The 144,179-nt window shown below is 41.2% G+C and overlaps 1 long non-coding RNA gene across 1 annotated transcript; it reads left to right on the forward strand.

Annotated features, from left to right (window-relative positions):
- Positions 1-24,711: 24,711 nt before the first annotated feature.
- LOC137854576 (uncharacterized) lies at positions 24,712-118,457 on the forward strand. Its single transcript, XR_011095256.1, has 2 exons — positions 24,712-24,874; positions 118,110-118,457. It is a non-coding gene; the product is annotated as an uncharacterized lncRNA (long non-coding RNA).
- Positions 118,458-144,179: the final 25,722 nt, after the last annotated feature.

Consider the following 144,179-nt stretch of genomic DNA (forward strand, 5'->3'; position numbering starts at 1 on the left):
TATCCTTTATTGCTTTTTCAAGTTGGCAGTGATGACGTGTCAAAGAGATCAGTGTAACCCCATGAGTAAAAAGGTAAACAAAGGGGGAAGGAGACCTGCATGCATGATCAGGGAGCTCCTGGCAAAGCTCAGACAAAAGAAGGAAGTCTATAGCATGTCAAAAAAGGGACAGACCACTTGGGAAGAATATAGGGACATTGACAGACTATGCAGGGATGCAACAGGGAAAGACAAGGCCCACTTGGAATTAGATCTGTAAAAGAATGTCAAGGACAACAAGAAAGGCTTCTTCAAATACATAAGTAGAAAAAGAAAGACTGAGGAAAATGTCAACTCATTGCTGAATGGGACAACTGCCTTGCTGACAAAGGATACAGAGAAGGCAGAGTTGCTAAATATTTTTTTTGCTTCTGTCTTTACTGCTAAAATCAGCCCTTGGGAATCTCAGACTCTCGAGGTGCAAGAGAGGAAGTCTGCAGAAAGGGGGACTTTCCCTTGAAGAGGTTTGGGTCAGAGATCATCTAAGCAAACTTGACACACACAAATTCATGGGTCCCAATGGAATGCATCAGGATGTCATTTCTAGGCCACTCTCCATCATCTTGAAAGGTTATGAAGAAAAAGAGAGATGTCAGAGTGTGGGGGTGTGGCCACAGGGGTCGACAAGCCCCGTAGTTGGTGATAAGATTGGACTCAACGATGAGGCCATGAGGAATGTAAAGAGTTTAGAAGGAAAAAAGAAGGGAGATTTAGGAGATACCTTGCTGTCTCGGACTGCTTGTTCTCCAGCCGTTAAGACGTGGAAGTTGTGTGTTTGCTGTTACTGGGTAAAGGTGTTAACTAATGAATAGTTAGTAGAAAAGTGTTGCTGTAGAGCTAATGGTATAAGAAGGGAGCCTGTCCTCAGTAAAGTTAGTTGAAGTTATGTCCTCAATAGAAAGAGTTGAAATTATTGTCATCAATAAAGAAGTTGAAGTTATGATCTTTAAAGAACCCTGGCCTCCATGTGGTCTTTACGCCACACTGGAGGGCTGGAAGAAAGTCAATGTCATGCCAGCCTTCAAAAAGGGCAAGAAGGACCCAGTCAACCACAGGTCAATCAGCCTCACTGGCATCCCTGGAAAGGTGATGGAACAGATCATCCTGGACGTCATCTCCAAGCACATGGAGGATAAGAAGCTGATCGGAAATAATCAGCATAGATTCACCAAGGGGAAATAATGTTTGATCAATACAATGCTCTTCTATGATGAGATGACTAGTTGGGTAGATGAGGGGAGAACAGCGGATGTCATCTACCTTGACTTCAGCAAGGCTCTTGACACTATCTCCCATAATATCCTCATAAACAAGCTCAGGAAGTGCAGCCTAGATGTGTGGACGGTGAGGTGGACTGGTAATTGGCTGGATGGCAGTGCTCAGAAGGTTGTATTTAGTGGTGCGGAGTCTAGTTGGAAGCCTGTAGCTAGCGGTGTCCCCCAGGGGTCAGTACTGGGTCCTGTGTTATTCAACTTATTCATCGATGATTTGAACGATAGAATGCAGTGCACTCTCAGCATGTTTGCTGATGTCACAAGTCAGAAGAGTGGTTGATTCTGTGGGAACAAAAAAGTTGTTTTTGCACAGAGTTACATTGTTTAAAGGGAAGGAATGTGGTATTGAATTATGCTTGCAGTGATAACAGAGCTTAACAGGCAAATTTGTAAAATGCAGACAACCAGAATACTTAGAGCAATTAGGGGGAAATCACAGTGTAAGAAACATTACAACCTCCAAGAGTAAAAAAGTCAAAAGAAATTTGATTTATAACAGGCTGGCAACTGAAAGCCATGTATTGTCTTTGAAACACTGGATAGATTGTGAACCTGGATTACCCAGTCAATGGGGAAACAGGGGAGGGTTGTGGTCATCTAGAAAAAAAAAAAAAAAAAAGTATATAAACTATGTTATGGAACTAGTAGCCTCTCCTGCTTGTGGGATGCCCGCCTTTACAATTGCGAATAAAATTGCTACTTCACTGAGTTCCTTGCCTGAGCTTATGTAAAACAGGCTGGAGAGTTGGCCCAAGAGGAACCTCGTGAAGTTCAACAAGGGCTAGTTCAGGGTCCTGCACATGGGGAGGAATAACCCCAAACACCACCTAAGGCTGGGGCTGATCTGATGGAGTACAGCTCTGCAGAGAAGGACCTGGGAGTCCTGGTGGATACCAAGCTAACCATGAGTCACTAATGTGTCCTTTGTTGCCAAGAAGGCCAACGGTATCCTGGGGAGCATTAGGAAGAGTGTTGCCAGGGAGGTGATCCTCCCCCTCTACTCAGCCCTGGTAAGGCCACACGTGGAGTACTGTGTCTAGTTCTGGGCACAAGAGGGATATAGAACTACGAGTCCAGAGGAGGGCTATGGAGATGATTAGAAGACTGGAGTACCTGACATATGAGGACAGGCTGAGAGAACTGGGCCTTTTTAGCCTGGAGCAGAGAAGATTGAAAGAAAAGAAAAGACAGAAGACAAGACAAGACAAAAAAAGAGAGAAGAGAAGAGAAGAGAAGAGAAGAGAAGAGAAGAGAAGAGAAGAGAAGAGAAGAGAAGAGAAGAGAAGAGAAGAGAAGAGAAGAGAAGAGAAGAGAAGAGAAGAGAAGAGAAGAGAAGAGAGAGAAGAGAAGAGAAGAGAAGAGAAGAGAAGAGAAGAGAAGAGAAGAGAAGAGAAGAGAAGAGAAGAGAAGAGAAGAGAAGAGAAGAGAAGAGAAGAGAAGAGAAGAGAAAAATCACATTAATGTATATAAATATCTGAGGGGAGTGTGTCAAGTGGATGGAGCCAGTCTCTTTTCAGTTGTGCCCAGTGACAGGATGAGAGGCAATGAACACAAACCAAAACAAAGGAAGATCCAGCTGAATATGAAGGGGCATTTCTTTACTGTGAGGGTGACAGAGCACTGGAACAGGTTTCCCAGATAAGTTGTGGAGTCTCCTTCTCTGGAGATATTCAAGACCTGCCTGCATGTCATCCTTTGCAACATGCTCTATGTGATCCTTTTTGGAAAGGGAGTTGGACTAGATGATCTTCAGAGGTCCCTTCCAGCTTGACCATTCTGTGATTCTGTGATTCAACAGCTGAAGTGACTTAGATTGTTCCTCCTAGAGAAGAGAAGACTCAAGACAGGTCTTATGACAGCTTACAGCTTACTCATGAGGGGGAGGAGACTATCAAGAACTAATTTATTCTTTCTGGTGACCAGTGATAAGAACCAAGAGAGAGCTGCACCAGGGGATGTTCAAGACGATGTTAGGAAAAGTCTCCTCAATGAAAGGGTGGCTGGACATTGGAACAAGCTCCCCAGGGAAGTGGTCACACATTTAAGGAATCACCATGCATTGCAAATTAACAAGAAAATTTACCTTACTTACAGAGGAACAAGTAACTACCAAACGTAAGGCTTTGGCTTCCCACTGATACAGGTAGCACAGATATAGAAACACAAAATAAGATTTTTTGAGAGTAAAGCTTCCAGATAATCCTAGGAGTAATTCTGTTATTTGTTTAATTTGTGGTATTTCAGAATTGCTAATTAAACAATTTCATCACAAAGTCATGGCCACTTCAGATACTTGAAAGACTTATAAGAGATTACTTTTTTTTTTTTCTTTTTTCTTTTTTTTCATTGAACCAAACAACATAATCAAAGCTAACACACAAAATCACTCCATCTTAATTTCAAACATTTAATCAGAATAATATGTGTCTTGGGGAAAACAGATGCATTCTTATCTGTAGAATATATCTCCAAATCCATGAAAAAACAATTAAACTGAATGGAACAGAAAAAAAAAAAATCTGCAAGTCACATTATTGTAACAATTAACAAATTTAGTATACTTTCTTCCAGGCTCAATTTCTGAATCTATGCATATATTATATAGTAGCAATATCCATTATTAGACATTTGATACACTCATAGCAAAATTCCATTTCTCCATATTTCTGCCATTGTATTAATCCTCCTTCTAAAGCACATACTTATTCTTCCTATATAAAAATGGTTATTGTTCCTATATCTAAGTAATATCACTAGTCTTGTCTCCCAAGTAAGATTAATTGCTTTACTGTGATTCCACAGGAATGGAGCTACAACTAAATTACCTTGGTGGCATATTAACATCTTCTTTTTTTTATGTCATGATGTATCACTCTTTGAGAGGGGAAACAAAGTGCCAATGTTCCTGTAAGTTGCCATGCTCACATGTTGGGAGTAGTATCAGTAACCTAATCACTAGAAGATTATTAACTTGCAACAAATGTTTTCTGTCAACACCACAATTCATTTTTTATGCCTTCTTCATTTTGGTGCTCATTAATTTTATTCAGGTCAGCTGTCAAAAAGCTTGTCTTATAAACTGTTTTGTAATCACAGCAAAATTATCATCCATTTTTATGTCAGAAAAGCTGCACTCCAGTTTAATTTTTCCTATAGTCACATTTCCCTTACAGTCATTTCTGTTCTTCTCATTACGTCTCTAACATTCAAAGTTATTCTTAACTTGCAAAACAGTAACACAGCCTTCTGCATACAGTGCTCCACTACAGTTGATTTTTGTTGTTGTTTTGTTTATTTGTATAGTTTAATTATTAGAAGGGAGACACTGTAAGGTAAATGGGTTTGGTTTAAATCTTGGATTTTGGTTAAATATTGGATTTATTTTTATTTTTAATGGGCTCTCATAAGAGCCATAAACAGTAGATGCATTTCTCTTTTTAAATATATATATATATATTATTGCATGTTGTTTAAACTTAACCTCATAAACACAGGCCACAAAAAATAAAAGTTGTTATAATATCCTATCATGCCCCCAACTCTCCTCAGCGTGCTTATCCACCCCTTTTTTCACCTTGTATTTGATAGAAACAAATCAGTATCTCTGAAGCACCTGAATTAGTAAAACATAATAGACACCACATGTCAGAAGAAATTAAATATAAAGAAATAAAAGAAATCTTTTAAAAATAGTTCAAATGTTGGAAAGTGGAAAAATAAAGGAAAGGTGGAATATCGGGATACATAGTGAAGTATTTTTTTTTTTTTTTTTTTTTTTTTTTTTTAAATTATTATCCAAATAAAGGTCAAGGACGTAAAAGTATAATATTGATAGATAGGCCTGGATTTCCCTCAGTTTACTTCAGTAAGCTATCTTCACCTACTACCCAATTAATGGTTAATGGAGAGGAAAAGATGTTAATTTTAGGTCATATATAATCTCCCAGTTTTAGGCCTCTGTGTTAAAATAAGTGAGAAAAACAATTATGTACACGCATTTATGTCTTCCCACTGACTAGACAGGAAGTGTAAATAACCACATATGAACACTCAATACCCTGAAACCTACATGTTCTTGTCGTACTCTCATATTTGTAACAAAAAAAAATAAATAAATAAATTCAAAACAGAAAAAGATACTGAGCAAAACATAACCTCATGCATTTTTATACCTTTCTGAAAGAAAGGGATAGAGTCCACAAAAACTCCTCCTATGGGCTTTATTGCTTCATCTCATGTTAGCATGTTAGCATGTTAGCATGTTAGCATGGCGTATATATATATATATATATATTAATGTAGTAATAAGATAGTATAGCTAGATTCCAAATAGAAGGCCAATGGAAAATACAAAAGATATATTTTTAAAACTGTTTATTTCTGAAAGTGGAAAAATATATATCATCAGATCTTGACTTCAAGGATACATCCTTATTAACTTTGACATGTTCAAGGGAAATTCTGCAATCTGCCTCCATCCGGAAAGACAACTTAAGCGCTGACAACAAGAAATTGTGATGCTCTAGACATCCCAGACACTTCATTACCTGCTTAACCTTAAAGAGATAAGGAATCTCTTTGACTTTAAAGTGTCAGTTTAATACTTCTTGGGTATGTACTTGTCTAGACGAAGTCATAACAACTTTCAAGAAGTACCTAATATCCCTATTCTTTGGAGAAATCATAGTCAGGTTCAAGCATTCCTGGCACCATCATTCATAATGTGTGAGCTACAATCACAGTAGTTTCTGAATAAGTATGTGGAAACTGATTCACTAGGAGCAAGAGAGTAGGTCACAGGTAGTTTCATATAACTACTTCTTTCATTTCCTCCCTGTGCTACAGACAGATCTGGTAACTGTACTACGTTGCTCTTGGAATAGCATTTCAGTCATGCAATAAGCATTTTATGTGACTTTCTGTTCAAAAAGGTGACATAAAGACATAACTGTAACAAGGTAAAAGGAAAACTTCAAAGACACTGGATTTGTGCTGTCCTCTCAATGAGTGGTTCTCATTCATACTGGGTGTTTGAATCGTATAATCATATAATCATATAATCGCAGAAACATTAAGGTTGGAAAAGGTCTTTAAGAGCATCTGATCCAACCATCACCTACTACCAATATCACCCACTAAACCATGTCCCTAAGCACCACATCCAACCTTTCCTTGAACACCCCCAGGGACAGTGGACTCCACCACTTCCCTGGGCAACCCATTCCAAAGCCTGACTACTCTTTCTGAGGAGAAATGTCTCCTAATTTCTAAACTATATCTCCCCTGGCACAACTTGAGGCCATTCCCTCAAAAAATGATCCTTCCACAGGTTCACCTACGGAAACCTTGTTACAACTTTTACTTTCTCTAGATAGTCAAGTTTGACTGTCTTCTTGATGCTCTAGAAAGGACGTGGCTGACCTGGCTTGGGCTGATTTGAGGACCTCACTAAACCATCCAATTGACAGTAGTGATGGAGGTGTGTACAAAGGACAGGGACTTAATCAACATGAGTTTATGACCTGCACTTACTGGGAATTCCTTTTGTGGGGAATAATTGCAATCCCTATTCCCATCATGAATGGGGCTCAATGGGTTACCCACACCTACCAGTGTAGGATAGACACAACCTCATCTTGTGGAAAGTGCTTCTTCCATTATCACCACTAGTCACTCACTGAGGGCAATAGGTTCTAAAGCAAGCACGTTCTGCAGCATATCAGGGGATCATGGTATGTAAGTGGGTTCCTGCATGGAGACAACCTCAAAGAGTGAAGGGAGATTCCAACAACCAGCAACCTTCACAACAGTGGCTGATGAGGCTTGGGAGGGGACAGGAGTACGTGCCATCCCCACACATACAAAAGGTGCCTGTAGGGATTGTAGTGATCAGGAGTGTGGGACCAGAGCAGGCAAACAAGGTATGGCATGACAGCCAGGGAATGGCCTGTCAGTTTGCATTGTCAGTTCACTCAGGGAGGGTGGAAGGTGGATTGCTTTCTTCTATTCTAGGAGCAGCAAGAAGGAACCTTCTACTGAAACAAAAATGATGTCCACCTATTTTAAAGACCTAATAGACAAGATCATGAGAGAACTGTCCCTTAGGGACAAAGAAGCTGAAAAGAGCTGGGAACACTTTAAGAATCTTAGAACACAAGAAGTATCTCTCCCATATTTATATTTAGGAAATCAAGCAAGGAAGGCAGGAGAGTCGGATGGCTGAACAAGAATCTGAGGTGTAATAAGAAATGCAAGTGTAATCTGAGGTGTAATAAAGAAATAAGAAAATGCAGGTGTAATAAGGCAGTGGAAACAGGGGAATATGACCTGGAATAGTACAGGGATGTAGTCCAGATGTGAAGGGATGGGATCAGGAAAGCCAAGGTACGGATAGAACTGAGCTTGGCAAGAGATGCAAAGAATAACAAGAAGGATTCTATAGGTACATTGGACAGAAGACAAAGGCCAAGGAGATTGTCCCATCTCTGATGGATGAGAAGGGTGAACTGGTAATGACAGACACAGAGAAAGCTGAGGTACTCAACAACTTCTTTGCCTCAGTCTACACTGCCAATCAGGCAACCCATGTCTCATTTTCCTAAACCTATAGATGAGGGCCGGGGGAAGCAAAGTCCATCCCACTGTAAGTGAAGAGCAGTTTAGAGACCACCTGATGAAACTAAATAGTAGAAGTCTATAGGACCTGATGACATGCACCCCAGGGTCCTGAGGAAATTTTCTGACGTAGTATTGTGGTTTAACCCAGCTGGCAGATAAACACCACACAGCTGTTCATTCACCCTCCCCCCTCTCTGGGATGGGGGAGAGAAACGAGAAAAGTGAAGCCTGTGGGTTGAGACAGAGACAGTTATTAGGAGAGAAAATAAAATAATAATAATAAATAATAATATGTACAAAACAAGTGATGCACAATGCAATTGCTCATCACCCGATGACCAATGCCCAGCCTATCCCCGAGCAGCTACCCTCCTCCCTCCCCCCCCGGATAGCCACCCCTATATATTGTTTAGCATGACATCATATGGTATGGAATATCTCTTTGGCCACTTTGGTCAGCTGTCCTGGGTCTGTCCCCTCCCAGCTCCTGCTGCACCCCCAGCCTGCCCGCTAGCAGGACGAAGTGAGAAGCTGAAAAGTGCTTGGCTTGGTGTAAGCACTGCTCTGCAACAATTAAAACATCAGTGTATTATCAACATTCTTCTCATCCTAAATCCAATACATAGCACCCTACCAGCTACTAGGAGGAAAATTAACTCTATCCTAGATAAAACCAGGGCATGTAGTCACCAATACTCTCTCCATCATATTGAAAAGTCACTACGGTCAGCAAAGTCCCTGGTGACTGGAAAAAGAATGGACTCCCATTTTTAGAAAGGATGGAAGGAAGGACCTGGGGAATTACAGACTAGTGAGCCTCACCTGGGAAGATCATGGAACGATCCTCCTGGAAACAATGTTAAGACACATGCAGGACAAGGAGGTGAGCTGAGACAGCCAGCATGGATTCACCAAGGACAAATCATGCCCTAACAAAACTGCAAGCCTTCTCTTATGGAGTGACTGCATCAGTTGATAAAGGAAGACTCTCCCCCCCCCCCCCCCCCCCCCCCCCCCCCACACACACACACACACACCAGTGTCATCTACCTGGGCTTCTGCAAGAAGTGAAACATGATCCCACATGACATCCTGATATCCACATTGGAGAGATATGGATTTGAAGGGTGGACCATTCAGTGGATAAGGAATTGGCTTGAGGGTCACACCTTCAAGTGGTGGTTAATGGCTTTATGTCCAGATGGAAGCTGGTTGTAAGGGGCCCTCAGGGGTCTTGGGGTGCTTGGAACTAGTACTGTTTAATACCTTTATCAATAACATAGGCATTGAGATCAAGTGCACCCTCAACAAGTTTGCAGATGACACCAAGCTGAGTGATACAGTTGATACAACAGAAGGAAGGAATGTCATCCAAAGGAACCAGGACAATCTAAAGCAGTGGGCCTATGTGAACCTATGAAGTTCAACAAGTCCAAGTGCAAGGTGCTGTACCCAGGCTGGGGCAATTCCAGCATGAGTACAGAACTCATTGAGAGCAGCACTGTGGATAAAGACTTGAGGGTACTGATGAACAAAAAGATTGACAGATTGACATGATCTGACAGTGTGTGCTTTCAGCCAGAAGGCCAGCTGCATCCTGACTGTATCAAAAGAGGAGTGGTGTGCAGGTGGAGGGAGGCAATTGTCTCCCTCTACTCTGCCCTTGTGTGGCCCCACTTGGAATACTGCATCCAGGTCTGGAGCCCCCAGCAAAAGGAGGATGTGGACCTGCTCTAAAAGAGGAGTGTCATGAAGATGAGGAGGCTGGAGCACCTCTCCTGCAAAGATTTAGATTGGATGTTAAGAGGAAGTTCTTCACTCAGAGGGTGGTGAGGCACTGGAATAGGTTGCTCAGAGAGGTTGTATATGCTCCATCCCTGAAAGTGTTCAAGGCCAGGCTGGATGGAACTCTAGGTAACCTGATCTAGTGGGGTGGCATCCCTGCCCATGGCAAGGGGACTGGAACTAAATGATTGTTATTGTTCTTTCAAACCAAAAGATTTTATGATTCTATGATTCTATGACAAGAGGGTGGAATATACCAAGCACCCTGAAAAACAGGCACTACTCTCAGTTGGTAGAATTTCAGGAATTATAAAAAAAAAAAAAAAAAAAAGTTTAAAAGGTGTGATTTTGTCAGTACTGTTGTTAAATGCGTGATCTACCAGATCTCTATTATTTTACTTCTTCACTCAAAATCACTAATTATAGTCTTGTCATCTTTGCCATCTATGATATTAATGCAGAATTGGTATTCCAAATTAGCTAGGATTATTAGTATTAGTATTAATATTAGTATTATTATTAGTATTAATCAGGATATTTTCAGAGAGTGAAATAGTAATTCCAGGGAGACAAACCCACAAACCAGTAATTTCTTAGAGAACATCTGTTGATGATTTCAGGAGTTATGCCTTCAGACAGCTCAACAATAAAGACTGCAGCAGGTATACAACAGCTAATTGTCCAGCTAAATGCTGGACCATTAGCCATTCAGCTAATGGTCCAGCATTAGGTAACCCACATGTCTTGATAATCTCAGTTAAATTAGTTGCAAAGGTGTTCAGATATGTGGCTTCACAGTCTGGTGGTGTGATCAACCACTGACCACAGCTGGTTCCAACTGAGCATCCTGGTGGACTACAGTCAGCTGGTGATGGAAGGTCTGGCCCGCAGACAGATTTATCAAAGGGAAATATCAAGGAACCACAATTGTTAAGTGTTAAACGGAAGATCAAGGAACAACAAATTTGAGGTTTCCACTATATTTTAACAGATATTTGGGGGAACAATCCTGAGCTTCTGATTCAACACTTTTGCCTCAATGATATTACTTCCATTTTACTTTCTGGAATAAGTTTGCTTCTTTGTTTGTTTCTTTCTCTTGATTTAGTTTTTTTATCAGGATAAAGTAGGATGGGATCAATTATTTGTAGTAACTGACATTAGTTGAACGTGGACTTAAGTGACATATTTCATTAATGTGATTTTCGTTTATAGTTTACAGAACAATTTATACAAAAGGAAAATTAATCTACACTGGAATTTTCTTTCCCCCTTTCATATCATTTCATCACTCCCTAAGAATAAAAAAAAAAATAAAAAAAAGGAACTGAAACCCCAGATTTATGCAAATGACAAAGAATGGAGGTCATAGTAGTTTAGTGTAAATATTTAAATTATGTTTTTGCACTTTCCTGTTCATAGCTATCCCACTGGAACATATGGAGGTCAATTCTAATTTATGTCAAGCTGCTGTGGTGTGGTCATAGACCATTGCAAATAAAACCCAGCACTATTGTTAACAATAAAGAAAGAGAGAAAGAGAGGAAGAGAAAGAGAAAGAGAGAGAGAGAGAGAGAGAGAGAGAGAGAGAGAGAAAGAGAAAGAGAAAAGAGAAAGAGAAGAGAAAGAGAAAGAGAAAGAGAAAGAGAAAGAGAAAGAGAAAGAGAAAGAGAAAGAGAAAGAGAAAGAGAAAGAGAAAGAAAGAGAGAGAGAAAGAGAGAGAGAAAGAGAAAGATAGAGAAAGAGAGAGAGAGAGAGAGAGAGAAAGAAAGGAAGAAAGAAAGGAGAAAGGAAGGAAGGAAGGAAGGAAGGAAGGAAGGAAGGAAGGAAGGAAGGAAGGAAGAAGGAAGGAAGGAAGGAAGGAAGGAAGAAAGAAAGAAAGAAAGAAAGAAAGAAAGAAAGAAAGAAAGAAAGAAAAGGAAAAGACCTCCTCTTTTTGAGAGGTCTGTGCACCAGATATTTATCCTTGATTTAGGATGATCTTCCTTAGCTGGACACTCTAAGCATAAAACATATTTGAAGCTCTTCAAAATGCATTTATACCCAAACTTATTAGTGAAGCCCTTTCTTGAACTCAAGAGATAATATAATTCTCTGAAAATTCCCTTCTGTAACAGTAGTCACATAAGACATAATATTCTGTTCCTTCCCCCCCCCCCCCCCCCCCCCCTTAAATTGTACTCTTAATTGCATTGGGAAGTCACAGAGGAAACATACTATAACAATAAGTCACAAAGAGATCAGACGATATAAAACTAATTGTAAGATAGGGGAAATTAATTACTATATATATGTATATGTAAGATGAAATCTACTTTGACATACTTTGATAGTAGTTCAAATTACTTGACCAACAATTGACAAATAACTGTACTATTCATGTAGAAGGAATAATGCATCAAGCACGGCATCGCTAGTAGGTCGAGGGAGGTGATTGTCCCACTCTACTCTGCGCTGGTGCGGCCTCACCTCGAGTACTGTGTGCAGTTCTGGGCACCACAGTATAAAAAGGACATGAAACTGTTGGAGAGTGTCCAGAGGAGGGCTACGAAGATGGTGAAAGGCCTGGAGGGGAAGACGTATGAGGAACGGCTGAGGGCACTGGGCCTGTTCAGCCTGGAGAAGAGGAGGCTGAGGGGAGACCTCATCGCAGTCTACAACTTCCTCGTAAGGGGGTGTCGAGAGGCAGGAGACCTTTTCTCCATTAACACCAGCGACAGGACCCGCGGGAACGGAGTTAAGCTGAGGCAGGGGAAGTTTAGGCTGGACATCAGGAAGGGGTTCTTCACAGAGAGGGTGGTTGCACACTGGAACAGGCTCCCCAGGGAAGTGGTCACTGCACCGAGCCTGACTGAATTTAAGAAGAGATTGGACTGTGCACTTAGTCACATGGTCTGAACTTGGGTAGACCTGTGCGGTGTCAAGAGTTGGACTTGATGATCCTTAAGGGTCCCTTCCAACTCAGGATATTCTATGATTCTATGTCTACCTTGGCTTTATTGTCTGTAGTTCTTATTAGCATTAAAATTTGAACTACCTTATTCTAGCTTCTGTTATCAGTCTATGAACAGTTGCTGCACAATTATTTGTCATTGTTCAATGTAATTCTTCATTGAATAAATTCATATGGGAAAATTCAAAACCTTTTCTCAACCCTAGACAAAAGTATTTTCACTTTCTCAGAAGTTTATTTACTATTTTAGGAGATTAAAAACAAGTAAACAAAAATAATATTTATGTTCTTTTCAGACAAAAAAATCGTGAAAACTTACATGTACTGTTATGGAACTGAAAACTTTAAATTCCTGTCAGAGCTGATGTTGTAAACAGAAGTTGAACAAGATAGTAGCATACCTCTTGCAAAGGTGTAAAGTGAAACAGCACACAGGAAAAGAAAGATAAAATAAGCGTTCAATCTCATATAATTTTGGAACAAGTAATGATGTGCTAGCCAGTCTTAGCTGACTAACATGATGAGTGCCAAGTTTGTGAATATTGGATATGTAGGTAAAGTTAAGGAAGTTGGAACTGAAACATGGAAAATTTCCCCAAAGATGTTAAAGCTATGCCACTTTGGTAATAAAAGAAGTATTTTCTTTTTAAGGAGGGTACTTATTACTATTATTAAAATATGTTATCCATTGGATATACTTGAAAATAATTAAAAAAATAATAAATTGTTTTTTGTTTTTGTTTTTGTTTTTAGTAAAAAATAAATAAAAATCATTAAGTACATTGGGGAAAGATTAAAAAATATCTTAATATAATTAAAACTCTCACTATAGGTATAATGAATGTATGCATTTGGCAGTAAAAGTTTGTCTTGGAAAGCTAATATGTAAGTTTCATAAGCTTTCTGAATAAGCAGAACAGTTATTTCCTTACTTTTTCCTAACTATTGTAGATAAAATGCTGGAACATTTCTATGGCCAAAGTAGAAAATTATAGGAAAATGGATGATTTTGCTGCTGACTTTACTGAGAATTTTCTTAAGCAAGAATATACTTGTTAATTTTCTCCAATGTCCTCATTACTGAAAGCTGTGAGTAGGTTAGTCTCTGAGAATTTACTCTAGAAGTCTAGGGCTGATCTTTAATTTCTTTTTACTCTCTGATAAAAATTTTAGTTTCTCCACTAAACACAATTTTCTTCAGAAACCGGGGATCTACTTCAGATAAACCCTTGAACATATTCTCTAGAATATTCAGAACTACACCTTCAAATTTTTAATCATTCAAGGGTATCTCAGCCCCATATAATATTATATAACATATTATAAACATATAGACATATATATAACCAAAAAAACCATTGTATTTCAGTCAGTGAGACAGGGTTACCTTTGGGAAAACTAAATAAACAGTGCAAGATGTCCATAAAATGCATTTGTTTTGGTTTAAACAAAAAATGTTTTAAAGGCATTTATACATAACAAGTTCAACACATAGTGCCATAATGAATTCCTTCTTCTATTTTTTTCACCATCAACTTTTCTTTCATGTTCAAGACTTAAAAATCTTCTGTTGCCTTTTCTGGATTACTAGACAGCTCTCATCTTTAAATAGGCTCACCTGAAAATATGAAATTCTAGAGATACTTTATGAAAGTCTACTGTGGCGTAGCTGCCAGCTCTTTCTTCCAGACCTGGATAATTTGTATTAGTATCTGAACTTCTAAGTATTTAGAAGGTAAATCAGACTCCTTTTTCTGTGTTTCATAATCAGTTTGTAATAGAGTTTACTCTGCAGTTCAGAATAAGTTATCCAAAATATCTGAGCTTTGGTCATGAATTAATTCTTAATTGGAGGATACCAAGAATACTATGGCTTCCTGCTGAGACTTGGAAAGGTAAAAAGTGATCATTTTATTTCTTAAGAAAACCTGAATTTTGTTGTGATTCAAGTACTGAGAAAATATGAGGCTGAAGTTAATGAGTAAAGAAGCATGTATTTCACCAGAGATGTTCCAGCAAACTTCAGTGTTCAGAAGACTTAGCAAGATGTGAAAGTCACAGACTTTCTTGGTATACCTAAAGCTGAGGAGAAGCTTGAACTTCTCTTTGCTACCTCAGCTGAGGACCCTATCCACAGAGGAAATTAAAGCTATTGCAGGGGCAGGCTTTTGCTGTCTCAGTTAGCAGAGATTAGATATGATGGGGAAAAAATGGTGTCAGCAATCTGGCATTTATAAAAAATGGACTGCTCAAAGCTCGTGAGAACTCTGGTTTCTAACCCAGCACTTTGTTTTTATTTTATTTTATTTTATTTTATTTTATTTTATTTTATTTTATTTTATTTTATTTTATTTTATTTTATTTTATTTTATTTTATTTTATTTTATTTTATTTTACTATTTAAGAGGCTGTAGTAGCATAAAGAACATATTTAGTAATGGTAATTATACAAGTCAATATTTTCATTAGAAATAAATGTCTATTTCAATATTACTGTTCTTTTTCCAGGTTTTTATTTCCTCCATCATTGGAGGACATGGATGGTCATTCAGATGATACATCTTTCAGCCACTGTTGGTTCAGTGACTTAAGCATAGGAGTTCATTTTAAAGAGGGCTCACAGGTTTGCTACTGCCAACAACAAAATGACCTGGCAATAATCAGAGTTCAAAGCTTACTTGCAATAGATCAATCATTGAAAAGTTCAAAGAGCAAGCTGTAGTCTTGCAAGCTGGGTCTTGAGGCAATATAGTATTAATTGTCAGGAGAACATAGGAAACAAAAACACTTTAATCTTCTTGTCCCCAGTGTGACATATGTCAAGTTTCCAAATATGCAACATCATAGCTGCAGGAAGAGAATACAATTTAGCAAAGAAGAAGATACAAGGTGATCTTGTGGAGTTTTTTATTTACTCATTATTTTATATATATATGTATATTTGTTTTGAACTTAGTAAAATCGGTAATATTTAAAGGTGCAACATCCAAATTGTCTTCCAAATTTTGACCTCAAATTCTGAAGATATTTACCGATTCTGATTCTTTTTTTTTTTTTTCTCAAGATCATATAGTTGATTCTGAGAATCAGAATATTATTTATCTTTGAAGGTTCATAATAATAGATGATGAATAGATAATTAATTAGAGTTTAATTGCTTCCAGCATTAGAAAAGAAGCTCCTGTATTTCTTACAATGAAACACATCTCCTACATTCATGATCTCCTTTTTAACTGAGTTTTCTCTAGTCTTTTTCTACATAAAAGTTAGCCTCAATAAAACAAATGTAAGATTATAAAACCTTGACTTTGGACTGTACTGACTGTGGAATCACGGTAGGGAAAAAATCTACAAAAGTAATGTGAAAATATTTTAATGAATTTTTACTTTTTCTACTTTTTATTTATATATTTATTTATTTATTTATTTTACATCTGAGATTATCCATTGTACACTTAACTAACTTTGCAGTTTGCTAATGTAAAATACTGTTAATGACTTCCCCCTAAAATGAAAATGAGTTGGAAATGTCAGATACTTGAGAAGAAAAGCTCAAGGAGGAGGTGGAGAGGCTGAGGGCCATCAGGGAGTGTGAGCGGGAGATAGACTTCTGGAGCAACTCCCTGCAGGGCCTCAAGGAGAGGTACCAGGGTGAGACACCCCAAACGGGGGTGGACCCCCTGCCCTGTCGCCGTCGGACAGAGGGAGGGGATCTGGGAGTTGAGGAGGAATGGAGACAGGTCCCTGCGCGACATGGCAGGCGATGCCCTCCCCTTCCGGCCCCACCTTCCCAGGTGCCCTTATGAAACAGATTTGAGGCCCTGGAGATTGAGAGACCAGCAACTGAGGAAGAGACAGAAAGTGTTCCCAGGAGGATGCCTAGGGCGAGGAGGTCGACTCCACGCATCAGGACTGCCTCCACCAAGAAAGAAAGAAGGGTGATTGTCGTGGGAGACTCTATCCTTAGGGGGACAGAGGGCCCTATTTGTCGGCCTGACCCTACCCGTAGGGAAGTCTGCTGCCTCCCTGGGGCCAGGCTCAGGGATGTTGCCAGGAAGCTCCCCAACCTGGTACGCCCCTCTGGTTATTATCCTCTCCTGATAGTCCAGGCGGGCAGTGACGACATTGATGACAGAAGCCTGAAGGCTATCAAAAGAGACTTTAGGGGGCTGGGACGGTTAGTGGACGGAGCGGGAGTGCAGGTAGTATTTTCGTCCATCCCTACGGTGACAGGGAGGGGTACGGAGAGGACAAGGAAAGCCCACCTGTTAAACACGTGGCTCCGGGGCTGGTGCCTATGCAGAAATCTTGGGTTTTTCGATCATAGGGCAGTTTACTCAGCACCTGGTCTGATGGCCGTAGACGGGTCCCTATCCTTTAGGGGAAAAAGGATCCTTGGCCAGGAGCTGGCGGGGCTCATTGATAGGGCTTTTAACTAGGTAAGAAGGGGGATGGGGCTGAAGCAAGGACTGTTGGGGCTGTGCCAGGGGGAGCAATGGCAAGGCCGGAGGATAAGGTAAAGGCCCAGCTGAAGTGCATCTACACCAATGCACGCAGCATGGGTAACAAACAGGAGGACCTGGAAGCCATCGTGCAGTGGGCAGGTTACGACTTGGTTGCCATCACGGAAACGTGGTGGGACCAGTCTCATGACTGGAGTGCTGCGATGCCAGGCTATAGGCTCTTCAGAAGGGACAGGCAGCACAGAAGGGGTGGCGGTGTGGCTCTCTATATTAGAGAGTCTTTCGATGTTGTAGAACTCGAGGCTAGGAATGACAAGATCAAGTCCCTTTGGGTTAGGATCGGCAGGGACAACAAGGCTAGTGTCCTGGTCGGGGTCTGCTATAGACCGCCGAACCAGGATGAGGAGACGGATGAGGAGTTCTACAGGCAGCTGACAGAAGTTGCGAAATCGTCAGCGCTTGTACTCGTGGGGGACTTCAACTTCCCAGACATTTCCTGGAAGCACAACACAGCCCAGAGAAAGCAGTCTAGGAGGTTTCTGGAGAAAGTGGAAGATAGCTTCCTGACGCAGCTGATTAGTGAACCTACCAGGGGTGGTGCCCTGCTAGACCTTCTCTTCACAAACAGAGAAGGACCGGTGGAGGATGTGATTGTCGGGAACAGTGTTGGGCAGAGTGACCACAAAATGGTGGAGTTCACTATTCTTGGCGGGGCCAGGAAGGGAACCAGTAAAACCACTGTATTGGACTTTCGGAGGGCTGACTTTGGGCTGCTCAGGACACTAGTTGGTGGAGTCCCTTGGGAGGCGGTTCTGAAGGGCAGAGGGGTCCAGGAAGGCTGGGCGCTCTTCAGGAGGCAAATCTTAATGGTGCAGGAGCGGTCTGTCCCCATGTGCCCAAAGATGAGCCAGTGGGGAAGAAGACCAGCCTGGCTCAACAGAGAATTGTGGCTTGAGCTTAGGAGGAAAAAGAGGGTTTATAATCTTTGGAAAAGTGGGCAGGCCACTAGGGAGGACTATAAGGATGTAGCGAGGCTGTGCAGGGACAAGATTAGGAAGGCCAAAGCTCATCTGGAGCTCAATCTGCCTACTGCTGTTAAAGATAACAAAAAACGCTTCTATAAATACATCAACACAAAAAGGAGGACTAGGGAGAATCTCCATCCTTTACTGGATGCGGGGGGAAACTTAGTTACAAGAGATGAGGAAAAGGCGGAGGTGCTTAATGCCTTCTTTGCCTCAGTCTTTAGCAGCAAAACCGGTTGCTCTCTGGATACCCAGTACCCAGAACTGGTGGAAGGGGATGGGGAGCAGGATGTGGTCCTCACCATCCATGAAGAACTGGTTGGTGACCTGCTACGGCACTTGGATGTGCACAAATCGATGGGGCCGGATGGGATCCACCCAAGGGTACTGAGAGAACTGGCAGAGGAGCTGGCCAAGCCCCTATCCATCATTTATCAGCAGTCCTGGCTATCGGGGGAGGTCCCAGCTGACTGGCGGCTAGCAAACGTGACGCCCATCTACAAGAAGGGCCGGAGGGCAGACCTGGGGAACTACAGGCCGGTCAGTTTGACCTCAGTACCAGGGAAGCTCATGGAGCAGATCCTCTTGGGAGTCATCATGCGGCACTTGAAGGGCAAGCAGGCGATCAGGCCCAGTCAGCATGGGTTTATGGAAGGCAGGTCCTGCTTGACGAACCTGATCTCCTTCTACGACAAAGTGACGCGCTTGGTGGATGAGGGAAAGGCTGTGGATGTGGTCTACCTTGACTTCAGCAAGGCTTTTGACACCGTCTCCCACAGCATTCTCCTCAAGAAACTGGCTGCTCTTGGCATGGACTGGCGCACACTTCGTTGGGTTAGAAACTGGCTGGATAGCCGGGCCCAAAGAGTTGTGGTGAATGGAGCCAAGTCCAGTTGGAGGCCAGTCACTAGTGGCGTCCCCCAGGGCTCGGTGCTGGGGCCGGTCCTCTTTAACATCTTCATCAATGATCTGGACGAGGGCATTGAGTGCACCCTCAGTAAGTTTGCAGATGACACCAAGCTAGGTGCGTGTGTCGATCTGCTCGAGGGTAGGAAGGCTCTGCAGGAGGATGTGGATAGGCTGCACCGATGGGCTGAGGTCAACTGTATGAAGTTCAACAAGGCCAAGTGCCGGGTCCTGCACCTGGGGCGCAATAACCCCAAGCAGAACTACAGTCTGGGAGAGGAATGGTTGGAGAGCTGCCAGGCAGAGAAGGACCTGGGAGTGATGGTGGACAGTCGGCTGAATATGAGCCAGCAGTGTGCTCAGGTGGCCAAGAAGGCCAACGGCATCCTGGCTTGTATCAGAAACACTGTGACCAGCAGGGCTAGGGAGGTGATCATCCCCCTGTACTCGGCTCTGGTGAGGCCGCACCTCGAGTACTGTGTTCAGTTTTGGGCTCCTCGCTACAAGAAGGACATCGAGGTGCTTGAGCGGGTCCAAAGAAGGGCGATGAAGCTGGTGAGGGGCCTGGAGAGCAAGTCCTATGAGGAGCGGCTGAAGGAGCTGGGCTTGTTCAGCCTAGAGAAGAGGAGGCTCAGGGGTGACCTTATTGCTCTGTATAAGTACATTAAAGGAGGCTGTAGCGAGGTGGGGGTTGGCCTGTTCTCCCATGTGCCTGGTGACAGGACGAGGGGGAATGGGCTAAAGTTACGCCAGGGGAGTTTTAGGTTAGATGTTAGGAAGAATTTCTTTACTGAAAGGGTTGTTAGGCACTGGAACGGGCTGCCCAGGGAGGTGGTGGAGTCACCATCCCTGGAAGTCTTCAAAAGACGTTTAGATGTAGAGCTTAGGGATATGGTTTAGTGGGTACTGTTAGTGTTAGGTTAGAGGTTGGACTCGATGATCTTGAGGTCTCTTCCAACCTAGAGATTCTGTGATTCTGTGAAAAAAAAAAAATATATATATACATATATATACACGGTCGTTCATATGCATAATCACACGAAGAATTTTTAATAACTTTCCAGTCTATTAATAAATTTTTAGATGCTCTAATATGTTGTTAAGTCAATATGACTTTTTAGTATCACTTTTAAAGAATAAAAATCCGGAATAAAGTAATGTGAATTATCAGTGACATGGAAAAAAAAGAAGTTATCTAAGGAATAAAAGCTTTTATTATTTTAAAGTAAACATAAGTAAAGCTATGACTAAATCATCATTTTAATTTAGTTGAGAGTCTGCATTAATATTCAAACATATGTTGCATAAAAATATTGGTCACTCTAGCATGTACTAAAGCCAAAACACTGCATGAGGAAGCTGGGTCTGGCAACATACAAAACAAAACCCAGCTCTTGACGTTGAAGATGCTACATGTCTGTGGGTTTTAAAATCAGTGGTTTGGTTTCTTTCCTGAGATCCTATGTAATCACTTTATGAACACTTTCAGTGTTCTCACAACAAATTCAGACCAAAGTGGTGTATAACATCTGTAGATTTGGTTTAATATAGTTTGTCTTCACACCAAAATGGATTATGGTTATTTACACCAACAGTTACTTCTGAGAAACAGTTTAGGAAATATGTCTCAAGTTGTTGATGTCTACCTCTCAGATTAATTGGCTTCTAACTTCATATGCATTTTCAGTACCTTGAGAAATGTTTAAACTAATTTGTTTGACTTTAAGGATAACTAGGATACCTCAGAAGAATACTCTTCCTCAGCTTCTCAGAAGTTTATAACAACAACAACAAAAGATAACAAGTATTAACTTATTAAAGTATTCTTTTATGTGGATTCATATAAACAGTAGTGGAAAACAGAAGAAATGTTCCTAAGTAGTACAGGAAGAATTAATAAACCTGGGTGGGAATGACAATGGTGTTTTAATTACAATGCTTGAGTTCAGGATCAAGAGTATACCATGGTATACTCTTGTGAGGAACATATTTTGCGAGGAAATGCAGTAACATCCTCTAAGTATTCATAAGTTTTCAGCAATAAATAGATAATTTTTTCATTTTTTTTTTCCTCTATATATGAGCAGGTTCCTCAGAGCAGGCTGCCCAGGTAGGCGTCCAGACAGGCCTTGAATATCTCCAGAGAAGGAGACTCCACAACCTCCCTAGGCAGCCTGTTCCAGTGCTCTGTCACCCTCACTGTGAAGAAGTTCTTTCGCATGTAAGTGAAGAATTTCCTGTGCTCTATCTTGTGATCATTACTCCTTGTCCTATCCCCACCAACCACTGAGAAGAGGTTGGCTACATCCTTCTGTCCCCCACACCTCAGATATTTATATACACTCAGGAAATCCCCTCTCAGTCTTCTTTTCTCCAGGCTGAACAGACCCAGGTCTCTCAGCCTTTCTTCATGTAGAAGATGCTTCAGGCTCTGTATCATCTTTGTGGCCCTCCGCTGGACTCTTTCCAGGAGATCCCTGTCTTTCTTGTACCGGGGAGGCCAGAACTGGACACAGTACTCCAGGTGAGGCCTGACCAGGGCAGAGTAGAGGGGGAGGATCACCTCCCTTGACCTGCTGGCCATGCTCCTTTTAATGCACACCAGGATCCCATTGGCCCTCTTGGCCATGAGAGCACAGTGCTGGCTTGTGGTCAACCTGTCATCCACCAGGATCCCCAGGTTCTTCTCCTCAGAGCTCCTCTCCAGCAGGTCATCCCCCAGCCTGTACTGATACTTCGGGTTGTTCCTTCCCAGGTACAGGACTCTACACTTGCTCTTATTAAACCTCATTTGGTTTCTTCCTACCCATCTCTCCAGCTGGTCCAGGTCTCCCTGAATGGCAGCACAGCCTTCTGGCTTGTCAGCCACTCCTCCCAGCTTTGTGTCATCGGCGTACTTGCTGAGGGCAGACACTATTCCCTCATCAAGGTCATTGATGAAGATGTTGAACAAGACCGGACCCAGAACCGACCCCTGGGGAACACTGCTAGTCACAGGCCTCCAGCCAGACTCTGCTCTGCCGATCACCACCCTCTGAGCTCGGCCAGTCAGCCAGTTCTCAACCCACCTTGCCATCCACTCCTCTATCCCACACTTTCTCAGCTTTGCTATCAGGATGTCATGGGAGACAGTATTGAAAGCCTTGCTAAAGTCAAGGTAGATGACATCCACCGCTCTCCCCCCATCTACCCAGCTGGTGATGCCATCATAGAAGGCAATGAGATTGGACTTCCCCTTGGTGAATCCATGCTGACTACTCCTCATAACCTTCTTCTCTTCCAATTGCTTGGAGATGGCATCTAGAACAAGCTGCTCCAATACCTTTCCAGGGACAGAGGTGAGACTAACTGGCCTGTAATATCCCGTATCCTCCTTCCTGCCCTTCCTGAAGTCCGGAGTGACATTGGCTATCCTCCAGTCTTCAGGCACCTCACCCATTCTCCAGGACCTTTCAAAGATGATAGAGAGCGGTTCGGCGATCACATCTGCCTGCTCCCTTAGCACACATGGATGCATCCCACCGGTCCCATGGATTTGTGTGCATTGAGCTCACTCAGATGCTCCTGAACCACTCCCTCATCAACCAGGGGGGAGCCCTCCATTTCCCAGACCCTTTGTCCTATTGCCAGAGGCGAGGAGTCCTGGGGGAGTGTCCTTGAAGCAAAGACTGAAGCAAAGAAAGCATTCAGTATCTCTGCCTTCTCAGCCTCTCCTCAGGACACCCCCTTCATTCAGCAAGGGACCCACATTATCCAGGGACCTACATTATCCCTAGTCTTCCTCTTGCTGCTTACATACTTGAAAAAACAGTTCTTGTTATCCTCTATCTCTTTTGCCAGCCTCATCTCTAAGTGGGCTTTAGCCTTCCTCATCGCATCCCTGCAGGCCCTGACAACACATCTATACTCCTCCCAAGAGGACAGGCCCTTTTACCACATTTCATAGACCATCCTCTTCTTTTTGATCTTATTGATGAGCTCTTTGCTCATCCATGCAGGTTTCCTTCCCCCCTTCCCTGATTTCCTATTCCTCGGGATGCACCGATCCTGAGCATGGAAGAAGTGTTGCTTAAATGTAGTCCAGCTCTCACAAGCACCCTTGCCTTCTAGCAACCTATCCCACGAGATACTCCCAAGCAGGTCCTGGAAGAGGTTGAAGTTGGCTCTTCGGAAGTCCAGGGTAGCAATCCTGCTTTTAGCCTTACTTCATTTGCCTAGTTCCATCTAGAACTCCACCATCTCATGGTCACTGCATCCCAAGCTGGCCCCAATCTTCACATCCCTAACAAGGCCATCCCTGTTGGTAAGAACGAGGTCCAGGAGCACCCCATGCCTCGTTGGCTCCTCCACCACCTGCATCAGAAAATTGTCCTCAACGCATTGTAGGCACCGTTTGGATCGCTCATGCCTGGACGAGTTGCTTACCCAGCAGATGTATGGGTAATTGAAGTCCCCCATGAGGACCAGCGCTCGTGGGGCTACTAGCAGTTGCTTGTAGAAGGCCTCGTCGACTTCCTCCTTCTGATCTGGAGACCTGTAGCAGAGCCTCACCACTGTGTCTCCCATACCAGTCCACCCCTTAATTCTTATCCACAAGCTCTCCACTTGTCCTTCACTCTCCCCCAGCTGGAGCTGGGTACACTCTAATTGCTTCCTCACATAAATGGCAACCCCACCCCATCGCTTCTAATCTGGAGACCTGTAGCAGACCTGTAGCAGAGTCTCACACCATCGCTTCCCCAGCCTGTCTTTCCTAAAGCGGACATAGCCCTCCATGACTGTGTTCCAGTCATGCAAGCTGTCCCACCATGTCTCAGTGATTGCAATGAGATCGTGGCCCCATGACCGAACCCAGATCTCGAGCTCATCCTGTTTATTTCCCATGCTCCTTGCATTGATGTACCGGCACTTTAGGGAAGTAGCAGGTGCAGTTACCCCTGGGGGGATGCAAGAAGAAGATACTGGCCAGGGGACCAAGAAGGCTACCTTCTCTGAGGAGCCCTCAGACAATCCTATGGGAGAGCTCAGAAATTTTTCCCTGTCTTCAACAGTGACAGCAGTGACAACTTCCCCCAGCCCTTCTCTGTCACCATTAGCTCCCCTCCCTTCCCCCATCAAACCTAGTTTAAAGCCCTGGTAATCAGCCCAGAGAGATTGCTCCCCAACACACTTGTGCCTCACTTGCTCAGTTGGTATCTGTCCGTAGCCCATATACCCGGCCTCTCAAAGGACGGCCCAAGATCAAAATACCCAAATCCCTGGTCCAGACACCACCCCCTCAGCCAGTCATTTACCTGTCCTGTTCTGCTCCTTCTATCTGCATCCCAGTCACCCAGTGGGAGGACAGAGGAGAACACTACCTGAACCCCTGATCCCCTCAACAACCTCCCCAGGGATGCAAATTCCTTTTGTGTATTCTTCATTTTTCTAATAGCAGCTTCCCAGGATCCAACCTGAATGACTACGAGAGGATAGTAGTCCTCCAGTTTAACGAGTCATGGCAGAGCCTTCCTAACATCTCTGACATGTGCCCCAGGAAGACAGCACACTTCTCTGGCTAGGTTATTTGAGCAGCAGATAGGAGCCTCAGTGCCCCTCAGCAAGGAGTCCCCAATCACCAGGACTCTCTGCTCTTTTGTTGTGGTTACAATGTGGTGCTCCATCCAGCCCTGATCCTTATGTTTTGCACTTCCCCCAACCTTGACTCTCTTCTCGGGGTTGCTTCCCTGGTTCGGACTACTGTCCAGACCCTCAGCCTCTTCTGCCACCTCCCTGAGAGCCTCAAATCTATTTCCCAGAGACACTGTGGGGGTAGGTGGCACCATGGGTGTCAGGGGCAGACGTCTCTTTCTGCTCCGAGCCAAGACAAGGGTCCAGCCCCTTGTCTCTTGCAGACAGTCTAGCCCTGTGTTCTGCATGTGTTCAATGGGGGCAGCCTCTACCCCTTGTTGGGACATAGGAGAGGTCTGCTGAGCAACAGCAGAAGCAGGGAGACCCCTCCTATCTTTCGCCCTCAGAGACTCCCTCCGGCTGCTGATTTCTTGCTGCAGCCCAGCCACCTGCTCGAGGAGTCCCTGAAGCAGGGCACACCTCCACCCGTGACAGCGCTCTCTTCCCTCACGGCCCAGATGGGCCTCCAGATTCTGGAGTTTCCACAGTCACATGTCTGGACTGCCACCTCCCCCCTCAGGGGATCCACCTGGGTGCCCATGTGAGCCCAGAGAGGCAGCATCTCCTCCATTTGGGTTGCTGCCTCGGACTGACCGCTGCGACGGGTGCCCACCATGGCGAGGTCTAGGTTCTCCTCCCTGCCCTGCTTGAACTGCCCCATGCAAACCGCCAAGCCGGTCCTGTTAGTGTGTCCTGTTTGCAGCGCTCCTGGGTTGTGGTGCTCCCTAGGGACTACTTTTATAGCGCCAGGGGTGGGTGGGCTGTTGTCACTCCCTGGCTCCGCCCTCAGCACATCAGCGCCTGTGGCGGCACAAGCACAGTTCCTGCCTGCTCAGGGGGCGGGGGTGGGCTCTGGGGCTCCGGCGCTGTTCCGCGTTATTGGGGGGTTTAGGGTTGGCTTCGTTCATCTCCCTGCCAGGAGCCCTCGCTGCAGCTGATCCCTGCATGGTTCCCAATCGAATATAGTGCATTTCATTTATATGGTGTAAACTTTAGTTTGAATTGACTTTTAAAAACAAGCAAGCAAATAAACAAACAAAACCTTCAAGGGAGACAAATACACTTTTGTTACTCAGAGTATTAACTTCATATATCCAAATGGAATTTAATCTAAAATAATTTTAATCAGCTTTCACTATCGTTTTAAAAGCCCAAACATTAGTTGGGAAAATATGTTTTTGACAGTATTTTTTTTAAGCTTATGTATTAATTTCTGAGAGTAAATGTACTTAAGTAAGAAATATATTCAATCTGAGTACTCTTTTTAAGCTTGTTCAGGCAGAACATGTTTGCAATAAGGTTAGAACCCTTCTCCTCAACAGTTAGATTTGCTGTGGTCAAGTTAACATAAACCGAACTTTAAACTAATGATGTGTCTGTATAAAGTAATTTAAATGGCATTATACACTGAGTCTGTTTTTTGAAATTGTTTGTTTGAATTATAACTAATTTCTGTAGCATAGAAACTTGTAAAAACAAATAAACAAATTAAAAAAAATACACATAGAAGAAACAAATTTAAACCTTTTTTTTTCTTTCTTTTTTTTTTTTTGACTCTGATCTAATCACATAGTAGAACAGGTTGAAGTTTCAATAGGGCACACAGAGACCATTTTAGAGGGTGTTTTAAATGCTGTAATTAAATTGTAGGAGAAATATTCTTAAAAAATTAAAATTTTAATGGAAAACAAATCTTGCCATACCTATTTGGCCAACTGCCTTCTTGTTTTACCTCCCATTTTCACAGCTCTGACATGTAGCAGTGCATATTTTAACATAAAATAGCAAGTCTGAAAATCTGACATGCTGTATATTTATTCTTGTGTGAAGTAAAACTTTTTAAAATAGTACAGATGATTATATCTTTTTTTTTCTTTTTTTCCTTCTTTTTTTTTTTTTTCAAAGCAAATTTTTCTTTTAAAGTGTAAGGTTTATTTTCACACTTCTGATTGCCAGAGAATCAGGAAACAGAGAGCTGTACATCAAACATTTAAATCCAGACATTATGCAATCATGGTAACAAGGATTAATAAAGATTAATTTAGCTCCCACTTAAAAGCTTTGGTGTTTCAGAAATACAACTGTCTAGCTTGTAAAAGGAAGACAATAATTTCTTTTCAAAAAGAAATTATCATTTCTTTTTGAAATGAGTCTCTTTGTTGAATAGTAGAGTTGTCCATGTTTTTTTTTTTTTTTTTTTTTTTTTTTTTTTTTTTTGTGCCAAGTTATTCTCTAGATTGATCAAATAAAATCTAGCTGATTAAATAAGACAAAAAATATATATATACTGCAGTAGTTTATTGCTGTTTCTTAGGTGCATGGAACAGATCTTATTAACTGTGGAAATAAATAAATACACTTTTCTTTACTGTTCAAAACTGCAAATGATATTTATTTGTAAGGATTTAATTTTAACATTTCATTCATTTTGAAGAGACAGCTAGTGATGAATATAATGATTGTGTTGTACTAAAACTTATTAAAACAATTCTGGAAAGTGGGATTTCTGTGTAATTCAGTACCTTATTATCTATGACAATGTAACACACATTCAAGGAAAAAAGATATGTTGAAACCTAATCTTGCTCGCAAGTAGATGTACGAACTGCTATCTTTCAGCATCACTACTTTGGATTAAATGCTATTACATAAAAAAGTGAGAAAGAGAAAACCAATGTATAAACAAACAAATGACTACTCCACAAAATAAATGTATAACAATTATAGCAAGAAATTACACCCAGTAGAAGCAAGCCTGAAATACAAAAGAGCTGAAGACAGAACAATCTTGTAAAAGATCAGAAGAAAAAAGATAAGAAAGTCATATTATCCACATCAGGAAGAATCAAATTTACATTACTTAAGTCTACATGTTATGAAAAATTAACAGTCTGACACTACAGCTACTTCAGGAAATTGAACTTTCTGCTGTCTTCCAAGAGCAAGGTGATGCATCTTTCTAAGGTACACTTAAGGCTGAAATGTTTATAACGGTGTGGAAAATTGCATTGAACTGCTTTGTCAGAGGATAACTAGCAAGAAAAACGTTAGTATACCCAGATGTAGAAATGAAACTCCGGAGACTTTCTAGTAGCACAGGAATAGAGAGATTCTGAAGATAAAAAGCCAGACCATACATTAGAGCTATGAGAGAACAAGTTAGGGATGTTTGAATATTGGGATGCAAGAATAAAAATTTGATTTTTTTCTTTTTCAGACAGGGCTCCACCTGCATTCCTGGGAAACAACTATTTGGAACGAAGGTTGACATGAAGAGCCTGACACTAAGGCATAGTGTTTCCTCATAGGAAACTTTGATGAAAGTTTTTGAGGATTCTGAGCTATCCATAAACACCTGATTGTGCTAATGCTCTAAATTATACTAGCTGATGAAATGTTGAAATATACATGTAACTGTCCAAAAAACAAGGACTACTAATAAGATTTTTTGCTACAAGTAAAAGAAGAAGAAGTATATTCCAGGTATCATAGGATGAATATAATTTGTAGCTGAAAAATGTGTGATTCCAAAATAACAGATATATCAGGTATATCTGGCACCAGTTAAAATTATTAGTGACATTAAGACCCTGAGTGCCTAAGACCCAGAGTCCTTAGGAAGTATTACACTTATCCTTTTTTCCTGAAATGAGCAATCTAAACCTAATTCCTATTTTTGAATTTAACTTTTATGATATAATCTAAGATCTAAAATGCAGTATAATCTAAGATTATGTGGGCCCTTTGTGGGTCCTTTCTTGTAGAACAAATGCCAGTGATTTCCTGGATTAGATTCCAGATGACACCTATGAAAGTTTCCTGTTTTTCTCCCACGTATCTCACCCTCACCTTCAATATCCTCACAGCAGAGGTGAAGTAGCAGTTAAAAAGTCTGAATTCATTATAATACAGAGGAAATATAATTATGAAATAAACTATATAACATAGCATCTATGATGGTAAAGTTTTGCACTCGATGCATTAAGATACTCCCAACATAAATGTCAGGTAAAATCTAATGTTAAATGGATTACACAGCAAAACAGTTTAGTCTCCTTCCTTTCTTAAAACACAGTAAATTCATAGGATGACGTTCAGATGACACTCTAGCTACAAACACTTAAGCTAGGCTAGTTGCAAGATGTGAGACAGGCTCTGAATTTCCATTGATATTCAGAATACTGTTATATGCCTTAATCAAGTTTACCCTCAACAGATAAGTTGTGTTTATGTATGCACAAGAGCCAGACATAGCCAAGACAAGGTTCTCAGCTTGCTTTTACAATGTGAGCTAAATATATATATATATATATATATATATTTTTTTTTTTTTTTTTTTGGGGGGGGGGGGATATTAATTTTAGGGAAATAGATTTACAGTCTGAGATTTGGCTAGATTCTTGTGAGGAACAGAGATCTGAAACTTCATTTTGCATATAGGTAATGTAATTGCTAATATTAGTGAGTACAGATTTGATGAAGTCAATCAGTAACAACAGGAGGCTTGCATAACTGTGACATCCTAGAGGATATCACATGTTACTTGTGCATTATAATTTTATTCTGTTTCATAGTTTGTCTGCAGTTTTGACTAAGTACCTGAATTTTTGCTAGTTAGGCATTAGATAATCCTATTCCGACTCTAGAGATTTTTTATTTTATTTTTTTCTTTTGCAGTAAATGACAATGTGTGAAGTACAAGACAGAAATATAAAGAAAAAAAAATCTGAATCTGGTATAGTAAATATACTTCAGGATACTGTTTTTTTTCTGTAAACAGACGTATTTCTACCCATGTAATCTGACAACCTCTTTTGTTTAACTAAGTTCAAAGAGTTTGAATATTTAATTTTGTTTTTAATTTATACATTATTATGAAATTATATAAAGTTATAAGTATATATTTATGCATAAATACATATGTATTACAATTACATTCTGCATATTAGAACTACCTGTAGAATCAGAATTATCGAAAAAATATATAGAGAGAGAGAGACGTGTGTACATACATGTAAGTACAGATACATGTAAGTAAATTACTAGGACTGCCTCCATCAAGAAAGACAGGAGGGTGATTGTTGTGGGAGACTCTGTCCTTAGGGGAACAGAGGGCCCTATTTGTCGGCCTGACCCTACCCATAGGGAAGTCTGCTGCCTCCCTGGGGACAGGGTCAGGGATGTTGCCAAGAAAGTCAAGTGCCTGGTACAGCCCACTGACTACTACCCGCTACTGGTCTTTCAGGCTGGTAGCGATGAAGTAGCAAAAAAAAGTCCGGAGGCGATCAAAAGAGACTTTAGGGATTTGGGGCGACAACTTAGAGGTTCAGGCGCGCAGGTTGTGTTTGCCTCTGTCCTTCCGATAGGGGGGATCGAAGCTGAAAGGCGTGCTGTTCGCATAAACTCGTGGCTTCGAGACTGGTGTGACCGGCAGAACTTTGGGTTCTTTGACCACGGGAAGGTCTATGCTACGCCAGGCCTGATGGCACCGAATGGGATGGGCCTCTCTCGGAGAGGGGTAAGGATCTTTGGTCAGGAGTTGGCAGGGCTGATAGATAGGGCTTTAAACTAGAGTCGAAGGGGGAAGGGGCTAAAACCAGGCACGCCGGTGAAGACCTAAGTACGCTAGAATCAGAGGGGCTTTGTGCCAGTGGGGTCCTTCGGTTAGATCCACAAGGTGCTGAGTGTAAGGAGACGCACCTGAAATGCTTCTACACGAACGCACGCAGTATGAGGAATAAAATGGATGAGCTAGAAGTCCTGGCCCAGTCCCGCAACTACGACATCATCGGCATAAGCGAAACCTGGTGGGATGAGTCCTGTGACTGGGGTGTTGCGATAGATGGTTACAGGCTCTTCAGGAGGGACAGGCAGGGTAGGCGAGGTGGTGGGGTGGCGATGTATGTGAAGCAGGGGCTGGACTGTGTGGAACTTCAGGTCGGCGATGGCAAAGTTGAGAGCCTCTGGGTAAGGATCAAAGGACGAACGAATAAAGGGGATCTCGTTGTGGGAGTCTATTACAGACCGCCTGGCCAGGACGATAGCGCCGATAAATTATTCTTTACAGAACTAAGAGAGGCCTCGAGATTAACTCCCCTTGTCCTTATGGGGGACTTCAACTTGCCAGACGTTAACTGGGAGTGCCACACGGCTGACACGAGCAAGTCCAGGAGGTTCATGAAGCACCTAGATGATAACTTCTTGGTGCAGGTGCTAACGGAGCCAACTAGGAAAGGCGCCCTCCTTGACCTGTTGCTGGAAAACAGAGAGGGTCTGGTGGGAGATGTGGTGATTGGTGGCCGCCTCGGTCATAGAGACCATGAAGTGGTTGAGTTCAAAATTTACGGTGACAGAAGGAAAAGTGCCACCAAAACCTCATCCCTAGATATGGGGAAGGCGGACTTCAGGCTGCTCGGGGAACTAGTCAGCAAGGTCCCCTGGGAAGCTGCTCTTGAAGGCCTTGATGTCCACCAGTGCTGGTCACTCTTTAAGCGATGCCTCCTAGAAGCACAAGACCAGGCAATTCCTAAATACCGCAAGTCAGGCAGGCGCGGCAGGAGGCCGGCGTGGCTGACCAGGAACATTCTTATGGAGATTAGGCGGAAACAGAGAGTGTTTCGCTACTGGAAGGAGGGCCAGGTGACATGGAAAGAATACAGGGATGCTGTTCGTGTTTGTAGGAAGAAAATTCGTGTGGCTAAAGCACACCTAGAGTTGAAGCTGGCTGTGTCTGTGAGAGAAAATAAAAAGGGTTTTTTTAGATATGGGAATGGAAAAAGGAGAACTAAAGAATACATAAGGCCGCTCCTTGATAGGGAAGGTCTTCTCACAGACGATGACATAGGCAAAGCAGAGACGCTTAACGCCTTCTTTGTCTCTGTCTTCAATGCCGATGATGGGCTTCGGGACCCAGCGTGCCCTGAGCTGGAGGACCGGGACGGTGGGGATGACAAACTCCCAACCGACCCTGAACGTGTGTGGGATTTGCTACTCCACCTGGATCCCTACAAGTCCATGGGTCCGGATGGGATTCATCCCCGGGTGCTGAAAGAGCTGGCGGACGTCATCGCGGAACCTCTCTCAATTATTTTTCAACGATCCTGGGAGTCTGGAGAGGTCCCGGTAGACTGGAAGCTGGCAAATGTTGTGCCGATTTTCAAGAAGGGTCAGAAAGAAGACCCTAGCAATTACAGGCCTGTCAGTCTCACGTCAGTGCCTGGTAAAATCATGGAGAAGATGGTTCTTGAACGTATTGAGGCGCACCTGGGGGACAAAGCAGTCATTGGTCCCAGCCAGCATGGGTTTGTGAAGGGCAGGTCCTGCCTAACTAACCTGATTTCCTTTTATGATAAGATCACCCGTATGGTGGACCAAGGGAAACCAGCTGATGTGATTTTTTTGGACTTCAGCAAGGCTTTTGACACGGTTTCCCATAGGATCCTACTGGACAAAATGTCCACCATAAAGCTAAATAAAAACATCATACGATGGGTGAGCAATTGGCTAACAGGCAGGGCCCAAAGGGTTATGGTGAATGGCGCTGCGTCAGGCTGGCGGGCGGTCACTAGTGGGGTCCCTCAAGGCTCCATTTTAGGGCCGGTACTTTTCAATATTTTTATAAACGATCTGGATGTAGGAATAGAAGGTATTTTGAGCAAGTTTGCCGATGACACCAAACTTGGAGGAGTTGTGGACTCGAATGAGGGTGGAAAGGCCTTGCAGAGGGATCTGGATAGGTTGGAGAGCTGGGTGATCGCCAACCGCATGAAGTTCAATAAGAGCAAGTGCTGGGTCCTGCACCTGGGATGGGGAAACCCTGGCTGCGCGTACAGACTGGGCGATGAGACGCTGGAGAGCAGCCTAGAAGAGAGGGATCTGGGGGTCGTGGTAGACAGCAAGTTGAATATGAGCCAGCAGTGTGCCCTGGCAGCCAGGAAGGCCAACCGTGTCCTGGGGTGCATCAAGCACGGCATCGCTAGTAGGTCGAGGGAGGTGATTGTCCCACTCTACTCTGCGCTGGTGCGGCCTCACCTCGAGTACTGTGTGCAGTTCTGGGCACCACAGTATAAAAAGGACATGAAACTGTTGGAGAGTGTCCAGAGGAGGGCTACGAAGATGGTGAAAGGCCTGGAGGGGAAGACGTACGAGGAACGGCTGAGGGCACTGGGCCTGTTCAGCCTGGAGAAGAGGAGGCTGAGGGGAGACCTCATCGCAGTCTACAACTTCCTCGTAAGGGGGTGTCGAGAGGCAGGAGACCTTTTCTCCCTTAACATCAGCGACAGGACCCACGGGAACGGGGTTAAGCTGAGGCAGGGGAAGTTTAGGCTTGACATCAGGAGGAAGTTCTTCACAGAGAGAGTGGTTACACACTGGAACAGGCTCCCCAGGGAAGTGGTCACTGCACCGAGCCTGACTGAATTTAAGAAGAGATTGGACTGTGCGCTTAGTCACATGGTCTGAACTTTTGGGTAGACCTGTGCGGTGTCAAGAGTTGGACTTGATGATCCTTAAGGGTCCCTTCCAACTCAGGATATTCTATGATTCTATGATTCTATGAAATAAAGTATTAAATAAGTAAATAATTGAAATATTAAATTATTTATTTAACTGAAGCTTGTTCTCTTCTCTAGTTGTTAACCTGCTTGGCTGCCATAAATTGGTCTCAAGTAGCACAAGTCTACTATAGTTCCATTGTCCTGTCTGACAGATCATATGAATGCTCTAGAAGGACATGTTAAATGTCACTATATGCATATGGCTAGTCAGATTAAGTGCATTATATCAATGTATTTAGCTAAGACTTTTTTTTTTTTTTTTTTGGTGTCACTTCTGGTCTCATTTTTATTTACTAGAAATCAGCTTTTCAAAACTGGGTGGACTTCTTCATATTTTGTATTTTATTTTCGATGGATAATCTTGTGTTTAACTCCTGAGTCGTAACTGATGTATTTTAGTTCTATCTTAGAGTTTCTGTACAATTTAATTTCTGTGGACTAATGACAGTTCATGCCAGAGTGAATTTTAATTCCTTTCTTCATGTTTTTGATAGTCAGATAGCTGAATTCCTGGCTTATATCTTATATTACTTGTCATTGTCTGTGTCATAAACAATTAAAAACAGTATACACAAAGTTTTGTCTCTTAATAAATGAGTAGCAGATGGCTACTCTGAAGACAGATGCAGATGGCTACTCATTTATTATACTCATACACAGAGTTCTAGAGCCAATGTTTTATCTATCAATACTTGTTTCCCTACTTTTTCACTTTAATGTGATGTTATAAATAGACTATCTTTTTAAAGTCCTTGCCACAATGGAGGATGAACATTTAAATGTTCTTGCTTTCTTTTAAAATTGCAAGCATCTTTTGCAAACATCACCAGGAATCTGGATATTATGACTACATAATTCTAACATTTACTGTACTTCATAGAAAAATGTCTACAAAATTTCCGTGGAGAAAGATTTGAACAAAAAAGCCCCTTTTGTCGCCATTTACATTGTATGACCAAAGGAGAGAACAGATAGGCATTTTCTCTCTCATGAGTTCAAATACATCTTTCTATGATAGAATAGAATTAGAGAACAGAACAGAACAGAATAGAATAGAATTAAATAGAATAGAATAGTTCAGTTGGAAGGGACCTACAACTGAACTTTAGGGTTCAATGGAAGCCCCTAGGGAGCATGAGCAACTAGGAGCATGGTGTACTGAGTGGGCAAATGGGGCATGAAGCATCAGCCAGGGAGTGGCAGGGCAGGTTTTAAGGCAGTTTTCATGGTAGAGCACAAAGGAAGGATACTGAAGCTTTGCCAGCTTGACTAGGGAGCAAAGCTATCTACCTGGCAGAAGGCCACAGCCTCTCTGAGCTCTGAAGACAAACGCAGCTTCCCAGACAGAGATCTAGTAGGAACGTGTCACTACCTAAGTGTCAGCTGCAGGGTGTATCCTACTCTTACGCCAGCACAGTATGGCAGTAGTGACCACACCTGTGGGATGTGTACTCAGGTGGAGGCCTTCCTCCACCTAGTGACAGAGCTCCAGGAAGAAGTGAGTAGGTTGAGGAGAATCAAGGAGATCTCCAGAAATGGAGAAAGACTAATGGAGTTGCTCCTTACCTTCCTTAGGACAGGCCCAGTAGGCAAAAAGGAGACATGATATGGAGGATTCCCTATCCTTTCTCCACCTGCATGAACACAGTGACCTAAATGATAAGCGGCAACAATGACAAGTTCCTGCCTGGCACAGCAGGTTTCTCTCATGACTACTCCAGGTGCCCTTGAATAAAAGTTATGAGGCTTTGCAAGTGGAACTGAACAGAGACAGTGGGACTTGTCGAGAGAGTTTTAAACTAGCTATGACAGAGGAAGGAGATAAAACAGGGCTCACCAGAGTAGTGCCTAGGGGAACAATGCTGAAACTGGGGGGTGAGGCAGATATCTCTTCTGAAGTGCAGCATAGGTAACAAACAGGAGGAGGTGAAAGTGATTGTGTGACAGGCTAACTATGTCCTCGTTGCTATAACTGAAAGATGGGGGGATCGCTCCCATGACTGGAGTACTGTGATGGATGGCTACAAGCTCTTCAGAAGGGATAGACAAGGAAGGAAGGGTGGTGGTGTGGCTCTTTATATTAAAAAACTTTTTTGATGTTGAAGAGCTTACAGTTGGGAATGATAAAATTGAGTGTCTATGGATAAGGGTCAGGGGAAGGCCTGTACGGGTGGCATCTTGGTGGCCTATAATATCTATTATAGACTGCCTAATTGGGATGAAGAAATGGATGAAGCATTCTAAGTTACATGATTGCCAGCACTTGTTCTCATGGGAGACTTTAAATTCCCTAATATGCTCTGGAAGTATAATATTACTCCGAGGAATCAGTTCAGGAGGTTTCTAGAGTGCGTAAAAGATAGCTTCCTTGCACAGCTGGTTCAAGAGCCTACCAGGGCTAGACCTACTCTTCACTAACAGAAAAAGTCTGGTGGGAGATGTGAAAGTTGGGGACTATCTTGGGCAGAGTGACCATGAAATTTTAGAGTTTTCTAGTCTTGGTGATGTCAGAAAGGTAACTAGTAAAATTGCTATCTTGAACTTCTGGAGGGTGGACTTTGACCTATTCAGGCCATTTGTTGCAGGAGTCCTTTGGGAGTCAGTACTGAGGGGCAAATGGGTCCAGGAAGCCTGGACACTCCTCAAGATGGAAATCTTAAAGGCACAGGAGCAAGCTGTTCCTGAGTCCCATAAGGTAAGCGGGAGGGGAAGAAGACTGGTACGGATGAACTGGGAACTTTTGTTGAGACTCCAGGAGAAAAAGAGAGCCTGTTTCCACTGGAAGAAGGGACAGGCTACTTGGGGCAGCTACAAGAAAGTTGCTAAGATATGCAGAGAGGAAGTTAGAAAGGCAAAAGCCCAGCTTTAACTCAGATTGGTCACTGCAGTAGCAGAGAACAAGAAATCCTTTGACAAATATATAAAGAGCAAGAGAGGAACCAAGGAAAATTTCCATCATTTACTTGATGCAGCAGGAAATGAGGATAAGGATAAGGCTGAGGTTCTCAATGTCTTCTTTATATCTGTCTTTAATAGTTGGATCAGTTATCCTCAGGGTACGTTATGCCCTGACCTGGATGTCCCCTGTGATTCAGTTAGAAAATCACTCCCTGCAATCCAGGAAGAGACAGTTAGAGACCTTCTCCTCCATTTGGAATGTCACAAGTCTATAGGACCAGACGAGCTCCACCTTAGGGTGCTGAGGGAGCTGGAGGAGGTGATTTCCAAGACACTTTCCACCATCTATCAACGTTTCTGGTTATCTGGAGAGGTCTCAGAGGATTGGAGACTTGACAATGTGACTCCTATCTACAAGAAGGGCCGTGAGGATGACCCAGGGAACTACAGGCCTGTCATCCTGACCTTAGTTCCAGGGAAAGTTATGGAGCAAATCATCTTGGGTGAGATCACATGGCAAGTGTGTGACACCCAGGGGATCAGGCCCAGCCAGCATGGGTTCATGAAAGACAGCTCTTGCTTGTCCAACCTCATATCCTTCTATGACCATGTAACTAGACTGGTAGATGAAGGAACAGCTGTTGATGTAGTCTACTTGGACTTCAGCAAAGCCTTTGACATGGTCTCCTACAGTATTCTCTTGGGGAAAGTGACTGCCCATGGCCTGGACAAAAATACTCTTCTCTGGGTCAAGAACTGCTTGGAAGGCCATGCCCAGTGGGTTGTGGTTAATGGAGTTAAGTCCACCTGGCATCCCGCTACAGGTGGTGTCCCCCAGGGGTCGGTACTGGGACCTATCTTGTTCAATATTTTTATTGATGGCCTAGATGAAGGGATTGAGTGTACCCTTAGTAAATTTGCAGACAACACCAATTTGGGAAGTAGTGTCGACCTGTCTGAGGGTAGGGTGGCACTTCAGAGGGATCTAGATAGACTGCATTGCTGGGCTGAGGTAAATAGGATGAAGTTTAACTCCAGGTTCTGGGTCCTGAACTTTGGCCACAATAACACCATGCAATGCTATAGACTTGGGACAGAGTGGCTAGAAAACAGTGAAGAAGAAAGGGGCCTGGGAGTGTTGATCGATGCTCATCTGAACATGAGCAGGCAGTGTGTCCAAGTGGCCAAGAAGGCCAATGGCATCCTGGCTTGTATCAGGAATAGTGTAGCCATCAGGGAGGTGATCACTTTCCTGTACTCAGCTCTGGTGAGGTCACCCCTCAAGTACTGTCTTCAGTTTTGGGCGCCTCACTACAAAAAAGACATCGAGGCCCTGGAGTGTGTCCAGAGAAGGGTAACAAAACTGGTGAGAGTTCTGGAGCACAAGTCTTATGAGGAGTGGCTGAGGGATTGTTTATTCTGGAGAAGAGGAGGCTCAGGAGAGACCTCATTGCACTCTACAGTTCCTTGAATGGATGTTGTGATGAGGTCGGCCACTTTTCGCAGGTAACTAATTATTGGACTTGAGGAAATGGACACAAGTTGCACCTATGAAGATTTAGATTAGATATCAGGAAAACATTTTTCTCTCAAAGGTCAGGCACTGGAATGGCCTGCTAATGGAGGAGGTGTAGTCACTGTCCCTTGCGGTGTTTAAGAAGTGCCTGGACAAAGTGCTATGAGATATGATTTAATAGCTTAGTAGGTAGTATTGGTGATAGGAGGATGGTTGGACTAGATGATCTTGTAGGTCCTTTCCAACCTTTTGTTTCTATGATTTCTATGAAGGGTTCATTTGGGTTGGAGGTGTTGCTGATGTTAAATCAGCCCATGCTCTGCATCAAAACAGCTCCAACCAATTAAAAAAAAAAAAAAAAAAGGAAAAAAAAAAAAAGATAAAAAGATGAGTCATTGTCATAGGAAACTCCTTTCTGAAGGGAACAATATGGAGACCAGATCCACTTCATATGAAATCCTGCTGCCTCCTTGGGGTTGATGTTAGCGATGTGAAGAGAAAGCTTTCTACTCCGGTGCAGCCCTCAGATTATTATCTGTTACTGATTTTTCAGGTAGGCAGTGATGAAGTTCCAACAAGAAGTCTGAGGACAATCAAGAGAGAGTTCAGGGCCTTGGACAAAATTGATTAAGGGGTCAGGAAAACAAGCAGTGTTCTCTGTCCCTCCAATTGCAGGGAATGATGAGGGCAGAAACAGGAAGAGCCAGCAGATCAATACATGTCTCTGAACCTGGCGTCACCAGCAGGATTTATTTATTTATATATTTTATTCATGAGACATTTTACGCTATACTAGGCCTTCTCTCAACAGATAAGGCACACTTGTCTGAAAGACAGAAAAGGATCTTTGCACAGAAATTAGCAGGACTCATTGGTAGGGCTTTAAACTAGATTTGAAGGGGTAAAGGAATAAAGCCTAGCTCAACAGATATTTGAGGGACAATGTGCTAGCAAGACCCTTCAGTCTGTTGCCCCTGTTGAGGTAAGGGATGGAGAGCCATGTAACAGCAAAGACTCAAGGAATATTAATGTATTAGAAATAACATAAGTACCTGAGCATGGTCACATAGGAATTAATGCTTCTTCTCCCATAAAGGAGGTGGGATCGATTGCCCAACTGAAGTGCATCTACAGCAATGCATACAATATAGGCAGCAAACAGGAGGAGCTGGAAGTGATTGTGTAGCAGGAAGACTATGATATAGCATCCATCAAAGAAATTTAGTGGGATGATTCACACAACTGGAGTGCTGCGATAGATGGCTATAAACTCTTCAGAAGGGAAAGGCTAAGAAGGAGAGTCAGTGGGGTAGCTCTGTATGTTAGGGAGTGTTTTGATTGTCTTGAGATTAATGACAGTGATGATAGGATTGAGTGTTTATGAGTAAGAATCAGGGGGAAGGGCAACAAAGAAGATGCCATCATGGGAGTTTGTTGTAGAGTGACAAACCAGGATGAAGAAATTGATGAAATATTCTATAAGCAGCTGGGAGAAGTCTTACAATTGTTAACCCTTGTTCTCATGGGGGACTTCAGTTTACAGGAAATGCAATACAACAGACAGAAAACATTCTATGAAGTTTCTGGAGTGTGTGAAAGATAACTGCCTGACTCAGCAGATAAGTGAGCAAACTAGGCACGACACCCCACCGGACCATTTTCTTATGAACACAGAAGGACTTGTGGCTAATGTGAAGGTTGGAGGTAGAAGGTTGGAGGTTAGTGGCAGAACTGCCACTCTGGGCTTCTGGAGGGCAGAGTTTGGCCAATTAAGAGATGGTTTGACCTTGGACACACCTCAAGCACAGTGTTTGGTTTTGGACCCCTCACTATAAGAAAGACATTGAGGCACTGGAGCATGTCCAGAGAAGGGTTACAAAGCTGGTGAAGGGTCTGGAACAAAAGTCCTATGAGGAGTGGCTGAGGGAACTGCTTAGTTTGGAGAAGAGATGTCTCAGGGGAGACCTTATTGCTCTCTACCTGAAGGAAATTATGGGAAGCTGTGGGTCAGCCTCTTCTCACAGATAACTAGTGATAGGACAAAGTGGAAGGGCCTCAAGTTGCACGAGGGGAGGTTCAGGTTGGAAATTAGGAGACATTTCTTCTCAGAAAGAGTGGTCAGGCATTGAAATGGGTTGCCCAGATAGGTAGTGGAGTCACCGTCCCTGAGGGTGTTTAAGGAAAGGTTGGGCATGGTGCTTAGGGACATGGTTTAGTGGTTCACATTGGTTGTAGGGGGATGGTTGGACCAGATCTTGGAGGTCTTTTCCAGCCTTAATAATTCTATGATTCTAAGAAAAGAAATGGCTCTGTCATTTAGTTGGTTTATCACCCACTATAGCTTGAAACTGCTCATCTCATGGATGGACAATTTGACCAGAAGGATGCTGTGAGGGACAGTATCAAAAGTCTTACTAAAATCCAGCAAGATTATTTCTACCACATTCCCTTCATCTGCTAAACAGGTGTTATTATTGAAAAACAAATTACTAAGGTAGGACTTTCCCTTCATGAACCTCTGTTGACTAAATGCCTTAAATGCCTTTTAGTGGCATAACAATAATCCTTAAAAAGAAGAAGAATCATCCTTTCCATAACTTTTCCAGGTACTGAGGTTAGACTAACAGGTCTGCAGTTTCCTCGGTCTTCCCTCATGTCCTTCATATAGGTTGGTATAACATTACTTTGGTTCCAGTCAGCAGGGACTTCCCAGTAATACACTTTTTAAGTCACTCACAATTTTTAACTTGGCATTTATCATAAATAAGAATTTTGCACTATAGAATGCATAATAATTAGCATTGTAATTAGCCAAAAGGTATAAAAAGAAAAACAAAACAACAACAACAACAAACAACAACAACAACAAAAGAAAAGAAAAATCAGATAAGTGGGCTGTTTAAGAGTTACTGTGTTAACAATAATGAAAAAATATTATGTGTTCAACCACAATGTTTTGGATGTACCTCTGTATATGAAGGCAGATGTGTAATCGCTACTTAGGAAGTGACTACTGGGTGACACACTATTCTGAGAGCAATTACTTCCCAGAAATAATGCTTCTCATACTAATATTTTTAAAGCACTGTAAAGGTGGTAGGTGCTTTATAGTAATGATGAAATCAAGCTCGCTATGCAGGAGACCAGATAATTAAACAGGTAAAATGAAAGTAGAGGGAGGAGAAGATAACGTGACTGAAAACAATTGAACATATAGATTCAGTTAAAGATGCACAGACACCTGCAAAGTGTTTTATTGTATCATATCAAGATTTCTTTCAGTATCTGGCTGTCCTTATACTATGTGTCATTACTTCTAATTTGAATACTTCTTCTCACACTCTTAAGATTTTAAGAATGTCACTTCCTAAGGCTTCTAAATAAAATCCAATAATATAAAATAAAGAAATCATAATTTCATTTTTGTTGGTGAGGAGGGACAGAGAAATTTCATACTTTTATTGCTAGCTGACAAAAGAATTGCACATCTTATAAAACAATTTTCTCACCCATAGGCATACTTTAAATGTAGGTAGAACCAACCTTTAAACATTTCAGAAGGCAAAAATAATGGAACAAATAATCAAAATTTATACGTATCCCTTACTGAGTGAGAAAGGTGTATTTTTATCTTTAGAATATTAAGGACAAAAGTTTTTCAGTGGTAACATTTTAGTTACCAGAAAGCATAGCCATTTATTTTTCTTCAGTAAGCTTATACTATCTAGTATAAAAGGGTGTGAATCAAAATATTACATTTAATACCCTGAACTCTGGGATGTACAAAATCTGATTTTTGCAGCTTGATTTTACCTCTGTAACTAATGTAACAAAGCTACATGCAGAGTTTCTTAGATTTTGGAATGCACTTTATTTTCCTTTTTCCTTTTCCTTCTGATTTTCTGTAGACCATTTCTCTCTCTTTTGATCTGTGATGTATTTGCTCAGGTGTTTCCCATTTTTATGGCAGTGTCAATTAACTCCCTTGAATTTGCCCCTGTTGCTCTCAGAATGTCTTGATGTTCTCTTTGAAGCCTCCCTCTCCATTATCTACCATTGTCAGCATCAGAGACTGACCTTAGTGAGAGTAAAGTTTGCTGCCAATAAGCCCTTCTCTCTTAGTAGATGTGTGCTTAGATGAAAGAAATGGAATTATGAAATGAGTTTCTAAAACAGCACTAGCACTGTCAAAGTACTCTAGATGAGAGTCAGAAATAACAGCTCTACACATACTGTCCCATTGCTCGTGAGTGTTTTGGTGTGGGGTTCAGTCTCCAGTATAATTAAAGTTAGTGTTAAGAATGTTTAATGTAACTTTTCTTGTCTTTTTTTTTTTTTTTTGAGTGAAAAATTGAAAACAAAATCATATCAAAATGAATCCATAAAAAAGAAAATGGTAGGAAAAAAAAAAAAAAAAGAAAAAGTGTCTATTAGTCTATTCAGGGTTGGCTTGAATTTTTAATCAACAAATACAAGCTCAGATTTGGAGAACTGGCACAAAACTGAGAGCAGTTTTGTCTATTCTGATTTCTTCTCACCTAAATAACCCATGCCCACTATCTAGTAGGTTTTACAGATTTCCTTTATTCCTCCATTTTTCTCTAATATGACTTTTGTTTTTCTGAAATACACTAACTGATCTAGAAACAATGTGTGATGATTTATTATGAGGTATTGCTCATGCATCATATGACATTTGAATGAGATTTTCATCTTTCTCCTAATGAAATATATATATATATATATATATATATATATATATATATATATATTTGCTTTTCCTGTTCCACTTCTCATTATGAAGCTGAAACAGATATGTAGACTGCCTGGACTTCTATTATACTTCCTAAGACATAAAGGGTACGATGCCTTATTAAAACTCTGTATGGCACACAGATGTACAGTAAAACACAGCACATAAAAAGTCTGGCACACATAAGATTTTATTACTTTGAGGAACAGAAATCATGTTGTTAAAGAGGGAAATTCAGAACAAAGCATCTCTGTTTTATTTTTTCTTGCTCTATAACATATATTTTATTTCATAACGTTAACTGAGTCACTTGTAAAATTTAAGTCCAGTGACTTCTCACTTACCAAAACATTTGGTTCCTGACAAACTGCCGCTCCTTGTTTCCAGTCATGTAATTGCCACAGATCTTGTGATAACTTTGGCTTTTCTCATAACCTGCCATCAGTCAATTCAAATTCTCAGCTTTGGAGAATGCTTGTTACAAAGATAACCTGAGCAATAGTTATACTGCCAACCCCAGCACCTGCAAAGGAAGTCGAATTTCAAGACAAGGAATAAGAGCAGAAGAAAGGACCAAAAAGAAACAGGACCTACCTCTTGCATTAGCTTTTAATATTTACAGTTTTCTGTCATTATGTAGCTTCTGCTCCAAGGGTAACTATGAATCCTACATCATTGTGTTCTGGCATCTATTTCTAGGCTGACTGAGATCAGTGTTATGTATAATGTCCTCAGGTATGTGTCATTGTTCATCTTCTTATTCTTTCAGCTTTCAATTACCTTTAGCTCGTGTGGTTCAGAACACAGAAAGAACATGGTTGCAGCATTCTCAACAGGTAAAAAATGAGTGTCACAAGCTGTGTCTGTTGTATCCTTCCAGACTTCTGTCTTGCTCATTATCTTTTCAGTGAACATTTGCTGGATGACAAAAAAGAATGTTAGTTCATAGAAGAATGTGACTTCTGAAATGCAATCTATGAATAATAAATATCTGAAGCACTAACTTTCATTACAGCTGAGTAATCTTGTTTAAAATTTCAAACTACATGTTGGATTTTAGAAGTTTTACAAGGACACTTATCTTACTGTATTGAAACATATTTTCTTGTGGAAAATCAATTGATAGTTTCCTTTAAATACCATGAGTATCCCATTCTGAATGCTTAGTTTACATTGTACTAAAATTTAGAATCTCTGGTATATGATTAATTATCAAAGAGGTGTCACAACTAAAAAACACAGAAAAATTCCAATGCATGTAGACCAGGTGTCTAAGATACACTTATCTGAAAACAGTGAAAAAATACAGTGAAACAGTAAGTTCCACATTTACCCTTGGTGTCTTTGCAAAGGACAGTATAACTGGGGCACAGTGTAGGCTTGCTGCTCCAGTCCAGTCCAAGAATAAGTGCGAACTGTTGCCTTTCACACTGTGTCTCCCTCCAACTCTGATGGAAGGAGACCCATTAAACACTGTCCATCCATCCAGGCTGATAGATGAGTCTCATTTAGTCTATTTTTTTATTTTTATTTTTTGGTTGGAAACAGAAGTGCAGAGTGGTTCTGAAGAGTTTATCAATATGGTGATAGGTGTTTAAATATAAATATATATAAATATATAAAACATGTCTGCTGTATTGTTCTGTCAAACTGTTTCTCTGCACTGGGGAGATGCTTTCTAGTTCTTACATTTTAAATAAAGTCCAATCTCATGGTCTGACTTTTTGACTTTTCCTGGGAAGAAGATTTTTGGGGGACACTTCAACAAATATTTGTGTGTTAAAGCAAGACAGTGAATATAAAAACCCATCAAATATAAAATTTATTTGCTATTTTGGAGGTTGGAGTAATGCTAGTGGTCACTCAAATTTTTAGTTATACATTCGTTCCATCTCCAGAAATAAAGTGTGCAATGTGCTGCAAAAAAGTGAGTGTTATTAGAAAACCAGAATAAGATAAACAATGAAACAAATGCTATTCGTTCCCAGCTAGACACCATTGATGTAGCATGTGTCATTAGTTAACATTTTTTAAGCTTGTTGACTCACTAATTTTTCAGTGATTCAGAAAGTAATACATTTTTTTTTTGTATTTTTTTTAAATATAAAGTCAATCTGAACATAAAATGAAGCATATGTTTTTCAAAGTCTTAACTTCATTAATTAAAGCTATAAACAGGAGAATCATATCATATTACATCCAAAGGGGGGAAAAAAAATCAAACCAGCCTAAACCAAAATTTTTTTAAGAATATTCTTCAAAAAGCAATTAGAATATGGTACAGGTACAGTAAAATAGGATGTTTTGGATAAGGTTTGAATATCCTGGTAAGTATGGCACAGTATTATACCTTCTCCTTTTTATTAAATATACATAATTGGCTAGACCTGACCTTGAATTCCAACTAAAACTAAACATTATTTTTTTCTTCATAGGGTAAATAGAGCAAGAATAAAAGTGGAAAATAACCTATGTACATTTGAGAACACATTTAAGATTATATTTGAGAACAGTCTGTCAAAACTTTTAAAGCCCTGATACTGAAAAATGATCTTATTTGAACCAAATTCTAAATTTTACATTAAAAAAGTAATGATACTATATAATATTGTTATTGTATTATTTATTTTCACTTCATTTAACTTCAGTTTTCAAAGTTAAATGTTATATGAGGATATGCTGTTTTACCCTAGCAACAGTGACAGAATTATGAAGAATATATTTCATTTTGATGCACAGCTCTAATGCACATCTCTTTCTGACAAGGATAAGGTCACCTGTCATAAATTTGTATTTGCTGTCCAAAAATTGATATGCAACTATTGAAAACTGTGAAACAGCTTCAAAGTTAAGATATGTGATAAAACTGTTGACCTTTCCTTCAGTAGAGGTAATACAGATACCATCAACAATGTGTTTGTTATTGTATTGAAATATATGAACCAGGTTTTGTTTGTTTTTGTTTGTCTGTTTTCTCAAATCAAAGATAGAGACCTTTTCAAGTCAATTATACATACATTTATTTGGGAATGGTGGTGGTGGTGGAGGAGGAAATTTCTTTTTTAAATGTACGATATACATTGGGAATCACTGGGAATGTGCGTGTTCCATCATAATACGCTTTCTCTTCTGTATTTCACAGGTCAATTGGAAAAGAAGTGATAGTGCCCAAGCAAGACCTCTGATCAATACTGAAAAAGCAGGGAGATTCCACAAATTCTTTTTGTTTGTTTGTTTGTTTGTTTGTTTAGTTTTTGCTTTTATAAGTTGAATAGATAACGCATGAACCATAGAACACAATAAGTAAGAATGAAAAGATAAATAACGTTTACCTTTTCATATAACATAAAATCAAAGAGACAGCTTTAACAGCTAATTTGATAAAATAATGTTTAGTCATTATGATTTTCTACCTAAAGTTAGCATGGAGTTTATTGCAATTAAGATAAAACAGTGGCCATTCATGCAGAAAATAAGAAAATCCATAATATATATTAGACTAAAAATTGTAGAAGGAATACGAAACACTGTTTGAAGGCCTGAAGTAAATCTATTTGGGGCTAGTAAGAAATTTTCTTTAGACATTATGTTCCCGATATTTGTTACCTGTGCACTTTCTTCTATTAATTTTGAATATACATGTGAATATAAATTTGAATATATGTGGTAAACTGAATGTTATATTAAAAACACCTCCTTTTCATGATGGAGGATCACAATGTTTATAATTCTTTGTCTGAAGCAAAGTAGTTTCACTTTATTGGAAGTAAGAAAGAATTTCAAATAAGCGTATAATAGAGAAGTTAGAACAATCTCTTAGAGGCAGAGGAATCCTATAGTTAGTTATTGCTTACGTATTATAATCTTGTTCTGTGGTTGAATGCTAGCTAATCAAATTTACTGCAGTAGGACTCAAATGTCTGTCTTGCATACAACGTCATAATACCTGATCAATACAAAAAATATTCTAAATGGAAGTAAAAGGAAGTAAAAAAAAAAAAAAAAAAAAAGCTTTAGTGAAAAATACTATGAAGTTATTCTTATGATGATTATGATTATGATTATTATTTTGTCTCCTTAACTGAGTTGATTGTTGTGGTGGTGTGTAGCTGAGTTCCACCACAGATGCTCTCTCACTCCCCCTCCTCCAAGGGAAAAGGGGAGAAAATATGAGGCTCAAGGTTTGAGATAAGGATGATTTATTCAAAGGGAATAGGAAGAGGGGAAAAAAAAATAAAGAAAGAAAAAAGAAAAAAAAAAAAAAAGAAGGCCACATGGAAGCACAGAGAAACAATTACTCTCTAATTCCCATCAATGAGCTATGTGTGGCCATGTTGTTCAGAACAGACACTTCCACAATGAGAGTCCTCCACCTCTCCTTTCCCTTTCTCACCTTTTAGTGCTGAGTGTGACAGCTCATGGCACGGAATATCCCTTTGGTTGGTTCAGGTCAGTTGCTGTGGTGATGTCCCCTCCCCACCACTTGCCCACCCCCAGCCTGCTGTCTTGTTGGGGGTTGGAGGGAGTCCTGATGCGGTGCTAGTATTGTACAGCAATATACACAACACTGGTGTGATACCAGTGCTGTTCTAGCTACAAGTGCAGAGCACAGCATGGTATGGACTGCTGTTCTGGCCATCCCAGACAGACCCAGCACAACCATATAAAAAAAACAATACTCTAACTTCTAGTGTATGTACCGAGTTTGGTAACCTCACTAATTTGCAAATTCTTTAAAAGTTAGGTAAACATTAGGAAAGGTAATTCATCTTTTCTGAATGCTTCCTGTGAAACAATTTGGCAAAAGGAGGATTACTGAAGGAGTTTTAGCAGGGCAGCCCACCTACATAAGGTACCCATCATTCTCCAGAGACTATATAGAAAATGAGCAGAATAACTTCAGACATGCAAATCCAGTCCTCCCAACCATTCTAAGGATAAGCATTTACAGATGAACATTTTTAAATATAAGTATGGCAACAGCAGTATATGGCAACAGCTATCACATTTTTCATGTGATCAGAACAACTGTGCAGAGTATAGAAGATGAATTCTAGAAAAATCTCAGTCTTTGGGAGTTGTGTTTTACATTGTAGGAGAGTATCTTCTTGACAGGCCCCAGGAGTGAATTTCAAAGTACAAGTATAAAGTACAACACATCCTTGTAGAAAAAAGGATACATGATGCAAATTCAGTAGAAAACAAGCAAGAGAAGGCTTACTTTGTCAGGTATTATCTTTGATTGGAGCTTCTTTTTATCTTGTTTACTTTAACAGCAGATATGTAATTAACAGGAAGCTATTACCTTAGCTGGTTTAATTTTAGTTAGTTTTATATAACTGAACTAGAACATCTACTGTCAGTAATTTCAATATAGACAGGAATAACAACTAATCATGTTTTATAAAGTGAAATATCTGTAAACCCTAAACAATGATATTCTTCATAAAGGAGGATGTTCTTAATAAAGGAGGGTATAGACAGTCCGTAAAGGGCAATGCCAAAGACCTCAAAAACAATTACCAAAACAATTACCAAATGACATTGTTAAGTTACTTTTGGTAACATTTGGTAACCAACATTGGAGCTGGGCAAAACTGATTTCAGTAGCAACAGAAAAAACAAGGAAGGAGTACTAACAGTGGAATGCAACAGAGTAGATTCAGATGTATCATGGAGTTATAGTGCAACATAGAAAGAAAATGTGTACAGTAATTTACAGAACATAGTTTTGATAAATATGATCCCAAACAGACAAGGAAGAAAAAAAAAAAAAAAGAGAGAGAGAGAGAGAGAAATAATTTAAATCAATTTCAGGGTCCTCCCAAAAAATAGGAGGAAGAACCATCTAATTTTACCATTTCAGGTTTCTGATGAAGGATTCAGGATACTTCCACCAGCATTCCAAAACTTGACCAAAACTGTTGGTCAAGTTTTAAGATCCAGATGAGCAGCAGAAGGGACAGTGTAACTGACAGGTTACATCAAAAGACTTTGTCATGTATAACAAGTTTTAATTGTAATGTTATTAATGTGACTTGTTTTATATTAACAAGATGATGTAGACTAAGTTTGCTAGTATTATTGCAACTGAACTAGTAATAAATGATTACAATAATGATAAACTCCTGTCTTAACATAGTGGCTTTGTTTCTCTTTTTTTGCTCATAACAAGAATATGAAATTAATAATAAGGTTAAAGAATGGAAAGGGATTAAAGAGGGAAGATGGCTTGAGTATTTGTCATTTGGACCATGTTAAGATAAAGAACAAAAACAATATTGTGAAGACAGACCACAGCTTTATAGCTTTATATCTGCTATATAACATATTAACGCATAAAAAAAACCACATGGAATTAGCTATAGCTTTAGTGGATCTTTTTTTTTTTTTTTTTTTTTTTTTTTTTTTTTTTGAAAAATTTTGAATCTCCATTGATGCTCATTTGCAATTAGAGTTAGGACAGAAAGAAGAGAAATTAAACGGCAGCAGAAATACAAAGAGTAATTGGAAACATCTGATTAATATTAAAAAATAAATTCAGGTATTAACAAAAGGAAAATAGCCCAAATACAAGCTAGTAAAAGTGTCAGTAGTTCTAGGCATTTGTAGGTATCTAATATATTTTTACATAAAAGTTTACAATTGTATTAAACTCCAGCAGTGAATGAATTTAGCTACTTTGTATCACAGCAGTAACTTTTATCTGAACAACAATGAATGTACTCTAAAATAGATTTGTTGGCTGATTTTCTAAAATATCTTTTATGTTGATTAGTTATGTTACAAACTTCTGTTTGACTTTTATTTATGCCTGTGAGGTTTCCATTGTTTATGACCTTTTCTCTCCCCCTCCCCCTCTCTCTCCCTTTCCTTTTCCATTTTCCCAAAACATGTTCATATATCAGAAGAAAAAAAAAAAATCACAAACATACAAACATTTCTTTACTTAATTTGAAGTATCATTAATATCATTAATAGACATTTGTAAGGGGATACTGGATGCCAACAGTAGTTAATTCTCTATTATATTTACTGAGCAGTTACATTAAGCATTTTGTATTAGTTTAGTACATAACAAGAGTGGCAAAAGAGAGTTTCTGATATAATGTCTTTGAAGAGAAAAATGATTTTAGATCATGCCATCAGTAAAGACTAGAGAAGTAGACGAAACACAAACCACACACATCTTCAGTAATGAACATTACCAAATCTAGACATATTCATGCTTTTACAAAACAAATTCTTTGTTTTATTCAGCTGTCCTTGCTTGTCAAGCCAAAACTGTTCCAGTGACAGTTATTGCTTCTCTCACAACATTGACTGGCTTACTGGCTTAATCAAAAAATAGTTGCAATGAAAAACTTTTTTTTTTTTCTTTTCTTCATAATACCACCTGGTTTAAATGTGTGTTTTTAGTTACATATAGAATCAAAAAGCTGCCAAAACTCCAGTTACGACCCCTATTGCAACATCTACAAAATTAATAATGTTGGTTTATTACTGAAGCAAACAATATACTTGAGCTTTTTCTTTTATTAATTTAGAAGCTGCCAGAATGTGCACAATGATGACAGTTTTTCTGATCTAGCCTCCAATAGGAATCTTCCCACTGATTATAATTGCAGTGGAACTCAGTCTTACTGTAAAAAAGTACTGTTTTATGAAAGTATGAACAACACAGACTGGAGAGAATTGCAGGTGGGCCAGAATGATTTCATAAAAACAATGAAACCAAAAACAAACAACCAAATAAAACTCTGTAATGCAATAAAAATGTTGTAATACTATAACACTAAGATTCTTTAAAAGAAAATGTGGAGATAGGGACTAATTTCCTAATTTAAATAAATAACACTAGGACAGATTCTTAATATAAAATAGGGAAAAATGAATATTATTGTTGGTTTATTATGAAAAACTGGTAGATCTGCATTTTGCCACAGTAGTATAGAAAAATACAAAATCATGAAGTCAATTATATCATCAAAATTATTTTGAAATACTGGCAGTTGACTTTAATGAATAAAAATAATGGTCACTAAATGTCATTCTATTTATTGAAGCAAAATGCATATTTCAGAATGAGGAGATTGACATCCAGCAGTGATTTAAACTGACAGTTCTAAAGATTATAGTTCATTCAGATCACTTCTGCTGACAAAGCTGAAACTTCTTTTCTGTAGAATCATGGTTTGATATATTTTATAGCTGATAACACTAACCTTGAACTTATTCACAGTTATATCACACAAGTAAATCTGTCTTATGCCCATTTAACTTAACTTAGCTGAGTTTGTAAAATTTGGTTCTGACCATCTAAAAATGACAATCATGGAATACTTAAAAGCTGCATCTAAATAGTAAATAAATTTGTATAAATGTGCCTGGTTTAGTGTTCTTTAGTTATGTGCCTTTTGTGTAGTCTAGCCTTAGTGTATCTAATTAAATTTCACTTTCTTTGTGTCTATTTCAAAGCATTCTTTAGTATATTAATATGGAAAGGTGGATTTCCTGCTTACCACAAGAAAATGCTGAATCTGTTTTAATATTCTGTGAAAGATTCACATCTTTTAATATGCCATATTTTTAACAAATAATTTAATTATGTCTGCTGTCTTAGCTAAGCACACATCAGGAAAAATATTTTGAGTTTTTTATTTCAGCTTAAACAGTGTGGTAGTACTGGAGACCACAAAGAGACTTACTGCATTTCCTTGTTAAAACAATGTTTCCATCTCCTTTACTTTCTAATATAAAGTCTCCACTCAGAGCCTTGTGTGACATTTGGGATGCATATAAAACACTTATTAAATAAGGTTGAATGTCCACTACCTTACCTACCATTGAATTCAATGTTCTACTATAGACACTGTACACCGTACATTTTTTAATTAACAGAATTCGCCACTTTGAACATGGGAAGAACAGAGGCTTTTGACAGAAATGTGAGTGGATGTTCTCTTCCATGTTGTAAGAACTATTGGTCTTTCAAATATAAAAGCAATAGAACTTACTGAAAATTTCCACCACATTCCATTTTTAGTGGAAAACTGGAATTTTATATAATAAGACTTTTTGTTGTTGTTATGAAAAAAAAAAACACAACAACAAAAAAAACACCCTCCAGAAAACAAAACAAAACAAAAACCAACAACACATTAAAACAAACAAGCAAACAAAACCCTGAAACTCAAAAGCACAGAACACCACCTTTAGGTTTTATTTTACAAAACAATCTAATTGGTAACAAGAATAACTAAATGATGCAAAACCAGAGACATTTAAAGTCCTATCTATCTGCCCTGATAACTCCTGGACAAAAATCTTTTTCTTCCTTTGAGAGAGGTGCATCCCGTTTAGTGTCAACAGGCCTGGTGTCACGTAGACCTTCCCACAATCAAGAAACTTGAAGTATTGCTGGTGGCACCAGTCTCAGAGCCACATATTTATGAATGGAATCTGCCTGTCAACGTTGATCCCTGCCCCTGGAAAGACAGAGGCAAACACATCCTGTGCCCCTGATCCTTTAACCAGTCACCCCAAAGCTTTAAAGTCCCTTTTGATTGTCCTTGGACTTCTCCTTGCTACCTCATCATTACCACCTTGAAACACTAGTAACTAGTAACTACTAGTAAGGTAGTCAAAGTGCCATACCAGGTGGCACACCAGATACACACACACATATATATATATCCTATATTAATGTTTCAAACCTTTGAAACTCCTATACAAATCTTTCACTACCTGAAATTTAATGTAAGGAGGGATTGTGCATATATTAATGATTGATTTTTTAAACATTTTTGATCATAAACACAAAGTCTAAATATGACAGAATATGATCTTATGCTACCAGCAACACTTCCAATGTATAACCTGATATTTTCAGACCACAGGCAGTGTATTTCTTTATAATAACTATTGTTACAATCTGTGAGTGGTCTGCTGAGCAAAGGGGAAAGTAAATAAGTAATAGCTAGGTGGCAAGAAGTTTTCTGAGTAAATATATAATGATCAGTTTTACAAATAAAAGATTTAGACACTAAATATTACTTGAGTTAAATACAAACCCAAAGATAAATCTACTTGCAGTTTTATTTATTTATCATACTCTTCACCTCTTTCTATTTTAATTTTTATCTTGAGGAATGGAGGAACCAGGGAGGGAGGCTGTATGAAGACTAGTATTTTATTCCAAATAGTTATTATAACTATTTTTCTCATTATAGTCACTATGCAGAGGGGGAAAAAAATAAATTGATTATTTAAATGTCTTTTTATTTAAAAACAAACAAACAAACAAACTGATTTATAGGTGGACTTCCAATACTGCAACAGAAAACTGCAACATTTCTTTGAAGAAATGACATTTGTATTTAATATGAACACTCCATTAGGTTGTCTTCTGACCAAAAAGCTTGTTTTCTGTAGAGAATATATGTTTCAGCACTTTGATGTCAAGATATTTTTCAACATTTTTTGTGTGTCTGATTTTTAATTGAAGAATTAACTATAGTATATAGATGACTGCTGTGCAGTAGGATAAAAAGATTTGCAAGTGAGAGCATATTGTATAACAACAGTATTTCCTAAAGTTCTGTATGAGTTTATTTCAGACTAGAAATTAGCATGCAGCAAGTAGTCTTCCTTTTCCATTAACACAATTTGTCTATTGCACTTATCCTGTACATAAATCATATAAATGTGACAATTCAAAGATTTTCATAGCTTTCATTGAACCATCTTGACTTGCTGTTTTCATTATATTTACTAAGTGCTTAGTACTTGGTAATAGTACAGCAGATTGCTGATATCTTCTTCCTTTTTGAAATGTTTACACCATTACCTTTATAAACAGACCCATAGTACTCTAAATCAATAAGAGTCTACATTTTGACCTTATCTAAGAGGTATTCACTTCTGCTTTCATTACTACAGAAACAAGACTTGGAGAACTTAATTTTCTGACTTGGCTGCTGATGTGATCCTGAAATTGTGACTTGAGAGACACTGAGGATAATGAACTTCAGTATGGTTTCAAATTTCAAATTCTGACCTTTTTTTTTTTTTTAACAAATCTGAACTCCTTTTTTAAATTACAGATTTATTTATCCTATTTCCATTCCCAATTTATTGAAAATTATTTGTTTAAAGTGTGAAAGATGATGAAAAGTATTTTAAATAGGGTAAGTTTTAAGTTTCAGGAATAGGACACTTATTCCTAAATTTTTATATGAAAGAAAATGCAATTACATGGAACATATGCAAGTTTGAACCTGGAGAGCTTGGGCCTAGTCTACATAAAAATGTATGATTAAATACACGTAAGACATGGGATCAGTTTCCAAGGCCATTGGAAACTGAGGTTGAGAGCCCCAAATATATTTGAATCCTCCTTTGAGTAAGGATTTCTACCAAGAGAGGGAGACTAGAATGAACATTACTTGATGATGGGATAATTCTCACATCAGCATCAGTATCTAGACTTAAATGAAGACAGTGGTAGTTTACTGGGCAATGGGAAAAGCTCCTTAAGATATGCCATAAACATTATAACAGTCAGAGTTTCAAAATGGAATTTTTACTCATATTATAATTGATGACCTTTTCTGTGCAAAAAAAAAGATGCTGGACCAGAAGAACTAATTAAAAGTGATTTTTATTTACTGTCATGGTCAATCAATGGAAATGGATAGGGGTGTAGTGAATTTGCAGTTCTGTATAATAATGTATTACGTTGTTTCTCAACTAGGTGATTTGGTTGTATGAATATAGTCAATTAAGTTTGTGGAAGAATTGCCAAAAAATATAGCCACAGAGGAAAGTGTGGATGCAGTTCTATAACTGTCAACAAGTACTTGATTGACTTAGCCTTCCACATTGCTCCTGCTAGACAGTTTTCCCCAACAATCTGGACTGTGAAATAGGAATGTTTAAAATATTTAAATTATGATCTACATCCTGAAGGAAGTCATTAAAAATGAAATAAAATAAATAAATACAAAGAAAATGCAGGGGTTTGTACTGGCTTACAGGGAGGTGTCTTTATTCCATCCAGTTCTTAAATGTGAAAAATTATCTTGGTGATAGAAATTGATCAGAGCTCAAAGAACACTGGGGAGGACGAGATATGGAAAGTGAGACATTAGGGGTCTAACTCTGTCTAGGAACACCCTGACATGAATTTTCTTGTCAGCTTTTCTAATCAATAGGATATTTTATAAGAGAAAGTCACAAGTTCAGCGCTTTTGTTTCTCTTTAAACTAGATAGTGTTGCAACATTTTGCAATCAATTTGTTAGTTTTTCTGTGAAATATGCTTGCAATAAATTAGATGATAGGTAAGACCCACCAGGGAATTTGAATAAAGAAGATGCCTAGGATAAGGTAAAGTTTGCAGAAGTTTCTCATAACCATATGTTGCCACTTGATGGAGAAATTTTAAGAGTTTGTTTTAAACTGCTTTTAAATTTCTTAAATGTTAGGAAGAAACTGAATTGACTCATTCTGATTTCCATTCTGTAGTCTGAGTTTCCAGTATACTTAAATAAGTACAATAAAGAAGACAAGGATTAATGTGATTTTACATGTTCTTTTTGTCTGGTGTACTCTGTTTAGTTCTGACTATTCATATCATTGCAGAAATCTTAAGGGAAAGAAACTTTAAAGTAGAGATACTTTACTGTTTGAATAGAGATTACTGAGGAAAAGGTTTATTAAGTTGGAAGGAAGGAAGGAAGGAAGGAAGGAAGGAAGGAAGGAAGGAAGGAAGGAAGGAAGGAAGGAAGGAAGGAAGGAAGGAAGGAAGGAAGGAAGGAAGGAAGGAAGGAAGGAAGGAAGGAAGGAAGGAAGGAAGGAAGGAAGAAATGGAAAGAAGGAAAGAAGGAAAGAAGGGAGGGAGGGGGGGTGGGGGGGGTGGGTCACCAAACAAAGACAGGGGAGCAGGGGAGTGCCTAAGCAGCAGCACTGGATCAGATCTGGTCTGTCCGGTTTTTGGCTGTGATAGAGTTAATTTTCTTCCTAGAAGCTGGTATGATGTTGTATTCTGGATTTAGGATGATAATAATTCTGATAACACACTTATGTTTTAGTTGTTGCACAGCCGTGCTTACACAGAGACAAAGACGTCAGTTTCTTGTGTTGCCATGCCAGTGAGGAGACTGGCCATGCACAAGAATATGGGAGTGGTCAGAACCAGGGCAGCTGACCTAAACTGTCTGAAAGGATACCCCATAACATGTAGCATCATGCTGAACAATAAAACTGGGCTGCCTGTCTGGGGTGGGGGCCTGGGTCACTGCTTGAGCAGACAGGCAGCCCTCTGTGGGTGGTGAGCAATTGCATTGTACATCACTTGCTTTGAATATTATTTCTATTATTTTCTATTATATTGAATATTATTTCTATTTATTATTATTATTATTATTAATTATTATTATTATTTTTATTAAACAAGTATATAAACAAGTTTATAGAGAACAAAACTGTTATCTGGAGGCACAGAAGCAAAGAAGACATATCTTCAAGCAAAGAGGTTTAATTATACAGACTTCTGTGGAAGAAAACAGTGGATTGTGATAGAAATAGAATAATTCTGAAGGATAAGATCCAAAAGGAGAGAAGGCTGAAGTTTTACACCTAAAGAGTTTCTAACAGAAAGCTATATTCTAAACAGAAAGCTATATTCTAACCACATAAATAAATAACTGGACTAATGGAAAGTGTTTGCCTTCATCTTTTTAAGAAAAATGCATATACTTGAGAACTGAAATTTTTGTATATAAAAAATATTGTTATATTGTTCCCTGACAGCTGTATTTGGCTTTTTCTTAAGTTAGTGTATTGCACTGTGTTCTATGTGTTCCATATGAGTATGCATATTTATTTCTGCAATATGCATCACACTGTATATTGGACTTCTGATTTCTATTATCATACTTATGTTTCCTTTGATGTAGAGGGATAAGGAGGAGATCAATACTGAGAAATGTTTCTGGGTGGACTGACAAAGGAGATAAAGATTTTCATAAGTAGTTCTTATAAATAGATAAAAGTTCTTCATACTTCTCTTTTTGGTATAATCAGTGCTGAAGAAGGTCCTTTGGAGATCCCTTCCAACTGAACTTTTCTATTCTATTCTATTCTATTCTATTCTATTCTATTCTATTCTATTCTATTCTATTCTATTCTATTCTATTCTATTCTATTCTATTCTATTCTATTCTATTCTATTCATGATTGTCAGAGGCCAAAACTGGTATTTATCCTGGTAATTTGGTGAATGACTTCTAGATAACTGTGATTATAAAATCTATGTCATTCCTACCGGAGAAGTAGTGACAGGCTTTTCAACGAACATGCCTTGGCATGTAGCCAAGGAACAGCTGTTTATTTTAACACCCTTTACCTCCAAGAAGACTTACCCCAGATTCATACAGGACAAAGAGAGTGTACTCTGATATTTCCCACTTTTGGGAGGACAAGGTAGGGGCAGAGATCTCTTTATCTCATTTGGAAAGAACACTTCAAATAATATAAATTTTCTTTGCTGATGATGATCTGTTTGATGCTAGCAGAGTGATATCATCTTGAAGATAAAAGGAGACTTAAGAGTGTCCTCTTACATGTCTGCAGTCTGTGTTTACTAGTTACTATGTTACTTGTTACTAGTTACTTATTGCTGTGTAACAAGTTTTATGGATATTTCTGTTATTTTGAAGGTTTTGTTTGTGGTAGTTTGTATTTTTGTTGTTGTTGTTGTTTGTTTATTTTTATTATCTTTTCATTGCAATTCCCTTGAGAAGAACCATTACACCAATTAATTTTTGTTGTAGAATATTTCTTCATGTCTCTGTTCTCTTTATGCTGCTAAAGGCTAAGTCAAGCATCTCAATTTGATTTGTTCTGATCTATGACCTAAGCCTCTTTATTCGTAGACTAAGTAGAGTCCTATGTTGTTTACATGAAAAAAAAAAAAAAAAAAAAAAGATAAAATCATTTTATTTTTAAAGAGAAGACAAGCCCGGTAATATTATTAAATGTTTTTTGAAAGGTATCTTTTGTCAATTTTTATACTTTTAAGAAAATTATATTACATACATTCATGTCTGTTTTGATTATAGTTTCTGAATAATGACAGGTCATCAATGAGAGATATCATCATGTCCTGTTTTTGGAGCAGCTGAAAATACTCTGCCAACAAATACACACAGTAAACTTAACATTGTTTAAGAAGTAATTCTAATTTAAATCTCCAAAGTAGTCAGACACAGAAACAAAGTTGAAATAAAGAATATAACAGGAAAATAGCAATCAAATAACAATCAAAATAACAATCAGATGTCAAGGCCAAAAGACTTTCAATTAAGCTCAACTTATTCTATTGTTAATATGTTCAGAAAGTTCCTTTCATCTGCATGCATCAGTCAGGCTTAGCCAAGGTATCCAATCTTCACTGTAAAACTTCTAATGAGGGAGATTGTAGTACTGTTAGTTTACTCTAGTAGTTAACTATTAGGTCTAGCTGAAAGTTTGTGATTAAAACTACTTGGACAAGCTCTTGTTTTTTTCCAGTCGCTCAAATAATTTGAGAAGCATTTACTTCAACATTTTTTTTGATTGATTGAAAGGAAAAAATATCACAGAACTGAGTTTACAAAATGCTACTCAAGGTCTTTGGTTTCCCTTCTAATCTAACTTTTCTAGAGTCAGATTATAACCACTGTTTCCCCCTCTATACTTTCTTGTCATGTTCCTTCTGACACTTTAGTGTATTTAAATTGTACCAGCTGTTTTGTTTATTCAGCAGACTGTTGCTCCCTCCACAACCCAAAGTAGACACATCAGTCTTCAAAATGAGACAGTGCAAAACCCAACTTTGTAAAAACATTATGAATTCAGAGTTGTGACCAATGGATATTAAAGGCAAAAACAGAGGCAGTTTGTACCCCAAATCAGAGAGCAACTGGAGAGGCTCTAGTGAAAACACAAGAAAGGCAAGGAGGATTAAGGACAGCAACAAGAGTTTTGGAATGACAAAATGACATGACAGATTAGGAGAACTGGAACAGGAATCTAGGAGGCAATAGTTGGAGTACAAAGTGGCAACAAATCTGTGAGAAATTCTAAGGAAGAGAAGAAAATTTATTAAATAATAATAAATCATATATCCAAAAAAAAAACCCTCTAACTTTTAATGAGACTATATCAAAATATTATTTTCCATCATTCTAAGACCATGACTGCTGCTTCTGAGAATTTTTACAGAGTATATTTCGAGTAGATTTCTTTCTGGCATAAAACTGAAGGTGGAAGTGTGGTGATCTCATGTTTAATCACTGTATTAATTACTTATTATTTAATTAAAGAAGTGGAACAAAGAAAAATAAATATAGTTAAAGAAGAAAAATAAATAGCAAAAATCTATTTATATATATATATAAAATTTACTTATATCACATTTATTTAGTAGATTTTGTAAGAGGTATTCATTAATTTCAATTTTTTGTCATTTTAGTTTTCAAGTGATCTAAACTTTAAAGGTTACATATTTCTATTTCATTTAAATGTAAATCTTTGAACAGGATTCACATAATATGATTATATGATTGGTTATCAGAAAGAGTTTTTTTTTTTTTTTTAAAGAGATTAATAATAAATCTTATCATGAGCATTTTTGTGAAGTTTCAACTTCAGTCAAACATTGAATCATCTTCATATGAACACTGAATCAACAGTAATTTAATTATAATTAGTGGACTAATATTAATATTATAATTAGTGGACTAATATTAATATTATAATTAGTGGACTGGTGGAGGATGTGATTGTCGGGAGCTGTCTTGGGCAGAATGACCACAAAATGGTGGAGTTCCCTATTACTGGCAAGGCCAGGAAAGGGACCAGTAAAACCGCTGTATTGGACTTTTGGAGGGCTGACTTTGAGCTGCTCAGGACACTAGTTGGTGGAGTCCCTTGGGAGGCGGTTCTGAAGGGCAGAGGGGTCCAGGAAGGCTGGGCGCTCTTCAAGAGGGAAATCTTAATGTCACAGGAACGCTTTGTCCCCACGTGCCCAAAGATGAGCCAGTGGGGAAGAAGACCAGCCTGGCTCAACAGAGAATTGTGGCTTGAGCTTAGGAGGAAAAAGAGGGTTTATAATCTTTGGAAAAGTGGGCAGGCCACTAGGGAGGACTATAAGGATGTTACGAGGCTGTGCAGGGACAAAATTAGGAAGGCCAAAGCTCATCTGGAGCTCAATCTGGCTACTGCCGTTAAAGATAACAAAAAACACTTTTATAAATACATCAACACAAAAAGGAAGACTAAGGAGAATCTCCATCCTTTACTGGATGCGGGGGGAAACTTAGTTACAAGAGATGAGGAAAAGGCGGAGGTGCTCAATGCCTTCTTTGCCTCAGTCTTTAGCGGCAATACCGGTTGTTCTCTGGATTCCCAGTACCCTGAGCTGGTGGAAGGGGATGGGGAGCAGGATGTGGCCCTCACCATCCACGAAGAACTGGTTGATGACCTACTACGGCACTTGGATGTGCACAAGTCGATGGGGCCGGATGGGATCCACCCAAGGGTACTGAGAGAACTGGCAGAGGAGCTGGCCAAGCCCCTATCCATCATTTATCAGCAGTCCTGGCTATCGGGGGAGGTCCCAGCTGACTGGCGGCTAGCAAATGTGACGCCCATCTACAAGAAGGGCCGGAGGGCTGACCCGGGAAACTACAGGCCTGTCAGTTTGACCTCAGTACCAGGGAAGCTCATGGAGCAGATCCTCTTGAGAGTCATCATGCAGCACTTGCAGGGCAAGCAGGTGATCAGGCCCAGTCAGCATGAGTTTATGAAAGGCAGATCCTGCTTGACGAACCTGATCTCCTTCTATGACAAAGTGACGCGCTTGGTGGATGAGGGAAAGTCTGTGGATGTGGTCTACCTTGACTTCAGCAAGGCTTTTGACACCATCTCCCACAGCATTCTCCTCAAGAAATTGGCTGCTATTGGCTTGGACTGGCGCACGCTTCATTGGGTTAGAAACTGGCTGGATAGCCGGGCCCAAAGAGTCGTGGTGAATGGAGTCAAGTCCAGTTGGAGGCCAGCCACTAGTGGCGTCCCCCAGGGCTCGGTGCTGGGGCCAGTCCTCTTTAATATCTTCATCGATGATCTGTATGAGGGCATTGAGTGCACCCTTAGTAAGTTTGCAGATGACACCAAGTTAGGTGTGTGTGTCGATCTGCTCGAGGGTAGGAAGGCTCTGCAGGAGGATGTGGATAGGCTGCACCGATGGGCTGAGGTCAACTGTATGAAGTTCAACAAGGCCAAGTGCCGGGTCCTGCACCTGGGGCGCAATAACCCCAAGCAGAACTACAGTCTGGGAGAGGAATGGTTGGAGAGCTGCCAGGCAGAGAAGGACCTGGGAGTGATGGTGGACAGTCGGCTGAATATGAGCCAGCAGTGTGCTCAGGTGGCCAAGAAGGCCAACGGCATCCTGGCTTGTATCAGAAACACTGTGACCAGCAGGGCTAGGGAGGTGATCGTCCCCCTGTACTCGTCTCTGGTGAGGCCGCACCTCGAGTACTGTGTTCAGTTTTGGGCCCCTCACTACAAGAAGGACATTGAGGTGCTCAAAAGAGTCCAGAGAAGGGTGACGAAGCTGGTGAGGGGCCTGGAGAACAAGTCCTATGAGGAGCGGCTGAAGGAGCTGGGCTTGTTCAGCCTAGAGAAGAGGAGGCTCAGGGGTGACCTTATTGCTCTCTACAGATACCTTAAATGAGACTGTAGTGAGGTGGGGGTTGGTCTGTTCTCCCACGTGCCTGGTGACAGGACGAGGGGGAATGGGCTTAAGTTGCACCAGGGGAGTTTTAGGTTGGATGTTAGGAAGACCTTCTTTACCGAAAGGGTTGTTAGACATTGGAACAGGCTGCCCAGTGGTGGAGTCACCATCCCTGGAAGTCTTTAAAAGACATTTAGATATAGAGCTTAGGGATATGGTTTATTAGGGACTGTTAGCTGCAGATGAATGCCAGTCAACTTTGAAAATAATTTGTTGGCTCTTAAATGACTGAAAAAATCATGGAGATTAACTCAATAAACACCTAAAATCTGTAACAGCTATCCCTATGTCAACCCTTGTAACACCTTGTAACTAGCACACACAACAAGACTGAGTTACTCAGTACCTCAGATGTTGGCATCTCATCTTGTAGATAAGCTGCCCTAGGGATTGTACTTACTGAAAGCCTGAAATACTCTGAAATGTCAAACCTATGTCAGTGTATTATTGAAGTGAACAGCGTGTATATTCAAAAGAGGATCTCTGTACCAGGGTAGAACTGTATGAGCACAACTACTCTTTTGCTAGATATTGATAACTGGAATTAAGACAGAACTTGCTGAAACCTTAAATACAACTAAAGAGCCCAGTAGTTCCTCTATCCAGCTAGCTAAAACATACAAAGAATGTTTTGCAGCGTTAGGTCAGAGGTTGGACTCAATGATCTTGAGGTCTCTTCCAACCTAGAAATTCTGTGATTCTGTGATTCTAATCTTGGTTAGCTGAGTTAGATCTACAACAGATGTAGAATCTCTAGATAGCAAACTTAAGGTTAAGAGTGACCCCAAGTGTGTGTGTGTGTGTGTGTGTGTGATAATGATTCTTCACTTTGTATATTATATTTTCATTCTACAGAAGCAATAATTATAAAACAATTAATTAGATTGAGTTGGTAATTTTGTAAATAAAACAATTTAAGAAACTCATTGAAACATAAAGATTTGAAGTTCAATTTCCTTGTTATTTTTCCTTCAGTATATTCTGAAGTAAGATTGATTGAGCAGAATTTATTTAACTAAAAGAGGACATGAACACAGCCAAATATATATATGTGGTAATCACCTGTTGCTATTAGAGATGATAAGAAATTCTAAACAGCCCCAGAAAACAATTCATCCCAAGTAGGTACCTAGTGTATTTCACCTGAATTATGTTATGAATTGTATTTATTATGTGGGAATTCTAAGATGTAGGATTTAGACAAACATTCATGCCCCTGAAAACACTAAACAGATATGCAAACAATATGTTAATTTGACCATCAAATCTGTTCACCCTCCTTAACACTTAAGAAATAAGATTTTAAAAAACAAAATTTGTGAGAGAGAGAGAAATCATTCAGAAACCATGACAGGGATTATCAATTATGATATCAATCTCCTCTCCTCTCCTCTCCTCTCCTCTCCTCTCCTCTCCTCTCCTCTCCTCTCCTCTCCTCTCCTCTCCTCTCCTCTCCTCTCCTCTCCTCTCCTCTCCTCTCCTCTCCTCTCCTCTCCTCTCCTCTCCTCTCCTCTCCTCTCCTCTCCTCTCCTCTCCTCTCCTCTCCTCTCCTCTCCTCTCTTTTCCATTTCTCTTTGCTAACTGTATTTACTTCCAGCAAATGCCATGGCCCAAGGTTGGTAATGGACCCAGAATCCATAATAACATCTTATCCTAAAATAATAAAATACCCCATTATCTTTTCACTGAAATTATCCCAGTTTGAAAGATCAACAGATAACAAAATGTCATTCACCACAAATTTAAATAAAGCTTTACTCTTTGAAATAAGCACAGCGTTTGGGAAATTTCATCCCACATAACATTAATGTACAAATCAAGTAAATAATCCAAGGTATTTTACACAGAAATAACTCTTGGAAACTAGGAGTTGATAGTTAAAAGTATGTCTCAAGTTTAAAGGTATACAACTGTCCATCAAAGACATAAGGAGCCTGATGCCAAAGTGCCAAAGTTAAATATGCTCTGAACTTCACATTCCTTTAAATAAACTCCTGAAATAAAATTAGCTGTTTAGTCTCATTTTCAAATTTGATTTTTTAATACAGCTGAAGTCAAGCAAAAGTGACAGATATGGTCAAAACCAGGTATATTATAAATTACCTTCCAGTAAATTCAGCAGTTTGAGCACTTACATTTACATCATTTCAGATCAGAACAGTGGAGATGACCACAGAGTATAGCATAGTTTAGAAAATATGCAACATATATTAATTTAGATCAGTGAACTTGGTAACGAGACACCTGGATTCATCTCACGTTCTGTCATTATCTTTGCATGTGGATTCAGGAAAACAGTGTCACTCTCCTTCAGTTTTTGTGTGCAAATGAGAACACTAATACTTTCCTGATACCACATTTTGTCATCTCCTAAGATTTTGCTTCCACAGAAATAAAATTAAATTTAACTATGCTGACAGGGTTTAAACAGCTCTTTCATACAGATGGAATTTTATTGCTAAACAATTTTTTTATTTATTTTTTTTAATGCAGTTGTAGTCTGCTTCTGTTCAAGAGGGGTAGTGCACTATGCAGATGTAAAATAGCTTTTTGCAAAGATAACAACTTACATCTCTCAGGTATATCAGTGTTTTTCTATATCTTTTTATGAAGTGTAGCCCCAAATGTTCTTCAAAGCCCAGCGAGCTCACATTGTTGTATGCTGATGAGTCATCCTCAGGACTGGTTGTAGCTAATGATCCCAGGGGGAGCTGGAGGGAGAAAATCCACCCGTGCACATCACTTTCCAGTGCTGATGTATTTTGAAAGTACTTCAACTCTGTGATCATATCTTTTTTAGCTATTATCATCTTTCAGTGTTGCATAACTTCAACAGATCTATAGTTTTTCCTTGCAGGATTTTTGGGATTTTTCTGTCTTTGATATTACCTATCTCAGAGGCAGATGGGATTTGTTTGTAGGCTAAATTTAGTCTGGCAGTCACAGTTATCAGGTCTCTGGAGACTGAAATTCAGCATGCTCTCCAGATGTTCCTACTAATCTATAGTACTGATGGACAATGTGACCATTTTTGTACAAAAAAAAAAAAAAAAGCTCAAGTTCCAAATTTTCCAAACAAAAACACAAAATCAGTAAATACATGGCACTTTTTTTTTTTTTTTTTTTTTTTTTTTTTTTTTAAAGATCTGGCATTAAACTGTTGGGATTTCAGTTTTATAGCTATAGAGATGTATGGCTCATCACCATTGTTCTCATAAGTGCAATCTGAATTTTCTCAGTAGCTCTCACCTCCACGTTCTTTTAAGTGCTTTTGTTATGCCTTAGGTATTAATTATAAAATTAATCTTTTTGCATATAGAAATTATTCTATATAACATAAAAGAAGATATTAATGTTTAAAATTACTTATCTTTATCAAAGTGGATAGAGGAAAGATAACATACAGGACTTACAGATGGAACTTACAGAGCATGTATTTGATAGAAATTAAACAATTCCTTATGAAAATTTTAGAGTAAATATAAAGGCTAGACTGAGCAATACATTTACATTCACAGTAAATTGTCAAAGTCTGATTATTAGATAACAAAAACAGAAGAAAGAGAACAGCTAAATAGGTAGATTATACTAAGGCTTTGCCTTTATAAAAATATAATAATAATTCATAGATTGATCTGGCTCAGTCAGCCAGATATGATTTCATTTCTGAGTTACCTTTTTCCCACTGTCTTTGTAAATGTCTACATGTATATGTAGGAATACAAGAAAAGAGACTGACACAGCTATTCAACAGTACAGCATCATAATTATCTAATCAGTAATTTATGGAAATTTGTGGAAATCTGATGAGTTCCTCTTTCTCTGTTCCCTTTTCATACACATCCTTCAAAGATCATTTATTTGTTTTTAAATACTTTCGGGATTTTTTTTTTTATTTTTTTTTTTGCAATACATTTTTTTTTTTCATAGTACTTACCCAGGGTTCAGGCTGAGTTTGCATTATCAATATTTCCTGACATAATCCTTTCAGTAAGTCATGTCTACTTTGACATAATATATTGCACCATTTCTGGGGGCTTCTATGGACGTACTCATGGCAGCATTTATTTCAGATCAGGATTAAGCATTCAACATACAGACAGTATAGAGTTACTTTGAAATAATTCCACCTGAAACTCCTGAGATTAGCTATGACATCTTCAGCACTGTCTTGTTCTGTAAAACCATTCCTATTTTGACATACTACTGGGCAATAGAGAGGGTCTCTTTAATGCAATCCCCACATAAGCATAATCTCTTTTCTGTGTAGAAGACTGTCTATAATTTTTGTTGTTGTTGTTATTCCTTCTGCTTACTGTAGTCACATTTTGATTACATCCTGAATGTTTTCCTTGCAAAGGTGTTTGCTCTTTTCCCTAGCTCAGTCAGCTTAAAGGCAAGGGTCATCCCTACAGAAATGTTTATCTTCTCTTTGTGTCTGTACTTTGTCAGTCTTGTTTTCTTCTTTATTGTTTCCTTTCACAACAAATCCCTCTTTTCAGTTCTCAGCTCTCTCTTGCTGTTCTGCCAGCTCCTGCCTCAGTCTTTAGGAATGGACAGGCTCTTACGTTGCAGAGAAGCCGCTGCTTATGCTTACAACAAGAGTTACAAAAGAAAAGTAAATCACAGTCAAAAAGAGGTTTTAAATTGAACTCTGAAAAAAAAAAAAAAAGTAGTTTAAAAAAAGGGATAGGAAGAAATGACAAATAGCTGAAGTCACTGAATCTATTTATATCTTCTTTTGCTATTCTTTGTTTTACATATTAGCATATTACAGGAAAAAATAGAGCAATTCTTCTGAATGATTAAAAAATTACATTCAGCTTTTTCTTATACTAATTTTCCCAAGGCACGCTAATAACATGATACTTGCATACATATTCTTGTTGAAAAATGCAATATTTTTGTATTTTACATGTATATACAAATAATAAGTATTTTTAATCAGGTTACTTTGTGCCTTGTATATGAACATATTCATATATAACATATATAATATATATAACAAATAATAAGTATTTTTAATCAGGTTACTTTGTGCCTTGTTTTTGCACAGATGTTATATATTCAGGGCTTATTTATTTATTCATTGCCACGGTCATAGTGCCTATGAAGCATAAAAAAAGGTAAATTTAGAAACTTTTTCCCAAGAAAGAGGTTAACAAAACATCTCAAATCCAGACCTGTGCATTGAAAAGACTTACATGAAATATCCCAAGTATGACCTGCTTCCAAGCAGAGCTTTCACTTAAACAACATACAGGGGATACAAAATAGGTTAATTATACAAATTTGGAGTTCTAAAATGTATAAACAACTCCAGGGTGGATTCAGATATGAAACAGTGTAACAGGCAAGGTGATGAAATTTAGAGAAAACTCACTATTAAGAATTAGAATTATACATGATTTAAGGATTACAAAAATGTTCTTTAAATTGAAAGTTTTATCAAAACAAAACAAAAACAACAACAACAAAAAAAGAATTAAAGATTTAATAAAATCTTATAAAAAATCTGAAATGTAACATGAATAGCCCCAGTTGCCCCGATGAGAAAGCATCAAAACAGATTTGTGTGTTCTTCCACGGTATGGAATTGAAAATATATAATTCACATCTTGAAGAATTAATTCACTTTTACCTTACCTTACATGAAGCCCATAGCTAAAGTTCTTAAGCTAAAATGCTATGAAGTCAATTAAATTATTTTTTTGTCAGCACAGAAGTGAGCTCTGTATCTTTTTGCCAGAGAATTTGTGTTATAATGTTTGTTTATATAAGCTTAATAATCTAATTTGTACCAAAGTAAACAATAGAAAAGTGTTTATACTGTTCCATAAAGATCTTACAGATTTATGAAACAATATTATTAAAATTATATAACAGAAAGTATCTTAAAATTAAATAATTCATATTGCAAACTAAGTATAATTTTTCCTAGGCTAAAAGATATCTAATCAATATAAGCTTGCATTCAACTTATTTGTATTATACATGTGGTATGATTAGTTATTTACCAAGATTAGATATTTACCAAACAAGAACAATCCAAACCCCTAGGTATATGACTTTAAAGAATAGTATAGTTTGCTTAATTTAATGGGGAATAGTTTTTCTTCCCTATACAGGAGTATATTTCCTTCAATTTCTTTTTGAAAGGTTTTAAAGCATATTTTGTCTTTGAAAAAATGTGTCACCAAATACATCTTTAGATTAAATCCTCATTTTTTTTTGAAAAAAAAAATAAAAAAGGTTTTTCCTTACTAATATACTTTTTAGTTAATTCTGCACCAAATATAGGCAAAACCAGAATGTTACAAATGTCAGACAGTCCCTTCAGGCATGAAAGAATATGTATAATAAACATATGATGCTGCTATTTAGCTATTTAGCTATTATGGTGCTATTGTAAATCATCACTAAAGATGGTGATATATTTTTATTCAGAGTAACAGATTACAGATTGGAAATGTTCACTGTACCTCAAGGCTCGAAGCTTTCACCTCACGGTTACTTCCAGCCTCCTTGATGACCTCTGCTCTAAGACTGGCTCTCTGTGTCCAGATTTGGATGCACCTCTGGATTTTTTTAAGAACCCCAGAGCCATCCTTGTTGTACAGACCTTATCCCTGTCCCACTACTGCAGTTTTTCCATAGGAAGAAATCAAATGTGCACACTGGGTGGCACCTATGGTGTATAATAAATTTATGTGACTTGGATATATGGATCATAAATCAGTTCATTAGGGCTTTTATACCTACACTTTCAAATAAGGATAATTGAGTAAGTATGAACATGAGATTACCATCACCTACATAACCTGATGATGAGCTCTCCTGCTAGCAACTGTGAGCTCTGTGACCAACTACACCAGTGCAACTTCTGAGAACACTTCTGGGGATACCTTACTCCAGGAATCCCTCTTAACAAGCAACATGTATAACATACAGGAAATATGCAGATTAGGCTTTCTTTGCTGCACATAGCATTATCTTCAAGAGCTTTGCACTCTCCAGTTCCCACATGGTCTCACGTCACCCATCCCAGGACAGGCAATGCACACTCTCAGTTTCATACTATATAACATCTTTTGTTATCTGTTTTGTATATGTCACCTGTGCATATGAATATTCATATATAACATATAAGCCTGTAGCATGCATTCATAGGTTCTATATGCATATATATTAAATACATTTTTGCATATGTTGCAAATATCAAATCACTCTTGTAAGTCACAACATAAACTTCATTCTACTTCTGACTTTTTGAAAGTCATCAATAATATGCTAATAAAAGTAAATGATCCTGGGCAATTATACAATGGCTACCAGAGTAACAAGGGCCAAATGACATGTTGTGTGGAAATAGTTACTCTGCAATAGGTGGAACATGTCCAAAATGATGTATATGTGAGTCTACAACCACATCTAAAATTGATATTCTTGTGAGCTCTGATATGTTATTTTAGCAACACAAAAGCAATACATCTTTGAAACTGTTGCATCAAGCATAACTTTCATGTCTACAGATCCTTTCTCACAAGTCTGTTGGGCAGATACACAAGCATTTATATTTAGGTAATTAATAAAAGATCTTCTGGTTTATCAGACATCTTTTAAAACTTCTACAATTATCTTAAATAAGTTTGATTGTTTAAATACCTCAGTTTCTGTGAAAAATAAATGAAAACGTAAGGCTAAAAACATTACAATCCTCATATAGTAATTAGTCCAGCAACTTCATTGCATGAATAATTTCCAGAAAGCCTATTGACTTTTTTTTTGTCTTTAGTTGTGGCTATAATGTTATAAAAACTCCTAGGAATATGATTAAATTTAAAGATCAGTGTAGATCACAACAAAGTGTGCTTTAAGTGAGTTTTTAGCAAAACACTACTTGAATGAGTAAGGTAATCTTGCTCACTACATAAAACTGTTTTCCCTAGCTTATTCAAATCACATGCTCACAGAGAAATAAATTCATAATTTTGCATAATATTGTGGCAAAAATTGTCCTGTACTATCAAGTGAAACTCTGATTATGATTAAAGTTTATCTTATTATACTGTAGCTAAGAGGATCGTTATATTATATACTGTGTCATGATTAAACTGCTTTTTCTTAAAGTACTTTGAATTTATGTTCAGACAGCTTTTATATTCATAAACTCACAACACTACTATACACATCCCCAGAGAGCAACCCAGGAAAGACTAATCAGGGTACTGGCACTTATTTTACTATAATGTGCAATACTCTCAGTACTGTACTAACGACTGTACTAACCCAAATCCATATAAGTTCTTCTATATAACATGTTCACTTTCAGTTGTGATCTGGATTAACCTTTAAAATAGAAAGAAAAGGTCTGTTGCAGAACTGTATAAAGTCTTTGGCTACTTCAGTCACATATATGGTGCAGTCCCATGTTCTGAAGGCAATGGAAGTTTTGTCTGAGGCATGATTGTAAGAATGGCTATAAGTAGTGACTGGAGAGGGGAAAATAAAACAAAACAAAACTTTTTTTTTTTTTTTTTCTCCTTAAGAACAAAATGATATTTTTGTATCCAGTTATTTGGCTTCAGATGTAATAATGTTTTTCGGTGTGTAACAAATAATAGGAATAGCCCACGATTTTGTGTGGACTTGTATATATTCAAGCATTTAATATTTTTTACTAGCTAGAACTAATGAAACAGATTTTCAAAGCAAAACTTTCATCCTAGAAATTTAAATAAATTCCCAACAGCAAAGTTTTTTGATGACATTAGATAAAACTTTGAAATGTTCAAAAGTTACTTGAGGCATGTTTAGACCCTGTAACAGAGCCCAGTCTGAGTTCACCTGGGCTGGTACTTTCACTTGATGCAGAACAAATTGGCAGAAAAGACAGTTACTTGTTCCTCAAAGGAGTATAGTTGTATAAGAATAGTTCTATACCTACACTAATAAACCTTGCTTCACAGATGCTTTCTTAACAATACTTTTAAAGATGTGGGTATTATGCCACGTATGAGTATCATATGATAGCATTTACAAAGTATTTTCTCTAATTCTAACATAAATGTAACAACTCTTGCGCATTTAGGTGAATTCTTTTACACTCTAGCAAAATCAATCATGCTATTTTCAGTCTTTGTTATTTCCTTTTTCTCCTTCCGCCACTGGCTGTATTTGTAATAAGGCTTAATCTTTATGTTAGAAATTCCAGAATTCAGCATATTATGTATGTGATTAGGGTCTTTGGTGTTTGTCTATTTCTGTCCTTTGAAGATAAACAGACAAACTTGGCATTCCAGATTGTCTCTTCTGATACATGCACACTTCTCAGTAGTTAAGCTTGTCCTATATCTTAATACATATTTGTGGTTGAAATGAAAGTTTTTTTTCCATCATATTATGAGAACAAAATATGCTGTGGCTAAGAAATGGACTCAGAAGAGTTAATATGTTTCCTTCTTTCTCAGGGCCTAATAGGGCTCCCAGTGATGCTATATTTGGCAAGCCCTATGTTTTTTGTTTGTTTGTTCGTTTGTTTTGTTTTCTTTTGTCTTTTCATTTGTTGTCATTGTTGTTCCTTTGCAGTACTTATCAAATACTTCAAATATCTGAACCTCAAGGCAACCTCACCATGTTTATTTTGTATGCTAAAACTGTTAGAAAGTGCTGAACTGCTTATTCCTCCTCCCATGTATTTACATTTGACATCCTATAGGGGTCATTTTTCCATTTTTCTTGTTGTCCATAGTTTCTAAGGTTAATCAGAAGACTGGGAAAGTTTCTCTAGACTAATGTTATATACAAGCTGATCATACTGTTTCCTCAGTTCTATTTGTTTAAATCACATTGCTGTTTCTGTTCTTTCTTAATCTGCCTGGCTAGGGTAGATATGTAACAGAAGAAATCAATTATACCATTAGTACTACTCCCATAAGCGATAAAGAATTTTTCTGGAGTTCTGCTAAATCAAAACCTGCCTTTCAGATTCCAGTAGTAACAGAAAAACCTTTCTATTTGAGTGACCTAGATTTATATCTCTTCTTTCTGATGAGATCTTGTCAAAGAAATAAGTTTTTGTAATTCACTCATTATACAGTGTTCTAAGGAATTTCCATAAGCAAATAAAAAAGATTCTCACTGACAGTGAGAATCTATGTGCCAAATCACTAAATCAAATCACCAGCCAAAACAAATGTGAATCAGAGCCTGTTTTCTGAGTTCACTTTTCTGTAAGGATAGTCTTATGTATGTAGAACCTCTAGTCACGTCCATATATTGGGGTATGTGTGATAAATATAGTGGGAAAGTTCAGTGATTTCATATCTTTTTGCTTCCATGGCCGCAATGACCTCTCTAAGCAATCACATATTTCCAAAAGTCTTCCAGAACATATGCTATTGGAAATAAACCAGTTATACTTTGAGTCAGAGGAATAAATTCAAACAAGGTTTTTAGATGGAGACCACGCTTTGAACTGAAATATGTCTCATTTCTGCATGGCTATTATGGCAGATGATAATTAATTAATCTCCTAATTATCTCTCTGAAAATCACAGTTTTCATGACATACATTACCTGTGAGAAGTAAGATAGCTCTCTAAAGGGCTGAACTGCAAAGAGTGTTTACTATTACGCAGATGCTGCAATGTATATGAAAATGTTTTACTCCTCAGTTTATCTAATATAAAGGTGATGTGTTTTATTTATTTATTTATTTTCCTTTTCTTATATTATATTTTTATATTTTCTTATATTATTCTTATTATTCTTAATTTGAATAAAGTGTGTTTTTTTTTTTTTTTTTTTTGAGATATGAGCTCATTTGAAAGTAATATTTATTTTTTAATTTAATCCTGAATTGTGTGTTGTAAGCAGGCTCTCCAAAAACCATTATGCTATGTATCGACAATAGAGAATAGAGCAATGCTTTAGGAATATATAACAGGCTGTCACAGTAAGGGTGTGTGTGTGTGAGTGTGTTTGGAGAGAGAGGAAGGGAGGAAGGGAGGGAGAGAGGGAAGGAGGGAGGGAGGGAGGGAGAGAAACTTAGTTTCTATATACTGATAACCTCTTAAGTAGGGCTGGAGGACTGGAGGCCCTCTTCAGAGGGCTGAAGGACCTCTCCTATGAAGAAAGGTTGAGAGGCCTGGGGCTGTTCAATGTGGAGAAAAGAAAGGTCTGGGGAGACCTCATTGCAGCTTTTCAGTACTTAAAGGGAACTTACAGAATAGATGCAGAGAAAGTGTTTATTCAGGCAGGTAATGATAGGACAAGGTGGAATGGTTTCAAGTGAAAAGATTTAGATTCTTCACTCAAAGGGTGGTGAGGCACTGGAACAAGTTGCCCAGAGAGGTTGCGGATGCTCCATCTGTGGAAGTGTTCAAGGCCAGGTTGGATGAGGCAACCTATTCGGGTGGATGGCATCCCTGCCCATGGCAGGGGGGTTTGAGCTAGAAGGTCTTTAAAGTCCCTTCCAACCCAAGCCATTCAATGTCTAGTTCTGATAAACTGACATACTACTAGTTACCCTCTTAATTTTTTCTCATCATAGATTAAATAAAAATATGACATTACAAGTCAATGATTTATTCTACAAAATGGACAACTCAATAATATGTATTCTAACAGATTCATGATTTTTGTTTTGAAAGGAAGGTAACTATTAGCTAAGTTAATTAAATCTTCAATATTTTATTTTTCCTCTATCCTGGTTGGTAAAGAGATTTCTTCATTGTACCACTTCATAAAATGATCTCTCTTTATGTATATGCCTAATGATTTCTTTTAGCACGCTTCCCAGGAAGAAGTTTGGTGTTTCAAATTAAAATGTGTTTTAAACATACGAAAGAAATCTCCCTTGCACAGAGGATTTCATGATTTTTTAAAGTTAGAGTTAGCTGTCCCAATCAATTTAGTTATTATTAAAATTGTTTGGTATAAACTCAAAGAGAAGGATGGAATTCAGAAATCTTTTCAGTCCTGATGCTACATTAATGCCATTTGAGTCTTTATTTCTGGAAACAAACATTGCGTTTGCAAATTTCCTATAAAATGATTGTCCACTGTTGCCTTTGGCATTCTTTTGTTTTGGATAAATAACATGAAATAGTTCAGTGGAAAGGCATCACCAATGTGCTAGACTTTGAAGTTCTGTGAGAAATTCCTACTCTCTTTTCTTGCTGGTAGAAAAAATATTTATGAATATCATTCACAACTGGACTGCTGAATTGGGTGGATACAGGCTGTTTAAGATTGATGAGCTGGGAAGACCAGTAGAGTAATTGGTCCTTTTTGTGAGAAAGAAGCAGGAATGCATTTGCCTTGGAATGTGTCAGGATCTGGTCTAGAGTCTGTGGATTAAGATTAGGGGGAATGGATGTTGCTGTAGCGCTTTTCTACTACAGACTGTCTGATCAGGCAGAAATAGATTACACGTCTTCAGAAAAGTTGAAGAAACCTCACATTTGCATGTGTGGTCCATAGAGGGGACTTTAACTACCCTGGCTCAGTACTGGGGTTAGTTTTGTTTAACTTTTTTTTAATCAACAATCTTGATGAGGGGATTGGATACATCCTCAGTAAGTTTTTAGGTGACACCATGTCGGGTGGCAGTGTTGATCTGCTGGAGGGTAGGAAAACTTTGCAGAGGGATCTGGATAAGTAAGTGTCCTGGTTTCAGTTAGCACAGAATTAATTTTCTTCCTAGTAGCTGGTGGAATGCTGTGTTTTGGCTTAGGATGAGAAGAGTGCTGATAACACCCCGATGCTTTAATTGTTGCAGAGCAGTGCTTATACTAAGCCAAGGACATCTCAGCCTTTTGCTCTGTCCTGCCAACGGGCAGGCTGGGGGTGCAGTAAGAGCTGGGAGGGGACAGACCCAGGACAGGTGACCCAAACTAGCCAAAGGGGTATTCCATACCATCTGACGTCATGCTAAACAATATATAGGGGTGGCTAGCTGGGGGGAGGGGGCCGGACTGCTCGGGGTTAGGCTGGGCATCGGTCAGCGAGTGGTGAGCAATTGCATTGTGCATCACTTGTTTGTACATACTATTATTACTTTCCTATTATCACCATTGTATTATTATTGTTATTATTTTATTATTATTTTGTTATTATTATTTTCCTGTCTTATTAAACTGTCTTTATCTCAACTCACAGGCTTCACTTTCCATTTCTCTCCCCCGTCCCAGAGAGGGAGGGGGGAGGGTGAGCGAACGGCTGCGTGGTGTTTAGCTGCCGGCCGGGTTAAACCACGACAGTCTGATCAATGGGCTGTGTCCAGTCACATGGAATTCAACATGTCAATATGCTGGGTGCTGCAATTGGGTCATAACAACTATATGTAGTGGTACAAGCCTGGGGAAGAATGACTGGAAACTTGACTGTAGGGATATATAAATATACCGGTAGGGTATATATATATATAGGGCTATATATATATACCTTGACTGTAGATATATATATATACCTGGGGTATTGGTTGACAGACAACTGAATATGAAACAGCAGTGTACCCAGGTACAATGGGTATATACACAGTGGCATCCTGGCTTGTAGAAGAAATAGTGAGGCCAGCAGGACCAGGGAAGTGATTTACCAGGTGGTAAATCTCATCACTGGTGAGACAATAAGTAAAGGTCATAAAAACAAAGATATGAAAGAGAAATTAGGTTGTCTAGCTTGTCTCGATGGAAAAAAAAAAAAAAAAAAAAAAAAGAACAAACAAAAAAATAAACAACTGAGAAACTGTATATGAGATGACTGCTCCTAGTAGTTCACCTCTGAAATAATAATTATGCCAATTCAGAAAACACATGCATAATGAAAATTTTAGTACCTTATATTAAAATAATGAATGCCTTTGGAAACAAAGCAAATGGTGAAAAATGCTCTATTGGATTACATTCCCATCCCCCATGAGTAGAGTGCTGTCTACAAACACAGTAGCAACTGTTATATGTAGTTTTATTAATTATGACTCCTTGCCTCAAAGTACTGCTGAACTGGTTTAAATATACAGTCAATATACTTTAACACTTGCTAAAACTGCACAGTCGGTATTTTAGAAGTTTGTGGAAGAAAAAGTTTGATGAAACTGTAAATATTACAGGTTAAAATATATATAAATAGATCAAACCATGTTGCTTGCATGGACTTTCTTTAATATGCAGTGTCTTCCTCTTTTAAAATGAGAAAAATATGAATAGCTATCCTAAAGCACAGTTACACTGTGAGATTCAGTTGCACAATTTTCAAAATTCCTTGATTATTACAAATGATAAAATGTTTTGATATGTCAAATATGTCAAATGTCAGATAATGTTTTATATTGTCTTTAAACTTATCAAGAACTGACAATGATGGTGTCTTGTATCTGTGGAGTGTTTATGTCAGCCTTAAAGTGTAATCTATTGGTAATATTTTTTTCAAGCCCATAATTAATTTTCAGTAGGATATTTTGCTACTCATTACCAGAACTGTGAATTTTGAAAAGGTGTGCTTTTCACCCTGGACATATTACTTTTGTCACAAAAGTTTACTTTCCAATAGCTATAACACATCGATATCAAAATTAGTTGGATGCCATGTAACTTTTGAACCTGAGAGTACCAAAGCCCATTCCATAGTGAAAACTCCATTAAGCAGAGCATGGAGAGCATGCTGCTTCCTGCAGAAGTCCTTGCCTATATGGCCAGTCTGGTGAGAAGGAATTCATTTTCTCTATCATGCCAGAAAGAGATTTATTTTGTTGTTGAAGGTAAATACCAGAATAGCTAGGCTTTAAGCCATGAACATTTTGAAGATCTGAAGAGTAGCTTGACAGACATTGTGAGAACATGTTACAATGTAGCTTTTCAAGACCTAAGTGACTCAATTGATCTTTGATGCAATGGGTGATTTAATTTTATTTAATTTTAATTTTCTTTAAGAACTTCTATTTTCTATACTAACCAATTTCCAAAGTGAGTCCTGTTAGGAGAGTTTCATGTCACATACTAGTCTGAAGTTGAGTAATTTCTAAAAATGTTTTTCTGTTATGTTGTCATGGAAACCTTTCTTTTGGAATAGAGTAAGTGTATATGTACTAAATTACTAGTTTTACTAAAGGTTAGTACTTTGGTTACTTTGGTTTTTATTTGGTTGTTTTTTGTGAACTTTTACATACAATTATCTTCCTTTCCATACAAAGCCAAATAACAGTAGTTTATTCTATAATGCTAATTCTGTCCAAAAAATTTCCTCTTATCTGCTTCATTAATGCTTCAGTTTTGTATTTTCATCATCTAGTAGTCATACAATAGAAATCCAGCCAAATGTATTTGTCGAATCTGAGCTTTTTTCCTGGAAATACATAACGGAGGAAAATTCCTTAAAGTAATAGTTTGCAACACATGGTTTCTGCAGAAGAATGAGTATAAATTGAGTATGTGTGCATATTCCACTTTCCATCACAATATAGATTTAATATTGGGTAAATTAGAGATGAACTCAATACAGATTAACAATTATGTGACATCTGTACATATCTTTCAAAGTTCAAGTCTTTTTTAATTATTTATTTATTTTTATTTGTCCATAAGTCTTATGTTTTCAGTATTAGGCTTAAGTTATTATTAGACTGTGTTTGCAGTATTATTCATGTGTCAACAACATTGCAACTATAGTACAACACCTGACTCATTTGGAAAATGAGACTATAAGCACCAAATATTAACTTCTCAGTCTTCTGAAACCTAAAAATGAAATGCCTACTATTTATAATATTGTCTGTTCTTTTAATGACAGTATTCACACACCAGACTGAAAATAACGCAGAACAAGTACATCAGATTTGCCACTAACTTGTTTATATATATGACAGCAAAAGAGATATTGTAAACATTGTCAAAGAAAATAAACTAGGAAGCTTAATATCTATGGGAATTTATTAAAAGTTCAGTTGGTTATCAGGATAAACATATATTGTCCCTACAATTATTAGTCCAGTTCTAGGATTCCACACACAGAACCATGTCCCTAAACACCACATCCAACTTTTCCTTTAACATCCCTAGGGATAATTTGAGCAACGTGTTCTAATGTCTGACTGCTCTTTCTGAGAAGAAATTTCTCCTAATTTCCAAGCTAAACCTCACCTTGAGCAACTTGAGACCCTTCCCTCTAGTTCTGTCATTAGTTATCTGAGAGAAGAAAGCAACTCCCATCTTCCCACAACTTCCTTTCAGGTAGTTGTAGAGAGCACTAACGTCTCCCCTGAGCTTCCTCTTCTCCAGACTAATCAACCCCAGTTCCCTCAGACGCTCCTCATAGGACTTGTGTTCCAGGCCCTTCACCAGCTTCATAGCCATTCTCTGGACATGTACCAGGGCATCGATGTCCTTCTTGTAGTGAGAGGTCCAAAACTGAACACAGTACTCAAGGTGTGGCCTCACCAGAGCAGAATACAAGGGAATGATCAGCTCCCTGGTCCTGCTGGATACACTATTCCTGATACAAGTCAGGATGCCTTTGGTCTACTTGGCCACTTGTGCACACTGCCAGCTCATGTTCAGGTGAGCATCAATCAGCACCCCCAGATCCTTTTCCTCTGCATAGCTTTCCAGCCACTCTGCCCCAAGCCTGTAGCGTTGCATGGGATTGTTGTGACCAAAGTGCAGGACCTGGTACTTAGCCATGTTGAGCCTCATCCTATTACCCTCTGTCCATTGACCCAACCTGTCCAGGTCCCTCTTCAGGTACTTCCTCCCCCAGTGCTTCCTCCAAACTTGGTGTCATCTGCAGTCTTAATGAGTATGCACTCAATTCCCTCATCCAAACCACCAATAAAGATATTAAAGAGTATGGGCCCCAACACTGACCCTTGGGGAACACCACTCGTGACCGGTCACCAGCTGGCTTTCACTCCATTCACTACTACTCTCTGGGACTGGCCATCCATCCAGTTTTTAACCCAGCAGAGAGTGTACTTGTCAAAGCCATGGGTGGCCAGCTTCTCCGGAAGAATACTGTAGGAGACCATGTCAAAAGTTTTGCTGAAGTCCAGGTAGGCTATGTCAACAGCCTTTCCCTCGTTCAGCAGTTGGGTTACCTGGTCATAGAAGGAAAGGAGATTGGTCAGGAACCCACACTGGATTGGCCTTATGCCCTGGTTGTCCCCGCAGATGTTGCGTGATTCCGTTCAAGATTACCTGTTCCATCACTTTTCCTGGCACTGAGGTCAGGCTGACAGGCCTGTAGTTTCCCAGGTCCTCCTTACAACCCTTCTTAGAAACGGTGGTCACATTATCATGTCTTCAGTCATCTGGGATCTCTCCAAGTGACCATGACTGCTGACAGATAATGAAAAATGGCTCAGCAATCACATCTGCCAGCTCCCTCAGCATTATGCTTTATAAAGCATAAATAATATTTTAATTAGGTTCTTGTTTTCCATCTCTTATATTATAAGACAATTAATGTAAAATCCAGACCTTTGGATGTTAGGAGGTAAAAATATACACTTAATACATTTAATTTTAAGAGGAATTTAAATACTTTTAAAATTCACTAGACTATAATTAAGATTTTGGAAATAATGTTGGATACTGTGAGATATGTTCATCTGATTCTTGTCAGTATGGAACAATGCTGGGGCTGCATGATATGATGAAATGTGGCCTTCTGTCTTACATACCCTTGTATAACCACAAGTCTAAGAAAAACACAGTGGATAATGTAAATAATTCTTGTATTTTGCAAAGGAATGTTTTAGCAACTCGTGTCAAGAGAGCTTGAAGGGAAATATATTTGTAGGCTTTTCCTTGAAATCTCTGATATCTGGGGGGGTTTCAGAATAAATGCTAACTATTATGACTATTGCATGGAACCCTGTGCAAGTCTCTGATATCTGGCCAGGAGATTAAGGAGAAGGGGAGAGCTGAAGAACAACTAAAAGACAAAGCTTGCAGGGGACGTTGCGCAAGTCTCTGACATACAGCCAAGTTGGACAAAGGAGAAGGGCAAGATGGAGGAAGACTATGAGCCTTCAGCACAAGAAACCCCCAGAGATCCCCAGAGGGACCACCGGAGAATGATACGCATGCCCCAGTAAGAGGGTTTGGATTCCGGAAACTAATTATAATAACACTGTATTTTTTAGAAGCAGTAATGAACATGCGTTAGCCTAGGAGCATAAAAATCAGCTGCTTGATGTAACTGGTGTGCGTCTTGGTGGAGCAGAGACTCCCGGTGCACCCAGTGCTGTTTGCTTACCTCTATTCCTTTAATAAATTGTAAACTTTGATTATAGTGGCTGTATGTGGCTACTGAGACCATGTCAAAATATTTAGTACAAATGTTATGAAAAAAAAAAAGAAAAAAAAAAAGAAGAAAATAAAAGAATAAAGAAAAAATAGAAAAAAGAAAGAAAAAAGAAAAATTTCTGAATACCTAATTACTTGTTGTTGTTGTTGTTGTTGTTTTGAATAGTTAATTGAGTTTGATAAAAGATATTTTATAAAAGATCAATTAATTTTGGAATGTATTAATGGCTATACCTCTGTCATTAAATCCATTTTTAGAATGGATTCTTTAGAACTGTTTTCGTCAAGAATTTGAGGAATTGATTTAAATCTTTATTTAAATCAAGAATTTGAGGAATTCTTGTAGAGTCAGTGTTGTCCAGTAGAACAACACTTTAGTATCTTTAATAGACAACACTTACTCTATAAAAAGTCCCCACATTCTTGATTAACAATGAATACATTGTCCTCCCTGTGCTTTGGTCCTGTACATTTAAAATTGTCTTATCCCGTGACACAATGCCCATGGCATACACATCAGAGGGGAGATTTGTGGGTTTCCCTCTCTCCTTGTTTTGGCTGGGATGGAGTTACTTGCCTTCACAATAGCCAATATAATGCCATGTTTTGGATGAAAATAGTGTTAGTAACACACTGATATTTTAGTTGTTTCTGAGCAGTGCTTACAGCTTTACGGACTTTTTATCTTCTCATGATGCCTTGCCAGTGAGGAGTCTGGGGATGCACAAGAAACTGGGAGGGGACTCAGCCAGGAAAGCTGATCCCAACTGTCCAAAGGGGTATTCTGTATCATATGACATCATGATCAACAATACAACTGGGGGAATGTTCAGAGTGATGACATTTTTCCTCCCAAGGAACTGGAACCATTATGCATAATGATCTCTGTCTTCCTAGAAGTGGCTGAACATCTGCCTGCCAATTGGAAGTAGTAACTGAATTCCTTGTTTTGCTTTGCTTGCATGCAAAGCTTTTGTTTTACCTAGTAAACTGTCTTTATCTCAACTCATGAGTTTTCTCTCTTTTACCTTTCCGATTCTCTTCCGCCATCCTATGAAGTGAGTGAATAACTGTATGGAGCTGAGCTGCCTACTGGGGTTAAACCACAAGAACATTGTATCATTCCACTTCTTTCCCAAAATAGAGAATAAATGTTTATTTAATATTTCAAACCTTTTTCTGCAGGTGTGAATTTAGTGGTATCCTTGGATTTCCTCCCTTAAAAATGTCTGCTGTTTTCCTGTTGCAGTATCATCACTTGTCATGCTATGTTTTCTCTCCAACTTTCTGACCTTACATATTGGCTTTAGGGTGTTGGAGACACAAAGTGATGCTATGCCACAGTTGGGAATTGTATATACCTCTCTGACTGAAGTGCCACAGGCTACTTTCTCAGGAAAGAATGTAGCTGTTACCTGGGGAGAAGGAAAAAAATCTTTCTTTTATCATGTTGATATTGATTACCCCTTCTTCATGTAAATTAATATATATATATGTTTATACAATATTAGATTTCATATTGACACTTCTTTTAAAATAAATTTATTTTATATTTATTGGAGGAATATTTGGAGGGAAGATGGCAGAGCATACATATTTCCTAGGACAACAGAATACATATTATAAATATCCATTACTGAATACCCAAGACTGAGTACCATGAATGAGTTTGTGCAATCTGTGTTGGGAACAGTAAGGTTGAATTGTGGAAAATTTTTATCAACAACTTTGATTTGCCAAACTCATTCACTTAGGAAATACTTTCTTATTGACTGATTGCACCTAGGAGTTGCATTAACTCAAAGAGTTGTTTACATTTAACATGTAGGAGTTGTACAAGGGAAATAAATTACCAACAGGGTTGGTAAAAAATAGGAATGATATTTTCCACTACAAGTGCAACTATTTCCATTCTTTTTAAGACTGCATTAAAACAAACAAACAAACAAACAAACAAACAAACAAACAAAAAACTACAACAAAACTTCCATGGATCAAATCTTTATATTGTGTAAATCAGTACAAGTATATTAAATTTGAAAGAATTGCATGTATTTAAACTAATGAATAGTTCATCATACATAAAATGTGAATATGTCAGTGTTTCCTCATGAAACAAAATAAGCAATACATTATTCTATTTCTCTTGTATGTTTTCATATGTCAGCCTGGTTTTCTCAAATATTTTCTGTAAACTTACTATAAATATATTTCTGTTACCATCAGTTGGTAAGCCATTCTTATGATAGGTTGTTAGTATTATTGTTACATTATCTTATATCAGTGTGATGACGTGAAACAAACAAACAAACAAAAACAAACAAACAAACAAACAAACAAAAAAACAACAGGGTATCGAATCTTCCCAAGGATTTTAATTTTTATTTTCCAAACAGCATTTAATGTTTGAATCCCTAAAGTCAAGGAGAACAAATATGATGTTTCAGGTAAATCATTAAATGGAGGAATGACAGAAAGAGATATAAAAATATCTCTTGCACAGATATTTTTATCAGTAGATAATTATTCAACAGTTATTCAAAATATTACTATCTCAACTATACAGATGGTATTAATTAACAATAAGATGAAGTGACTTGTTAAAGATCATTAAGGAAATTGCTTTTTAAGTTATTCTGTGAACTCAGTACCTATGAAACTTTCACAAATATATGTAAGCATGTAACCAATATCTGAATACCAAATCCTAAGGCTATTTGGAACAGTTCTATATTTGTTCAAAATATGTTAGAATAAATAATTACTAATAAAATTACTTAAAGAAAAGATCTGCTAATATTCCTAAAGGAAGGAATGATGAAGAGGTGGAAGAGGGGCCAGTAGATTGGGAAAAGAGAACTATAGGGAAAAAAAGACTGTATTTTTTTGTTACTTTTAGTAACAGTACTTATTCTAATATATGAAGTCCTCCGTATCAGAGTTCCCCTTTTCTTCCTTTACCTCCACCTGGCAGAAATGCTTTGAGAAAGACACTTATGTCTTAACAAGGGTGATATCTAAGTTTTGAAACTGCAAGAATAAGAGCACTTGGAAGAGTCTATATAGTATCAATGAAAAAGGAAAGTATAGTATCAATTAAAAATTTCAAGCCAGACACACTGAGTTTTAAGAGGAAAAAGCCTTGCAATGTCTTAAAGATGTTTCTATATAGAATATGGTAGCCATGAGTCTATGAAGGGCAGATTGTGCTGGTACAGAGAGGTGTTTTTTTGTTTGTTTACTTTGTTTTGTTTTATCAGCTAGAGGAAAGGGGAGATGATTTTTTTTTCTCTGAATAAAGTGAATTGCACTTACTATTATTTCAAAGACTAAAGTCTGTACTATTTAAAATATTTTCTATTTGAATAGTAAAGGTTAATATTATTTGAAGTATTAAATCTTAAGATAAAACCAGAAATCAGTGAATATATGTATACATATATAACTGCATGAGTATAGAAGTATTATTGCAAAATCTTAAGATAAAACCAGAAATTAGTGAATATATGTATACATATATAACTGCATGAGTATAGAAGTACCACATCCACTATATTAAGTTTGTTCCATTTCTCTGTTGGGAAGAAGAAACGAAAGAGACAACATGAATTAGAAACCAAGAAAACAGAAGGCTTGAAGTTAGCAGAGAGAAGCATACCAGAGAAAAAGAAGAAAGGCAGAAGTTGAAAAGGGTTGTTTCCAGGGTTGATGAAGTTAAATGGATTTGTAAGATAGTTAAGTAAATATTTATAAAGTTTATATTTCAGCAAAAAGGAAAAACCAAAATAGCTGGAAGAGCAAATGGGTACCGGGGGTATCAGTCCACAATGATTGGGACAGAATATTGCTTTATATTGTTTGTTTCTCAGACTTTAACGCTGAGTGGTTGAAAAAAAAATATAGAATAAAGTCTGCAAATGAGTAATTGAAAGCCTTGACAATCAGATAAGGATTGTTCTATGTAATTTTTCTCTGATACAAATAATGCTACTTTTTTTTTTTTTTCCTTTTTCCTTATTAGTAAATTTGATGGAAAAAAAATGCTAAAAGAATCACCACTATTCCTAAGTATAAGGATTCCTGGACATAAAGAAAATCCATTGTCTTTCTAAATCTAAATCTAGGCTTTCATTTACTTTGGTTTAGTTTGTCTTTACAAATGTGGGAGAATGAATTGTTTCAGCTTTGGCTATATAATATATACGTATAATTAAATGAAGAAACAAACTTATACAATTTTCATATAGTTTAAGAAGGAGTATTTAAAAATATTTACTTTTTTAACTAAACAAACTAATGAAACACCCGACATGGTCTCTATGTGAAGAAACAAGACTGCTCAGCAGATATGGAAAGATTTGAATAGTACCAAAGACAAACTGAGAAAGTGTCCAATCAGAAAATTTCAGGAACTCAGAAGCATCTCAAGAATGTTTAGGTCACAGTGTTCTAGTTAGATTCCAGGGGCTGAAGCTGATTGGTTAAGCCCAGCAAGGATCAGACAAGAGCTATGTATGCATGTATATAAAGCAAGCTAGCTATTTGGGGATGTCAAATACACTTGCACACACACACACCTGAGTAGCGATAGAAAACACAAAAAAATTACTAACGAGTTAGCTTGTTAATATACTGACCCAAAGGTGATGACAAGGGTACCGATGAATGTGATACATTTCCCAGTCATTGATGGCGTACATACTTAGCCAGGTCATAGTCGGCATCCTGTCAATGCGGTAGGCAGCAGAATCTTGCAGACATCCCCACAGAGGCAACGTTTACCTCAGTTAATGTTCCTGCCTCACCAACACAGAGCAACTTGCTCTGTTTATAGGTTTTGCCCCTGCACGTTCCCAAACCTGAGGCAGTACATGACTGGAAGCCCCAGCCTCAGGGGAGTACTCGGCAGTCCTAGATTGGCTACTGCGATCACGCACAGCAGCATGGCCAGTGCATGCTCTGTGGATGGCAGCATTGTCTCATGCTGGATGACTTGTGGCCTGGTGACATACTGCTGAGCAAGCAATATGTGTCATTGCAAGGTCAGAGTTTTGTCTTGGTAGTCTTACAATAATGTCTGTTTCACATTGGACCAAACCTAACAATTTTTAACCCACACATGGTCAGTGTCATTTGGATGTAGCTGATACACCTGTGAATCTTCGACCCAGTTCAAGACTTTGCTATTGGAATATTTTTATTTATTTATTTATTTATTTATTTTTCCAGATATAAATGATGTCACAGCTGCTCTAGGCTCAGACAACTTAGTACTTCAAAGAGAATTCTGCTGCCCAGGATCTGCTGTAGTAACAAGCACAGTGAGAAAAAGACATAGTTGGTGGTGGTTCTACCTATTTTTAATGTCAGTGAACACTCAAGCCCTTCTTTGTGTTACTTGACTTTTCCCCATAATTCTGTCCAACTGTAAAACAGCTTTTCATTTCACCTCCTGTTTCAGGAGCTGAGTTTGACTCAAAAACAACAACAACAAAATAAAAAAAGAACTACACCTGAAGAGTTCTGTTCCTTTGATACATACCCCTTAGTTAAAATAAATTTTATATTTGACACTTTCCAGTGAAAATCTCAAAGCCTCTTTACTTCTACATTTTTTCATTTTAGACTGCTTTTTTTTTTTTCTTTTTTTTTTTTTTTCTTTTTTCTTTTTTCAATTCACACGTTTTATAGAATCCTCCTGGACTTGCTCATGTCAACTGTATGGTAATCCCAGTTGACCTCTGGCAAGTTGAAATCCCCCATAAGGACAAAGGGAGTTGATCTAGAGTCATCTCATAGTTCTGCAAAGAATAATTCATCGGTGTTTTCATCCTGGATGGGTGGTTTGTTATAGATTCCCACAACAACATCCCTTTTATTTGTTTGTCCCTTAATACTTAGCCAGAAGCTCTCAACTTTGCAATTGCCAACTTGAAGTTCCACACAGTCCAGCCCCTGCTTCACATACATTGCCACCCCCCCACCTTGCCTACCCTGCCTGTCCCTCCTGAAGAGCCTGTAACCATCTATTGCCACACACCAGCCACAGGACTCATCCCACTAGGTTTCGCTTATGCCCATGATATCGTAGCTGTGGGACTAGGCCAAGGCTTCTAGCTCATCCATTTTATTCCTCATACTCCATGTATTTGTGTAGAAGCAGTTCAAATGTGCCTCACTGCATGCAGCTCCTTGTGGAGCAGACCAAAGGACCTCACTAGCACACAGTCCCTCTGATTCTAGCATGTCATCCCTTAGTTTATCACCAGTGTGCCTGGTTTTATCCCCTTCCCCCTTCAACTCTAGTTTTAAGCCCTATCTATCAGCCCACCAACTCCTGAGCAAAAAACCTTTTCCCCCTCTGAGAGAGGCACATCCCATCTGGTTCCAGCAGGCCTGGTGTTGTGTAGACCTTCCCATGATCGAAAAGCCCAAAGTTCTTCCAGTTGCACCGGTCCTGAAGCCACGTATTAATATGCTTGTCAACATCGATCCCCCCTATGGAAGGACAGAGGCAAATGCAACCTGTGCCCCTGATCCTTTAAGTAGTCACCCCAAAGCCCTAAAGTCACTTTTGATTGCTCTCAGACTTCTCCTTGCTACTTCGTCATTACCAGTCTGAAAAAACAGTGGTGGGTAGTAGTCAGTGGGCCTTACCAGGCGAGTGACTTTCCTAGCAATGTCTCTCACCCAAGCCCCAGGGAGGCAACAGACTTCCTTGTGGGTTGGGGCTGGATGGCATATTGGGTCCTCTGTCCCTTTCAGAAGGGAGTCCCCCATGACAATAACCCTTCTTTCTTTCTTGACAGAAGATGTAGTGATGCAGGGGGTAGGTTGCTTTGCCTTAGGCACCCTTTCCAACTGGGATGGGCTTTCATCTACATCGTTGTTTTGATGGTCATGTTCTAGAGCATCATACCCATTATATAAGGGTAGATGGGAAGGTGAGGTGGGCAGGGACAAGGCTTGCCTACCACCCCGAGCAGAAACCTGCTTCCATTCCCCGCCTTGGTCTAGGTCCCCTCCTAGTGCCTGGCGGGATGGGGGAACTTTTGTCTTCTGTGTAGCAGGAGGCACTTGTGTTGTGGCAGGCTTGTGAGTCTGTCTCAGAGAGGGTAGAGTATGCTTCCATCGCTCAATTTCCTTCTCTGACTCCTTTCTGCTCCTGAGCCTACTCACCTCCTCCCAAATCTCCACTACCTGTCTGAGCAACTCTTCAACCAGGCATACCCACCACTGCTGCTGTTGGATACTGACTGAAGGCTCAGGCACCCTGCAGCCTAAGACATGGATGGCCGCTTGTTTCCCCGAGACCTCCGTCTAAGTAGCCACATTGGTGACTGTGTCTGGAGAGGCTGCAAGAGATGCAGAAGCTATGTTTTTCTGCCTGGTGGATACCATGGCTGGGTTCTTCATGAGCAGGTTACAAACACTGTTGGGAAAGACCACTGCAAGAGTGGTGAGGGTACCCTCCCGGCTCACCCTGCCTGCGTGAACTGCCATGCAAACTGCCACACCACACTCACTGCTGCACCACACCCTGTTTGCCCATCCTGTTTGCCGCGCTCCTGGTCACTCGTGCTCTGAAACTAACAAAGTAAATTTATGCCTATGCATTTTAGCTGTTTAGCATATCTATAGTATTCCAAAATAAACTATAACTCATCTTCAGGTGTTTATAGCTATTTGTATTGTTCAAGTGATATTAAGTTCCCAGAGCAAAATGGAAAAATTGAAGTCATGGCTTTCAGATTTTGGTGTGAGAGCTACATCTCTCTGCTACATCTGTAGTTTAATATTTCTTCCCTTTTACTTTTATTCTTATTCTTAGAATGGCTGATATTTTGCCTGAATCTGGTAAATACTCACAAGCCCTAAATATTCACAAAATGAAATGATCATTTAACCGATACCTTGGAGAAGAAACAAACCTGAGGTAATTCTGAAACCAATATAAAAATAAGAAGTGGCTCAAAGATGTAGAATATTGTCAGTCTTAGCTCTAAGCATTTCTGAGAATACTTCTGATCATGAACAAGTATCTAAGATTTTAGCTTGCAGTAATTTAGAGAATTTCTAGAAAAATAACATGAAGAGGAATATTTCTTTTTCCACATTAAGGATTACCTGTACTTTTAAATTAAACTTTCACCCCCAATAGTAATATCATAGAAATTTACAGCATAGGTTTATGTAAATTGGGATTTTTCTCCCCCACTTTTTTTTTTTTTATAATTTCCCCTTTATTATTATTGTTATTATTATTATTGTTGTCGTTATTATTATTATTATTATTAATAATAATTTTCTATTTTCTATTTTTCTTCTTTTCCTTCCTCCACTCTCCCCCCTAGTACACTGACAAACATGGGATCATAGATTGCCAGTTTTTGTAAAGGCATATAACTTCCATTATCTATTTGCTGTTTCAATTTATTTCTTTAACTATGTGTATATTCTCCTGTGAAGACTGTTTTGACTGTTTCTTTTCTATTTTAGACAGTTATGACACAAAGAGATGTCTCTGTGGCCATCTCTACACTTTGATGGGTATTGACTTCTTTTGGAGGGTGGGTCTAAGATCATTCTTTCTATTTTTCTGCTTGTTTTGTTTTTATTTGTTGTGTTTATCTTGTTTGTTTGTTTGTTTGTTTTCCCAGCTGAATTCTCTGTGTTTTGAGGCAACTCATATTTTGTGAGCAGAAGGTAAATGTCAAAGACATGACCTGTCACACCAAAACCAGGAGTCACTGTGTAGATACTTTTGCCTTAGCAAGTCACCTACACTACTGATAGCTAAATGCAGAAAAACGTGACATTCATATAATCATAGAATCACAGAATCATTTGGATTGGAACATAACTTAACAAAATCATCTAGTTCCAACCTTCATGCCGTGGGCAGGGACACCTCCCATTACACCCAGTTGCTTAAAACCTCATCCAACCTGTCCTTCAACACTTCAGGGATGGAGCATCCACAGCTTCTCTGGGCAACCTGTTCCAGTGCCTCACCACACTTTGACTAAAGAATTCCCACCTGATATTGAGTCTGAATATACCCTCTTCTAGTTTAAAGCCATTACTCCTTGTCCTATCACTACATTCCCCCACAAGGATTCCCTCCCCAGCTTTCCTATAGCGCCCTGTTAGGTATTGGAAGGTCACTATAAGGTCTCTTTGGAGCCTTCTGTTCTCCAGGATGAACAACCCCAACTCTCTCAACCTGTCTTTGTAGGAGAGGTGCTCCAGCCCCTGATCGTCTTTGTAGCCTTTCTCTGGACTCTTTCTAATACTTCCATGAACTTCTTGTGCTGGAGGCTCAAGAGGTGAATGCAGTAGTCCAGGTGGAATCTCATGAGGGAAGAGTAGAGAGGGAGAATCATCTCCCATGACCTGCTGGCTGTGCTTCTTTTGACTCAGCCCAGGATACAGTTCTTTTTCTGGGTTGCAAGAGCACATTGCCAGCTCATGCTGAGCTTCTCGTCAAACAACACGCCCAGGTCTTTCTCCTTAGGGCTGCTTTCAATCCACTCTCCACCCATTCTGTATTTGTGCTTGGGATTACCCCAGCCCAGATGCAGAACCTTGCACTTGTCCTTGTTTAATCTCATGAGGTTCACACAGGCCCACCTCTCAAACCTGTCCAGGTCCCTCTGCATGACATCCCTTCCCTCCAACGTGTCAGGTTGGTGTCAACAAACTCTCTGAGGGTGCACTCAATTTCACTGTCCATGTCACTGACAAAGATGTCAAGGAATGTCAGTCCCAATACTGACACCTGAGGAACACCAGTCATTATTGATCTCCACTTGGACGTTGAGCTGTTGACCACAATTATTTGAGTGAAATCATTCAGCCAATTCCTTACACACTGAGTGGTCTATCCATCAAATCCTTGTCTCTCCAATTTAGAGACAAGGATATCATTGGGGACAGTGTCAAATGCTTTGCACAAGTCTAGGTAGATGAAGTAAAATGCTCTTCCCCTATCCACCAATGTTGTAACAAATGCTGCTGTAAGAGGTCACCAGAATTTTCAGGCATGATCTGTTATCAGTAAAGACATGTTAGCTGTTGCCTATCAGCTCTCTGTTTTCCATGTGATTTAGCATAGTTTCCAGGAGGATCTGCTCCACGATCTTGCCAGGCACAGATGTGAGACAGACTGGTCAGTTGTTCCCTGGGTCTTCCTTTTTTCCCTTTTTTTAAATGGAGGTTTTGTTTCTCCTCTTCCAGTCAGCAGGAACTTTGCTTTACTGCCACAATTTCTCAAATATGATGGACAGTCAGTTAGCAATTACATCCTACAGTTCCTTCAGGACCTGCAGATGTATCTCTCCAGGACCCACGGACTTGTACACCTTCAGGTTCCTTAGATACATTCAAACCTGATCAAACCTGACCTGTTCCTACAGTGGGTGGTTCTTTATTCTCCCAGTCCCTGCCTTTGCCTTCTGGGATCTGGGCCATGTGGCTAGAGCTCTAGTTGGTGAAGACTGAGGCAAAACTGTCATTATTCTCATTCTTCTCCATATCTTGAGTGACCAGGTCTCCCGTTTCCTCCCAGAGAGGGCCTACAATTTCCCTAGTCTTCCTTTTATCTCTGATGTACCTACAGAAACCTTTCTTGTTGTCTTTGATGTCTCTGGCCAAATGTAATTCTAAATTTTGCTTTCCTAACCTGATCCCTGGCTGTGTGCGCAATGTCTCTGTATCCCTCCAAGGCTATCTAACCTTGCTTCCACTGTGTAGGTTTTGTTTGTTTGTTTGTTTTCTTTCTCTTTTTAACCTTGATCTTTGTTCATCCATTGCAGGCCTCCTGGCATTTTTGCCCAACTTTCTCTTTGTTGGGATGCATTGTTCCTGATTTTGAAGGAGGTGATCCTTGAATATTAACCAGCTTTATTGGGCTCCTCTTCCCTCCAGGGCTTTGTCCCATGATACTTTAATAAGTAGATCCCTGAAGAGAACAAAGTCTGCTCTCCCAAAGTCCAGGGTAGCATGCTTGCTGTGCTCCCTCCTTGCTGCCCTCTGAATGCAAAACTGTACCATTTCACGATCACTGCAGACAAGCCTGCCCTCAAGTTTCACATTCCCCACCAACCCGTCCTTGTTGGTGAGAATGAGATCCCTCTCCTCATTGGCTTCTCCATCACTTGGAGAAGAAATTGTCATCAATACATTCCAGGAACCTCCTGGATTGCCCATGTTCTGCTGTGTTGTCTCTCCAACATTGTATTGGGGTGGTGAATTTCCCCATGAGTACAAGGGCTTGTGAATGTGAAGCTGCTTCTATCTGTCTACAGAGGGTTTAATCTCTTTCATCTCCTGTATCAAGTGGCCTGTAACAGACCCCCACTATAATGTCCCCTGTCCCTGATCTCCCTTCAATCCTGACCCATAAACCCTCTGTCAGCTACTCCTCCATACCCTGGCAGAGTTCCATGCACTCCAGCTGCTCATTGACATAGTGGGTGATGCCCCCTCCTTTCCTCCCCTACCTGTCCTTCCTAAAAAACCTGTATTCTTCCTTTCCAACACTTCAGTCATAGGAGCCGTCCCACCATGTCTCATAATGCAAATAAGGTCACAGCCTTGCATATATCTCTATCTCTTCTTGTTTATTCCCTATTCTATGAGTGTTATAATAGAGAAATATGAGATGGGACCCTGATGAAGCTGACTTACTTGCTGAAATTACTGGAATTCCCACTATATCATCTTTGAAAGGTCCTGGAGAATGGGTGAGGTGCCTGAAGACTGGAGGATAGCCAATGTCACTCCGGACTTCAGGAAGGGCAAGAAGGAGGATGCGGGAAACTACAGGCCAGTCAGTCTCACCTCTGTCCCTGGAAAGGTATTGGAGCAGCTTGTTCTAGATGCCATCTCCAAGCAATTGGAAGAGAAGAAGGTTACGAGGAGTAGTCAGCATGGATTCACCAAGGGGAAGTCATGCTCGACCAACCTCATTGCCTTCTATGATGGCATCACCAGCTGGGTAGATGGGGGGAGAGCGGTGGATGTCATCTACCTTGACTTTAGCAAGGCTTTCAATACTGTCTCCCATGACATCCTGATAGCAAAGTTGAGAAAGTGTGGGATAGAGGAGTGGATGGCAAGGTGGGTTGAGAACTGGCTGACTGGCCAAGCTCAGAGGGTGGTGATCGGCAGAGCAGAGTCTGGCTGGAGGCCTGTGACTAGTGGTGTTTCCCAGGGGTCGGTTCTGGGTCCGGTCTTGTTCAACATCTTCATCAATGACCTTGATGAGGGAATAGTGTCTGCCCTCAGCAAGTACGCTGATGACACAAAGCTGGGAGGAGTGGCTGACAAGCCAGAAGGCTGTGCTGCCATTCAGGGAGACCTGGACCAGCTGGAGAGATGGGTAGGAAGAAACCAAATGAGGTTTAACAAGAGCAAGTGTAGAGTCCTGTACCTGGGAAGGAACAACCCGAAGTATCAGTACAGGCTGGGGGACGACCTGCTGGAGAGGAGCTCTGAGGAGAAGGACCTGGGGATCCTGGTGGATGACAGGTTGACCACGAGCCAGCACTGTGCCCTGGTGGCCAAGAGGGCCAATGGGATCCTGGTGTGCATTAAAAGGATCATGGCCAGCAGGTCAAGGGAGGTGATCCTCCCCCTCTACTCTGCCCTGGTCAGGCCTCACCTGGAGTACAGTGTCTAGTTCTGGCCTCCCCAGTACAAGAAAGACAGGGATCTCCTGGAAAGAGTCCAGCAGATGGCCACAAAGATGATACAGGGCCTGGAGCATCTTCTACGTGAAGAAAGGCTGAGAGACTTGGGTCTGTTCAGCCTGGAGAAGAGAAGACTGAGAGGGGATCTCCTCGGTGTATATAAATATCTGAGGTGTGGGGGACAGAAGGATGTAGCCAACCTCTTCTCAGTGGTTGGTGGGGACAGGACAAGGAGTAATGATCATAAGATAGAGCACAGGTAATTCCGCTCAAGCATGCGAAAGAACTTCTTCATGGTGAGGGTGACAGAGCACTGGAACAGGCTGCCTAGGGAGGTTGTGGAGTCTCCTTCTCTGGATATATTTAAGGCCTGTCTGGACACCTACCTGGGCAGCCTGCTCTGAGGAACCTGCTTTGGCAGGGTGTTGGACTTGATGATCTTTCGAGGTCCCTTCTAACCCCTTCAATTCTGTGATTTCGTGATTCTGTGATTCTGTGATTCCTTTGAACTGCTCTTCAGGTTCTGTCCTGCTTCTGTCCATGACCCTTCTCCAGGTTCTGGGTATCTATCACTTACACTGGCATAAAGCTGGGAGGAGTATGATGGATTGAGGTTCCACTCCCCTGGCAAATATAGTTGAAAGCCTTCTTCACCAGCTGGGTGAACCTATGTCCAAAGATGTTCTCACCCTTCTCTGGTAGCTGAAACCAATCAGCCCCCAACAGACCAGGTTTCTCAAAGCAAGTCCAATGGTGTACGTAGCTGAGCACCTATCTGTGGCACAAGTTCTGCAAACAACTGTTGATCTGGAAGATTTGATAAGTTCTTTCAAATCCCCTTCTCTTCAACTGGAAGAACTGATTAAAAACAAAAACAAAACCACCACCACCACCAACAAAAGCAACAAAAACAACTACCTATATTTCTGAGTTTTTTAATTCTAATCCCATGACTCTGTAATCTCTCTTGACACTCGTCAGATTCTTGGGTGCATCACTGGTGCCTGTGTGAAACAGCAGTAGTGGATAACAGTCCTCAGGCTATATGAAGCTTGGCAGTCTCTTAGTAACATAGAATCACAGAATCGTAGAATGACTCATGTTGAAAGGGACCATAAAGATCATTTAGTTCAAAACCCCCTGCCATAGGCAGGGATGTCACCCACTTGATCAGGTTGTTCAGGGCCTCATCTAACCTGGTCTTGAACACCTCCAGTGATGGAGCATCCACAACCTCTCTGGGCCTCACCAGTTCCAGTGCTTCACCACCCTCTGAGTGAAGAATTTGCTCCTAATCTCTAACCTAAATCTCCCCTCTTTCACTTTTAATCCATTTCCCTTTCTCCTGTCATTATCTGAGAGCAGAGTCATTTTCCATCTTTTTTATAAGCTCCCATTTAAGTACTGAAATGTTGCAATGAGGTCACCCCAGAACTTTCTGTTCTGTAGGCTGAACAGCCTCAGTTCTCCCAGCATTTCTTCATTGGAGAGGTGCTCTGATCAACTTCATGGCCCTCCTCTGGACCCTCTCTAACAGCTCCACATCCTTCTTGTGTTAGAGGCTCCAGACTCCAAGTGGGGCCTCACAAGGGCAGAGTAGAGGGGGACAATCACCTCTTTCAACCTGCTGGATGCTCCTCTTTTGATGCAGCCCAGGATACAGTTGGCTTTCTGGGCTGCAAGTGTGCACTGGTGGCTCATGTCAAACTTTTCGTCCATTAGAACCCCCAAGTCCTTCTCTGGAGGGCTGCTCTCTATGAGTTCTTCTCCCAGGTTTTACTCATGTCCAACATTACCTCAGCCCATGCATAACACCTTGCATTTGGACCTGTTGAACCTCATGAGATTCACGTGTGCCCACTTAAGCTTGTCCCAGTCCCTTTGAATTCCATCCCTTCCTTCTATTGTATCATCTGCACCACTCAGCTTGGTATCATCTGCAAATTTGATAAGGGTGCACCCGATCCCACTGTCTATTTCACTGATAAAGATATTAAACAGTACCAGTTCTAAGACAGACCCCTAAGGTATACCACTCATCCCTGGCCCCTACCTGGACATAGAGCCATTGATCACCACTCTTTGGGTACAATCTTGAAGCCAAACCCTTATCCACTGAATGGTTCACCCATCAAATCCTTCTGTCTCCCATTTGGAGATCAGGATGTCACGTAGGACTATATGAAAGGCTTTAAAGAAGTCCAGATCAGTCTTTTATTGTCAATTGATGCAGTCACTCCCTTGTAGAAAGACACCAGTTTGCTCAGGCATGATTTTCTATCAGTGAAGCCATTCCGGCTTTCTCAGATCACCTCTTTGTCTTGTGTGTGCCTTGATAGTGGTTCCAGAAGGATCTTTTCCATGGTCTTGCCAGACATATAGGTGAGGCTTATGAGTCTGTAGGTCCCTAGGTTCTCTTTTCTACCCTTTTAAAATATGAGAGTGATGTTTCCCTTTTTCCAGTCACCAGGGACCCCACTTTATCTTCAACGTACTCTAGGAGTCTTCTGGATTGCTTACAGCCTGCTGTGTAGTTTTCCTAGCAGACATCTGTGTGGTTGAAGTCCCCCGTCAGGATGAGAACACAAATCGTCTTGTTGAAGCAAGAGTGTCTCATCTACAGGCTCCCTTTTTGATCAGGCAGCCTGTAGTAGACCCCACGCACAAGCTGCCCTTTATTGGTGTGGTCCTTAACTCTCACCCACAAGCTCTAGCTCTCAACCTGTCCATGGCTGTTTCTTAGAGGCAACTCTTCACAATCAATCCATTTACATGACACATCAATCCCTTTACATGAAACATCCATGATGAGAGTCCCTGGTAAGCATCAGACTTCCCTCAAGAGCAGATTGGGTGAGCAGATGAGCACCACTGTAACTCTGAGAACAGAGTCTCCTACTGTTATCACCCATCACCTTTTTTAGTGGGACTAGTTATGCAGGGAGAAGACTAGGCTGTCCTACTCAGCTCTGCTCTCCCTGCAATTGCTCTTTCCTTTTCCATCTGCAGAGGGGTGAAGTAATTCTGTAGGGACACCTCAGATTTTGGGGAAGACTCTTCCCACTGCTGGTCCTTGTTGTTGTTGTCGTCCAGTGTTATTGGCCTCTTCCCTTCCCTTTTATGAGTTTTAGTGTTGGAGTTTCAGCCTGTTTCACTATGGGCATTTGGTCCCCTGCAGTCTGTTTTAGGACCCAACTGTCTAAGTCCTCATAGATTAAGATTCCTCTTGTCCTGAAGCAGATATTAATTCTGATGTTTTGCACACTATATTTGTTATTTTCTCTCTGTTAAATACAGATGAAAGACTCAGGTGCAGACCTTTGCATTTGAGAAATTTATAATGAGCTGAACATGCAAATCTCTCCAAGTCAGTGGTTGATTTTATCCGAATAAGTGGAAAGCAGAAACTGAAGAAAATGTGTGTGGTACAAATACTACATACCAGTATGGCAAATAAATTAATTGGCGTTATTGAAAGAACAAACTTCTTCTGCTTTTTGTTTTCTGTAAGCCTCCAAAGCCATCTTGTTCTTGTCTTTTATGTTTTAATAACATGGCTCACTGATAAAAACTGTCTAAAAATCAGAAAATGTCCTTCTCATTCTAGCATCTCCAGCATCTGTGGGAAACAAAAATAAAACACAAAAATTAGACCCTCCTAAAGAATGTGGCTCTGCAGGGAAGATTTTACTACTGTGTGAATAAATAAAACCATTTGTGCTTGTGGACTCATGTTGATTTTGTTCAGAGGAGGTTGTGGTTACTTCCCACCCCCACTCAAGATGTTGCTGCTAGAATAAGGTTATCTCTTCACCAGTTTGTTTTTGTTTCTTTAAAATATAACACAGACAGAGCAACCTTAAAAAAAGGAAGAGTCAATGGAAGCAAACGAGAAAACAACATTATATAATAAAACATATATTTATAATGTTCTCATAAATAAACCATCAGCTGCTCTTACCACATATTTCCTCTAAAAATATTTTAATCTTAATGGAAAAAAACAAACAAACAAAAAAACTATTCCTAACACTTTTTCCTTATTTCTAACAGATTTTTCATCCTACACGTGATGCATAACATCACTTGCTATTAAGTTTGTCTAACACTTTCTTTTTAAAACATTATTCTTATTTGCATGTATATTTGTACAACTATAACCATGTAAATCAATTTTTCCAAGCTAACAACATGTTTAATGAGATTTTTTTTTTCTTTTAAATGGAAAGATTTTGTGTCTATTTTTTATTTAAAACAATAGTTTTACTTGTTGCTCCCTTTTAGCTCTCCTCAATGTATTCCAGTTGATCTCTTCTTAGTTTCTTAATGTCATGGTTTGTCTAAATATGTTATGAGGTACAAGCTATATTCAATCTGGGATTTTCAAATCATTTAGAAAATACAAGACGAACACTACACAAGAACACTAAAATCAGACCAGGTTGGATGGAAAAAAAAAAAATCCTTTTAAAAATAGTGCTTAAAATTATTTTCCTGTGTTCCTCAATTTTGGAATATGAGAAGGCACAGGATTGTGGAAATCCACTTGATTGGATGAGACTGCCAAGCTACATACATTGAGCATGAAACCCCATTTTTTAGGAGCTAAATCTTCTTGGAGTCTATCTTCAATGAACATGTAGCAATTTCTTTCATCTTTTAGTAATGAACAAAACTTTTGCAAATATTCAGAGCTTGGAGAAAGGGCTACTAGATGTACTTTCTGCAACAACAGTATTCCTAAGAAATGAAGAAATAGTTAAGATATGGAACAGTATTGGACAGTAACATACTGTCCAATTCATTAAGAACTGTACAATTCATTAAGAAGAGTCCCCCCAAACTACCCTGAATTAAAAAACCTCTCTCTCTCCCCCCCCCACCAAATTTTCTGCCCTAGAAAGGAGAGCTAAAATAAAACACAACACAACAAAACAAAGCCAAGACAATTTTACTGACTACAAGCCATAATAGTGTGTGCTTGCTATCACATTTGATCCTGCTCTCAGAGATTTCAGTGATTTTTTTTTTCCATTTCAGTCTCCTCTCCTTAGACTTTTGTACCAGCATTTCAGAAAGTGATCATTTCACTGATTAATAGAATTTGTCTGTATTGAGTTCAGAAAACGGGCTGTATTCTATCACTCATCAGATTCATTATGCATAATATGTAGTTCTTTTTTTTTTTTTTTTTTTTTCATTTTTTTCCTGTTGTAAGGAGAGCACTTCTTTTGCTAGCCACATTTCTATACAGAATACAGGCACACGTATCGCTTTTTTCAAGTGCAAGGGTGGTTGTTTGTTTTTCCTAAACTGCTTTCAGAAAGCTACAACATTTCAAAATACAATTCTTTCTATATGAAAAGTTCTTATACTTTTTCATCTGTAGAAAGAAAACATAACAATTTCCATATATTCAAATGAAAATTCCTGCTATATAAAGGACAGTCCTTTCATATGTTAAGTAAGATGAGTCCATTTTTGTCATACTTTATTTACAGAAAATCACAGCACTATTTTTGTGGAATTCTTTGCAAGAGAAGATACAGGAATAACAAGAGACTCCTTCACAGCTGCTGCTTGTCAATAACATTGCTGTATCAGCAACATGCTTGAACAATCTGGGATGACAGGAATGCTATTTCCTTTCTCTCTCCAGGTGGGAGCCACTCCCCACTCTGTCCATGATTAAAGAAAGTGACCCCAATGTCAAATGCCTGCGATTCAGGAAATATACCACCATTTTGTAATGACAGTATTAGGAGTCTAAGTTTTTGTACATGAAAGTGTGGGGGTCTTTTGGGTGATGGGGAGTAGACAAAGGGGGAGCTGTTTTGTGTAATCAATATGTTCACTAGGGAAACTGTCTTGGTTTTAACCAAGAAGGAGTACATAGCAATGTGCTAGCTCAGTCATTAACTACATTCATACTTTTCAAGTACTTTCCACTAGAAGTACTTTGGTGTACATCACAACCAATATGCATGGTTCTGCTCAACAGAATTCTTTCAAATATAACTTAAGTCATAACTTATCTCTTAAGTCACAAAAGGTACATCATATATGGAAAAAAATATTACAGAACAAAACATAAAAACAAGAAAACAATCAAACAAAAAAATGCTGTTGTAACTGAATGAAATTATGCTAACTTCATTCTTTTGACATGCTGATGACAAGCAAGCCCCATGACACAAACTTGCCTGTGTTTTACCACAAGCATACTGTCTCTGTTCACCAAAACCCTTCTCCTCAGCACTAGATATATGGTGATATAGCCACCAAACTAATAACTAGAAGTTATTAGTTATTAAGAAACACACAAAAATTAAACTCTTTCACTTGCACCAGATTGCAGACACACTAAGTTTCATGTATACTAAGTGTGACTTGCACTTTTTAGATACACATGAAATCAGTGAGGGAGGTAGCTGCCTTATGTTAATAGTATCAATTAATGAGCAGATACGTAAAGCCAACCAATCTCTGTGAGAACCGTGTCCATTTTGAATGAGATTTTGGGGAGATTATTTCATATTATATCTAGATTGACTGTGTATACTTAGTGTTCATAAATTCTTAAGGACAAGGGAGATATCCCAATCATCTGACTTACATGTACATACCTGTACTAGACACCTTATGTGTGCATGGGTTACCTCTGAAAACCTTCAAAGCACCCATCTCATACAGATTGCATGGGTTAGACGCAAAACCTTTTAACAACATGAAATGCAGAAAATTACTTTAGAATCATAGACTCATAGAATCATAAAATGGCTTGGACTGTAAGGGAACAAAAAGATCATCCAGTTCAACCGCCTTTCCATAGACAGGTATGCCACCCACTTGATCAGGTTGACCAAGGTCTCATCCAGCCTGGACTTGAACACCTCTGGGGATGGGGCATCCACACGACTTCTCTGGGCCTCACCAGTTCCAGTGCCTCATCACACTCTGAGTGAAGAACTTCCTCCTAACATCCAATCTAAATTTATCCTCTTTTTGTTTAAGACTATTCCCCCTTGTCCTATCATTGTCTATGCTAGTAAAGAGTCTCTCTCTATCTTTTTTTTTTTTTTTTTTTTTTTTTTTTTTGAGACCCCTTTAAGTACTGATAAGCTGCAATTAGGTCATACCCAGAGCCTTCTCTTCTTCAAGTTGAGCATCACCAGCTCTCTCAGCCTTTCTTCACAGGAGAGGTGCTTCAGCCCCCTGATCATCTTCATGGCTTTTCTTTGGACCCTCTCTAACAGATTCACACACTTTTTGTGCTGGGAACCCCTGTCTTGGACACAAGTGGAGCCTCAGAAGTTCAGAGTAGAGGGGGACAATCATCTCCCTCGACCTGCTGGCCACCCCTCTTTTGATGCAGCCCAGGATGCAGTTGGCCTTCTGGGCTGCAAATGTGCACTGGATGTCATCCCTTTCTTCTGTTTTATCAACCGCACCAAAAAGATTGGTGTCATCTGCAAACTTGCTGAGAGTGCACTTGATCTCATTGTCTATGTCTCTGATAAAGATATTAAATAGAACCAGTCCCAAGACTGACTCCTGAGGGACACTGCTCATCACCAGCCTCTGTCTGGACATAGAACCACCACTGTCTGGGTGCAGCCTTCTAGCCAATTCCTTATGTGCTGCATTATCCACCCTTCAAATCCATATCTTTCCAACATAGAGATCAGGATGTCATGTAGAACTGTACTAAAAGCCTTGCAGAATCTCACCTAGATGGCACTGGTCAGTCTTCCCTTGTCAATTGATGCAGACTTGTTCTCTAGGCTCTTCAAACACAGTTGCAATTCATGGACTAAAATTGCATGGGTAGTATCTTTTCTTAAAAGTAGTGTGAAAAATTATTGCAGATGAAGCCAGAAAAGTAGCTTAAAAATCTTTAGTCTCTTTTTGTTTGTTTTCAAAAATGAAAGTGTTTTTGGGGATGGTTGGACCAGGTGATCTTGGAGGTCTTTTCCAACCTTAATAATTTTAAGATTCTATGATTCTATTTAAATCCTAACTCAGAAAGACCAAAACAAAATACAACAATTTTTCTACAGCTGACATTTGCAAACAGATTGCAAGTGGAATACCTTTAATATCAAATAGAAAAGTAACCTCAGTTCCTCAACTATTATGCATTCATTAAAGAATTGTTGGACATGGTTTGGGCCATATTAGTTGGTACACTCCAGTTATAAAAGTTTTACTAGCAATCTTGCTCAAGTAACAGCAGGAGGAAGAGTTGCTATGTAACTAATTACAGCTATCAGCAGTGGTTCTGTTTTAAATGGTCTATGAATTAGGCAGTCTCCTAGAAGCACACACAAGTGAATTTGCCATTAACAATGAATAACTGTGAAAAGAATGCAGTACGACTTTACTTAGTCCATCCTGGGATTAGCCAGGCAGCTTTATTCTTACTTGGTCTCTGAAGTAAGTTTCAGAGGAAAAATCAAGAGCCTTTCCCTCAGCAAGGTGATTTCTGACAAATACTTGTTTCATTTTTACAATATAGTCTATATTCTAATTCCAGTTCCACCAAGGCAAGCTGTAACATCATTGTTCTTTGTGGAATAAAAAACACAGATTTTAATAGATTTACTACTGTGATATTTGAAATTTACACCTCTATAAATTAATCGAAAATGTGTCTACATGCTCTGATTTCTTGTTACCTTAATAGGAAAAATATAGTTGCATAAAGAGTTAATGTCTTTCGTAATAATTTGGAACTCCTTCAGAACTGCTGACTTACTATTTATATCAATTCACTACTCCAGAAACACATTAATAGATTAGATAAAAGGAAGAAATTCTTTACTGTGAGGGTGGTGAGGCACTGGAACAGGTTGCCCAGAGAAGTTGTGGATGCCCCATCCACACTTTCAATCTGGAAGTGTTGAAGGCCAGGTTGAATGGGGCTTTAAGCAACCTGTTCTAGTTGAAGGCGTCCCTGCTCATGGCAGGGTGGATAGAGTCAGATAATCCTGGTCCCTTCCAACCCTCCTAACCTAAACTATTCCATGATTTTATGAATCCATCCAATTACAGTGGTAATTCATTCACTGTTCATGATTAGCAAAATTTTCTCTTTGACATTACACCTATCCCTTCGTAATATTTATCTCCCTGCAATGTTCATTGTTCTTAAGATAACACTTTAAAGATTGTGAAGATTTGTTGTGTTATGGCATCTTATTTCTAGGACTGCTGAATTAAACAGCCTTGTCTGCATAGGTAACCAAACAAATCAGAACTGACCTAGTAGTGAAATTCCAAATTGTCTGTATTTAAGGAACATGTATCTCAGAAAAAAGGAATACTGTATTAATTAGCATTGTCACATGGGATATAAGTCTCTCTGTCACTCTAGATTCCTTTAAAACTCTTGTTCCTGTTCTGGATCTGAAAGTTTCAAAGCTATTGTTACAACTAAGACAAATCACAATTTCTTTTACAGAAAATGGATCACTTCTAAAACCTGAAGAAAATTAGATATGACCTCTGCCTTCCTTCTTGCACCTTCCATTGGTTTATTTATTTTTTTTTTAACTACACTATTCATACAAGAATTTCATATAACAAATGTTGTAGAAGAAATGTAATTATGCTAAATTAAGCTGTTCTCAGCTCTGTTGCTGAGCTAAGGACAGGTTGAGGTACCTCCCAGAGGCCTCAATGTTCACTTTTCTAGACAATAAAATAGTTGTTTCAGAGTCATTACTGAATATGCAACAATTTGCTGAAGTTCACCTCAATGAAGAATCTGACCTCGGGACTTTATAACAGAAAATCATCCAGTCCTACAAAATCCTTTAACTTTTGCTCCTTTGAAACCAGCAGAGTAAAACAACAGTGATGCTACTGTAGAGAAGGACTTTGCTAGCCTGCATGTAGGGAAATTGTCCATTCTTTCAGAACATATGACACCATGGGAGACTAACAGCGTCTCAAACAGTCTACTTTGTTTTACAATCGTTTTAACCATGTGCTCCCAAAATAAAGAAACTGTGCACCAAACTACAAACTTGTATTGGGGGAAAAAATAAAAATAAAAATTCACAGGAAGTATGTAATGAGGAATCATCTTACAGGTGTTATGTCATCACCTTGAAAGTTATATGACTACTTACAGAATCACAGAATCATCCAGGTTGGAAGAGACCTCCAAGATCACCTAGTCCAACCTCTGACCTAACACTAACAAGTCCTCTACTAAACCATATCACTAAGCCCTACATCTAAACATCTTTAAAAAACCTCCAGGGACTGTGACTCCACCACTTCCCTGGGCAGCCCATTCCAATGCCTCACAACCCTCTCAGTCAAGAAGTTCTTCCTAATAACCAACCTAAACCTCCCCTGGAGCGACTTTACCCATTCCCCCTTGTCTTGTCACCAGGCTCATGAGAGAATAGACCAACCCTTACCTCACTACAGCCTCCTTTAAGGTATCTATAGAGTGTGATAAAGTCGCCCCTGATCCTCCTCTTTTCCAGACTGAACAATCCCAGCTCCCTCAGCCGCTGCTTGTAAGACTTGTTCTCCGGAACCCTCACCAGTTTTGTTGTCCTTCTCTGGACTGTCTTGAGCACCTCAGTGTCCTTGTTGTAGCGAGGGGCCCAAAACTGAACACAGTACTCAAGGTGCGGCCTCACAAGAGCCAAGTAAAGGGGGACAATCACTTCCCTAGCCCTGCTGGCCACACTGCTTCTTAGACAAGCCAGGATGCCGTTGGCTTTCTCGGCCACCTGAGCACGCTGCTGGCTCATATTCAGCCCACTATCAACCAATACTCCCAGGTCCTTCTCTGCCAGGCAGCTTTCCAACCATTCCTCTCCCAGTCTGTAGCTCTGCTTGGGGTTATTGCACCCCACGTGCAGGACCCGGCACTTGGCCTTGTTGAACTTCATGCAGTTGACCTCAGCCCATCGGTGCAGCCTATCCACATCCTCCTGCAGAGCCTTCCTACCCTCAAGCAGATCGACACACATACCTAACTTGGTGTCATCTGCAAACTTACTGAGGGTGCACTCAATGCCGTCATCCAGATCATCAATGAAGATATGTCGTGGTTTGACCCGGCCGGCAGCTAAACACCACGCAGCCGTTCGCTCACCCTCCCCCTCCCTCTCTGGGACGGGGGAGAGAAATGGAAAGTGAAGCCCGTGAGTTGAGATAAAGACAGTTTAATAAGACAGGAAAATAATAATAACAAAATAATAATAACAATAATAACAATAATGATACAATGGTGATAATACGAAAGTAATAATAGTATGTACAAACAAGTGATGCACAATGCAATTGCTCACCACCCGCTGACCGATGCCCAGCCTAACCCCGAGCAGTCCGGCCCCCTCCCCCCGGCTAGCCACCCCTATATATTGTTTAGCATGACGTCAGATGGTATGGAATACCCCTTTGGCTAGTTTGGGTCACCTGTCCTGGGTCTGTCCCCTCCCAGCTCTTACTGCACCCCCAGCCTGCCCGTTGGCAGGACAGAGCAAAAGGCTGAGATGTCCTTGGCTTAGTATAAGCACTGCTCTGCAACAATTAAAGCATCGGGGTGTTATCAGCACTCTTCTCATCCTAAGCCAAAACACAGCATTCCACCAGCTACTAGGAAGAAAATTAATTCTGTGCTAACTGAAACCAGGACAAGATATTAAAGAGGACCGGCCCCAGCACCGAGCCCTGGGGAATGCCACTGGTGACCGGCCTCCAACTGGATTTGACTCCATTCACCACGACTCTTTGGGCCCGCCTATCCAGCCAGTTTCTAACTCAACGAAGCATACGCCAGTCCAAGCCAAGAGCAGCCAGTTTCTTGAGGAGAATGCTGTGGGAAACGGTGTCAAAAGCCTTGCTGAAGTCAAGGTAGACCACATCCACAGACTTTCCCTCATCCACCAAAGCGCATCACTTTGTCATAGAAGGAGATCAGGTTCGTCAAGCAGGACCTGCCTTTCATAAACGCATGCTGACTGGGCCTGATCACCTGCTTGCCCTGCAAGTTCTGCGTGATGACTCTCAAGATAATCTGCTCCATGAGCTTCCCTGGTACTGAGGTCAAACTGACAGGCCCATAGTTTCCCGGGTCTGCCCTCCAGCCCTTCATGTAGATGGGCGTCATGTTTGCTAGCCACCAGTCAACTGGGACATCCCCTGATAGCGAGGACTGCAGATAAATGATGGAAAGCGGCTTGGCCAGCTCCTCTGCCAGTTCTCTCAGTACCCTTGGGTGGATCCCATCCGGCCCCATCGACTTGCGCACATCCAAGTGCCATAGCAGGTCGCTAACCATTTATTCGTGGACAGTGAGGGCCACATCCTGCTCCCCATCCCCTTCTGCCAGCTCACGGTACTGGGTATCCGGAGAACAACCAGTATTGCCTCTAAAGACTGAGACAAAGAAGGCATTAAGCACCTCTGCCTTTTCCTCATCTTTTGTAACAAGGTTTCCCCCCGCATCCAGTAAAGGATGGAGATTCTCCTTAATCCTCCGTTTTGCATTGATATATTTGTAAAAAGATTTTTTGTTGTCTTTAACGGCAGCAGCCAGGTTGAGCTCCAGATGAGCTTAGGCCTTTCTAATTTTGTCCCTGCACAGCCTCGTAACATCCTTATAGTCCTCCTCAGTGTCCCGCCCTTTTTTCCAAAGATTGTAAACCCTCTCTTTTCTCCTAAGCTCAGGCTGCAACTCTCTGTTGAGCCAGGTCGTTCTTCTTCCACACCGGCTCGTCTTTGGGCACGTGGGGACAGACCGTTCCTGCGCCATTAAGATTTCCCTCTTGAAGAGCGCCCAGCCTTCCTGGACTCCTCTGCCCTTCAGAACCGCCTCCCAAGGGACTCTACCAACCAGTGTCCTGAGCAGCTCAAAGTCAGCCCTCCAGAAGTCCAATACAGCGGTTTTACTGGTCCCCTTCCCGGCCTCGCCAAGAATAGAGAACTCCACCATTTCGTGGTCACTCTGCCCAAGACAGCTTCCGACCACCACATCTCCCACCAGTCCTTCTCTGTTTGTGAAGAGAAGGTCTAGCGGGGCGCCACCCCTGGTAGGCTCACTAACCAGCTGCATCAGGAAACTACCTTCCACAGAAACATCCTAGACTGCTTTCTCTGGGCTGTGTTGTGCTTCCAGGATATGTCAGGGAAGTTGAAGTCCCCCACGAGAACAAGCGCCGACGATTTTGCAACTTCTGTCAGTTGCCTGTAGAACTCCTCATCCGTCTCCTCATCCTGGTTCGGCGGTCTATAACAGACCCCGACCAGGACGCTAGCCTTGTTGGCCTTCCCGCTGATCCTAACCCAAAGGGACTCAACCTTGCCATTCCCAGCCTCGAGTTCCACAACATCGAAAGACTCTCTAATATAGAGAGCCACACCACCACCCCTTCTGTGCTGCCTGTCCCTTCTGAAGAGCTTATAGCCAGGCATTGCAGCACTCCAGTCATGAGACTGGTCCTACCACGTCTCCGTGACGGCAACCAAGTCGTAGCCTGCCTGCCGCACGATGGCTTCCAGCTCCTCCTGTTTGTTACCCATGCTGCGTGCATTGGTGTAGATGCACTTTAGCCGGGCCATTGCCTTATCTCCTGGCCTTGCCATTGTTCCCCCTGGCACAGCTCCAACAAGCCTTGAGCGAATGAACGGCTGTGCGAACGGCTGTGTGGTGCTTAGCTGCCGGCTAGGGGAAACCATGACAACAGCAATGTAGTCATGTAACCAAATTGAAGCCAAAACTTTCAGCCCGGTCCTTGACCTGAACAGGGAGTGAGGATCCGTATCCTGGCATTTATACGTGATAGTTTATGTGCAGCCAAAGTAAATACTGCAGTCGGAGGTCATGGCGTTAGATTTTGAAAAGTCCGGCATAAAGAAGAGATCTCAGAAAGGCAAATTTAAGCAACATTAACGTCAAGCAAAGTCTTTCTGATTGCTATATTCTTTATCTGTCGTGACTAGACAGATGAAAATCTATGACGTCAATTTTGCCTTTTAGGTCATTTTCTTTTTTATTTTATTTAAGTTTATTGATCTTATTTTAACAGGCTCTGTACTAATTTTCCTCAAAGAATGACTAGCAGAAATATGAGCCTTACGTGCCTTTTGTATTTAATTCCTTAGGTCAACTCTAACCACTAAGCCAGGTTATTTCTATTAGCGATAAGGAGCAATTGAACCTTAAACATTGAAACCTAGGTTGATGAGCCTATTCCAAAAGGTCTCATGACTCCACACATGTGAAGTGAAATCTGCCAGGTGGGGATCATTTGACGTTTGCTATAAAGGAAGCATGAGGAGGATGGGAAGACTTGCCACTCTAGGGGAGTATGAGGGTCAGGTTACTTAGGGTGCTTTTTCTACTGTCCTCGTGAAATGGAATCAGTGTTCCTAAGTAGACTGCTTTTTCATCGTGTTTTCTACAATCTCTGTGAAATAGTTTGGGACACTCTATGAGCTAGTAACACTGGGGGTGACTGCTCCGAATGGGAAAACCTTGGTGGTGCTACTTCCCCATGAAGTTGTTTGGTAGTAAGTAAAATTCAGAAGCTGGCAGGTAAGTGCTCCTGGATTAAAAATTGGATACGGGTTGGGGAGCTTGAGGATTTCTTTGACCGTGTCTGTAACATGGAACTGGGGTATTTTAAAGTTTTTGTCATGTGATCATGGATAAAATATCCAGTCCTGGTCCCCAGTCCTGGTCCCCAGTCCTGGTCCCCAGTCCTGGTCCCCAGTCCTGGTCCCCAGTCCTGGTCCCCAGTCCTGGTCCCCAGTCCTGGTCCCCAGTCCTGGTCCCCAGTCCTGGTCCCCAGTCCTGGTCCCCAGTCCTGGTCCCCAGTCCTGGTCCCCAGTCCTGGTCCCCAGTCCTGGTCCCCAGTCCTGGTCCCCAGTCCTGGTCCCCAGTCCTGGTCCCCAGTCCTGGTCCCCAGTCCTGGTCCCCAGTCCTGGTCCCCAGTCCTGGTCCCCAGTCCTGGTCCCCAGTCCTGGTCCCCAGTCCTGGTCCCCAGTCCTGGTCCCCAGTCCTGGTCCCCAGTCCTGGTCCCCAGTCCTGGTCCCCAGTCCTGGTCCCCAGTCCTGGTCCCCAGTCCTGGTCCCCAGTCCTGGTCCCCAGTCCTGGTCCCCAGTCCTGGTCCCCAGTCCTGGTCCCCAGTCCTGGTCCCCAGTCCTGGTCCCCAGTCCTGGTCCCCAGTCCTGGTCCCCAGTCCTGGTCCCCAGTCCTGGTCCCCAGTCCTGGTCCCCAGTCCTGGTCCCCAGTCCTGGTCCCCAGTCCTGGTCCCCAGTCCTGGTCCCCAGTCCTGGTCCCCAGTCCTGGTCCCCAGTCCTGGTCCCCAGTCCTGGTCCCCAGTCCTGGTCCCCAGTCCTGGTCCCCAGTCCTGGTCCCCAGTCCTGGTCCCCAGTCCTGGTCCCCAGTCCTGGTCCCCAGTCCTGGTCCCCAGTCCTGGTCCCCAGTCCTGGTCCCCAGTCCTGGTCCCCAGTCCTGGTCCCCAGTCCTGGTCCCCAGTCCTGGTCCCCAGTCCTGGTCCCCAGTCCTGGTCCCCAGTCCTGGTCCCCAGTCCTGGTCCCCAGTCCTGGTCCCCAGTCCTGGTCCCCAGTCCTGGTCCCCAGTCCTGGTCCCCAGTCCTGGTCCCCAGTCCTGGTCCCCAGTCCTGGTCCCCAGTCCTGGTCCCCAGTCCTGGTCCCCAGTCCTGGTCCCCAGTCCTGGTCCCCAGTCCTGGTCCCCAGTCCTGGTCCCCAGTCCTGGTCCCCAGTCCTGGTCCCCAGTCCTGGTCCCCAGTCCTGGTCCCCAGTCCTGGTCCCCAGTCCTGGTCCCCAGTCCTGGTCCCCAGTCCTGGTCCCCAGTCCTGGTCCCCAGTCCTGGTCCCCAGTCCTGGTCCCCAGTCCTGGTCCCCAGTCCTGGTCCCCAGTCCTGGTCCCCAGTCCTGGTCCCCAGTCCTGGTCCCCAGTCCTGGTCCCCAGTCCTGGTCCCCAGTCCTGGTCCCCAGTCCTGGTCCCCAGTCCTGGTCCCCAGTCCTGGTCCCCAGTCCTGGTCCCCAGTCCTGGTCCCCAGTCCTGGTCCCCAGTCCTGGTCCCCAGTCCTGGTCCCCAGTCCTGGTCCCCAGTCCTGGTCCCCAGTCCTGGTCCCCAGTCCTGGTCCCCAGTCCTGGTCCCCAGTCCTGGTCCCCAGTCCTGGTCCCCAGTCCTGGTCCCCAGTCCTGGTCCCCAGTCCTGGTCCCCAGTCCTGGTCCCCAGTCCTGGTCCCCAGTCCTGGTCCCCAGTCCTGGTCCCCAGTCCTGGTCCCCAGTCCTGGTCCCCAGTCCTGGTCCCCAGTCCTGGTCCCCAGTCCTGGTCCCCAGTCCTGGTCCCCAGTCCTGGTCCCCAGTCCTGGTCCCCAGTCCTGGTCCCCAGTCCTGGTCCCCAGTCCTGGTCCCCAGTCCTGGTCCCCAGTCCTGGTCCCCAGTCCTGGTCCCCAGTCCTGGTCCCCAGTCCTGGTCCCCAGTCCTGGTCCCCAGTCCTGGTCCCCAGTCCTGGTCCCCAGTCCTGGTCCCCAGTCCTGGTCCCCAGTCCTGGTCCCCAGTCCTGGTCCCCAGTCCTGGTCCCCAGTCCTGGTCCCCAGTCCTGGTCCCCAGTCCTGGTCCCCAGTCCTGGTCCCCAGTCCTGGTCCCCAGTCCTGGTCCCCAGTCCTGGTCCCCAGTCCTGGTCCCCAGTCCTGGTCCCCAGTCCTGGTCCCCAGTCCTGGTCCCCAGTCCTGGTCCCCAGTCCTGGTCCCCAGTCCTGGTCCCCAGTCCTGGTCCCCAGTCCTGGTCCCCAGTCCTGGTCCCCAGTCCTGGTCCCCAGTCCTGGTCCCCAGTCCTGGTCCCCAGTCCTGGTCCCCAGTCCTGGTCCCCAGTCCTGGTCCCCAGTCCTGGTCCCCAGTCCTGGTCCCCAGTCCTGGTCCCCAGTCCTGGTCCCCAGTCCTGGTCCCCAGTCCTGGTCCCCAGTCCTGGTCCCCAGTCCTGGTCCCCAGTCCTGGTCCCCAGTCCTGGTCCCCAGTCCTGGTCCCCAGTCCTGGTCCCCAGTCCTGGTCCCCAGTCCTGGTCCCCAGTCCTGGTCCCCAGTCCTGGTCCCCAGTCCTGGTCCCCAGTCCTGGTCCCCAGTCCTGGTCCCCAGTCCTGGTCCCCAGTCCTGGTCCCCAGTCCTGGTCCCCAGTCCTGGTCCCCAGTCCTGGTCCCCAGTCCTGGTCCCCAGTCCTGGTCCCCAGTCCTGGTCCCCAGTCCTGGTCCCCAGTCCTGGTCCCCAGTCCTGGTCCCCAGTCCTGGTCCCCAGTCCTGGTCCCCAGTCCTGGTCCCCAGTCCTGGTCCCCAGTCCTGGTCCCCAGTCCTGGTCCCCAGTCCTGGTCCCCAGTCCTGGTCCCCAGTCCTGGTCCCCAGTCCTGGTCCCCAGTCCTGGTCCCCAGTCCTGGTCCCCAGTCCTGGTCCCCAGTCCTGGTCCCCAGTCCTGGTCCCCAGTCCTGGTCCCCAGTCCTGGTCCCCAGTCCTGGTCCCCAGTCCTGGTCCCCAGTCCTGGTCCCCAGTCCTGGTCCCCAGTCCTGGTCCCCAGTCCTGGTCCCCAGTCCTGGTCCCCAGTCCTGGTCCCCAGTCCTGGTCCCCAGTCCTGGTCCCCAGTCCTGGTCCCCAGTCCTGGTCCCCAGTCCTGGTCCCCAGTCCTGGTCCCCAGTCCTGGTCCCCAGTCCTGGTCCCCAGTCCTGGTCCCCAGTCCTGGTCCCCAGTCCTGGTCCCCAGTCCTGGTCCCCAGTCCTGGTCCCCAGTCCTGGTCCCCAGTCCTGGTCCCCAGTCCTGGTCCCCAGTCCTGGTCCCCAGTCCTGGTCCCCAGTCCTGGTCCCCAGTCCTGGTCCCCAGTCCTGGTCCCCAGTCCTGGTCCCCAGTCCTGGTCCCCAGTCCTGGTCCCCAGTCCTGGTCCCCAGTCCTGGTCCCCAGTCCTGGTCCCCAGTCCTGGTCCCCAGTCCTGGTCCCCAGTCCTGGTCCCCAGTCCTGGTCCCCAGTCCTGGTCCCCAGTCCTGGTCCCCAGTCCTGGTCCCCAGTCCTGGTCCCCAGTCCTGGTCCCCAGTCCTGGTCCCCAGTCCTGGTCCCCAGTCCTGGTCCCCAGTCCTGGTCCCCAGTCCTGGTCCCCAGTCCTGGTCCCCAGTCCTGGTCCCCAGTCCTGGTCCCCAGTCCTGGTCCCCAGTCCTGGTCCCCAGTCCTGGTCCCCAGTCCTGGTCCCCAGTCCTGGTCCCCAGTCCTGGTCCCCAGTCCTGGTCCCCAGTCCTGGTCCCCAGTCCTGGTCCCCAGTCCTGGTCCCCAGTCCTGGTCCCCAGTCCTGGTCCCCAGTCCTGGTCCCCAGTCCTGGTCCCCAGTCCTGGTCCCCAGTCCTGGTCCCCAGTCCTGGTCCCCAGTCCTGGTCCCCAGTCCTGGTCCCCAGTCCTGGTCCCCAGTCCTGGTCCCCAGTCCTGGTCCCCAGTCCTGGTCCCCAGTCCTGGTCCCCAGTCCTGGTCCCCAGTCCTGGTCCCCAGTCCTGGTCCCCAGTCCTGGTCCCCAGTCCTGGTCCCCAGTCCTGGTCCCCAGTCCTGGTCCCCAGTCCTGGTCCCCAGTCCTGGTCCCCAGTCCTGGTCCCCAGTCCTGGTCCCCAGTCCTGGTCCCCAGTCCTGGTCCCCAGTCCTGGTCCCCAGTCCTGGTCCCCAGTCCTGGTCCCCAGTCCTGGTCCCCAGTCCTGGTCCCCAGTCCTGGTCCCCAGTCCTGGTCCCCAGTCCTGGTCCCCAGTCCTGGTCCCCAGTCCTGGTCCCCAGTCCTGGTCCCCAGTCCTGGTCCCCAGTCCTGGTCCCCAGTCCTGGTCCCCAGTCCTGGTCCCCAGTCCTGGTCCCCAGTCCTGGTCCCCAGTCCTGGTCCCCAGTCCTGGTCCCCAGTCCTGGTCCCCAGTCCTGGTCCCCAGTCCTGGTCCCCAGTCCTGGTCCCCAGTCCTGGTCCCCAGTCCTGGTCCCCAGTCCTGGTCCCCAGTCCTGGTCCCCAGTCCTGGTCCCCAGTCCTGGTCCCCAGTCCTGGTCCCCAGTCCTGGTCCCCAGTCCTGGTCCCCAGTCCTGGTCCCCAGTCCTGGTCCCCAGTCCTGGTCCCCAGTCCTGGTCCCCAGTCCTGGTCCCCAGTCCTGGTCCCCAGTCCTGGTCCCCAGTCCTGGTCCCCAGTCCTGGTCCCCAGTCCTGGTCCCCAGTCCTGGTCCCCAGTCCTGGTCCCCAGTCCTGGTCCCCAGTCCTGGTCCCCAGTCCTGGTCCCCAGTCCTGGTCCCCAGTCCTGGTCCCCAGTCCTGGTCCCCAGTCCTGGTCCCCAGTCCTGGTCCCCAGTCCTGGTCCCCAGTCCTGGTCCCCAGTCCTGGTCCCCAGTCCTGGTCCCCAGTCCTGGTCCCCAGTCCTGGTCCCCAGTCCTGGTCCCCAGTCCTGGTCCCCAGTCCTGGTCCCCAGTCCTGGTCCCCAGTCCTGGTCCCCAGTCCTGGTCCCCAGTCCTGGTCCCCAGTCCTGGTCCCCAGTCCTGGTCCCCAGTCCTGGTCCCCAGTCCTGGTCCCCAGTCCTGGTCCCCAGTCCTGGTCCCCAGTCCTGGTCCCCAGTCCTGGTCCCCAGTCCTGGTCCCCAGTCCTGGTCCCCAGTCCTGGTCCCCAGTCCTGGTCCCCAGTCCTGGTCCCCAGTCCTGGTCCCCAGTCCTGGTCCCCAGTCCTGGTCCCCAGTCCTGGTCCCCAGTCCTGGTCCCCAGTCCTGGTCCCCAGTCCTGGTCCCCAGTCCTGGTCCCCAGTCCTGGTCCCCAGTCCTGGTCCCCAGTCCTGGTCCCCAGTCCTGGTCCCCAGTCCTGGTCCCCAGTCCTGGTCCCCAGTCCTGGTCCCCAGTCCTGGTCCCCAGTCCTGGTCCCCAGTCCTGGTCCCCAGTCCTGGTCCCCAGTCCTGGTCCCCAGTCCTGGTCCCCAGTCCTGGTCCCCAGTCCTGGTCCCCAGTCCTGGTCCCCAGTCCTGGTCCCCAGTCCTGGTCCCCAGTCCTGGTCCCCAGTCCTGGTCCCCAGTCCTGGTCCCCAGTCCTGGTCCCCAGTCCTGGTCCCCAGTCCTGGTCCCCAGTCCTGGTCCCCAGTCCTGGTCCCCAGTCCTGGTCCCCAGTCCTGGTCCCCAGTCCTGGTCCCCAGTCCTGGTCCCCAGTCCTGGTCCCCAGTCCTGGTCCCCAGTCCTGGTCCCCAGTCCTGGTCCCCAGTCCTGGTCCCCAGTCCTGGTCCCCAGTCCTGGTCCCCAGTCCTGGTCCCCAGTCCTGGTCCCCAGTCCTGGTCCCCAGTCCTGGTCCCCAGTCCTGGTCCCCAGTCCTGGTCCCCAGTCCTGGTCCCCAGTCCTGGTCCCCAGTCCTGGTCCCCAGTCCTGGTCCCCAGTCCTGGTCCCCAGTCCTGGTCCCCAGTCCTGGTCCCCAGTCCTGGTCCCCAGTCCTGGTCCCCAGTCCTGGTCCCCAGTCCTGGTCCCCAGTCCTGGTCCCCAGTCCTGGTCCCCAGTCCTGGTCCCCAGTCCTGGTCCCCAGTCCTGGTCCCCAGTCCTGGTCCCCAGTCCTGGTCCCCAGTCCTGGTCCCCAGTCCTGGTCCCCAGTCCTGGTCCCCAGTCCTGGTCCCCAGTCCTGGTCCCCAGTCCTGGTCCCCAGTCCTGGTCCCCAGTCCTGGTCCCCAGTCCTGGTCCCCAGTCCTGGTCCCCAGTCCTGGTCCCCAGTCCTGGTCCCCAGTCCTGGTCCCCAGTCCTGGTCCCCAGTCCTGGTCCCCAGTCCTGGTCCCCAGTCCTGGTCCCCAGTCCTGGTCCCCAGTCCTGGTCCCCAGTCCTGGTCCCCAGTCCTGGTCCCCAGTCCTGGTCCCCAGTCCTGGTCCCCAGTCCTGGTCCCCAGTCCTGGTCCCCAGTCCTGGTCCCCAGTCCTGGTCCCCAGTCCTGGTCCCCAGTCCTGGTCCCCAGTCCTGGTCCCCAGTCCTGGTCCCCAGTCCTGGTCCCCAGTCCTGGTCCCCAGTCCTGGTCCCCAGTCCTGGTCCCCAGTCCTGGTCCCCAGTCCTGGTCCCCAGTCCTGGTCCCCAGTCCTGGTCCCCAGTCCTGGTCCCCAGTCCTGGTCCCCAGTCCTGGTCCCCAGTCCTGGTCCCCAGTCCTGGTCCCCAGTCCTGGTCCCCAGTCCTGGTCCCCAGTCCTGGTCCCCAGTCCTGGTCCCCAGTCCTGGTCCCCAGTCCTGGTCCCCAGTCCTGGTCCCCAGTCCTGGTCCCCAGTCCTGGTCCCCAGTCCTGGTCCCCAGTCCTGGTCCCCAGTCCTGGTCCCCAGTCCTGGTCCCCAGTCCTGGTCCCCAGTCCTGGTCCCCAGTCCTGGTCCCCAGTCCTGGTCCCCAGTCCTGGTCCCCAGTCCTGGTCCCCAGTCCTGGTCCCCAGTCCTGGTCCCCAGTCCTGGTCCCCAGTCCTGGTCCCCAGTCCTGGTCCCCAGTCCTGGTCCCCAGTCCTGGTCCCCAGTCCTGGTCCCCAGTCCTGGTCCCCAGTCCTGGTCCCCAGTCCTGGTCCCCAGTCCTGGTCCCCAGTCCTGGTCCCCAGTCCTGGTCCCCAGTCCTGGTCCCCAGTCCTGGTCCCCAGTCCTGGTCCCCAGTCCTGGTCCCCAGTCCTGGTCCCCAGTCCTGGTCCCCAGTCCTGGTCCCCAGTCCTGGTCCCCAGTCCTGGTCCCCAGTCCTGGTCCCCAGTCCTGGTCCCCAGTCCTGGTCCCCAGTCCTGGTCCCCAGTCCTGGTCCCCAGTCCTGGTCCCCAGTCCTGGTCCCCAGTCCTGGTCCCCAGTCCTGGTCCCCAGTCCTGGTCCCCAGTCCTGGTCCCCAGTCCTGGTCCCCAGTCCTGGTCCCCAGTCCTGGTCCCCAGTCCTGGTCCCCAGTCCTGGTCCCCAGTCCTGGTCCCCAGTCCTGGTCCCCAGTCCTGGTCCCCAGTCCTGGTCCCCAGTCCTGGTCCCCAGTCCTGGTCCCCAGTCCTGGTCCCCAGTCCTGGTCCCCAGTCCTGGTCCCCAGTCCTGGTCCCCAGTCCTGGTCCCCAGTCCTGGTCCCCAGTCCTGGTCCCCAGTCCTGGTCCCCAGTCCTGGTCCCCAGTCCTGGTCCCCAGTCCTGGTCCCCAGTCCTGGTCCCCAGTCCTGGTCCCCAGTCCTGGTCCCCAGTCCTGGTCCCCAGTCCTGGTCCCCAGTCCTGGTCCCCAGTCCTGGTCCCCAGTCCTGGTCCCCAGTCCTGGTCCCCAGTCCTGGTCCCCAGTCCTGGTCCCCAGTCCTGGTCCCCAGTCCTGGTCCCCAGTCCTGGTCCCCAGTCCTGGTCCCCAGTCCTGGTCCCCAGTCCTGGTCCCCAGTCCTGGTCCCCAGTCCTGGTCCCCAGTCCTGGTCCCCAGTCCTGGTCCCCAGTCCTGGTCCCCAGTCCTGGTCCCCAGTCCTGGTCCCCAGTCCTGGTCCCCAGTCCTGGTCCCCAGTCCTGGTCCCCAGTCCTGGTCCCCAGTCCTGGTCCCCAGTCCTGGTCCCCAGTCCTGGTCCCCAGTCCTGGTCCCCAGTCCTGGTCCCCAGTCCTGGTCCCCAGTCCTGGTCCCCAGTCCTGGTCCCCAGTCCTGGTCCCCAGTCCTGGTCCCCAGTCCTGGTCCCCAGTCCTGGTCCCCAGTCCTGGTCCCCAGTCCTGGTCCCCAGTCCTGGTCCCCAGTCCTGGTCCCCAGTCCTGGTCCCCAGTCCTGGTCCCCAGTCCTGGTCCCCAGTCCTGGTCCCCAGTCCTGGTCCCCAGTCCTGGTCCCCAGTCCTGGTCCCCAGTCCTGGTCCCCAGTCCTGGTCCCCAGTCCTGGTCCCCAGTCCTGGTCCCCAGTCCTGGTCCCCAGTCCTGGTCCCCAGTCCTGGTCCCCAGTCCTGGTCCCCAGTCCTGGTCCCCAGTCCTGGTCCCCAGTCCTGGTCCCCAGTCCTGGTCCCCAGTCCTGGTCCCCAGTCCTGGTCCCCAGTCCTGGTCCCCAGTCCTGGTCCCCAGTCCTGGTCCCCAGTCCTGGTCCCCAGTCCTGGTCCCCAGTCCTGGTCCCCAGTCCTGGTCCCCAGTCCTGGTCCCCAGTCCTGGTCCCCAGTCCTGGTCCCCAGTCCTGGTCCCCAGTCCTGGTCCCCAGTCCTGGTCCCCAGTCCTGGTCCCCAGTCCTGGTCCCCAGTCCTGGTCCCCAGTCCTGGTCCCCAGTCCTGGTCCCCAGTCCTGGTCCCCAGTCCTGGTCCCCAGTCCTGGTCCCCAGTCCTGGTCCCCAGTCCTGGTCCCCAGTCCTGGTCCCCAGTCCTGGTCCCCAGTCCTGGTCCCCAGTCCTGGTCCCCAGTCCTGGTCCCCAGTCCTGGTCCCCAGTCCTGGTCCCCAGTCCTGGTCCCCAGTCCTGGTCCCCAGTCCTGGTCCCCAGTCCTGGTCCCCAGTCCTGGTCCCCAGTCCTGGTCCCCAGTCCTGGTCCCCAGTCCTGGTCCCCAGTCCTGGTCCCCAGTCCTGGTCCCCAGTCCTGGTCCCCAGTCCTGGTCCCCAGTCCTGGTCCCCAGTCCTGGTCCCCAGTCCTGGTCCCCAGTCCTGGTCCCCAGTCCTGGTCCCCAGTCCTGGTCCCCAGTCCTGGTCCCCAGTCCTGGTCCCCAGTCCTGGTCCCCAGTCCTGGTCCCCAGTCCTGGTCCCCAGTCCTGGTCCCCAGTCCTGGTCCCCAGTCCTGGTCCCCAGTCCTGGTCCCCAGTCCTGGTCCCCAGTCCTGGTCCCCAGTCCTGGTCCCCAGTCCTGGTCCCCAGTCCTGGTCCCCAGTCCTGGTCCCCAGTCCTGGTCCCCAGTCCTGGTCCCCAGTCCTGGTCCCCAGTCCTGGTCCCCAGTCCTGGTCCCCAGTCCTGGTCCCCAGTCCTGGTCCCCAGTCCTGGTCCCCAGTCCTGGTCCCCAGTCCTGGTCCCCAGTCCTGGTCCCCAGTCCTGGTCCCCAGTCCTGGTCCCCAGTCCTGGTCCCCAGTCCTGGTCCCCAGTCCTGGTCCCCAGTCCTGGTCCCCAGTCCTGGTCCCCAGTCCTGGTCCCCAGTCCTGGTCCCCAGTCCTGGTCCCCAGTCCTGGTCCCCAGTCCTGGTCCCCGTTTCCCCCGCCTGTCTCTCCTAAAGTGGATGTAGCTCTCCATGATTGTGTTCCAGTCATGTGAGCTGTCCCATCACGTCTCAGTGATCGCAAGGAGATTGTGGCCCCGCGTCTGAATGCAGACCTTGAGCTCATCCTGTTTATTTCCCACGCTCTGTGCACAAGCACTTTAGGGAAGCAGCAGGTATAGTTACCCCGGGAGAATGCAAGAAGAAGATACTGGACGGGGGATTGGGAATGCTACCTTCTCTGAGGAGCCCTCAGACAATCCTATGGGAGAGCTCAGAAGTTTTTCCCTGTCTTCAACAGTGATAGTGGTGTGAAATGTGTTCATCTGATCCTTGGCAGTATGGAACAATGCTAGGGCTGCATGGTATGATGAATGTGACCTTCTGTCCTACTATAAGCACAAGTCTAAGAAAAACAGAGTGGTTAATGTACATGTATGTAGTTCTTGTACCTTGCAAATGAATGTTTTAGCAATTCGTGTCAATAGAGAGCTTGAAGGGAAATGTATTTGTAGGCTTTTACTTGAAGTCTCTGATATCTGGGGGTTTCAGAATAGCTGCTAACTATTATGACTATTGCATGGGACACTATGGAAGTCTCTGGTATCTGGCCAGGAGACTAAGGAGACGGGGAAAGCTGAAGAAAGACTAAAAGACAAAGTTTGCAGGGGATGCTGCACAAGTCACTTACAGCCAAGCTGGACAAAGGAGAAGGACCAGAGGGAGGAAGACTATGAGCCTTCCGCATGAGAGACCCCCAGAGGGACCACCGGAGACTGTTACACATGCTCCAGTAGGAGGGTTTGGACCGGAGACTGTTACACATGCTCCAGTAGGAGGGTTTGGATTCTGGAAACTAATTATAATAACCCTGTTTTTTTTAGAAGCAGTAATGAACATGCGTTAGCCTAGGAGCGTAAAAATCAGCTGCTTGATGTAACTGGTGTGCGTCTTGGTGGAGCAGAGATTCCCGGCGCACCCAGAGCTGTTTGCCTACCTCTATTCCTTTAATAAATTGTAAACTTTGATTATAGTCCTATTTTGAAGACTGAGCCATTTATAAGAGTAGTGAGGACTTCGCCCAGCCCTTCTCTGTCACCTTTAGCTCCCCTCCCTTCCCCCATCAAACCTAGTTTAAAGCCCTGGTAATCAGCCCAGAGAGCTTGCTCCCCAGCACACTTGTGCCCCACTTGCCCAGTCCTGGTCCCCAGATTTTTGCGCCAGGAACATGATTCCACAGAGCCTTCAAGCCTTTCTGTAGCTTTAAAGATGCTGAAATGGTCCCTGGCTTAAGAAGAACTAGTTCCCCGCCTGGCACTACGAATCATTGCTTAGGGCTAAAAGCTGAGGCTCTTGTCTGTTACGTGAACAGCCAGGGAGACTCGGCCTCCCTTCTCTGTTGAGTTCGGTGCTGCCTAGCCTTAACATTTTCAGTACTCAGTAGCGTCCCCCAGGCTCTCGTATTTTGAGAGGGATTGCACTCCCCTTACATCATATGGGAATCCCAGTTTTCTGTCTCAAGGGTGAATGGTGTAAGGCACTTCTGAATCATTGCAGGTTGTCGTTGTTGTCCATTGCCGTGTAAATTAAGGTCATGCAAGTACCTTCTACCGTTTCTTCTTCCCTTTCATTTGTTGTCTGGTTTCTACCAAATATTAACATATTTGGTGAAATGCCTTAAAACAACATTACTTTTTAATTAACAACTTTTTTTTTTTTCTCTCTAGGTCTGCCAGTAGCTGACAGAGTAGAAAAGTGTGCCTCTCTCTCTTTTTTGTATAGAGTTAGAGGCAAGCCTGATATCCAGCCAAGACGGACAAAGGAGAAGGACGAGGACAAAGCCTGGGACGAAGACTATGAGCCTTCAGCACGAGAGACCCCCAGAGGGACCACCGGGGACTGATATGCATGTGCCAGTGGGAGGGTTCGGAATCCGGGAACTAATTATAATAACACTGCCTTTTCTAGAAGTAGTAATGAACATGTATTAGCCTAGGAGCAGAAAAAGCTGCCGCCTGATGTAACGTGTGTGTGTTGGAGGAGCCCAGACTCCCCGCGCACCCAGCGCTCTTTACTTGCCTTTTATTAACCCCATAAATAAATCTCATAAAGCTAAGTTTATGGTTTCCCATAGTATCCTACTATGGTTTCCCATAGGATCCTACTGGACAAAATGTCCACCATACAGCTAAATAAAAACATCATACGATGGGTGAGCAATTGGCTAACGGGCAGGGCCCAAAGGGTTATGGTGAATGGCGCTGCGTCAGGCTGGCGGGCGGTCACCAGTGGGGTCCCTCAAGGCTCCATTTTAGGGCCGGGACTTTTCAATATTTTTATAAACGATCTGGATGTAGGAATAGAAGGTATTTTGAGCAAGTTTGCTGATGACACCAAACTTGGAGGAGTTGTGGACTCGAATGAGGGTGGAAAGGCCTTGCAGAGGGATCTGGATAGGTTGGAGAGCTGGGTGATCGCCAACCGCATGAAGTTCAATAAGAGCAAGTGCTGGGTCCTGCACCTGGGATGGGGAAACCCTGGCTGCACGTACAGACTGGGCGATGAGACGCTGGAGAGCAGCCTAGAAGAGAGGGATCTGGGGGTCGTGGTAGACAGCAAGTTGAATATGAGCCAGCAGTGTGCCCTGGCAGCCAGGAGGGCCAACCGTGTCCTGGGGTGCATCAAGCACGGCATCGCTAGTAGGTCGAGGGAGGTGATTGTCCCACTCTACTCTGCGCTGGTGCGGCCTCACCTCGAGGACTGTGTGCAGTTCTGGGCACCACAGTATAAAAAGGACATGAAACTGTTGGAGAGTGTCCAGAGGAGGGCTACGAAGATGGTGAAAGGCCTGGAGGGGAAGACGTACGAGGAACGGCTGAGGGCACTGGGCCTGTTCAGCCTGGAGAAGAGGAGGCTGAGGGGAGACCTCATCGCAGTCTACAACTTCCTCGTAAGGGGGTGTCGAGAGGCAGGAGACCTTTTCTCCATTAACACCAGCGACAGGACCCACGGGAACGGGGTTAAGCTGAGGCAGGGGAAGTTTAGGCTTGACACCAGGAGGGGGTTCTTCACAGAGAGAGTGGTTGCACACTGGAACAGGCTCCCCAGGGAAGTGGTCACTGCACCGAGCCTGACTGAATTTAAGAAGAGATTGGACTGTGCACTTAGTCACATGGTCTGAACTTGGGTAGACCTGTGCGGTGTCAAGAGTTGGACTTGATGATCCTTAAGGGTCCCTTCCAACTCAGGATATTCTATGATTCTAAGTTGACTCGGAATTTATAACAGTATGATGAAAAGTGTTGCACTCCAAGTTGGGAAGGGGAGAGGAAAATGCTCATGTATACGTGAGAATTGTACTCAGACAGCTGATTACACCTTTGCATACACCTTTTAAGGGAAAACTTTAAACCCGAGAAGCAACAGGCAGTTTTCTACGTTTCTTGATATGATAACATGATATATGATATAGGTATGATATCAAAGGATGATATCATACCTGTAGTCTGCTGCAGGCTGAAAACTAGCCTGTGCCTCAGGTACCGTTTTATGCCTTTGCTTTTGCTACTACATCCCTGTAAGCCTTCAAAAGAGAAATGAAATCATCCTACCAGAAGAAACACTGTCCAGAAGACACTTGAGTTTTTAGGGCCTGAATTCTCACTGAAACCAAAGGCAGGGATCTTACTGACCTGAAGAAAGAGGCTTTAATCTCTCCTGGCTTGTTTACTCCTGAAGGAGCGTGAAAGAGATGCGTGTCCTTGTATGTGAAGAGGAGGTGAAGGAACAGCTAGTGCAAGGAACACACAAATCCGTTGCGCCAGACTAATAGGTGGCTGGCTCTGAGCTGGGAGACTGCAACAGAAACACAGAACTATCTAGGTTGGAAGAGACCTCCAAGATCATCGAGTCCAACCTCTGACCTAACACTAACCAGTCCTCCACTAAACCATATCACTGAGCTCTACATCTAAATGTCTTTTAAAGACACCCAGGGATGGTGACTTCACCACTTCCCTGAGCAGCCTGTTCCAATGTCTAACAACCCTTTCGGTAAAGAAGTTCTTCCTAAGATCCAGACTAAAACTCCCCTGGGGCAACTTTAGCCCATTCCCCTCGTCCTGTCACCAGGCACGTGGGAGAACAGACCAACCCCCACCTCTCTACAGACTCCTTTAAGGTACCTGTAGAGAGCAATAAGGTTGCCCCGAGCCTCCTCTTCTCCAGGAGGAACAAGCGGCTCCCTCAGCCGCTCCTCGTAGGACTTGTTCTCCAGACCCCTCACCAGCTTCGTTGCCCTTCTCTGGACTCACTCAAGCACCTCGATGTCCTTCTTGTAGAGAGGGGCCCAAAACTGAACACAGTACTCGAGGTGCGGCCTCACCAGAGACGAGTACAGGGGGACAATCACTTCCCTAGCCCTGCTGGACAGACTGCTTCTTAGACAAGCCAGGATGCCGTTGGCTTTCTCGGCCACCTGAGCACACTTCTGGCTCATATTCAGCCTACTGTCAACAAATACTCCCAGGTCCTTCTCTGCCAGGCAGCTTTCCAGCTCTGCTTGGGGTTGTTGCACCCCAGGTGCAGGACCCAGCCCTTGGCCTTGTTAAACTTCATACAGTTAGCCTCAGCCCATTGGTCCAGCCTTTCCAGATCCTCCTGCAGAACCTTCCTACCCTCAAGCAGATCGACACACACTTAACTTAGTGTCGTCTGCAAACTTACTGAGGGTGCACTCAATGCCCTCATCCAGATCATCGATAAAGATATTAAAGAGGACCGGCCCCAGTACTGAGCCCTGAGGGACTGCACTAGTGAGTGGCCTCTAACTGGATTTATCTCCAATCATCATTACTCTTTGGGCCTGGATACCCAGCCAGTTTCTAACCCAACGAAGCATACACCAGTCCAAGCAGCCAGTTTCTTGAGGAGAATGCTGTGGGAAACGGTGTCAAAAGCTTTGCTGAAATCAAGGTAGACCACATCCACAGACTTTCCCTCATCCACAAAGCAAGTCACTTTGTCATAAAAGATCAGGTTCATCAAGCAGGACCTGCCTTTCATAAACCCATGCTGACTGGGCCTGATTGCCTGATTGCCCTTCAAGTGCTGGGTGATGGCACTCAAGATGATCTGCTCCATGAGCTTACATGCATTCAAAACTTAAGTCTAATTTTACAACTTTGATATGCAGGAAAATAGAACTTTTTTTTTTCTTTTTTTTTTTTTTTTTCTTTTTTTATTTCTTAAAGATAAAATGCAGTGTATAATAGGAGAAAAAAAATCAACAGATATGAATTCCTAAAGACTGAAATTCTGAGAATTTTAAATTCCCCAAATTCAAATTTCTTTCATGAATTAAATTGCAGAAACAAGACAAAGAGTTTCTACTTTGTTATTTTGAATTGTATAATGTAATGTATTTTATTTGCTGTTTCTTGGGGATTGATAAGAAGATAAGATCTTGATCTCACACATGTAAAAAAGCAAAAATAGACCCTAAGCACGTAAACCACATTCCTAATCTTTCCTTTTTCCCCTCAGCTGAAAAGTCATGAAGATAGAATGGAGGATTTTATTTATTTATTTTATAAATTCTGAAGAATCTGATTAGGGAGAGTTCAAGGATGGAAATCTGTCTTTGAGTTATTTGATATTACTGCATAATATTTTGATAGCGATATTCAAGAGTGTACTCTAATCACAACTCTTATCATCATTGTTATTGCTATTATTACCATGCTATTTAGTTTCCAAGAACAGCTTAACTTTTATCCTATATAAATATATGTATATGTCTAATTTTATCTTGTTTGCAAAACTCTGAAGATGGTTACAATTCAAATGGCTCCAAAAATTACAATTTAGCAAGCAGCTAGTGAATGTACTGCATCCAAATTCTTGATCTCTCTGCACACCATAAAACTTTCACCAGTTTCTAGAACACGGAAAAAGAAAAAACCTTAGTGCTAGCTATCCATTGAAAAAGTGACAACTCCTAGAGGAAAAATTGTGATTAAATTTAAACAAATGAGACAAACAAAAACAACTTCATAAATTACCAGGGGCCACATAGACACTAAAAAGATAGCTCTGGGACACTGCAGTCATGAACAAATCAGTACTATGCCACCACAAAACAACACACAAAACACTCTTTGGCTGTTATGTACCTTCATCAGGTGGAAAATACTTAGCACTATACCACCAAATAAAATGTTTGTCAATTAAATTGTAATGGTACTTTCTCCAATTTTGCTGTCATTCCTCAAGCAGTAAGAGTTTAATTTGCCTGTATAGCTTATGTCGGTACTCTAGTGGAATAAATATTGTCAGAAAAAAAAAAGGAAAAAAAAAAAAGAAAAAAAAAAGTGTTTTCTCTACATAGCTACAATGATTTAGTTGGTATAAAAATGTGAATTTATAATAGTTAATTGTAATAAAATATCATGTGTTATATCAGAAAAACAAAGTTTTTGGTACAAATGTGGTCAAAATGTTTGTAAAGCCTTTGAAAAACTAGTGTTGATCAAATTTGAATATCACAGCTCTAATTTTATACTTCAATTACAATGTCCAATACCCCTTATGACTCTTCTTTGTATTATATATAATTTATTTATATGATTGCTTGTTCCCCATCTCCATGACTATGATAACTGAATATTCCATAGCTAATGAAGTGTTTACATCTAGTTTACAGGCAGGGAGATTACAGAGTATACAGAGTACAGATTCATGTATCACCAATATGTAATTATGAAATACATTACAAACTTGACCAAAATAAGCACTTAAATGCTATCCAATGTATACTTAAGGGACTTAAGTCCTCAATGTTAAAATTGTCTTGGCATCCAAAAAGTATGCCTCTAAACATGTCCAGAAGTTTTGACAGTGCTTAACAACTCGACAGATTTGTTATACTACAAGACTCTAAGGAACTACAAACTAAATATTTATCTTCCTGTCTCATCCATGGACTTGCTCTAGTAGGTGTTCCCAGAACAAGCCTGCTGAATTCATTACCCCACATGCAAGAAACAGCTGCCAGCTGTGGTGCCATCATTACTTCTTAAGAAGATAATAAAAGCAAAACTGTTATTCAGATACAAGAAATTATGTTTAATTTCCTCTTCTCACTGGGGGAATTTGAATGAGGTTCTCCTAAACACTGAAGTACACAGTGGTATTCAGCATAATACATATGGTATATCTAGATGGGATATTTTGTCTTTTCAAATTTAATTCAATTTATAAAGAATAATTAAAAAGAACAGAAGTAGCAACTTAGAGCATGTATACAGGACTAGGTGCAAACAGTCTCATGCACAAATTAGCTTGACATCATGGGTATGGTTCTGTGGTGCTTTGTCCACAAACCACCAGACTCAAGCTGGCTCAGTGTAACCTTCACATCACTTTGGAAGAGCAACCAAGTGTCTGCCAGCAATTGTGTATGACTCTATATACTGCTGCTTATTATACTTGTCAGAGGAGCTATCCAACTCTCCAGGATTTCCTTAATTTTGAAAATATTTTGAAGAATTAAAGAATAAATTTCAGTCTCTTGATTACAGGCTAGTAAATGACTGTCTAAAGCTGTTATAAAGGAAGCTTTCTTTGCTTTTCTGTTCATATATGTGGTAAATAGACAGTGACTACAAATTATGAGCAAAGGAACTAAATTTCTTTTGGTGTTATGAAAACATTAAGGCCAATGTTGTTAGCTACCAGCTGTTGTTAAAAGGGAAATTTATCCTCTGTGTACATATATATACATACACACACCACAAATGCAGGCGTCAGTGTTAAAATCAATGTTTAGCCATGTCTATGTGTCAGAGCTATTTCAACTATAGCAATCATGAAAAATCTACGTATAAATGTAGATAGATATGAGTATGTTACCTCTGTTCAAAACCTACTGCTTCGTACTATGTTAATATATGTGAGCTGTTCTTTTCAGTGCATTCTTTTGCAGTTTACAGGAATGATTGCTGGAATTGAAATAGGAGATATCAGGCATGCTACAGAATAAGAACTCATTGCAGACCATGAGAACATTCTGATATTTTTTCAGGTCTTAACATGTGTCATAAGTTTTGTTGGCATATTCTAAGACTCACATTCTAGTGTTCTTTCATAAGGAAAAAAAAAAAAAAAAAAAAGAAAAAGATTTGACCTACATGTCCTACTTTTTGAAAAGTTGAAAAACAGACTCTCAGATCTTGAGTAAACTGATCCAGCTGACCATCTATATCATTATTGTCCTTCAGTGCTGATAGTTAAAACTCTAATTCCAGTGGGGAAAGAACTCACTTGAAAACCTAGACATGAGCTTTTAAAATGTCAAAATGTAAATTAAAAAACTAGCAAACAAACAAACAAACAAACAAACAAAAAGATGGGAACTCATGAATGCTATTTTATTTGCTGACAGCTTTAAAAAAGAGTAATACTCCTTTTGACCTCCACAATTATCAATTTCTTATCTGGCTTTTCTTTTTGTTGTTTTTCCAGGTTTTACAATGTTTCAACACTAAAGAAGAAAAATAACAATGAATTGTATCATGTGTGCTTCAGTGTTTTCTGCAATGCCCAGGGGTTCCACTTGCTTTTAGTATACTCAGCACAGAGACGGGCTGTGCTAAGCACTTCATCAAATTTGTAGTCAAGGTGCAAGTGCAACAATCATTTTCTGTGTAATTTGCCTTGGGACAACATTTTTAGCCAAATACCCTCTCTTCTTCCTTCTGTATCAGTATAGCCTAGCAGCTTTGAGTGAAACTGAAAATCTGAGCAAAATTGTTCCTGAATTTCTATTGTCCTTTTTTAAAAGCTGCACATACCTTAAAATAATTTTCACATGGAAGAACCAAAGGGGTCTTTTTTTTTTTTTCCTTCTTTTCCTATATTCCTGACTGAGGAAGACATAGAAATATTAACACTATAAAAATAATAAACTGAAAAATGCAACAGGTTTGATAACAGATGACTGAAATGCATACATTGGCCAATAATTTACTCAAGAAGTTTAGTGAGTGTCTGAAAATTTTTTAATGTTATGGACACGGATCAGTCCATCCTGTACACAGCAAAAATCTACTCTCCTGCACTTATATACCATTTCAGAAGGGTACGTCTATAGATTCCAGGGCATATATGCTTTATCAGATAATTTCCAGAAGTATTGCAGAAAGCTTTGCCCTTCCATTTAATCTAGAGGTTCTCTTTTGTGTTTCATGGTGTACAAATATCACTCTGGATAGCTGAAGTACAACCTTCAGATTATTTCAACTTTTAGATATGGAAAAACAACATAAAAAATGAAAACACATGAAAACACACACACAAAAATGTTATGATAATATTATTTGAATGCCACATATATTCCTCAGAGAAAAGCTAAGTCGAAGGGTTATATAGTATGGAAATAGCTGATGTTCCCTAAAGGGAGCTTGCCTAGTGGATGAAAACCAGTTTAAATCACTTGTAAGGGTTCACTTCCTCCAAGAGATGAATGTGCAGAAGAACGATCCAGTGTGGATGAAAAGGTTCATCCCTTAAAACCTATTCTCTATGAGTATTTAATTTGGTGTTTACATTGATTTAGCTCAGATGAACAACTCAAAATCTTTTCCTGTGAATGAGTCTTGCATCGCCTCTTTCAAAAAAAAAAAAAAAAAAAAAGGCTTTTTTTTTGTTTGTTTTTGTTTGTTTGTTTCAGTCAAAAAATAAAATGTACTTATGCTTCATATAAGTTTGTTTGATTCAGAAGTGGAAGATAAGGATTGACTACTTTCCTGAAACTCTTAAAAATCTCCCAAAAAACTGTTTTATCAAGCCACATTTCTGATAAATCTGAAGGTGACTTCCATTCCCTTTATATTGTAGATTAAAAAATGATAGATTCAGCAGGCCAGTAAAACAGTACAAGTTATCTGAAGTAACAGAGAATAGAAAGACAACTTTTTTCTTGCAGCTGAAATGCCCATATCAGTAGACAATAACGTATTAGCCTTCTGAGGGAGATGGAAATGTGATCCTCCCCCTCCACATGATCTAAAAATATTGTTACCCACACAGTTTATGAGATGGCAAACCCTGTCAGTATGTTTGAGACCAGTCTGGGCTTTGCAAGAGAGTTCAGACTACAGTCTAGTTAGGAAAGAGATAGTCACTGAGTGTCTTAAATGAGGGAAGCTTTAACAGACATGGAAAGAGAAGATATTAAGAAATTCTGAAAGTAACATAGAGGTGGTAACTGCAGTTGCAAGGATCTTAGCTCTGTATTAGGTTTCACTAAATCTTTTACTGCTTTATGGAATAACACTGGTTTATGTGTGAGTAGATGGTATTTACTTGATTACATGAGGCTAAACTGAAAGCCAATCTCAGCTTCCACAATATTATATCCTAATTTCTTCTTTCATGGAAATGAAGTAGGCTCAATCATCAGTGAGCTCATGACTATGTGAGCTATGAGTCACATTATGCAGTGCAACTACTGTTCAAGTCAGTAGGGCTGGAATTCCTCTCACTTATCTTCTGGAATGTGTCTAATCTGGCCTCTTTTGGATGCCTACTTTAGGATGAGATGAATCACACTGCAGCGGTGCCTGTTTTTTACCACTAACTGCAAAAGAACTCTAGTTAACTGGCTCAGGTGCATATTTCTACTACATGGATATCTAAATCTAGGTGAGACAAGTTCCACTTGAATGTTTTTGTTTCTTTCTTTCACAGAATCATAGAATATTCCGAGTTGGAAGGGACCCACAAGGATCATCGAAACCAACCTCTGGTACCACACAGGTCTACCCAAAAATTCAGACCATGTGACTAAGTGCACAGTCCAAACACTTCTTACACTCTGACAGGCTTGGTGCCATGACTACATTCCTGGGGAACCTGTTCCAATGAACGACCACCCTCTTGATGAAGAACCTTTTCCTGATATCCAGCCTGAATGTTCCTTGTGGCAGCTTGACTCCATTCCCTCGGGTCACTGGTCACTAAAGAGAATAGATCAGCACCTGCCCATCCACTCCCCCTCATGAGGAAGCTGTAGATCACAATGAGGTCTCCCCTCAGCCTCCTCTTTTCCAGGCTGAACAGAACAAGTGACCTCAGCTGCTTATCCTATGTCTTCCCCTCTAGGCCCTTCATCATCTTTGCAGTTTGTTTTCAGTAAAAGCTAAAGTTAAACGAAGTACATGCATCAGAAGCTGCTAAGCCTACACTTTTTTTTTTTTTTTAACTGCATCTACAGAAACACTGGCATCATCATTATATCATCTAGATAGATTTTTGAAAGAAGTACTAGAAAGTTCTTTTATAGGAAAAAAAAATTATATATATATATATATAATAACAATAGTATGCAATCCTTTGTGTGCAATAATGGTTTGTTCTCCAGAAAGCTGTCAGCTTTAAGTAATTGTGAGGAAGAAATTATGGTCCCTATAAGAGATCAAAGAGAGTTGACATAATGCATAAAACATGTAAGTTTCTAATACATCACAAACATTCAAATTGCGGTGACTACAACACATGCAGTGCCTTACTATAATATGTCATAAGCATTAAGTTAGACCATTTGGTTTAGTTTTTGGGATTTGTTTTAGAACATTCCAATTTAGATATTGCCAAGCTGAACATTGGTTTCTAATCTAACTGAATAGCTTTATTCATCATACTCCAATTATGGTTGTCCTACTGTATTTTGACCTACACTGAGATGTTATTGAAAGAATATTTGTTGAAGGGATGGAAGGATTCTCAATCAATTTACCGATTGCCATCAACTTCACAGTAATTTTCAATTCTTATGCATGAATCTCATGACAGAGCATAAATATATTTATTACAAAAATGTATTATATATTTATTGATAGTATGCATGCATAATGTTTATAAAATGTGGAAATATACATAAGTTGTTGCCTAGAAAGATATATTTTGTATGTAATGCATGCAAATAGTTATATATATACACGCTGGTGCATTCACTTACATAAATACAGACATGCATACATATACATATTTATAGGGCTAAATGATAGAGGAAAAACAAGAGACACTTATAATTTGCAAGTGACAGTTTAAACTTGACAAGGTTTTATTTGTTCAAGAATCAAATCTTTTCTCTGATTCCTCAAAAAGACAATTATCAGAAAGATTCTCTTTCACTCCTGTCATTAACAGATAGACATTGATGACAGTTTAACTTGGTTTCAACATGGCTCTTGGGCCACAGCTGCTTACCAGGCAATCTAAGTACCACTTGAACGCTCAGTTGCAGATTGACCTTGTGGTAATTGAGGTTATGAAAAGGCTCTTGTTCTCTAAAATCTCAAATGAACACCTCTCCCTCTGGGAGACAGCAGGATATTCAACAATAACAGCCCTGCTGAATCTGTAAGATTTTCTCTGCCTCTACGGTCTGTGCTGAGGTCAGGATGAGAAACAAATGGCTATGATGGAGTATGAGGAGTGTAATAGAGTAGCAACTCAAGATGAAATTATCTAGACTGCAATTATTGTCCTTTAATCATGCCCTATTCTGTCACCCTCAAAAAGACCTGCTAAGTATTTGAAAACAGATTTTTAACACTTTTCTTGCTTGTTTCAAAAGAAGTACACTGTGCTCTTATTCTAGACTATGCTGTCATTTTGTCTTAAGGAAAAAAAAAAAAAGTGGGGGGATGGGCTGTTATAATAGTTAAACTCTTTTTTCTTTAAAACATAGGACCATCTGCTGAAGTTATCGGCGACTTCATCTTGCAGCATAAGCCATCATTTGAACATCTCTGCCCCTGCCAGTAATTAACATTACCGTCAATGGGAATTAATGCTGAGGCTTTCAGAGGAAATGGGGATAATTAAGCTAATCACAAGAAGTACACAACAATTATTGTTATTATTTTAAATATCGAGTCAGTTAGCTGTGAGTTAGCCACTCTCTTTGGCAAAAGCTCACTGTTTATAGTAGCTGAATATAAGATTTAAATTAGAGATAGCAAAAGATATTTTAGCCATTCAACTTAGGCCAGCGCTTATAGAGTTATTTTGTTTTAAATGCTAAATACAAAATTAAGAGAAGTCTGCCCAGAGGCAGATATATATATATGTATTTAGTAACCTGATAACCTGTTATATTTATTGGACTTGAATACCCTATTATGCTCCTAGATACAAAAAGGGGTAAACTCCATTGAAGCTGAGGGCAGACACTGATGCTCAACATGAAAATCTGGTCAACCAACACCTTGAATTAAATAGACTGTTTATCTGATTATGCATTAAGCATTCTTAGGTGAAGTCAGCTGATGTTTTCTATAACCAAGGGTTTATTTTAAGTCATTTTTAAAACAATTTTGTGCCAAAATCTAGTCATTAATGGTTAATTTCATTAATCAACCTTACCCTCTAGATCACAGAGTGAGAAGCTGAAATGTCCTTGGCTTGGTGTAAGCACTGCTCTGCAACAATTGAAACATCAACATGTTATCAGCACTCTTCTCATCCTAACCAAAACATAGCATTCAACCAGCTACTAGGAAGAAAATTAACTGTCTTAACTGAAACCAGGACAGGGGTCTAAAACATAAAGAAAGATGTTGTCTTTATTTACATCCACTGCAGCTGCCTGTCATATAGATAAGACTTTGTTTTTTTTTGTTTTGTTTTGTTTTTCTCCCATAGAAAGATGTCCCAGTAAAGACGTCCCAGAAAGATGTCCCAGTTCCAAACCTATATCACTGCAAGAAATGATACCCTGAACTCCTGCAGACCTTGGAGGGTGAAATCTTCATGGCTTTCTGAGCTCAGCAGAAAGTGGCTGCCAGAAACACCCTCTTCCCAGCTTCCTCTGCCTATCTTCCCCTATGTTTTTTCAGTTAAGAATTCATGAAAGGTTGCTCTAGGCAGTTCTTTTAAAAGAAGGAGATGTTGTGTCTGCATGTCTACATGTGGCCTATCACTGAAACATTTTTTTTTTCCAGACTTGAAGGAACAAAAGAGTTCAAATACTGTTACTTCATATGCAACAACACTGACATTAAAATCTATTCCAAATCCAGAAAACAAATGTCATTTATTTCACTGGAAGTGGGCTAGGAAAAAGGATTTCAATTCTTGACAGAAACAGAAATTTTTGTAGACTATTGCACTTTAACTAGATAAAACTAATGTTGTCTAGAAATACTGTTTTTTTTTTTCTTTTTTCCTTTTACTTTCTGAGCAAAAGGGAATATTATCCAAAAGAGATTTTTAAATTAAAATATGATTTGGAACTGAAATTTTTCAGGATTCCTTTAGATTTATTTATTTTTTTTAAATCAAATAATATTTTTAGAATACATTTTATTCTTTTAAACTTCTCTTTAATACTTCTAACACATCTTTAAAAATTGACATATTGTGAGATATTCCATATGTTAACTTTTACTTGCCTTCCTGTACTGCTGCTTCTTTATGTCTTACAGAATTTCCACCATTGCTTTTCTAAGAAATTAAATGCTAATTTTGCTAATATAATCTCCATTTTACATATGACAATGTAGTTTGTGTGAAGTTTCATGTTTTGGCAAAATACAGCAGGCAGAATATATATTCTAGTTCTGTTCTAAGTTATTGCCAGACAGACATTTTCCCTTTAAGGCAAAAATTGGAATTTATTATACTGATCAGACTGCAGCCTTAATTTCTTACATTTACAGCCCAACTACTCCCCCCAAAACACAGGTACTATCCCAGTTCACAGTATTACCTTTCAAGATTAGTATTCACGTGACTCATTTTGCTTACTTCTACCTTGTTTTACATCATTTTATGAAAGGGTGAGCAACATTTATTTCTGAAGTGAAGAACTTCAGAAACGAGCTGACTAGGAAAAGCACCCTCCTAGACCTGTTGTCTGTAAACAAGGAGGATCTTATGGGTGAAGTGGAGGTAGGTGAACACCTTGGCCATACTGACAGTGAAGTAGTCAAGTTTAAAAGCTTTGGCATTACAAGGAAAATTGCCATAAAAACTTCAACCCTGGATGTGGGGAGAGAAGACTTAAGACTGCTCAGGGAACTAGTTAGTGAGATCCGCTGGGAAACTGTTTTTAAAGACATTGAGATCCAACAGTGTGGTCAGATTTTAAGTACCACATCCTAAGAGCACAAAACAGGGAATTCCGAAATGTCAGAAGTCAATCAGGAGGAGCAAAAGGCCAGCCTGGCTGAGCAGAGATCTTCCCCAAGAGTTTACATGGAAAAAGAAAGTTTATGGTTTCTGGAAGCAAAGTTGTATGACATGGGAGGACCACAGGGATGTCGCTCGCCTTTGTAGGAAGAGAATTTGTGTAGATAAAGATCAATAAGATTTGAAGCTGTCCAGAAATGTGGGGGAAAATAAAAAAGGCTTTTTAAAGTATGTTAACAGGAAAAGGAGGACCAGAACAAACAATGGTCTGATACTTGATGAGGATGGTCACCTCACAAACAAGGACAAAGGCAAAGCAAAGATGTTTACTGCACTTTTTGCCTCTGTCTTCAACACCGGTGATGGGATCTGGGACCCCAGCTGCCCTGAGTTGGAGGACCATGACTGTGGGAACAATAAACTCCCAGTCAACCCAAACTTGTCTGGGCTTTGCTGCTCCACCTGAATTCATATGAGTCCATGGGGCCTGATGGAATTTATACCAGAGTACTCAGAGAGCTGTCTGATGTCATTGTGGGACCTCTCTCAGTTATTTTTCAATGGTCTTGTGAATTTGGAGAGGTCCCAGTTGACTGAAAGTTGGTAAATGTAGTCCCAATTAAAAATCAATCAATCAATCAATCAATCAAGAAAGAAGACCCTGGCAATTATAAGCCTCTCAGTGTCTGATTTCATTTTACAAGATCACCATCTAGTTGACCAAAGGAAGCCAGTTGGTGTAATCTTTCTGGACTTCAGTAATGTTTTTAATAATGTCTCTCACAGCATCCTTCTAGAAAAAATGACCAAAATACAGTTAGATAAAAGCATAATAACATGGGTGAAAAATTAGCTGATGGGTCGGGCCCAGAAGTTTCTTGTAAATGGGGTTACTTTGGGATGACGACCTCTCACTTGCAGGATTCCCCAGGGTTCCATGTTAGGACCAGCCCTCTTCAATGATTCTATAAACAATTTGAATGTGGGTCTTGAAGGTTTTTTTGAGCAAGTTCACAGATGTTACCAAATTTGGTGGAGCTGTTGACTCCATTGAGGGAGATAAGGCCTTGCAGAGAGATCTAGGTAAATTAGAGAGCTAGACAATCACCAACAACATGAAGTTTAAGCAAGTGTCAGATTCTGCACCTGGGAAAACGCAATCCTAGTTATACATACAGACTGGTGGACAAGATTCTGGAAATCAACCCTGACAAAAGGGATCTGGGGATTTTGCTCAACAGGAAGCTGAACATGAGCCAGAAGTGAGCTTTGGCAGCCAGGAGGATGAACCACAGGTTGCATTAAGCACGGCATGCTAGATAGTTGAGGGAAGCTATTATTCCACTCTACTCTGTGCTGGCATGTTCTTATCTTGAGTGCTGTGTGCACTTTTGGGCACCACAGTAGAAGAAAGGTATAAATCTGTTTCAAAGTGTCCAAAGGAGGGCTACAAAGATGGCGAAGGGTCTGGAGGAAAAGATGTACAAAGAGCAGATGAAGTCATTTGGTTTGTTCAACCTGGAGAAGACTTAATGTAGACCTCATCATAGCTTCCTCTTGAGGGGGAGCAGAGGGGCAGATATTGATCTCTTCTCTTTGGTGACCACTGATAGGACACAAAGGGAAAGGACTGAAACTGTGACAGGGATGGTTCAAGTTGGATATAAGGAAACATTTCTTCACCAAGAGGGTGGTTGTGCACTGGAACGGGCTCCCTAGGGAAGTGGTCACTACACTGAGCCTTCCAGAGATCAAGAATATTTTGGACAATGCTCTCAGACATGTGGTTTGATTTTTGGGTGGTCCACTGGGGACCCATTTATTGTACTTGATGATCCTTGTGGGTGCCTTCCAACTTGGGATACTTTAAGGTTCTATGGTTCTATGATTTTATGAAGTAAAGTAGTCTTGTTCTTTTTTCTATAAATAATAGCAAAAGGTTTCCCTACCACATGGCCTTGTTATCAGTTTATACTTTGAAGCATGTTACAGGAAATTATGAATGAAAAGATAATAAAATGGCTTTCAGCTGTAAAACATACATGCTGCCAACGTTTTTGTCATCAATAATTCTCTCATAAACATGGGTCTCTTCTTTCATTATGCAGGCTGTCATGCTTTATTCAACCACGTAATTTCACCTAATTAAAATAAGAAGTGTGTAGTTTCCTCCCCCTTCTATTTTGTTAGCTGGACAAGTGCCAATAATGATATTTATAGTATCCTAAGTGGACATCTTGTTAAATATTCATTCTTTTCTCATCTTTGCAGTTAAAAGTACAGTAACTCCTGCTGATTTCTTTTCTGAATACCAAGATTTACTCTATTTATGTGAAGATTTAATACATAGTGAATAGACTAGCACTTGCAGTTATGGAGGCTGGAAAAGGTTTATGCTTTTTAAAACAGGCAAAAGATAGGAGACTATGTAAAACTGTTGACTGATATCAAGCCAGCAAACTAAACCATTAAGTCTCTCATAAGTAATTATGCTACGAATCACTACATAACCTCTTATCTGCTTGTGTGGCAGGGTTTTTTCTTTGGCCAACTTATTTCAGACAAAAAAATATATACATATATCCTTGGAAAGCAAGATAGTTCCTTAACTTCACACACAGATAAAAAAAAATAAATCTAAACTAAAATCCTATTCTAGCTGCCACGTACCACTTGGAGCAGAAATAAATCTGATTCAACAATGGTGACAGTCACTAGATTTTGGCAATATAAAAATCAGTGACTTTGACAGGATATGCTTTTTTTGTTTTAAGGGGTGACATTTTTACTTCATTTTATGGAAGTAATGTGTGTAGGTGTAAATATAGGGTAGAGATGGTTTCATGAAAAAAAAAACAAAAAACAAGATTGAAGAAATGATGAATGAAAAGTTTGTTCACTGAGTGAACAAAAGGAAAGAGAAGTATATTGTACATTTCCAGAAGGGCTTACTGTCATGACTAACATTTTCAGTACAAAATTTTGCTTTGTTTTACACACACACAGATGAAAAAAAAAAAAAAAAAAAAAGCAATAATGTATACTAGTACTTTATCAGATCCTGGTATGAATCACCTTTATGAAGTTGCCTTTATAAATAATGCCAAAATGTCCCACATGACACTCATTAAAGTTTTCTTCATGCTTAAGGAATGAAAGGGAATTCAGATTTACCATATCCTTTCCCCACCTCCCAACCCCCCTTCCCACTCCTCATTTTTTCACATCCATTATACAGCTTTTAACTTGTAACTGAATTTCATTTTCAGAAAGATTAAAACACAGATGGATAATAGGAAAGAGAAAGCTCAAGAATACCAGAAGAATCACTCTTTAGAATGTCAACTATGACATGACTGTCATGAGTCTCAAAATATATGAGTTCAGGGTGATTCTGGATCCAAAAGAGTGTGTAGCTCTCATTCAGGTTGGTAATAACTTTATCTGTTTAACATTTTCTGTATATGCCAGGAATTTCTGCTAGGTTTGGTCGCATGGGAATTAAATTCAGGGAATCATTCACTTACCTTGTTCAGCAGTGATGGAATTGAATGCCTGTATTTGAAATGAGATAGTAATACCTCCTTTTCATGGTCCCTATTATCATATCGAATACTTTACAACAATTAAAGCTTTTATCCTCACCAAAACTCTATACCAGAAGCCAGAGATTCACTGCCACTTTACTGCAAGAATGCAAGGCAAAAGTAAATTATTCCAAGTGACACAAGTCAGTCTACCATATTCTAAGTTACATTTTTACAAGAGATTTTTGATGCATTTTGTGTGACTTTAGCTACCTAAGTCATGTGAAGTAGAAACATTATTTGTGATGTGTATTGGTAGACATTATAAACCCTGTTCAGAGATAAGCAATGATAGCAAAAATAATTTTAATGCATTTTTGACTGGTTGAACACATATTTGAGTTTTTGCTCTTCCTACACTTAAAAAAAAAAAAAAAAATCACAGCAAAAAATCAGAATAATTTGAAAGTAACTAAAACTTTGTGAAAACTAATGGCTGCCTATTGAAACTTAGATGCCATTTTTGATATCTGAAAATGGTCTTTCATTGTGTAATATACCACATTTTTTTTTTCGATTCTAAAGAAGGAATGAAGTATAGAATAAATATGAATTATCCTCCACTATTACATATTGATGAATTTTTGCTGTTTCTGATAGATCTCCCCCTAGTTGATGGTGATATAATGAATGCATAATCACTATACCATTAAATAGTGTGTTATATAATTATAGTTTCATTAATGAATCAATCCATGTTTTTATAACACAACAAATTATACAACTGATACCTTATTTTTAAAGTTGATATAAATTAAATATATAGTTTTAAACTTAGATATGATATTTAACAGAAAACAGACTGAGCACAGACATATTTTAAACTCTGTAAGTTATGGTATACTTTTCAGACAGTATTAATTTTACTTAGCAAATAGCAAATCTAAATTTCAGGTCTCCATAGTAAAAAGCCAAGGAAGTCATTTTAGTGTTGAATCAATTTAGATAACCCATATAGGCTTGGAAGCATAATAAACGTATCAGTAAGAATATGAAGCAAACAAAAATAACCTTTTGATCATGCCTTATATAAAGTTCCTTTATCAGATCTTGAAGACTGAGGTCTTGCTTTTGTTATATTTCTTTGTTGTTTTATTTTGTTTATTGGTCTGATTTTTCTTTTGATTGCTTTCAAGCTAATATTGTTTTGTTTTGTTTTATTTTGTTTCATTTTTAAAGGATTGTAAGGAACTCATTTAAATCACAAAATCAGGAAATAAAACAAACATGTCTATTTGTGTTTGTACACATCATTTTCATTACCCCTTGTATAAGCTATCTAGTTTACTGTGTACGTTTAAAAAGCTAAATTATAAGACTCTAGAAAAAGCAGCATAAAACTCAGTAGGTCTTGCTATAATAAAAATATAAAAGATATAAAAATATTAATTAATACAACATCAATAATGGTGGTAATATTAGTAAAAATTAAATATAAGTCTTACTTCTGACTGAGAATGATAACATCTCAAAGGCTGTGAGAGAAAAAGGACAGAGAAAAACTGAGTACTTAACAAACTTCTCTTTTGAACTTCTGCTTTTGAACTCAACAAACTAATCCCGATCAGGCAATACCCATGATTCAATTACTATTTCAATTACTATTTCCTTGATCGTCTGCAAACTACTGGAATTTTTATTTATTTATTTACTTATTTTGTCATTCAGCTCCTTCTTAAGCCTCCTCCATTCCTCCATTTTCCATCAGCACTTGATTTAACAATCATTCTTCAACAGCTTTTACACAAAGCCCGCTCTAGGGATTTTAACCTTGTCACTTGGGTGAAATGTTGGAATAATTGTAATTGTATTTGTTCTATTAAAGTTATTCCTAATAAGAACAGCTTATACCCTGTGGTGCCCCTTTAGAAACACAAAGCTAATGTAAGAATGATATTCCAAGTGTGTGCTGCTAATTGTGGCATTCTGAGATAGTATCTTGTTTATTTTCCTTTTTATAAAGTGCTTACATATCTTTATACTGTTCTTTTCATTCTTCTTAATCAATACTTTCTGCTCTGTTTCTATTCCCTCAGGGAAAAGGACAAAAATGACTCAGATGTTGTTACAGCTGCAAATTGAAAATGAAAGTGTGTTGTACAACATTTTGGAATATAAAGGGTAGCATCAAATGTAGTAAGGAATTAACTTATTTTCCAATGATTGTGTTGGTCACATTATTTGTTTACCTGCATTGCTTCCTTAAAATATACTGCATGTAATCTTTCACTATCCAAAACATCTTTAAAAGAGCAAAATAAAGTATTTGAGCCTATTTATTTATTTATTTATTTATTTTATTATTTTTAATGTGCATAAGCAATATTTCCATACTTGTAAGTACAAGATTTTTTGATAACATTATCTAACATATAAATGAGCATGCATACATGAAAGGAGGTTAACTTATTCCTGAGCTAGCTATTTGTCAAAAGGAAGGCTGCAAGAATATGTAAAGTTCCAAAGGATGTTAGCAATGGTCAGAATTTTCTTTCTGTATCAAAGTATTTCTGTTGTGATTACACTAAACTTTTACTTAAAATTTTACACTTAAAATTTTACACTTAAATAGAAGCAAAATGAAAACTTCACAGAGTCACTGAAGCTGGACAGGACCTCTGGAGAGCATCTAGTTCAGCCTCTCTGCTCACTGTAGTTGGCTTTTAATACCTCCAAGACAGAGACTCCACAACCTCTCTTGGAAATCTGTTTCAATATGTTTTCCTCTCTCAGAGGAAAAAGTTTTTCTTAGTTTTGAGCAGAATTTCCAGCATTTCAGTTTGTACCCATTACCTCTTGTGCTGTCACCCCACCAAGAAAAGTCTGACTGCATCCTCTTTGCTTCCCTTTTAGGTATTATTTAGGTTCATTAGGATAAGGTTCACACGTGCATAAGATCCCCTCAAAGCCTTCTCTTCTACAGGGTGAGAAGCCCCAACTCTTAGCCTCTCCTCATATGAGAAATACTCCAGTTGCTTCATCATTTTCACAGCCTTGCTCTGGACTTGCTCCACTGTTTCTGTGTCTCTCTTGTACTGTGGAGCCTAGAACTGTGCCCAGCCCTCTATACATCTCATTCATGCTAAGAGGGGAGGCATCACCTCCCTTAACCTGCTGACTCTACTCTCACTAGTGAAATCCAGGAAGTTGTTGGCCTTCTTTACTGTTGGTAGTATATGTTTAAGTTTGTGCCCACCAGTTCCCCCAGAGCTTCTTATGAAAAGCTGATTTCCAGCAAATTCACATCCAGATTATACTGATACATAGTTTTGTTCCTCTCCAGGTTTCTAGAATTTGCAATTGCCCTTGTTGAACTTCATTAGCTTCCTCTCAGCCCAGTTCTTCAGCCTATCAAGTTTCCTCTAGATGGAAGCATGACTTCCTGGAATATCAGGCACTCCTCACAGTTTTGTACCATCTACCACTTTTCCCCGTCATCCAGGTCATTGATGAAGATGTTAAACAGGATTGGAGCCAGTATCAACTTCTAGGGTATATTACTCATGTCTTGGCTCCAGGTGGCCATACTATTCCATACTGCTAATGACAGATCTTTGAGTCCAGCAGTTTTTCTAGGTTTCAGTACACCTTATTGTCAACTTATGATATATAGACAGTTTTTTCTCAAAAAAAAAAAAAAAAAAAAAAAAAGTCATTTTTTCTCAACAGTTTTTAATGACAATGTTAATCCATGAAGAGTCAGTGTCTAAAGTCTTGTTATGGTCAAGTTAAAAAAAAATATCTACTGCTGACCCCCTACCACCAAGTCGGTCATTTAATCAAAGACTTCGACTTTGAGCAGGCACAATATCCCCTTCATAAATATATGGCAACCACTTCCAACCACTTTCTTGTCATTGCGATGCTTGGAAATTGTTTATAGGACTATTTGCTCTATCAATTTCCCAGTGACATGGGATGGACATAAGAGTGACCAGCAGGACTGAGGATAAAATCACCTGGTCCTTCTTTTTCTTTATCCTCATCCCTAGAGCTATGCTATTACATTTAATACTTTCCAGGTTTCCCTGACATAATTCTTGGTACCAACATTAGCAGGCAATAGTAGGTTAAGGGCTAGAAAAATCTTATGGAGTCCTCACTACATCCTGGATTTGACCCTCTGGCTAGCAGGGCCTGCTCCCTGGACAGCAGGGAAGAATGGCTCCTCCATTTTTTTATGGTTTCAAAAAGTAATCCCAATGATCCTGAAGCAGTGCCCAGAAAATGCAATGCAAACTGCTGCACCTCCTGGTTGCCTCTTTAGGCTGCTATTTCGTACAGGGAATGCAATGATATAACCCATGCACTTCAGCAGCTCTCAGTAGCTGCCCCCTGGTAGATACTCAGAAGTTCTGAAGGAAACATTATTTGATCCTCACAAAAAATAATTTCTCTGTTTATGGAGGAGTAAGTGCCATTTAAAATCTCTTGAGTTAAAATTTAATTAAAATATTTTATATTTAATATTTATCTTAGGAACTACTTTGTTCCTAAGTATACAGCTTTATTCTCAAGTTATTTTGGAATTCCATTCTAGTGACATTGTATATTCTGAAATATAACATTAAAATAATAACATTGATGAAAAAGACAATTTGAAGGTTTAAGTATGTTTTCTTTATTGCAGTGTCCATGCTAGTGTAAATTCTTACTTGTAAGCAAACAAACAAAAAACTAGTGAAACAGAAGTACTTGCCTTAAAGAACAGATTTTGTCAAAGTCATTGCAAATAGGCACTCCAGATATTTGTTTTTGACTTTTTAAAATTTATTCATATTTGATACAGAATGTAAGCATGTTGGCGCAGAGGTGATCTGCCTTTCATAGACTTCAGAAGAAAAAAAATTAGAAAAGCAAATCATATGTAGGAAATAAAACAAACTCAATCCCAGAATAAATCTAAAAGGTCCCTATGCCTTATAGATATTTCTTTAAGTTATATTTATGTGTATATGAATAGCACTACTTCTGTTTTTATACAGTACAACGTATTCTACTTTACAGATTTGCCCCTCAGATGTGGGTACACCAGTGCCAGAACAACAGTATCTGTTTCCTGTTCCTTGCCTCATAACTGTTAACATTCTTTTTGCTCTTTTGATCACTTCTCAACAGTACTACCACAACAGTCAGATATTATATTTTAGTGGTTAAGGTCATCTCAGTGTGACTGACTCAGGCTGACTAAATAAACTTACTTTGGCTTTTCCCATGTACATAGTCTTGCCCTGGAGAAAACAAAATCTTATGTTCACATTTGGAATAAATGCTGTTGGGAGTTATTGGGAAAAATAAATAACCTTTTCTCAATATCACCTCATAAAGTGAGTAATTTATTTGGGTGCCTACACTTCCAATTACTGTTGAACACATCTTGCATATGGGGCACAAATCTTGGTAGATTTCTATCAGTAGTTTAGTTCAGATCATGGGTGCGCTTTTGAAGAGACTCTCTTATTTGTCCTTACAAAGTATTTAGTTGCACTGAAGAGTGGTTTTGGTGAACATGAACTTTATTCTTTTTGAGTGAAACCAAATGAAAAGTATCTGTTCTCAGCCCAAGAAATAACAGCTACTAGAAGATGATCAATCTATGGACTTAGAAAAAACATTCTGAAGTTACCCCTGCTCCCAAAATGCAGATAGCATGAGCATTACAGCCTCAGCAAATACTTTGCTTTATGACTTTGCTCTAGAACTTGTCTATATGACTCAAGCTATAGAACTTGTCCATATAGATGTAGTTAGGGTTTCTTCAAATGGGTCTTGTAAAGAACTAGACTTTTATGCAGTTATTTGGAAATGTGACATTATTGGCAAACATTTTCACTATTGAACAGAATATATAAAGAAATATTTTTTAACACTTTTAGAAGCTATTAATTTAACATATTCTTGACATTAGTATTGCTATTGAATGAACAAACAATAAATTTCAAAGATAATTAACTGAACTATGGAAAGAGAATACATATTGAATGTATGATTTATGTCACCAGTTTTAATTAGGTGGTAGATGTAATCTTTCTGGATTCTAGTAAGGCTTTTGATATTGTCTCTTATGGCATTATTCTGGACAAATTTTCCAACTGTGAGATAAACAAGTATGCTGTGTGATGAACTGGCTCAACAATACAGCTTGAAAGTTTGTGGTGTTTGGGGCTAAATCAGTCTCAAGGCTGGTCACTAGCTGTGCTCTCCAAGGATCAATTCTAGGACTAGTCCTTTTCAAAAATTTTATCAATTGTATGGATGCAGGCATGAAAATGCATCCTCAGCAAATCTGTCGATGACACTAAACAGTTATTGTTGACTCTCTGGAGGAACAAGAGGAATCTAGATAGATTGGAGCACTGGGCAATCAGCAATGGTTCAACAAAGGAAAATTCTAGGTGCTGCACCTGAGATGGAGTAATGTTGGACACAGGTACAGACTGGGAGTTGAGTGGATAGAGAGCAGCTCAGAAGAAAAGGATCTGGGGGTGCTGGTCAAGAGTCATGCTCAGCAATAAAAACAGAGTTAAAGAAGGAAGAAGGAAGGGGTGTTCAAAGTGATGGCATATGTCTTCCCAAGAAACCACCATACGTGATGAGCCCTGCTTTCCTGGAAGTGGTTGTATGTCTGCCTGCCAATGGGAATTAGTGAATTAAGCCATTGTTTTGATATGATTGTGTGCACAGCTTTTGTTTTACCTAGTAATCTGTGTTTATCTCAGCCCATGAATTCTCACAATTTTATCTGTCTGATTCTCTCTCTCATCCCACCTGGGGAGATATCCTGCTGCTGGGGACAGATTGCAGAATGGTAGGTACTTAGCTGTCTGCTAGGGCTAAGTCACAACATTTTTGTGATCAAATATCTCAATGTAAAGGCACTTTACACTTCCTTGTTATAAGCCAAAAGAAAGTAAGGTGTTGGCTAAACTCCCAAAAGTTTGTCAGCAGTAGAAAATTGACATTTATTGTATTGTATTGCATTGTATTATTTTATCTTTTTTATATCTTTTTTATCTTTTTTTTTAATCTTTTTATTATATTTGTTTTATTTTATTTTATTTGTGTGTGTGTGTGTAGAACACTTTTTCTTAGAAGAAACTACATTATTTTGTTGGAGGTATGAGATTTGTCAAAAGATGTTTTTAATGAAAAATACATGCAAAAATATGAAATAAGTTTCAGAGAATGATCTTTGCTTCTATGAATGTTATGTTACAGAGAAAATCTGCAAGCTGCTTAATAGCAAGTGCAACACCTCTTATGGCTGCAGGAGCTGGTCCAGTGTAGTAAGTAAAGTTCTGATCCAGAAGAGTGTGTCAAAGTCTGGAACACAACTGAGGTAGACTTTGGTAAACAAAACAAAACAAAATATAGAGACAGGGTGAATTATTCAATTTATGCAGCTTATCTGTGCACTACAAAGTGGTCTAAAATTGTGTCTATATGTAGAATTTTTCTTCTTTATCTGGGATTTATCTGTTTAACTTCTGCTGACATACTTTAGGATATGAAACTGAAACCAATTGGCATGGGAATATTCTCATGTCCTGAGACTGCAGATCTATATCTGACTAGTACTGAGGGATACCATCAGTACTGAGCATTTGAAAAATAATAATGTAAAAGATAGGTAGAAAGATACCATCATCCAGATCTGGATATGATAGTCCCCCTAATGTGAAGAAAATTCAAGACTCCGTTTTCAGTATCTTAGAACAAGGACACCAATTAACAGATTACAGTTTAGGTAGTACTTAACGTAGATGTGAAAAATGTCTATTCACTTTCTGAAAAAAAAAAACTCTTATCTTATTATTTCTGATGTGCTACTATGCAGAATTAAAATCCTGCACACACACAGGAGGAGTAAGCAGGTGGTGAGTATTACATTTCTAAGTTATTAGGACTCTCGTCTGGAGGAAACCAAGTTCCTGCTTCCATATTACTTCTTTCTCAATGTTTAATTCCATCACTACTAAGTAGAACACTACAAATGCAGATTTAATTACTAAAATTATACTTGAAATCTACTAGATACTTTACCGAACATTAATTTAAAGCTGAATTTTGTTGTACATCAATATCAAGCTTCAGAATAGAAGGGAGAGCAATGAGTTTACACATGTTTAAAGTAAGGTCTTCCTGATGATCTGAAACTATTGTACTTCCTTAAGAAAAAAAAAAAACATCATGCTTCACTTGAAAAGTTGTTGCACATCGCTGAAAGTTATGGTCCTATGGTTTATAGGCCTATATTTTTTCTTCAATGTGTTCTAGTTTTGTGTAGGTAGTACTGCCAGACATCCTGTGTACCATGAGATATCACATATTTAATGTTTAAAATCTCAGCTCCATTTCATAAAATAGATAAAGCATATTTTTTACATACATTCATTGTAACTGGCAGCATTTTTAAATGTTCACAGCCTTGGAATGTCAAAAAAGGGTTGTTCTACTCAGTAAATCGTGTCAACACAACATCTCCTATAGTGAAGGCTGCAGATTATCTACCAAGTCTTTGACTTGTACTGAGCAAATCTGATACATCTGAATTACAGTCCTATCTGTCCTAGACTGTCCTGAATGTCAATATTTAAATTGATGGGTTAGAAATCACAAAAGTGCCTGGGAAAGGTTATGCAGGAATTAAAGCTTCCTTCACAAAAAAAAGGTGACAGGATTTCTGGCTCAACTGAAGAGCAAGTATACCAACGTATGCAGTAGAGGCAAGAAACAGGAGGAGCTGGAAACCATTCTGCAGCAGGAAAGGTATGACATAGCTGTCACCAAAACATGGTGGGATGGTTCGCATAACTAGAGCACTTAAATGGATGGCTACAGACTTTTTACAAGGGATAGGTGAGGAAGGAGAGGCAGTGGGGTAGCCACATTTGTTAGGGAGTGTTTGGATTCTCCTGAAATTAGAAACGATAACAACAAGGTTGTAACAATAAGGTTGAGTGTTTATGGGTAAGAATCAGGGACGAAGACCCATGAGACAAATGTCCTGGT

The sequence above is a fragment of the Anas acuta genome, chromosome 1 (genome assembly GCF_963932015.1).
Source record: "Anas acuta chromosome 1, bAnaAcu1.1, whole genome shotgun sequence".
In the NCBI taxonomy this organism is placed as follows: domain Eukaryota; kingdom Metazoa; phylum Chordata; class Aves; order Anseriformes; family Anatidae; genus Anas; species Anas acuta.